This window comes from Macaca thibetana, chromosome 5, assembly GCF_024542745.1.
Source record: "Macaca thibetana thibetana isolate TM-01 chromosome 5, ASM2454274v1, whole genome shotgun sequence".
Lineage (NCBI taxonomy): Eukaryota > Metazoa > Chordata > Mammalia > Primates > Cercopithecidae > Macaca > Macaca thibetana.
This window is the reverse complement of record NC_065582.1, coordinates 34,907,658-35,037,267: the sequence shown is the minus strand read 5'-3', so window position 1 is coordinate 35,037,267 and position 129,610 is coordinate 34,907,658. Positions and strand designations below refer to the sequence as shown.

The window sequence follows — 129,610 nt, the reverse complement described above, 5'->3', positions numbered from 1 at the left end:
GGTGCAATCCTTCTCAAGGCCTCCAGGCCTATTAAAATGACAGGCCTGGTTACAAATCAAAGGATATCATTTACATGTGTGATGTATGTAATGTTGATTCAGCAGAAATCTGTCTTGGCCATTTTCTAAGAGTAGACAGGCCTTAATCCTCCTATAGTTTTCCCTCAGAATCTTTAGCACTCATAAACCAAGCCCTGGAATCTTTGCTGATGTTGTTGAGAAGCCAAGAGCGAGGCTTCTGTCAGGTCAGAAGGGTGAGGTCCTGAAGAAGAAATTAGCCTAGGAGATGGGAAAGTGGGAGACAGGCAGGGTAAGTGGTTCATGACAGTGCCTATTGGAAGGCCATGTGGTCCAGTCTATTCTTATAAAGACAGTCCTCCCAGCTTCACGTGGCCCCTCTAGGCACCTGCTAAGTGCCAACCTGAACATTTGCAGCAGTGTGGAAAAACAGACCACACCAAGTGCCTTCTGCAGATGAGGGATCAATTGGTGGATGCAGGCCCAGTACCCTTCTTCTATCAGGGATTCTAAAATGGGGGATGGGAGGCTGAGCACAAAGGCTGGTTCCTGTAATCTCAGCTACTTGGGAGGCTGAGGCAGGAGGATAACTTGAGGCCAGGAGTTTGAGACCAGCCTGGGCAACATACCAAGACATGTTCTCTAAAAAAATTAAAGTTAGCCAGGTGTGGTGGTATAGCCCTGTAATCCCAGTTGCAGGAAGCTGAGGTGGGAGGATCACTTCAGCCTGGGAAGTCAAGGCTGTAGTAAGCTATAATTGTGTCGCTGCCCTCCAGCCTGGATGACACAATGAGACCCCATCTAATAGATGATAGATAAAATGGGCAGTGGAGGGAGGCAGAGCTCAAGAGGCTAAGCCATTCCAAAACACCTCTGTGCTAAAAGTTTGAAGTTGATGAGTTTGCCTTGTTTACAGTTTGTCTTACTCCTCAACAAAATTATACACTTTTCAACGGAGTTTCTTAGTGTCTAGTAGTCATGGTGTATATAGCCCTCATAAATTATAAAGCGTGAATACAATTTCATGGTCCCCCAGAGTTATTTTATTTTTTAGAAAGTTCTATAGACAGGCAATCAAGGTAAGAAACATCTTTCATTTCTAGCCACTCAGGAGACTTACGTTCAAACATCTAACCAACCATTCTTTTTCTTTTTTCTACCTTCCTCCCTGCAACAAGTTTATACTGCGTACCTGAGCACAAAGCAGGTGCTGTGCCTGTTTCTGCTCTGGTTTGGAAGAAGAAACACCAAGTCTTCCTCACAATCAGAATGCAGAGGGTAGGTCTGTGTGGTCTCAATCTTATGCCTGACAGTATTAGTGGTGATATTATTCAGGCTGTGGCTTACATGTGTGCATAAACCTTGCACTTATTTCCACGCACTGTAAATTTCCTATTTAACCATTTGCTTATCTCTACAATCTTATCCCAGAGTTTGCAATCTCTATTCTTAAGACTGGCTCTGGGTTTAAGGTACAAAGGATTTTTCCTTTCTGTCTTCTTAAATTTCTTCTGTTGCCCAGATGACTATCATATAAAAAACCATTTTGGCATGTACCAATATGAAGTGGATTTGACTGGCTCTGAGAGCACCACAGTTTGCCGGGATGTTTGCCCCCCCACTGCCTGCTTGTGGGAACCCCATCAATTCAGCATGTGAGCTTTTAGGTTGGCTACATTACCCGTTTCCATCATTACTCTCATAATTAAAAAAATAAATATATAAATAAAAAATTTTTTAAAAACCACTGTTCCTTTCTTGGATGTTCTTCTGTTTGTCTACCATCTAACTTAATGGGAGACTGTCAGAAAAATTTTCTTATTTCTAGATTTAATGGGAATATAACTAGTTAAACTGGAAGTTTTGTTATTCAATTCTCTAATTTTTCTGTGTTGTTTCACAAACATGATCACATTTATGTGCAGTTCCTCACCATAATTTCATTATTCTCTGATGAGTCTATTCAGTCTTCACGGGGAAGTCTCTGTGATAAAACACAAAGGTCTGACTTTTTTGTCTTGCTCCATTAAAATGATCCCCATCGAAAGTTATTACATCCACTGAAAATTATGTGTTTTAATTTTCTCTGGTATAAATGGGGGTATTACTACTTACCTCTCAGGATTACTGTGAAGGTTAAAGTATGTTGAGCCCTTCAGTGGGCTTGGTTAACGTTAATAATGTTAATAAATGTCAACCAAGAGGCTATAGGTAGTATCACCCCCTTCATATTCTGAACAGTATTTCTTTTTTTTTTTTTTTTTTTTTTTTTTGAGATGCAGTCTCGCTCTGTCGCCCAGGCTGGAGTGCAGTGGCGGAATCTCGGTTCACTGCAAGCTCCGCCTCCCAGGTTCACGCCATTCTCCTGCCTCAGCCTCCTGAGTAGCTGGGACTACAAGCACCTGCCACCACGCCCAGAGACGGGATTTCACAGTGTCAGCCAGGATGGTCTCGATCTCTTGACCTCGTGATCCGCCCGCCTCGGCCTCCCAAAGTGCTGGGATTACAGGCGTGAGCCACCACGCCCAACCCTGAACAGTATTTCTAGGCTTACAGTTCCTCCTATTACCTACATATCAATTCTTTCTGCTAATGTTTATTAAAGAGATCCTTGTATCTTCTAGCTTCTGCACCACAATTGAGCTGTCAGAATCAAAGCAGCTGCTTGGCCCTCCTGCTGCCAAACTTTGGGAAGCATGTCCAGGCCCTGTGGTTTCCGGGTGGCACCATGAGTCCTAGGGTGGCTGTTAATCCCTCTAGCCACTCCATTCGACTGATCTGACCTAGCTGCTGAACTTTTGGAACTTTTGGAAATTCCAGTAGTGGCCAGACTGGCTTAGCTTGCAACTAGATGTGATGGCTCTTTTAAAGCAATGAGTTTATGAAGAGAAAGGATATGGACTGTAAGGTTTTTTCTTTTTTTTTTTTTTTTTTGGCAAAGCTGCAGAACAAGAAAGTTTGTTTGTCAGGGAAAGGAGGAGGGAGGGAAAAGGGAAGTGTGGCCTTAAAAATAGGAGCCAGGAATACAAACGAAAGCATGTTTTATAAACGAACACCTCTTTTTCTGAAAACAGAACTTAGAAATGTAAAATAACTGTTCAGTTATAATTAGCAATCATACTGATAATTCTGAGGTTTTACATCGTTCAAGATTCTACCTGAAAGATTCATTTGTCTTTCCACCTGAAAGATTGCACAGATCAATCTGTGTGTGTGTACATGTGTGTGCTCAGTGTTTCTTCTAAATATTTGGAAATAATAACACACATATAATAAGGTAATACTTAATTAAAATTTTTAATTAACACTGATACCCAATTTTCCAATACTTTTTGTAAAGGAGAGTACATTTTCCTTGGCGCTTGCCTCCATCAAATAGACTTTAAAAAACCGCCATAACATCAGCCAATTTCCCCCTTATTCTGATTTCCTATGGTACTGTGACTTAATGTGCATTCCATGAGCCACTTGCATCAGAATTTCTCAGGAAACTTGTTAAAATTTCAGGTTCCTGGGGCAACATTCTACATCTACTGGAGCTTACGAGTTAGCTACCCTAACATCATAGTCCCTTTCCTCTTTAGTAAGATGATCTTGACTTAAGTGTAATTAGCCATACACTTGGCCTTCTTTTCCATGTGACAAAGTTTTGACCAATCAAATAAAAGGAGATATGCTGTGTAGGAATTCCAGGAAGCCTCCTTCAAAGGGAAAGAATATGGAGTTTTCTTCTCCCGTTTTTCTTGCTGCTAGCCTGGAAGTAGACACCACGGCCAGAGACAAGAAGCCATTCCAGATCATGAGGTGCCTCTGTGGACGGAAGCCAGGCACACGTGGTAGTAAAACAGAAAGAACCTGGGGTCCCTGTGGTGCCAGTAGGTCAGGTTTGGACTGTCTTCCTCCAGAGGAAATAAGCTGCTAACTTATTCAAACAGTTGAAGTTATTTTAGATTGTTCTCTTATATGCAGCTGACCTAATGCCACTTGCTAATTCTCCTGATTTAAAATATATGAGGGTTGTGAAATCTGCATTTTTGATAATCACCTAGGACAATTCTTGGACACAATCAAATTTGAAAAAACTGCCATGAGATACAAGATCGATATATAATTTTATAATTATATCTTAGAGACAGATCAGAGACAGGGATTGTATACATTATACCTTTATTTGTATTCTGCAGGATTTGGTACCATAACAAATAGTGGAAGATGGTCCATCAAAGTTTGCAGAATAAATAGATTGTTAAGAGAAGTCTTCTTTTCCACCCCTAATTTTTTTCTGTAAGCTACCGAGAAAATGTTTCTTAATTGTTTACAGCCTTGAGGAACACTTGGCAGATCATTTTTCTATTACTTTGAAAGGTCTAGGTATATGACTCAACCACAAAACAATGAGCAGCAGCTTTGCAGTGACAATACGGTTTCTCAAATATGGTGGCTATTTTGCCTCTGGTGTCTCCTCCAGAGCTTGCTACCAGGACAGCGTGAGTCCAGTCGGTGTACCAAGTCCTTCAATACTACTAGTCTCATGGGGAGGAAAACAAAAACCAGTCCTACACACCAAGCAATTAAGTGCTCACTGTATTGTTTCTATGGTATCTTATTTTTTTTTTTATATATATATATATATACACACACGTATATACCTATGGACAAACATATATGTATGTATGTGTATACCTGCACACACAAGACATCACTTTACAAATAAACTTCCAACTTCTCAGATATGTTTTCCAACATTATGGCAATTCATGACTGTGATAATTATGCTAATGAAATACCAGTTACTTGAATGAGAAGTTGTTTGTGGTGCTCAGAAGTAAAGGATGATACCTGTTGGTGATCTATGGGATTCTCACTATAAATTTTGGAAACAGTCACCTGAATCCTTCAGCACATTCATTATCCAACATTTCTAAAATAGGGTTAGTCAATTTGGCTGTTTGCCTGAGTTTCCAGATTCCTTATAGAGTCTGTCAGCTTACCCAAGTTGACAGACTCTGTAAGTCAATAAACTGATTGCAGAAACAAAACAAAACAAAGAAACCTAAACTCTCTAAGCTTTAGTTTTCTTTTAGGTAAAATGGGGATAATAATAGCACTTTTCATAGAATTGCAGTGAAGAATAAATGAGATAAGATATTCAAAGTTCTGGTACAGTGTCTAACAAAGTAAGTGCTCAATAAATGATAGTTATGATTTGTATTTTCTCCTTTTTGCTTTTTTAAGACGGAGTTTCACTCTTGTTTCCCAGGCTGGAGTACAATGGTGTGATCTTGGCTCACTGCAACCTCCACCTCCCAGGTTCAGGTGATTCTCCTGCCTCAGCCTCCCAAGCAGCTGGGATTACAGGCATGCACTACCACGCTTGGCTCATATTGTATTTTTTTTTTTTTTTTTTTAGTAGAGATGGGGTTTCACCATGTTGGTCAGTCTTGAACTCCTGACCTCAGGTGATCCACCTACCTTGGCCTCCCAAAGTGCTAGGATTACAGGTGTGAGCCACCCCGCCTGGCCTGTATTTTCTCCTTTTATTAAATGTTTCATCTTCCTTGTGTGTTTCTGTCCGGAAGATAAAACATCTGTTAAACTTCATAAAATACATTATTTTAAACCTAATCTTTTAGGATTTTAATAAATGGGAAAAATAGGATCACTTTTCTGAAAATAAGCCATTTTTAATTACTTCTTCAAACATCATCAAAATTAATAACAGAATGAAAACCCAGTGCTGCCACGTTTGTCCAGTGTTTACCAGGTCAGTTTGTTGGGGCCAGGGTTATAAAACCAAATCCATAATCAGCCTTTCATCCCCCTGGACCCCATCATGCCCACTTTCCAGTATTCCAGGTCACCCTAATTACATCATGGGAAAAGAGAAAGAAAGAATAGCAGAAGATGGTTATAGAGCCAAGTTCCATTTATAGGCTACTTGTACTTCTTCCATTAAACTTCCTCTAAGGAGATGGAGTGATAAAAAATGGGAAGCCTTGGAGTCTGTCCCTACAGATTGGTATGTACCATTAGCAAGAAATGACAAAATAAGTTTATCAACTGAGTACTTCTGAGGGATAATCTTCACTTACATTATGAATTGTTTATTTGTATTATATCAAAAAAGTTATCTTCCCACTTCTGTATTTATTTAACGACTGAATTCAGGGTTTCTGGTTCCTCATTAGATGGCTACTTTGCATTGGCAGCAAGCAGTTTCCCAGGACCAAACCCTGGAGATGTCATAATTTCAAGACAGACCTCAAAGGATCTAAAAACCTATTGTTAAAAATGTGAGAAACCCTGAGAATACTAAAAATGTTTTGGCATAAAACAGCAGTCAAGATGTAGCAGGGTGGACATGATCGTGGGATAAATTTTGGGAAGAGCTTGTGTGATATAATTTCATTCCCTCAAATTCTACTGGGTGGAATACAACTTTGACACTGAGAAGCAGAAAAATGTCAGCACTAGCTATAGCACCTAGTGGGAGAGTTACATCAGGGTTGTGCTGGCTGTGGTGAAGAGTAGAAAATAGAGGCAGGTCCTGGAGTTGTCCCTTCTTCTCTATTCATTCCACGAGCACTGGGTACTATGACTAAAACACAGGCAGACCCTACTGGCTTATGGCCAGCTGCTTACTCCTTAAATAACCAAGAAGGGTACACTGTTCTTTATCACCAATTCACATTACTAATGAAGACTGCAGATGTGACTATAAACTCACAAAGAATATTAGATAACTAAATAGGGCAACACCTACACAATAAACAAACTATAGTAGATTAAGTTAATATCTTCCAAATGAAAATAAGCTAACATATATTCTCCAAGATATAAAGGAGACTAACAGTAACACGAAGCAAGACCTAGTAGTTATTTCAGAAAAAAAAAACAAAAAACAGGTGGAAACAGTTGTGTATTAAAAATATGATTTAAAATAAAAACTCAACAGGAAAGATAAATAGTAGAATAGATACAATCAATAAGTTAATTAGGAGCTGAAAGTTACAAAGTCAAAGAACTTTACCAATAGCAGCAGGGATAAATAAAAAGGCCACATGGCGTAGTGGTTAAAAGTGTGAACCCTGGATCCCAAAGCCTGGGTTCAAATCTCAACTCTGCCAAATATTAGCTGAAACACTCTGAGCAATTCACTTAACTAATATGTGATGACTTATTTTTCATCTATAAAATGGGTAGATACCAATAGTACCTACACTATATGATTGTAATGAGGATTAAATGAGTTAATATATGCACAGTACATGTAAGAGTTTCTGGCAAATAGCTAATTCTGCATAAATATAAGCTATTATTATTTTAAGGAGTAGGAAATACAAAAGAGCTATTTGTGGGAGATGTAGGAGAGAAGCAAACATGTCATGTAACTCACAGCAATCCTTGATAAGAAAAACAATTAGGTAGAAAGAAGGAAATATTCAAAGACTGACAATATTCTAGAATCAAAGAAAGATAAAATCTCTGATCCTTCAGATTTCAATCTTCAAATGGATTATCATAGAGAACTAAACAAAATAGATGAAAAAATCCCTATACCTTGACACATTGTGATAAAATTTAAGATCAACAAGAGAGAAATAATAAATGATTACAGAAAGGAAGAATATAAAATCTTCAAAAGAAAAAGATTAGGTTGACCTCAGACTTGTCCATAATAATACCGGAGGCAAAACGATAATGAAGTACTACTTCAAGGTACCGATGTAAAAAGAATTTATACCCAGAAAAACTAATATCTAAAAATGATGGAGCAAGAAATATGATGTCAGACATTCAAGGCTCAGAAAGTTTGTATTCAAAGCCCAATTTTGAAAAGATGATTGGAAAAAATATACTAAGAGAAATAAATCTAGGCAGTCATATGGGATTAAGTGTTGAATAAATAACTAATTTAAATAATTTGTAAGAAAAAAATGTGGGTATGTGTGTGTGTGTGTGTGTGACACGATCCGAAACTAAAATTCCACATAACAGCAACAAAGCAGGCGTGTGTAGTTTGACTGGGGAAGAGTGGAAGAAAAGAGGGAACTGACAGAGTTCTGAAGTCCCTGTCTTAATCAGAAAGAAATCACAAATGTTGATAGGTATAGGTTGTAGAGGGTTAGTCAAATAGAATATATAATTTTCATATCAGCAGAAAATTAATAAATCTATCATAAGAGATGGGAAAGGGAAAAAATAAAAGAACTCATACAGTATCTTCTCCTATTGTGTTAAATTCCTACTTCCCCTATTAAGTTCTTAATCTGCAAATTGGCAACCTCAGTATGAATTAACAATTGGTAACACATTCAATTTGCTTATTCCCTTGTCACTATTAACACCGGTAACATAATGGCTTTAAATTATGTACTGATATACCTAAAGTCTCATTAATTCAGACCTCAACAATTTGTATTTTGTGACATGCCTGACAGGGATGGGCTAAGGTTTAATTCTGCAAGAGTTTTAAAAAATCAGTAGCATGCCCAAGGGTATAAGACAGAATATTTAAATTACTTTAGACAATTGTTTAAGGATCCCAAACACTTCCTTAAAAAGTCATTTATTTATACCCATTTACTTGCAAGTATGCTAACTGTAAATCACTCTTATGTATTCAATAAATCTGTTCTCAAAAGAAGCCATTTGGTCAGAATTTATTGTTCAAATTTCTGTATAAAATTGTAAATGCTTATTGTTAGTCTGGACATATAAAATACTTTAATTTTTTCTCAAGATAAAATCTCTTTTCCTCCTTTTAATCTGAATTGGTGAGGTAAGTTTCTACTGTAAAGACAAATCTAGTGTTAAATCTTTACTGAGTGACTTCTTAATAACTTTACCCGACAGTGTCCACCCCACAGATGAGAAGCTGACCCCCACTGTGGTCATTCTAGTTCTCAGCCTAAACAGTATCTAGGTTTTGTGCTTTTTTTAACCTTGTGCATACATATCACACGAGGCTGTGTTCAGACATGACAACAAATGGTACATAATCAACTCACACGTGCCTTATTAAAACAAAATCCAACACATACATTTATTTGGCTAATTACAACGTTATCTTTTTTCTTATGGCAAATGAAGGCCTGTTTTACTGAGTGACTGATAGATATAACTAGCCCATTTTCACATTGCTATACTACCTGAGACTGGGTGATTTATTTTAAAAAGAGGTTTAATTGACTTGCAGTTCCCTATAGCTGAGGACACCTCAGGAAACTTACAATTATGGTAGACGATGAAGGGGAAGAAAGCACCTTCTTCACAAAGCAGCAGGAGAAAGAGAGAGCCCAGGGGAACCTGCCACTTTTAAACCATCAGATCTTGTGAGAACTCCCTATCATGAGAACAGCATGGGGGAAACTGCCGCCATGACCCAATCACCTGCCACCAGGACCCTCCTTCGACTCACAGGGATTACAACTTGAAATGAGATTTGGGTGGGGACAGAGAGCCAAACTATATCAACCACTGTGCTTACGTAAGAGAGGGGGACCTTCACGACTTGATCTCTTCCTGCTTGGACAGAGTCTTGGTTACCTCCTTCTTGGCCTGAAGCGGCTCCTCAGGGCACTCCTGTACTTCCTTGGTCTTAATCTTGGGGGCCTATCTGGTTAGCCAGTGGCTTCCTGTAGGCCTTCTCTGCCTTCAGCCTGTGGATGTGTTCCAGGAGAATCTGCTTGATTCTCATTTATCTAAAAGATAATGTAATTTTTAAGAGAAAAAAATCAGGTATGTTATTTTTCTTTGAGTACTGTGGGCACAGCCGTGCATATTGCTCAGGAAACTGAAGAGGCTTGCCTCCAGCATCCTCTGCCATGACAAAAAAGCCTCATAGGATCCCAGTGAAACCAACCAAACAGCCAGCAGATCTGGAAGTTGATCAAAGATGGGCTGATCATCCACCAGACTATGATTGTCCATTCTCAGGTTCCATGCCAGAAAGGGGCAGGTACATGGGTACATGTAATCCTAAGGGCCCTGCAGATGCTGGAATGTCCCAGAAGGTAACCTGCATGAGGGAGAGGAGGACCCTGCACCAACTTCTTAGAATATATGGTGAATCTGAAATTGACCACCACCTGTATCACAGTCTGTACCTGAAAAAGACTTGCCATTTTAGAACCTAGCACTGACTTGCCCATGCAGGATCCTGCAGAGTCTCCTTTCTCTCTGCCATGGCAACCTGCAACGTAACAACCAGTGATGCTCCATCAGTCTTGATTCCTGAGTAAAGAGCTGAAGGATAACTGCTTGGGATCAGAGCTACAGATACCACAGCTCCAGAGAGAAATACACTTTGTTGTTTTAAGCTGGATTTTGTGGAACTGTCTATTATTGCAGCATAACCTGCCCATCATGACTGACACAGTATCTTACTTATTCCAGACAACAATCAGACAAGGTAGACAATATTGCTTAAAAAAAAAAAAAAGTGACTGATGTAAAAGTGGAGACTCAGGAAACTAAATAATTCATGTCCGAAGTTACACTAACAGCATTTGACCTGTCTCATTCCAAAGGCCACTGTATTTCCACCTTATCACTTTTCAAAAACTGTTTTAAAGTACAACTCATTAGACTTGCTATCACGTTCAGCAATCAGAAAGTTCCAGATTTGTTGAGCAATGTTGAATACGCCCTTGAACCACTCTTCCAGTGATGAAGAAGATGAAGTCCTCTGTGCCAGTTAAGAATACTTCCAGAGGTTAAAGAGAAGGCTGGCTGAAAATTTTCCTTTGGGATCTGCAGGAATTTAAGCTTCACCATAATTTCCATCAAGGGATAAATTAATGAGAGCCGCACAGACTGTCTAAAACCTAATTTTAGAGTCACATGCCCATCGATTTCAACATACTTTAGCAAAGACTTCTCTAAATTCTCGACATTACAAATGTCATTCCACTCCTATTTTGAAAGTTAAGTATTCTAACTTTTCTGTAGAAGCAGAAAAATGGAAATGATGTCTATATATTAGTAATTTGGGAAATCACATAGGAATTAAACTTTCATTAGGTCACTTCGAGGATTAAAATTCGGGAGGAAAATAAACTGCTCTGATTTTTCATTCCTTCATTCATTTGACAAATAATTATCAATGGAACTGTACTGGGCATTGGAGATAAAGTGATGAATAAAATAGACAAAAATCTCCACCCTCTTGGGTCCTATTTTTAGTAGGGGAGACAGATAATAAGATAAATGAAATATAGAGAGTTAGATGTGAGAAGCGCTGTGGAGAAAAATAATGCAGAGATAGACCTTGTATGTGTGATGCAGAAGAAGGATGTTATTAATATAATATGGCCATGGAAGGTCTTACTGAGGAAGTGAAATTTGAATAAAGCCTTTAAAAAAGCAAAATAGCCAGCTACTTGACTATGCAGAGGAAGCACATTCCAGGATCTTGGAAAAGCAAGAATATTAGTTCCAAAACAGAACTGTGCCTTGTACAGTGAGAAACACTCAGGAGTTGGTGTAGCTGGAGTAAAGTGAAGAGAATAATTTTTGTCTGTCTTGATCAACATAAATCCCATCCTAGCAACCAGCACAGTGCCTGGCACACAGTAGGCCCTCTGGCACATAGTAGGCACACTGTAAATACATGTTGAATAAATGAACGAATCAATGGGAAAAGGGAGTGAATGGGATTAGGGATGACAGCCAAAGGGAGAGTCTAATGTTATCATATGTGGTCTATACACTTTCTTTTAATAAAAAAAAAAGGCAAATATGACCATATGTTAACAATAGTAAATTTTGGGATATGATAAAGTATGTGGTACTTTACTTTTTAAATTTCTAAAATTATTGTAAACAAACAATTCAAGAGACACTAAAAATCTCACATGCCAACAATGAAGTGGCTAGTACAGCGCGTAGTATTTTCACCTGCTATTTCCTGTTATCCTCCACACCTGTGAGAGAACTGGTTTCTGTTCGCTTTACGACTGTGGAAACAAGATCAGAGAGGTTATGGGAGTTGACTAAGGCTATGCACAACCAGGCAAGAGAAGAGCTGAAATTTTCATATAGCTTTTCTGACTCTAATTCCAGTGTTTGTTTTTTTACATTACACTATTCTGCATGTAACATATATATGAGGCTTTTCTACACCTATAAACTATAAAATATATGTAACTATTTGCTACATTTAGTAAATAAGTAGTAAGAAAAAATAAAGCTATGTAAAATTTTAATGTAATTTTATGTCATTGATATCTGTTCTTAAACAAAGCAATCATTCTGAATTTACATCTTATAGTCATTCCACTTATCACTCCCCTTCTTAACCCTTGAACCTCTACTCACCCAATCTTTACCCCACTAAACACATACTACAGAGTTATTCTATCTCATAGAATAACATTTATTAATAGAACTAAAGACCTCTATTGGCTCTACACAGAGCTACCGGACTGCACCAGAGAAGAAGTTCTAAATCATTCTGGTTAGCCTGCCCCACATACATAGGGCTACAGGATGCAGTCTTAATGAAAACCAGAATTACAGATTGTAGATGTTTCAAAAGTTTACATTTGAATTAATTATTCTCACAGCAGAACAAGATAGCTCTTTGGCCTTTTTTCTTTTTTTCCATCAGAAGGGTTTAGTAATTCAGTGTTGTTAAGACACAGGTTGAGAGAAATGCATCTAATTTAGTAAGAATCAGAATTGGAGTGGAATAAGTAAAAGGTGGTAAAACATAAAAAGCCAGTGATTTCAGGGATGCCCCAGTGACTGTGCATACAAGCTGACCAATGCAAATTAAGAGAGATACAGTGATTCATTAGAAAGAGCTGATGCTTAGTTTAGAACCCAGACCGCCTTATGGGTCATAATGGCATTCCTCCTTCCCCTTCGAGTTCCATGGACTTTCCTTCTTTCCTGCATTTGAGAAATGCAAGCAAAGTGCCCTCTTGGGCACCAAGCAGGAGTCTCTCTCTGCTTCCTCTGCAGTGATGAATGACAGAGTTAAAATGTCACAGCTAGAATCATCTAGGGAAGATGCCATCCATTGAGTGCTAAGAGAGAAATGTCATTTCTAAGAAAGTGCTTTGCCTCACACATCCTTCATGGCCAGGTGTACCTAAGTGCCTGAACCAATGCTGGCCTTGTTGTCCTCAACCAAAATAGTTTTCTTCATGGAATATATTTATGATGGCTTAAAAAAACTTAAAAAGCAATTTAAAAGTTTCTGGGAGAACCAGAGTGTCAGAATGAAAGTTAGAAGAGACGAGCTGGAGATCCAGTATTGCTGCTAACTGGCTTTTTGGTTTGGGGCAAGTTAATTTCAGCTTTCCCAGCTAAATGGTTGCTAAGGTGCCTTACAGCTCTAGTTTTCATTGTAACTTGTTACCCAGGGAAGCATGCTACCAAACTTATCCAGTGAGATGAGACAGGAAAGATTTAATCACATTCTCTCTCAACCAAAGTGGTTAAACTTTTAATCAGTCGTCACTATCAGAAACTTATTTTTTTTTATTACATATATTAGTTTCTTATGTTGTGAGTTAATCCTAGATCTCTCAGGGAAAAATAAGCATATTTCCTCGGGCATCACCTATTTCTATTATTGTGGTTTATTTAAGTATTTATTTTTAATAATTAGATAAGTGTATCCTGATGTTAACTAACAACTAATACCAATCTGAAAAGGGTTAGCTTTACAAGTACTTCCTTTAGTTTGCCCCTACGTTAACTGAGGCCTTGGTCATGGGTTTGGTCCATATATAGGCCATTAGCTACATGTGAAGAAGATCTCAAGTTCTGATTTGCTGCCTTGGGAAGTGTTAATCATAGGAGGTACACTGACAGGATGTAAATATGGCTCATCACCATAACTGGAAAAAAGCAATGTTAACGCACCTGTCCCGCCACATAGAGTCATCTTGGTGCTGATGCTCACCTTCCAGTATAATGAAAAATTCAAATTCGTCTGTCAGGCAGAATGCATTAAACTAGGATAAGAAAGTAAGGGTCAGTGAATTAGAATAAACATACTTACTACACACATAAAATAAAACAAAACCCCAAATCCACACTTCCAAAACAGGTTTGAGATGATATTTCAGTTGAAGAGTCACCACATTAAAGAGTTCCTTGCTCCTGAGTGATGTGCTACAGATCATTAATTCTATAAACATGCAAGTAGTTGCCATGTTTTTGGTGGATCTGAGTCATCACTGCCACAGTGATAAAGGAAGCTGAAGAAGCTCCAACACATGGAAAATAAACCAGACCACTGCACAGGCTCGTTTCTATGGAACAGAGGACTAAGTTGGATTTGAAACATTTTAAAGATTTCCTATTGCTTCTCTTTCCTTTGTGGGGGGTTGTATTTTGCAGAATGTATATGAAAATAACTTCCAAGTAATAGAAAAGCTTGCATTTCATATGGGGAAAATACACGTATTCAGACTATTTTTAACCACTTGTATTTTGCATCTCTTCCTTTTTTTTTTTTTTTTTTTTTTTTTTTTCTGAGACAGGGTTTCGCTGTATCATCCAGGCTGGAGTGCTGTGGCACGGTCACAGCTCACTGCAGCCTCAAACTCCTGGGCTTAAGCAATCCTCTTGTCTCAGCCTAACTCAGAGTAGTTAGGACTACAGGTGTGTGCCACCACACCCGGCTCCTTCCAATTTTTTATTGATAACTTTTACTTCCCTTGTCACACAGTCACTATTATTTCTCTTTCTGGTGTTTGCAGAGATCCCCTTCTATTTTCTCCCTCATATGCCAAGTATCTTTCAACTTTTCTTTTTAGTCACAAACACCTTTACATTGCTGATCTTCTTCCTTCTTACTCATTTGGATTACCTTTTCCCATAAGCTCAAATAATCTTAAAACAAATCCTAATTTGGAATCTGTTACTGAAGAATTCTAGCTGATAAAAGTGTTTTGGATCTCTTTCTCTGGCAGCCTTGAGAAATAAAGTTAAAGGCCATTTCTTTAATTGTACACGCAGAAATTAGTTTTTATAGCATTTGAAAAGTATACCTATTAATAAACTTTTGGATAATAAAATCTTAGAAGAAATCTAACCAAAATGACATACAATGTTAAGTATGGGAAGGGTCTTTAAACAACACTGTCTCATCTATGGCAAGGTTCTATGGTCTGACTATAATGCCTGTTGAGAAGCCCTTGTCTATTTGGTTTTCTTTATACTTGAGGAAAAAAAAAAAAAAAAGAAAAAAGTGAAACAAGAAAACCAGCAATGTTCAACAATCCTTCAGGCTATTTCCAAGAACAATCTTTGTACCTCACAACATCTCCACCTAGTGACTCCTTAAGGATCTTACAGCAATTCCTAGAAATTACTCGTTTTAAATTTACAGTAATATGCCTAACCTCATTTCAGCTAGTTTCACCTTAAACACACGTATTTAGAATTAATTACTGGGAACTGAGAAGGTACCGACATGAAAATGAAGAATGCGGAGAATCTTTTTCTGGAGAAATAAAAGAGCAGCAACAAATAGTAATCAATATAACAATCACAGTTTCCGAGGTAGAGAATTGGTGACAGTCAAACAAAGCCAACCAGGTCTATCAGTCTAGGTTTCCTAGTTGCTTTATTTTGAATGCACACATCTTATATAAAATGACATTTGTATTCATTGACTAAAGGGCAGACAGCTTACAAAAAATATTTGTTGAGCTTCCAGTGTGCATCTAGTATTATGCCAAGTTTTCCACTTGTTTCTGGACATATTTTGAGACAGTATAGTATAGTAATTATGTCTGTAGGTTTCAAACTGGAGCCACTTACTTGCTATACGACTTTGTCCAAACTACTTACAGTTTCTGCATCTGTTTCCCCATCTGCAAAGTAGGGCTAGTAACTTTACCAAAGTTATTGTGAGAATTAAATGAAAATACGAAAAGCCCTTAGGATTGTTTCTGGCATCTAAAAGTGCTCAATATTTGTTAATATCATTTATTATTTTATCCTCACAATCCCCACTTTAAACAGGGTCTCTCTGGCTCCAAAGTCCCTGCTAATTCCTCGCTGTTGTAGTATATTTAAAAATTAAAAATAAACTTTGTCAACAAAATTTAAATCGGTAGACATTCATTAGTTCCTTGAACATATGGAGAAAATACATTAGTAGTTAATGTGGAAGAAATAACCTTGAGGTTGGGAATAAGGAGACCTGTGTTACTCGGTGATTATTCTGCGCAAGAAGTTCCTTGTTAGCGAATCTACATGAGCTAGGTTCTTTATTGTCTAATATTCCATGAATCTAATATTATCTATAAACAGTTGGTTCCTGAAGGTGGTTTTTTCTTTCCTTGTCTGCATTCAATCTCGAGCTGTCTTCAAAGGAAGCAAAATTGAAGTTATGCATACAGAATGCCAAACAACCCTATCTGTGAAAGTTGGTTTTACAGGAGCATAGAACCCAGTTCGGCAGTTTGCCTCTGCCAAATATGTCTGCAAGCTGATTAGTGGCAGCATCAGGCCTATTGCTAGGTCTCCTAATTTAACCCATTTTCTTAGTCATTTAAATCACTTATACTTTATACTTTTAGTCCTATTTGCAAATCCATCTTTTAGCTTTATAACCCACCTCCCCCCAGCCCCTAATTTCAAAGGTCTACCGGATATACGTGGTTGTTTTGCGTCAAACTAGCAGTTTAAGACAAGAAAACTACATCAAACAAGAAAAAGAACCATTACGATGCATGTATGTTTTCTCTTAACTACGGAATTTCACATTATAGCCCTTGTCTTCAAACACCTAAACAATGCAAGCAGGACCTTCATTTATTATTCCGTGCCCACCCACACCCTAAAAACCGCTCTCTTCACCCCAATTGCTCGAACTGCCTGTCACTCCAAGCACTTCTACTAGCCCAAGAGCCTCATTTAAACTTTACCCCCACTCTCCCCTCCTCGCCCCGCCCCGAAGCTAATTCCTGATTGGCCGAGGCACCACTCCTCGTGGGGCTGCTTAGGCCACTGCGCGCGGTGCGCGCTGGGAAACGAGTGGAGACACGAGGACTAGCGCGAGCGCTCCTGGTGGGCCCCCCTCCCCCTGCGGCGACCCCCCGCTCTGACCGACTGGTCCCCTAAACGGTGGCGGCAGTTTTTGGTCGTTGGTCCCCGAGATTTAGGACCAACATTTGGAGACCCCAAGGGGTGAGGAGGGGAAAGGGGAAACGGGGTCACTACCAAACCACTGCTAACGGCTGGAGACAGTGCCCGGCTCATTCTCAGGGCAAATACACAGTGGGGGCTGGAGGCGGTGGCTGCGGGCTTCACCCCGCGTCCTTCCCCAGCCCCGTCGAGCAGTGGGAGAGCAAGTGTCCGAGACGCTGCCTCCCGCCCCGGCAGCATCCTGCCGGAAGGCGCCCTCGCAGTCACCCAGGCGCTGCATGGTGAGGGCCCAGCGGCCAGTCTCTTTGGCGCGTCTGGCGGCTTCTTCCGCCCCGCGGCGCCGTGCGCTCTCCGCCTTATTTCCGCTCTCCCCCGCTGCCTTCCGGCCGCTTCCCACCTATGCTGCCTTCCGTGTTCTCCTGACACGCTCCAGCCGACGACCAACGACCGCTGCAGGCCCGGGCCGCCGCCTAGCTGTTGGGCCCGCGCGTCCCCTGGAGGCTTTGGGACGCCGTCTGGGGCGTCCCGACGGCTGGGTGAGATTAAGCAGTCTCGTTTCAGAATTGAATTCAGGTTGGGTGAGCTTTAGCAGGTTCCTCGTCGTTTTCATGGCGTTCTAGACGGGGCTTAGCCTCGTACTTTCCTCTGCCGTTGTCTCTTTTCTGTCTCTTCCCCGAGTACCTCCTGTGTGCTGGGCTGTGGGCAGTGGAAGGCCGCGGGTGTTCAGGGAAGATAGCTCGCCAGTCTCCCGACATACGGACGGCAGTACGCGTCGTGGCACCACCTTTGTTTCCTGACATCTGGTAGTTTTTAAACCACTAATTTAAAAATGTTTCTTTTGAGCTACTGGAAAAATCGCAGAACCCGGAGTCAGGAGGCGCGGGATTTAATAATCCTGGCGTTAATATTCTGAGACGTTGCGAAGCTCCTTGATTTATATGGGCACCAATTTTCTCCTGTGTAAATTTAGCTTAGGTAATATTTAAGTTCTTTAAGCTTTAACTGTCTTTACATTCTTGATAAATTTCCCGTAACCTTTACGTTATATGGTAATCCTAATATAGGCAGATATCAAAGAGGAAATATCATAAGGAGTTTTTTAGATTTCTTTGTTTTTTTTTTTTTTTTGAGACAGAGTCTCGCTCTGTCGCCCAGGCGGGAGAGCAGTGGCAGGATCTCGGCTCACTGCAACCTTCGCCTCCCGGGTTCAAGTGATTCTCCTGCCTCAGCCTCCGGCAGTAGCTGGGACTACAGGCGCGCGCCACCACGCCCAGCTAATTTTTGTATTCTTAGTAGAGACTATGTTGGCCAGGATGGTCTCGCTCTCTGGACCTCATGATCCACCCGCCTCGAGATCCCAAAGTGCTGGGATTACAGGCGTGGGAGTTTTTTTCTAAGTTTTGGCCTCTAAAATTGGCCTGATTTTGTGTTTGAGAATGGCGTTATAACCAGGAAGCAGGATATGTTGCATGTATAAGGAGAATAACATATAAAGGTCATGTTCAAGTGTCGGTAGAATTTTGCTTATTTAAATAATGGGAAGATATTTTCATTGCAAGAATCACCATAATGTATATACAGTTTGACAGACTTCCGTTTGGATCTCCTTATGGGGGTCTCATGATAGATTTGTTTTCAGGGCACACATTTAAAACATTCTACTTTGTTTGCATCTGTCTGCATCTGTTTGCATTGTTAATAAAATTTGTTTGCATCTTTATAGACAAAGATGACTATTAGTGCTGCAGTCACTAAATATTAATGCTTTCTGCTTAAGGCACTGCTTTGATTGCTAATTTTCACTTAGATTGGAGTAATGGACTTGAATATTATTGCCAAATATACATATCAACACTTAAAACGTGCATTACTGGATATATCATGAAATAAGAATTATTGATAACGAGAGCAAAGCCAGTTTATGGACTGAAATTAAGCCTCAGGTTTAATGGTGTTATTTTATTGTTAGAAGGAAGACATGTCAGTTTAAGTAGAGTTTGAATACAAATCAAGTAATTGCTGTAAAAATTGCCCAGATTTGCATATTAATGCCGAATATCATTTCTCATTTTACTACCCGAAGGTTGATGAGGCAAGAAAATATGATCTCTGTGTTCAGATTGGTAACAGATTTAAAATAACAGATTATGAAAGACCTTGTGTGAAGAATGGTACACTTAATTTGGACAAGAATATGTAGATATCTTTATCCTGAATTCAAAGAGCATATACACCTTCGTGTTCAAAGCAATATTTTTTAAAAGTATTAGTTACAGTTTTTTAAAGTAGCTCAAGTTTTAAGTCATTCCAAATTTAAACTTAATATTAAAACTTATCCATTATATATTTAACTTCTAGCAATAAAATGTACTCTCATTCTTTAATAAAAACAACTTAAGATGGAATTCAACTGATCCATCTACACTGATCCATCTACATTTATTTCAAAATAACTTTAGACTTCCGTATCCACACAATTTTGATGAACTCTTCTCATTTTCCAACCATGTTGGCTGTAGTGCAGTCTGTCAGTAAAACGAATTGCTGCTTAAAAACAAACGGAAAACCTCCATTGACCTGGCAACCGTGGTTTCCATGTGCTATACTCAATGACAACTGAACAAACAAATGAGGAGTTTAGTACCATGTAATTCAAGGAATGTCATAAAGATTTAATGTGCCTCTATAAAGGCACATTTTCATCTTCTTTTTTTTTTTTCATTATTACATTGAGTTTTTAAAACCAACAGTAAGATTATATAATGTTCACTTTCACAGCTTTCTGAATTTTTACAGTAACTTGGAAGATGAAGTTTCAATTGTAGTTTTAATACAGCTGACACAGTTCCTTTAAATAATTTTCATGAATATTTTCCTAAATTGTGCTTGTCATTTTTTTATTAATATTCTTTCTATTTTTGAAAGGCAGTACAAATTTGAAAATGCATATTTTTGATAATTATTAAGAAGGTTAAAATTAAAGGAGATATAGTGAGCACTTAAAGACAAAGGCTTGATTCGGATTGTTACTTCAATAACTTATGATTTGCTATCCTGTCTTGGCATTTTGCTTCATACCTTAGAGAGGTTTTTTTTCCTTTCTTCTATTTTTTTTCTTTTGAAAGTGAGCTAGAGAGGAATCTTTGAAAGTCCACAGTTTAGGGAAAAAAATACATATCTGAAAGCTGGAGTTAAATATGGCACAACTTTTAATTTCTCATTCCCACTTTGTCTGCAAAACCATTTTTGTCATTCTCCTACTCAGGATCCCTCCTTACTTGGATTACTTGGGTCAACAGGGAAAGGAAACAAGTTTTTTAGAATGCTTTGGAGTGCGACTCCACACCTGAAAGTGGCAGAGGACAAATTGAGTCTGGAAGCCTCAATTGATATGTCAGTTTTGCTCTAATGTATAGGACAGATGTGCTTTGTTGGATATTTAGGTAACAGATTGATTCTGGAGTATTTTAGAATGAATGTATTGTATGCTTGTTTTAGATTTGATTGTATTTCTCTGGCTATTCTTGAATTTTGCCTCTTTCAGAAATATACTTTTGTTAAATTAATACGATAAAGTTAGGTAATTTTGAACTTGTGAATTATACACATGCATATGTTTGTTTTGGAGGCTTTGAGATAACACTTTTTTATTCTAAAGAGTATAGGATTGGTGACTCTTGAGTGTGTCTTTTACTTCTGTAATTTCAAGCTTTTATAATATTTTGATTGAGATTTCTTGAGATGTACAAAGTCTAGCATATGTTTCTAGTCATTCTCTAGTATAAGGAGCCTTTAATGTGTATAGATTGGCCTGTTATTTCAACATAAGAACCTAGATAATCTCTTTAAAAATATAACTTTAGAGACATGAATTAACCCCAAAAATAGGCCTGTAAGGTAATTGTAGGGATGGGTTGGATTGCAGAAATCAGCCATTTGGAGCTAGCCATGAATTGTAGTTTAAAAAAAAAAAAAAAAAAAAAAAAAGTCTTGTTTATTAAGTTTAATTCTACATTTTGGATAAAATGGGAGCATATATTGCTTCTATAACCAGTAAGTAGCATATGTAAAGAACCATATTAAGGCTGGTGCAAAAGTAATCGCTGCTTTTGCCATTAAAAGTAATGGCAAAAACAGCGATTACTTTTGCAACAGCCTTTTAAGTAGATTCTTGTTTTTTCTCTCACTGTTTTTCCTGTAGCCTGTTTAAAAAATCTCACAATTCCCTATTCACATTGTGTCAACATGATCTTTAGTGTAGTGGGCCAGTATGATGTCCTGTGGGATGTCGAGGCCATTGAAGACTCTCTAAACTAAATTATGGAAGAGAGTTCAGAGTTACGAATTTCTGAGGCTCCATGGTTTTGGGCCCTTGGTCTTTTCGATTACTAATTTTGTGACTTTAAGCAGGACTCTTCATATTTGCTTTTGGTTTTCTTGTCTACAGTATTGGAGGTCATCTAAGGTCCACTTGCAGTTCTAATATTTTCTTACTACAGAATCTTCAGTAATGGTATATGGCAAAACCTAGAGTGAAATAGTGTTAAATTGAGAAAGGTAGTTATATCATTAAAATGCTCTTACTTTTAAAGGAATAGTGACAGAAAACATTGAATTTTTTAAAAGACAAAAGACTGAAAGTTGGTTGCTCAGTCAGTCCTTTTTTTTTTTGAGATGGAGTCTCGTTCTGTCCCCTAGACTGGAGTGCGGTGGCACGATCTCAGCTCACTGCAGTCTCCACCTCCTTGGTTCAAGGAATTCCCTGCCTCAGCCTCCCGAGTAGCTGGGATTACAGGCACATGCCACCACACCTGGCTAAATTTTTTGTTTTTAATAGAAGGGTTTCACCACGTTGGCCAGACTGGTCTTAAACTCTTGCCGTCAGGCAATCTGCTCACCTCAGCCTCCTAAAGTGCTGGGATTACAGGCATGGGTTACCGTACCTGGCCAGTCTTTATCTTTTTGATGGTTCTGATTACAAAAAATAACATTTCTTTTATCTGAATCTATTAATAGTACATTGTTTTATTTGTTGCATTTGGTGTCACATAAATCTTCCATGAAGTGTAGTGTAAGATACACAGCTGATAATACAGACATAAGACTTTTCCCTTGATAAAAATTATTTTCTACTTTATATTTCTGCCATTTAATAAATGTGTGAGGATATTCATCTTAAATCTTCACTTAAAAAAAAAAAACAGTAGGCCGGGCACGATGACTCACACCTTTAATCCCAGCACTTTGGGAGGCCAAGGTGGGTGGATCACGAGGTCAGGAGTTCAAGCCTGGCCAACATAGTGAAACCCCATCTCTACTAAAAATACAAAAATTAGCCAGGCATGGTGGTGCGTGCCTGTAGTCCCAGCTACTTGGGAGGCTGAGGAAGGAGAGTCACTGTACTCCAACCTGGGTGACAGAGCGAGACTCCTTCTTGGAAGACAAAAACAAAAACAAAACAATAAATGTGTGAGGTTGGTAAATTATGAGAACCTAAAACAATATAAAAACAATATAAAGATAAATGAGATAGTACTTATCATATTGAAAGGAACAAGAAAGGAGGAAAGCTGAATAGCATTTTTTCCTTCTCCAGAGATAGAACTTTATAATACAGCTTTATTATTTTTTAATATTTATTATTTTTTAATAAGTGAGTTTCTATCGCTTCTTGGCCTTTTGGCCAAGATCAAGTATAGTATGTGTTATTACCAGTTTAATATCTGATATGTCTTCTGAGGACAAATCTTTTTGTTTTTTTATTACACTTTCAGTTCTAGGGTACATGTGCACAATGTGCAGGTTTGTTACATATGTATACATGTGCCATTTTGGTGTGCTGCACCCATTAACTCCTCATGTACATTAGGTATATCTCCTAATGCTATCCCTCCCTGCTCCCCCCACCCCAAGACAGGCCCCAGTGTGTGATGTTCCCCACCCTGTGTCCAGATGTTCTCATTGTTCAGTTTCCACCTGTGAGTGAGAACATGCAGTGTTTGGTTTTCTGTCCTCGTGATAGTTTGCTCAGAATGATGGTTTCTAGCTTCATCTGTTGCCACAAAAGACATGAACTCATCCTTTTTTATGGCTGCATAGTATTCCATGGTGGATATGTGCCATATTTTCTTTTTTATTATTATTATACTTCTAGGGTACATGTACACAACATGCAGGTTTATTACATATGTATACATGTGCCATGTTGGTGTGCTGCACCCATTAACTGGTCATGTACATTAGGTATATCTCCTAATGCTATCCCTCTGCCCTCCCCCCACCCCACGAGAGGCCCCGGTGTGTGATGTTCCCCACCCTGTGTCCAAGTGTTCTCATTGTTCAATTCCAACTATGAGTGAGAACATGTGGTGTTTGGTTTTCTGTCTTTGTGATAGTTTGCTCAGAATGATGGTTTCCAGCTTCATCCATGTCCCTGCAAAGGACATGAACTCATCCTTTTTTATGGCTGCATAATATTCCATGGTGTATATGTGCCACATTTTCTTAATCCAGTCTATCGTTGATCGACATTTGGGTTGGTTCCAAGTCTTTGCTATTGTGAATAGTGCTGCTATAAACATACGTGTGCATGTGTCTTTATAGCAGCATGATTTATAATCCTTTGGGTATATACCCAGTAATGGGATGGCTGAGTCAAATGGTATTGCTAGTTCTAGATCCTTGAGGAATCGCCACACTGTCTTCCACAGTGGTTGAACCAGTTTAGTTTATGATCCCACCAGCAGTGTAAAAGTGTTCCTGTTTCTCCAAATCCTCTCCAGCACCTGTTGTTTTCTGACTTTTTAATAATTGCCATTCTAACTGGTGTGAGATGATATCTCATTGTGGTTTTGATTTGCATTTCTCTGATGGCCAGTGATGATGAGCATTTTTTCATGTGTCTGTTGGCTGCATAAATGTCTTCTTTTGAGAAATGTCTGTTCATATCCTTTGCCCACTTTTTGATGGGGTTGTTTGGTTTTTTCTTGTAAATTTGTTTAAGTTCTTTGGAGATTCTGGATGTTAGCCCTTTGTCAGAGGGGTAGATTGCAAAAATTTTCTCCCATTCTGCAGGTTGCCTGTTCACTCTGATGGTGGTTTCTTTTGCTGTGCAGAAGCTCTTTAGTTTAATTAGATCCCATTTGTCAATTTCGGCTTGTGTTCCCATTGCTTTTGGTATTTTAGTCATGAAGTCCTTGCCCATGCCTATGTCCTGAATGGTATTGCCTAGGTTTTCTTCTAGGATTTTTCTGGTTTTAGGTCTAACATTTAAGTCTTTAATCCATCTTGAATTAATTATTGTATAAGGTGTAAGGAAGGGATCCAGTTTCAGCTTTCTACGTATGGCTGCCGCATTTTCTTAATCCAGTCTATCATTGATGGACATTTGGGTTGGTTCCAAGTCTTTGCTATTCTGAATAGTGCCACAATAAACAAACGTGTGCATGTGTCCTTATAGCAGCATGATTTATAATCCTTTGGGTATATACCCAGTGATGGGATGGCTGGGTCAAATGGTATTTCTAGTTCTAGGTCCTTGAGGAATCGCCACACTGTCTTCCACAATGGTTGAATCTATAAATTACCTTGGGCAGTATGGCCGTTTTCATGCTATTGATTCTTCCTATCCATGAGCATGGAATGTTCTTCCATTTGTTTGTGTCCTCTTTTATTTCGTTGAGCAGTGGTTTGTAGTTCTTGTTGAAGAGGTCCTTCACATCCCTTGTAAGTTGGATTCCTAGGTATTTTATTCTCTTTGAAGCAATTGTGAATGAGAATTCACTCATGATTTGACTCCCTGTTATTGGTGTATAAGAATGCTTGTGATTTTTGCACATTGATTTTGTATCCTGAGACTTTGCTGAAGTTGCATATCAACTTAAGGAGATTTGGGGCTGAGATGATGGGGTTTTCTAAATATACAATCATGTGGTCTGCATACGGGGACAATTTGACTTCCTCTTTTCCTAATTGAATACCCTTTCTTTCTTTCTCCTGCCTGATTGCCCTGGCCAGAACTTCCAATACTATGTTGAATAGGAGTGGTGAGAGAGGGCATCCCTGTCTGGTGCCAGTTTTCAAAGGGAACGCTTCCAGTTTTTGCCCATTCAGTATGATATTCGCTGTGGGTTTCTTATAAATAGCTCTTATTACTTTGAGATACGTCCCATCAATACCTAGTTTATTGAGAGTTTTTAGCATGAAGGGCTCTTGAATTTTGTCAAAGGCCTTTTCTGCATCTATTGAGATAATCATGTGGTTTTGGTCTTTGGTTCTGTTTGTATCCTGGATTACATTTATTGATTTGCGTATGTTGAACCAGCCTTGCATCCTAGGGATGAAGCCAACTTGATCATGGTGGATAAGCTTTTTGATGTGCTGCTGGATTCGATTTGCCAGTATTTTATTGAGGATTTTTGCATTGATGTTCGTCAGACATACTGGTCTAAAATTCTTTTTTGTTGTTGTTGTGTCTCTGCCAGGCTTTGGTATCAGGATGATGCTGGCCTCATAAAATGAGTTAGGGAGGATTCCCTCTTTTTCTGTTGATGGGAATAGTTTCAGAAGGAATGATACCAGCTCCTCTTTGTACTTCTGGTAGAATTCGGCTGTGAATCTGTCTGGCCCTGGACTTTTTTTGATTGGTAGGCTATTAATTATTGCCTCGATTTCAGAGCCTGTTATTGGTCTATGCAGGGATTCAGCTTCTTCCGGGTTTAGTCTTGGGAGGGTGTATGTGTCCAGGAATTTTCCATTTCTTCTAGATTTTCTAGTTTTTTTTTGCATAGAGGTGTTTATAGTATTCTCTGATGGTAGTTTGTATTTCTGTGGGATTGGTGGTGATATCCCCTTTATCATTTTTTGTTGCATCGATTTGATTCTTCTCTCTTTTCTTTTTTATTAGTCTTGCTAGCGGTCTGTCAATTTTGTTGATCTTTTCAAAAAACCAGTTCTTGGATTCATTGAATTTTTGAAGGGTTTTTTTGTGTCTCTGTCTCCTTCAGTTCTGCTCTGATCTTAGTTATTTCTTGCCTTCTGCTAGCTTTTGAATGTGGTTGCTCTTCTCTAGCTCTTTTAATTGCAGTGTTGGCTAGTCAATTTTGATCTTTCCTGCTTTCTCTTGTGGGCATTTAGTGCTATAAATTTCCCTCAACATACTGCTTTAAATGTGTCCCAGAGATTCTGGTATGTTGTGCTGAGGACAAATCTTAAATGGATTTTTCGAGCAAGGAGAGGCTTGCTGCATCCACTCCACTCATCAACTTGATATTGCAGTACCTCCAGGAACAGTGCATTCCCCTCAGGGAAATAAATTTAAAAAAAAAAAAGCAAAATGAGTTTCTTCAGAATATCACATATACCCGTTTTTCAAATGTAAATATATGTTAAAATGAACTCTTAGGGCCCAGATTGTATTCATGGGTAGATATTGTATGATATTACAATTATGACACAATGTTGACTAAGACAATGCAGAATTCTATTACTGGTCAGACTAGGGAAGTTTTAAGAAGTTTTCTATTTATATTTGGACAGGTTGCTCTTAATGTTTGCTAACATGAAAAGTTTTATCATGGAAAAGGGGGAGAAGTTAGCCATTTCATTGATGGGACAAGTGACTAAAAAGATCAGACGGGAGGTAGGAAGAACTGGCAGGTTGAATCTAATAAAATGAGATTAAGTTGATTCTAAAATCTGGTTACTTGATATAGGGCAGGGCAGATTTGAGGTTTTTGTTGACAGCATGCTGAATTTTAGCTGACAATAGCATGCAGCTGTGTAGAACACCATTGTGCTGTTTCTCTGTACTGCTGGAGTTTTTGATTTTGGCCAACCACACTTTTGAAGGAAGAAGAGATAGGATAATGAGAGAACATAAACTATGTCATATAAGAAACAGTTAAGTAGCATTTTCCTGTGGTTCTGTAGAAAATAGATAGGCCGGGCGCGGTGGCTCAAGCCTGTAATCCCAGCACTTTGGGAGGCCGAGACAGGCGGATCACGAGGTCAGGAGATCGAGACCATGCTGGCTAACACGGTGAAACTCCGTCTCTACTAAAAATACAAAAAACTAGCCGGGCGAGGTGGCGGGTGCTTGTAGTCCCAGCTACTCGGGAGGCTGAGGCAGGAGAATGGCGTAAACCTGGGAGGCGGAGCTTGCAGTGAGCTGAGATCCGGCCACTGCACTCCAGTCTGGGCGACCGAGCGAGACTCCGTCTCAAAAAAAAAAAAAAAAAAAAAAAAGAAACGTAATAGATAGGCCAAGGACAATTAGGGTATCATGCCAAAACACTTGAATTAAAGCTGAAAAGTTCTTTTTAACTGAAACTTTTCTTGGCCTTCAATACACAGATGATCATTATGATCCTTTTAAGAGGGATGTGTAATGATTTCCCAGATATGTTTAGACATGGAACATATTTTGGAGACCTGTTAATCACCTCTGGAACAATGTTTTAAGGGATGCCAGTTTAGGAAGTGTCTGGTTAAAATAGCTGATAATGAGGTCAGGTGCCGTGACTCACGCCTGTAATTCCAGCACTTTGGGAGGCCAAGGTGGTGGATCACTTGAGCCCAAGAGTTCGAGACCAGCCTGGACAACATGTTGAAACACCATATCTATAAAAAATTAGCTGGGTGTGGTGGTGCATGACTGTAGTCCCAGGTACTTGGAATTGAATCATCTTTTGAATGCCATTATGTGAAAGAAGCAGGTTCTCTGTGGCCAGAAGGTGAAAATCAGGATTGATATGTGAAAGTTACCAGGAAAGAGATTATGATACATTATAATAAATAACTTTCTTAAATAGTTATTCAAAGTTTAGTTGCTCTAGAGGATGAGTTCTTTGTAAGAATCAAAAATAAGATGAATATCTTCTTTGTGGCAATATTATAAAGAGGATACACATATCAGGTGGATGGTTGAATTAGATGATTTTTAATATCTCTTAATAAATCTGAAATTATTTTTATTAAGGGTTTTCCAAAAAGTTTTGTTGCTGAACTTTTCCATCTAAGTTAATACAGTGTTTGGGTTGTTTTAAAAAGCATGCAATAGTTTTTCAAAGAAGGTATGAATAATTGATTTGATGTTATAATCTAAAAAAAATTATGAAAAATATCTGGATTCAGGTACTTGCATTGCTATTTGTAAGTTTTATGACCTCAAGTAAATCACATAGCTTTTCAGAGATGTGAATTTTAAATATCTAAAATTACGGTAATACAAGTAGGGGTTAGGAGCCCAGCATTTGGGCAAACAGATTTCTAATTTGAATACCATGTTTACCTTATCAATTTAATAGCAGTATGACTCTCTCGGTCTCGATTTGTGTATTTTTAAAATGGAAAAGAAAAATACATACAGGATTACTAAAAGAATAAATGAGATAATGTATATAAAGTGCCTGTCATTATATGTGGTATTTAATATGCCAAATCATTAAATGTAGAAATAAAATGGAATTTCATAGATTAGGAAAGTGAAGGTCTCCTGACCAACAACTGTAATTCAGGTCGTCTCCCACACAGTTGCATTATTTTTAGTTAAATCATGATGTCTCTCCTTCTCTGTCTCGTTCATTGAATGAACATTCATCATATGCCAGGAAGTCTGCATGGTGCTTGGGATTCAGAAATGAAAGGCTAGACCCTTCTCAATGTCTGGTAGCAGGAGGGAGGTAGAGGGAATTGACAGTCATAGCATCTGAAATGGATTCTGTGATATAAGGATATAAGTATATATAAGGGAATACTCGATTTAGAGTTGAGAGGGAAGGTCAGGGAGGGCTTTCCTGGAGAATATTAGGGGTAGGAAATGCCAAGAAATTACAGAAGGACTATAGGAACAATTTATGTAAAGGAACATATGAGCACCTGGCATATTTGAGAATTTGCAGATAGGTCAGCATTGTTGTTGGCATATCATAAGAAATGAAGCTGGAGGGAGAGATGATTAAGAGATCCTTATGGCTTTCTAAAGAATTTAGATTTTATTTTTAACGAACTGGAAAACCCCTGAAAGGGCCTTTTAATTTTAACTAAGTAGCATATGCTCTTGATAATCACAGAAAAATGAGAAGTAAAGGTTACTTGACTCCTTATTCCTACTCACCAATGATAACTACCAGTAAAGTTCCTTGTAAATTGTTTCAATTTTTTTTTTTTTTTTTTTGAGACGGAGTCTGGCTTTGTCGCCCAGGCTGGAGTGCAGTGGTGCAATCTTGGCTTACTGCAAGCTCCGCCTCCCAGGTTCATGACATTCTCCTGCCTCAGCCTCCGGAGTAGCTGGGACTACAGGCGCCTGCCACCACGCCCGGCTAATTTTTTGTATTTTTTAGTAGAGACGAGGTTTCACCGTGTTAGCTAGGGTGGTCTCGATCTCCTGACCTTGTGATCTGCACGCCTCGGCCTCCCAAAATGCTGGGATTACAGGCGTGAGCCACCGCGCCTGGCCTGTTTCAACATTTTTATATTCCTACACAGCCATCTATGAATGTGTACATGTGTATCTTTAAAACAACACATAGACAGTTGATATGAAAGTAAATGTATTTTCCTACTTGCTCTTTCTCACATACTTCTTGAATATTTTTCCATATCAGTACACGCAAATCTATGATATTCTTTAACAGCTGCATAACTACGTTCCTTGTGTAGTCGTATCCTGATTTTGATGCATCCTCTACTGAAGAACAGCTAGATATTTTCTAGACTGTTATTTCTATATACAGTGTTTCAGTGAACATTCTTATGCTTATATCTTTGTATACTCTTGCAGTTATATCTGTAGGTTAAATTTTTAGTAATTATGAAGTATATGTGCATTTTAGATTTTGATAACTGTTACCAAATTTCCCTCTAAAAGGATAATTTCAGTAATGCATACGCGCTAGCAGTGTATGAAGTCTTAAGTTTTCCCTTCTGGTGGACTTCCCAGTGGATAATTATTGAGTACCTTCTGTGTGCCAAGGCTACGGTGGGTACTAGAGTACTAGAGAAAGTGTTCAAGGCTGAAGTGGTCTTTGCCCTCATGCAGCCCAGAGTTTGAACCATAGGAAGCCTGCAGGTGTTTTGTTTGGTCTGTGCACTTTTGTTACTGTTTTACAATTAAATTAATTTTCAGTTTTTAAATATTGAGAGATTTTGAAAAATTGGAAAATTTGGTATAACTGGAGGCAAGCTGGATTCTCTTGTATTAGTTTGCTGGAGTTTAGTAGCCACTGCCCTTTTCAGATGTTGCATTGTACTTTCTAGGAGCACGGTCCATTCCATTTCTTATGGCCTCATTTCTTGATCTCTTAACATTTATTGCCAGAGTCTTATAAAAGCATTTGAGTGATTGATTGATACTCAAATTTAAAATACCTAAAACTGAACTCTGATCTTAGCCCTAAAACCAGTTCTACTTAGTCTTCATCTCCTTGTTGCTTAGGCCAGAACTGTGGTATCATCCTTTACTTGCCTGTTTATCTCACAGTATGTCAGAAAATTCTATTGGATGTACTTAAAAATATATCTCAAGTCAGACCACTTATCCTTTCCACCTCAACCTCTCTGGCCCATGCCACCATCATCTCTTGCCTGGATTTTAGTAGTAATCATCTAAGTGGTCTCGCTGCTTCCACCTTTACCCTTCTACTGACTTCCCCTTGTAACAGCCAGATGATCCTTTTACAATGAAAGAACCTATTACTCGTATGTTCAAAATCTATAGTAGCCCCTCATTTAACTCATAGTAAAAGCTGAAGTTTATAAGAAGTTACCTAACTTACAAGGTATACCTTGTAAATGCCAAGTACACCTTTATATAAGGGCTTTGTCTTGGTTTCTCCATTTGTATGGGATGTTCTTCCCAGATAGCTGAATGGGTAGGCTCCTTAATTCTTTGCTGGAAGGTTACCTTTTTGGTGAAGTCTGCACTAGCTTTCTTGTTTAAATTTGCATGTTCTCTTCCCTTGTCAGCCTTCCACTGACCCATGTGCCCTATTACTGTTCCTTTTTTCCCTAAGTATTCTTACCTCTTATTATTTGCTTATTTTTTTTATCGTCTGCTATTTTTTTCCCCATTAGAGTGTAAGCTATGCAAGGGAGAAACTTTGGCCTTTTATTTACTAATAATATCCCAGATGTAAGGTATAGTACATAGAATATAGTTGGTGCTTAATAAATATTTGTTGAACAAATGAATAAATTTTGAATTTGCAGGCTCTGCTGTGCAGTTTGTTTTTCTTACTGTTTTATTAGGTAATAATAATAGGAAATACATGTATAATGCTTATATCCTAAGACCTATTTTAAACCCTTTATTTTGAATCCCCTGAATCCTTCTACCCTGAGGTAGAAACTAATATTATCTACTTATTATAGACAGGTAGACATAGGCATTGAGAGGCTAAATAATCTGTCCAAAGTCAGAGCTTAGTAAACGAAGAACCAGGGTTCAGAGTTTTTAGCCAGTCTTTAACCCGAGTCTGCACTTTATAACACCATGCCAGTCTTTTTATTTTAGGAAATTAGCTCTTTATGATGTGTTGCAGATCATTTTTTATGTGTAATTTTTTTGACTTAGTTTTTGTGAACTTTTCTTTTTTGCCTTCTAAAGTATTTTTATGTAGTAAAAAAAAATCTATTAATGTATTTTTTGGGGGGATTTGTTTATTTCAGACAGGATCTTGCCCTGTTGCCCAGACCAGAGTGCAGTGGTGTGTAATCACGGCTCACTGCAGCCTCAAACTCTCAGGTACCTTTGAAGCTTTTAAACTTATTTTTTAGAATGATCTCCCTGAGTTAAAAAATTAATAATTTAGTCATTTTCTTCCTTATTTTTGATTTGAAATAGAAGTTTAAATTAAGCAGATACATATTTTATATCACCCTGACAGCATTATGGAGATTTTGTTTGACGGCAACAAAATTAAAAGTTGGAACAACATTTAGGAACCTAGCACTAATTGAAGAAAGAAATAATTGAGAACAGGCTGTAGGGATGAACAGGAATAGACTGATTTCAAGAAATATTTAGGGCCGGGTGCAGTGGCTCACACTTATAACCTCAACACTTTGGGAGGCCTAGGTGGGTGGATTGGTTGAGCTCAGTAGTTTGAGACCAGCCTGGGCAACGTGGTGAAACCCAGTCTCTACACACAACAATAAATACAAATTTAGCTGGGCATGTTGTGCCTGTAGTCCCAGCTACTTGGGGGACTGAGGTGGGAGAATCACTTGAGACCAGGAGGCCAAGGCTGCAGGAGCCACCTTCACACCACTGCACTCTAGCCTGGGTGACAAAGTGAGACTTTTGTCTCAAAAAATGAAATAAATATTTGATAAAGTCTTCAAGTCTTAGTGACTGATGAGCTGTGCATCAAAGGACTCTGGATAATACCCAGATTTCTGGTTGTGAGAGTTTGGAAGAGAGGAAATAATGTTTGTTGGGGTGCCATTTATTGGTTGAATGGATGAATCATTGAAATGAGGTAAAACAGAAAGGAACATATTTGGAAGATAAAATTATACTCAGTTTTTCATATGTTGAATTTGAGGTGCTTTATGAATATCTCATTTTCAACACTTAGGTTCCTTGGGCAATTTGATAAATGAGAGTCTTAGCTTAGGAAAGAAAATTGGGCTTAGAGAAGTTTTAGGGAAGTACTAAACTCTGTGAGTGCATGAGCTACTTTCTTGCCTTTTTTTTTTCCCCCGGGATTAATACATTGGATATAATATAAAAATAGCTTGGAAACAGCTTTAAAGACTGTAAAAAGACTGTATGTTTGTAGTGTGTATTATAGGTTGTTTTTGTAGCTATATTCATTATCACTCAGAAGAGAGTATTAGTGTCTCTACAGTGGAGTCTGTCATGAAGGTGGGAGTGGAAAGGATATGTCACCAAGAATCACTACTCTAGAGCAAAAATTCAGATATTTTAAAACTAGGAAGGACTTAAAGGCTACCTAATTTAGCAATGAGAGTTTATAGTTTCTGAATATTCCATTTTCATAAAGCCAACTTGAGGGGACTTCCTGTTCTTCCTGTTCTTTAGGAGACTCTCAGGTAAAGTTGTGACAGAAGATATGCCGTATAATTTTGTTTTTCCATTCTTTGTTCCTTTCTCTTTTTCACTGTTTGTATCCCTTTCTTATAGCTTAGGCGTTCTAAAGATACTGCATATGCATAATTGGTCAGTGACATCGAAAGAAGTTTCCAAGTTTCCACTGTAGGGAAGAGCTTTGGGGCAGAACCTCAGAGGACAGTGAAGGCTAATCAAACATGCCAGCCACAACTGTCTTTGTTTTGCTGCAACCCAAAGAAATGCCATATAGATTCTTGGTATTCTGTTGTAAACTTAACCAGTGTTATTAAACTTTATTTTAGGAACTGCAACCATGAATGAAGAAAATATAGATGGAACAAATGGATGCAGTAAAGTTCGAACTGGTACTCAGAATGAAGCAGCATTACTTGCTTTGATGGAAAAGACTGGTTACAACATGGTTCAGGAAAATGGACAAAGGAAATTTGGTGGTCCTCCTCCAGGTGTGGATTTGTTAACAGTCTTTTAAATTTAATCTTTAACCTCGTCATGTAGATTCGATGTGTATCCCCACAAGTATTCCAAAAAATAGCTCTCTCCTCGTAACTGCTTTAAGACACTTGTTTTTACTGTTGAGGAGAAAGAGTTAGATTATAAATGTTATTCATGTCTTACCCTTAAATTTTTTCAGCCCTGCTCTTCATCTAAGAAGCAGTTGAGAAAGAAGCTGGGCTAGGTTGAGACAGAAGTCAGGATTGGGAAAGTAGGGAAAAGGGTGCTACTCTAGGTGTTAAAGAGGAGATCATCTGGGGAGGAATTTGAAACAGCACTTAGTAGGCAAGTGGTGTTTAAACTAGAAAACCAAATGAAAACAGGTAAATAGAATGTTTGACTTTTCTACCAATAGCCAGTACAGTTCCTTTGCTCAAAACCCTTCAGTTTATCACACTTAAAATAAAAATCTGTCTTCTGGTTACCTCAATGGCTGCAGCACTTACCACTTTCTTCCTTTCTCAAGTACATGTTAACTGTACAGGCTTCCATAATCTATGTTGCTCTGACATGTAAAGCACTTGCTTTTTCTTCTTTCCGAATGCCCTTTTCCCAGATAATCCTCATGGCTCACTCCCTCATTCTATTCAGGTCTGTGCTTAAATCTCATGTACCCAGAGATTTGCCTGACCACTCCCTTGATTTTCTTCATAGCACTTATCACTCACTTGTTATCTCCCTTCTGTATTGAATATTAGCTTCATAAGGGAAGGGGCTTTATTTTGTCCACTGTTGTATCACCAATACCTAGAATTGTGAGTGGCACATAGCACAGCAAATTTGTTGAATGAATATATGATTGAATAGTGAGTAGAAATATCTGATTCGAATTTATGTGTCTATTCCTATTCATTTTTGTTGTTCAGGTTGGGAAGGTCCACCTCCACCTAGAGGCTGTGAAGTTTTTGTAGGAAAAATACCTCGTGATATGTATGAAGATGAGTTAGTTCCTGTATTTGAAAGAGCTGGGAAGATATATGAATTTCGACTTATGATGGAATTTAGTGGTGAAAATCGAGGTTATGCTTTTGTGATGTACACTACAAAAGAAGAAGCCCAGTTAGCCATCAGAATTCTTAATAATTATGAAATTCGACCAGGGAAGTTTATTGGTGTGTGTGTAAGCTTGGATAATTGTAGGTTATTTATTGGAGCTATTCCCAAGGAAAAGAAGAAAGAAGAAATTTTAGATGAAATGAAGAAAGTTACAGAAGGAGTTGTAGATGTCATTGTTTATCCAAGTGCAACTGATAAGACCAAAAATCGTGGTTTTGCATTTGTGGAATATGAATCTCACAGAGCTGCTGCTATGGCAAGGAGGAAACTAATTCCAGGTAAACTGATTCTTTTAAAGGTTGTTTTTCAGTATTAACCTTTTTACAAATATGGAGAAATGATAGTACATCACGGATCAATATTATCGAAATAAATAATGCCACTTAAAGAGGAGTAAAGAATTGTTTGAGTAATGAAGTAAAATAAATCACATAATTCTAAAAGACAAGAAATCGTTCCTGTAAAATGAGTCCTATTTATGATATTTTTGCTGGATGTATACACTTTGAGCTATTAATTGTTTAATAAAAATCCAAAGGGCAACACTTAATTCTTCTGATAAAGTCTATCTTTGAAGTATATTTGTTCTATTGACTCTTAAATTACATAGTAAGTTTTAGTTGTTTAGTAAAGATTTTTGTGTGAATAGGAAACAAATGCTTAACCAAATTTATTGACGTGTGGTTGAGTTTCTGCTTCTCTGGGGAAACAGTTTTACTGAACATCTTTAACTTTTATTCTTTATTTTAATTCTCTTCAAATTATTATTTTTTTTTTACAGGAACATTCCAACTATGGGGCCACACCATTCAGGTAGATTGGGCTGACCCAGAGAAAGAAGTGGATGAGGAAACCATGCAGAGAGTTAAAGTTCTTTATGTAAGAAATTTAATGATCTCAACTACAGAGGAAACAATTAAAGCAGAATTCAATAAATTTAAGCCTGGTGCAGTTGAACGAGTAAAGAAACTTAGAGATTATGCTTTTGTTCACTTTTTCAACCGAGAAGATGCAGTGGCAGCCATGTCTGTTATGAATGGAAAATGCATTGATGGAGCAAGTATTGAGGTAACACTAGCTAAACCAGTAAATAAAGAAAACACTTGGAGACAGCATCTTAATGGTCAGATTAGTCCAAATTCTGAAAATCTGATTGTGTTTGCTAACAAAGAAGAGAGCCACCCAAAAACTCTAGGCAAGCTGCCAACTCTTCCTGCTCGTCTCAATGGTCAACATAGCCCAAGTCCGCCTGAAGTTGAAAGATGCACTTACCCTTTTTATCCTGGAACAAAGCTTACTCCGATTAGTATGTATTCTTTAAAATCCAATCATTTTAATTCTGCAGTAATGCATTTGGATTATTACTGCAACAAAAATAATTGGGCACCACCAGAATATTATTTATATTCAACAACAAGTCAAGATGGGAAAGTACTCTTGGTCTATAAGATAGTTATTCCTGCTATTGCAAATGGATCCCAGAGTTACTTCATGCCAGACAAACTCTGTACTACGTTAGAAGATGCAAAGGAACTGGCAGCCCAGTTTACATTACTTCATTTGGGTAAGTTTTAAAATATTTTAAACAGTGTAAAATATGAAATTAGGAAATACTGTAGATTGTTTTTCAATTCATTTATTTTGAACTCAACATTAGTGGTAAGTATGTAACATAAATTTTATCTCAATTTTATAAAGTCATAACTTTCTTGAAATTTGTGCCCTGTAAAATCTTCCTACATTTAGCTTTTTTTGTTTTTTTTTGAGAGATGGAGTCTCGTTCTGTCACCTAGGCTGTAGTGCAGTGGCACGATCTTGGCTCACTGCAACCTCTGCCTCCTAGGTTCAAGCGATTCTCCTGCCTCAGCCTCCCGCATAGCTGGGACTACAGGCACGTGCCACCAGGCCCAGCTAATTTTTTGTATTTTTAGTAGAGACGGGGTTTCACGGTGTTAGCTGGGATGGTCTCAATCTCCTGACCTTGTGATCTGCCCGCCTCAGCCTCCCAAAGTGCTGGGATTACAGGTGTGAGCCACCGCGCACGACCTACGTTTAGTTTTTTAAGCATTACCTAACCTGCGCGAAAATTTGCTTTTGACTTACTACAGTGTTCATAATCCTGTTTTATTAATTTATTGTTTTTTTAATGACTAATTCTCAGTTGAAATAAAGATTTTTTTGTGTAAGTTACAGGATATGTTAATTAAACCAATTTATAATAGAGTGTCCCTGTATCTTTGGTGAAGTCTACATAATGATCTTTTTGAGGGGCAGGGGTAGGGAGTTAGTAAAATCAGTGGGATTTCAGATGGGTAGTGTGCAGACACAGCTTTATGCTCACCAATCTGGAAATTTATATTATCACTCATGAAAGACAAAAAGCATCAGTAAGAGATGTTTGTGACCATTCTCTTTTTTAGCTTCATGTTTTTCAAACAGTAAATTTTCTTTAAAACGTTTGAAGGATAATTATGAAAGGTTTTGCAAAAGCATAAAAAGATATGCTAACTAAGTATTTGACATTGTAAAGGAAGAGACATAATATCACTATGGTGTTTTCCTGCTTGCTGTTTTTTACTGTTAGGTTAGCCTCCCCTGCCCCTGCAACCTGTTTATTTTTTTAATGCAGCTATAGATTTTAGTTGATGATTACTTTGTGTCCCAAATAATATTTATTGGAAGAGTAGTGGTTTCCTGAGAATCAGAAATAAAAGAGAAAGATCTTTTGAGGGTTCTCATTGTTTCTTGATTATAATTGTGAAACTCTTCCCTGAAAATTATTTTTTATATGGTTGCAGAACCACAGTACAGAAGCTTATGTGTATTTAAAATTCATACTCTCAAGTTTAAGAGAAAACAATCAAAAGAGAAAAACATTCTCAGAAAGGAGAATAATTTTTATATATTGTTTAAGCTTGCTTATGTACCACTGCCATAGTATTATGATTTGTTTGTTTTTGGGACAGAGTCTTGCTTTGTCACCCAGGCTTGAGTGCGGTGGCGTGATCTCGGCTCACTGCAACCTCCACCTCCTGGATTCAAGCAATTCTCCTGCCTCAGCCTGCCAAGTAGCTAGGATTACAGGTGCCTGCCACCACACCCAGCCGATTTTTGTATTTTTAGTAGAGACATGGTTTCACCATGTTGGCCAGGCTTGTCTCGAACTCCTGATCTCAGGTGATCCACCCTCCTTGGCCTCCCGAAGTATATTACCAATATTTTTAGGAGATTCTGTTTTGGAGATATCAACAAAACTTGTGGGACTAAAGGTAGGGTTCCGCTTGAAGACACATTTAAGTAGTGTCCTCAATTATTAGTTTGGAGATATTTGGGGATTTAGCATCATTGAAGCTAATAAATTCTTAGTTCTTATTTCTATTGATGTACAAAATAGAAGCGTTCAATTTACTTTTAATAAAGACCATCTAAGTTAAAGATAAAATTATTAGGTAGATAGCAAATAATTCAAATTAAGTTTCTTAGAGAAAAATGAGTCAAAATATTATTTTGGAGTGGGACGTAGTTAATTAGTTGCTGATCAAGTTTCTCCCAAGGATACTTGTGTCTGATCTACCATGCTAATACTGAAAGATTTTAAAAATTTCTAGCCCCCCTCATTCCCTTACACATTTAACTGAAACTTCTAAAATTCTTACAACATAGCCATGTTAGTTTAATTTATGGCAAACTTGTATGTAAACTTTGTTTGCCCTTTTTTTTTTTTTTTTTGAGACGGAGTCTTGCTCTGTTGCCCGGGCTGGAGTGCAGTGGCGCGATCTCGGCTCACTGGAAGCTCCGCCTCCCGGGTTCCCGCCATTCTCCTGCCTCAGCCTCCCGAGTAGCTGGGACTACAGGCGCCTGCTACCTCGCCCAGCTAATTTTTTTGTATTTTTTTTAGTAGAGACGGGGTTTCACGGTGTTAGCTAGGATGGTCTTGATCTCCTGACCTCGTGATCCACCTGTCTCAGCCTCCCAAAGTGCTGGGATTACAGGCTTGAGCCACCGCGCCCGGCCTGTTTGCCCATTTTATAAAGATTCAGATTCTAGATGGAAACAGAGCTTTTAACTCCCTTATTACCATAGTTAACTAGATAACATAAACCTATAGTTCCCTAAGAAAACACCTAATCAGGTACAATATTTTCAACTTAATTATGGTTAATTAGTGATCAAGGTAGCATCAATAAATGAAGTCCTTAGTGGGCACATGCAGATTGCTTTAGTGGTCTAGTCCAGATTTTATCAACCTTGTTGTATGAAAGCTAATTTTAATAAAAAGTCGAACAATTTGTATTTTATATATTTCCTCAATCTGTATTCCGTATCAGAACAGTTAATATAATGTAAGCAAAATTCACATATAAAAAAAAGATTAAACAAAACCCTAGGTCCTATTTCAGTGGAGTACACAAAGCCTGAGGTCTTGTCTATGGACAGTAACACAGAAATCCTTATGGTGCTTGACTACCTATGTAAGTGAAGATTGTTGAGTTAGAGGCAGGAAAATACATTTAGGCAGCTGAAAAGGAGAAAGAGAATTCAAGGAAGCAAAAGAGCCAGAGATCTGGGGTCTAGGAAACTTTGATCAGAAAACAAACACCAGCCCTTCAGAGATCATTAAAGTAGGGCCAGGAGCTGTAGACAGGGAGAAGTTTCCATGTTGCCACATGGCAGGTTAAGAGTAGATTGAGTGTTGCTAAGCAGTTTTCTGGATCACTTTTTCCCTTCTGTTAATGTTGGAGCCTCTGGGTTTTAAAAGGTTAATGCCTTTTTAGTTACATCATCTTTTAGTTAAAGGTCATAGGGTTTCATCAAATAGCTCAGAGTTGAAATCAATTGGTGGTAGTGGTGTATTCTTGACATCCTGGTAAATGCTTACTTAGTCCAAGGATTGAATTGTTTTGAAGTCTTGAGAGGTTATTAGTTCCTAGAGTCTCTCAAACGAAGTTCCTTACCTATTAAGTAATCTTTTGGCTCTATTTTCTTAAATAATTTGATAAGTCAAATTTTCTAGAGAATGCATTTAACTACTGTTTTTAAGGTATTTTCTTTGGGGATAGTAATTTTTTTTTAAGAATTTGCCTCAGTATCCTTATTTTAACCCTTTCAGTTTGATGCTATTTTGAGAATTATTATCCAATCTTAACCTTGATGTTTTACTATTATATGTGATATAAACAGTCATTTTTAAAATTAATATTTCAGATATCTTTAAGAGTGTACTTTTAGTAGCCACACAGTTTTGGTGTTACCACTTCTGTTTCCCAAGCTTGAAAAATAAAAGAAAATAATTGGGCTTCATTTGCTTAAATGGCCATCATTGCTGTTATGGAAAAAAAAAAAGTATGTCTTTTTAGGGATAACAGGCATCTACATGAGAACTAGAAGTCATGGAGTTTACTTCTGGTGAGCATTTAGTGATCTTATTAGCATCTCAAAAGTTCTTGGTTTACAGGTCTTTGAAATCAATTTTTAAAATATTTGGTCCTATCTAAAGCATGCTCTATGTTAAGCATAATACCCTTAATAAAAGAAAAGCTGGAAGTTGGGGTTAATGCCAGAATAGAACCTTCCTTATCCTTTTCACTTCAAAATTAGAGACTATCTTCATCTTCATAATGGCAAAGAATGACCTCTCTTATCTCACTGGAAACTCATTACCTAACCAGCAGGATAAGAATGTATTTACTGGGTTATTTTTAGGGATCTGTATCTGTAGGATAGTCAATGAGTTTAATGAGTAGAATCCTGATATAGTTTGGACATATGTCCCTGCCAAATCTCATGTTGAAATGTAATCCCCAGTGTTGGAGGTGCAGTCTGGTGGGAGGTGATTGGATCATGGGGGTGGATATCTCATGAACAGTTTAGTACCTTTCCGTTGGTGCTGTCTTCACAATAGTGAATGATTCCTCGCCACATCTGGTTGTTTAAAAGTGTGTAGCAACTTCTTCCTTTCTGTTTCTTGCTCCTGCTCTTGCCATGGGATGTGCCTGCCTCTACTTCGCCCTCAGCCATGAGTAGAAGTTCCCTGAGGCCTTCCCAGTAGCCTAGCGGATTCTGGCACCATGCTTGTAAAGCTTACAGAACTGTGAGCCAGTTAAACCTATTTTCTTTATAAATTACCCAGTCTCAGGCATTCCTTTATAGCAGTGCAAGAATGATCTAAACCAAATACAGACTTGAGGGTTAGGATAGATAGGTTCTATATTAAATATTTGCTATATGGAGATACCTTGGGTCATTCAGTATCACTTACTTTTAAATAAGTCTTTTCTGTTTTCACAATCTCGTTATCTGTTAGTAATAAAGCAAACCATCAAGGCAAATAGTACTGCTCTTTCTAGAAGTCAACTCTGTTTTGAATCTGGGTCTTTCAGTATTGCCACTGCTTTTCTTTGGAGGATTCTTTGCATTGTGGAAGTGGAATAAACAAAATCAAGGAGATCAAGGAACGTCCTGGAGAGTTAGAGTTTTGAAGAAGAAAGTCCTGGAGAATACTTAGTGGAAAGAGGAAGGTAGTCTTACCTGTATTGATAATTCACCTTGTTATATAATTTGTTAGCAAATAATTTTAAGCAGGGCATCTCTTCTCTGTTTGTGTAATACTGATACAAGTGGTATTTTTTTCTTACTTGTATGGCTATCTGAAACTTTTTAAACCAGGGATGAAGAACCTGTCACAAACTAACTTGTGCCACTGATTTAATTTCATCTGATTTGTATACTGTCGTTCTGACCATAAATGATTACGGTTGTTTTTTGTTTTTTACAGGTCTTTTTTGAAAGCCTCTTACATGCTAAGTGTTCTTTGCTAAGCATTCTGGAGCTAAAGATAAATAAAACATTTTGTTGTTGTTGTTGTTGTTGTTTAAGGAGTCACAGTCTAGTGATCAAGGCAGATACACAAATTCTTTGCATAGGTTATTTTGGGAGTACAAGAGGAAAAAGGTATGCTTCCCTGACCTCAGTTGTAGAGTTTGTGGTCAGAGAGGGACACAACGTGAGCAAACTACTCTTAGAAAAATAGCATGGTGGTGGTTTAATGGCAAGTAGTTCTGTATATTGTTTGCTTTGATGATTTCAGTGAGATTTTAGGAAGAATTAAAGGAGTTGAAAAGATGTAAACATTAGTTAATTAAAATTTCATTAGTCTTGTTTCTTAAAACTTTGCATTTTTTTTTTTTTAGTGCAACTATGTTGGATATGTCTGCTTTTTCTCTGAGCAAATATTTTTTCCTAGATGAATCCATCTTGATGTGCGTGGACCATTTTGTGTGTGAATATTCATTCTTACAATATCTTTTGTATTTTTTTCAATATTCATTTTGTAATGGACTTGTATATTGCTTCTTATATTTGACTTTGAAATGACGTACATCAGTAGAATCTTGCATTTTTTTTCTAGTAGTTGAATAGTATTTAGTATATATATATTCTAAACATGATAGTCACTGTTAGCTTATCCTTTTATTCAAATGAATCTTTTATTTCTGTTATCACTTGTAAATTTGTTGAAAATTATACTTTTGTGAAAGTATACTATTGTGAGAAGTTTTAATCTGAAAAATATTTGGTGCTTTTTTTCTTATGAGCTATTATTTCCAGATTGATGGGCAGAAATGCAAAAATAAAAGAATTTCAGATAAAAATATTCCAAACCTTTTCTTTGAAATAAAGAGAAACTTTCTCCAGGTTTTTTTTTTAACTTAAGAAATAATTCTAGGAGGCACTTAAGCCAAACATGATATAGTGATTCTATGATATTATAATGGAGTTATAGATTATACATAGAAGAAAAATAATACTTTTCAGAAGAGTATCTTTTTCCAGTTTTAACTACAGCTCTAACTTTGATGATACTATTCAAACTGGTATTTTAAAGAACAAAGGTAATTTGCAAAATTTCTTTTAAAATTCACCTACTTAAATGAGAAATAGGTATCAGGATCAACATTTTACATATTTGTTTTCATATGACCAAGTGGTGAGACCAAAATTCCATTAACTCAACTATGTGTCTTTGACCCTCTGAGAGGGCTTAGTCCTCATGAAAATGTATTTGTATTGCTCTTGAAATTTACTTTTTTTTTTCTGAAAGACCATTTGAATGAACATCTAGTATTACTTATAGTTCTCATCTTACGAACACTTGTATTAATGCATCATAAATATTATGGAGTTAGTACAGTGAGAGAAGCAGCTTACTAGAATAATAATTACTAGAATAAAAGTATAAGAATTAAGAATCCTTTCTCAGCCATCGAGAAACTGTGTGACCTTAGAATGGCAAATGAATTGTTTCGTCATTGGACTTCAATGTCCTCAGATCTAAAATATCAGCATTTTATTTAGTAAGTTTTAAGGAATCTTTTTTCTAAGAAGATTATGGTTTCATTTAAAATATGATCAAAAATCGTATGTAGAACCAAAAGTAATACTTTAAAATATTTTATGTCTGCAGAGATACATATTTGAGTTCAAATAGTTTAAAACCAAGAGCTGCTTTTGCAAGAAATACTCCATCAGTTTAATATCCCTTCCTTTATAGAATTCAAAGCTCATGCCTGCCTATTTCACAGCAGAACAGCTGGACAAAAAAAAAAAAAAAAAAGATTCAGTCAGTCAGCTGTTTTATTTGCATGATGACATGTAATTGTTTTTCGGTTATTTTCTTCTCTGAATTTGCTAACCAATTACTACAGCCAAAAGCAAGGTTTTTATAAAACAAGGCAACTACTTAAAAGTTTGGAAATAGTTTTCTTTTTGTAACAGAGGATCTAGGAAAATAATGATATGTATCAAAACATGCCATGTGGGGAGTATCTGTCCCATAGTTAGGTTTATTAACTGTTGAAAGTGATCCTTTGTATTTTATTTACTTCATAAATCTATATAATCATGCTTGATTCTTTACCCTATAACTTCTTAATGTCTTTGGTTAATACAGTCCTAAAATACTCCTTCTAATAAACTAGTTTTAATAGCAGCTACTGCTTTATTAATCTGATTTTATTTAATTCATATTTTAAAAAATGGTTTAAAAAATTTCCCTTTATATCAGATGACATTAGAAATTGTGTGTATATGTTCCATTCTTAAATGTTAGTAGCAGTTCATAATTTTGCCACATGATGTCCCTAAATGCAGATTTTTTAATGTGGCTTTAAAAGAAATTTTAATGTTACATTGATTTTTAGCTCCTCTTTTTCTTACTTTTCTTTTTTTTTAGAATCAGAAAAATCTTTGTGAAACGCTCTACTTAGTCTTCTTCAGCCTATCATGCCCTTATCTCTGCTTCTTGTTTAATATTTAGTAGACAATAATTTTTTATGCTATAGCAGTGTAATTAAGTGAATGGACTCGTGAATAAGGAGACAGAAAATGTAGAATGATGGTTTCACTGTGACGAATTTATTTTGTGCTTTAAACTACTTTAAAATTCAGTGTTTCTTCCAGGCCTTTTAGGTAAAATCAAAAATAGTATCTACCCTTACTAGTTAATATCTAATAGTTCATCAATCTCAGAGCATTTCGTCCTCTTTCCAAGACCTGGTAGTACATTACCTCCAAGAATGGTTCCCTTTCCTGTGAAACCTCAAAATAGTAGGACAAAAATTAAAAATCTTAGTATCCCCAAATAATTAGAAGCTTTAAATCACCAGAATATTAATAACTCCTTGGATTTTCATGCTCCTTAAAGTGATAGTATTTGGTCAGAGATGTATTAATGACATGTGGGTTCTTATTTGTCTTATATATAGCAAGTAACATTTGAGCTCTAAGAATGGATTGCATATGAAATTTTATGTACACAGTAGTTCATAGTTTAAGAAAATAATTTGGGTAACTAAATAAATTTAGTTTGCCTATGTATTGCTTTGATTCAGTAAATATAATCGTTATACTACACTAATAGTGTTATCAGCTCTACTATAATTCTGTTTATAACTTTGGATTAAAAAGTATATAGGAGCACAATCATCAGAAAACATCAATCTCTTACAGTTGTATTGCTTGGTAATTTGGTGTGTGTACTTTGTTACTATTCTTCCGTGTTTAAACAGTATACCTTGATTTCTGTACACAAATTCAAGGGATTGGCACTTATTTAAATAAAAATGTAAACCATGATGTAAAACTCCAGCTTCTTTTAATAGAGTAGATAAATCTTTGTTGACCTATGCTTTGCTTTTTCTTTTGTGCAGTTTGATTGTCCTTCCATTCATTATGTGGTCTAAGTATGTTTTTATTAGTTACTTTTCTTTTTTGCACTTTTCTTTAATCCTGTTTTGTATGTGGATTTTTGTAAGACTGAAGCCCATTTACCTAATTTTTTTCTCGTTAACTTTGTTTCAGCAATACATAGTTCCAGTCTGCTTGTTTACTGCCCGGATTATGGGGTAAATGAATATTCACAAAATTTGAAGCATATGTGCCATATATGTAGATGGCTTTTTTTTATCCTGCTGTTGCCCAGTTAATTTTTGGTCCAAGGGTGACCAAATCTGTAGCTACGAATTTATGAAAGTATTGGAAAATTTGGGGCACAGAATTTATAAGGTTCCAGGTGAGCCATTATCAATCTTTGCAAGACAGGTTAAGGTTGTATTCAGAGCTATAAATAATTCAAGCAGTGAAATGCTGGTTCATTTAAAGGCGTTTCATCTGCATGTATGTGTGTACATGTGTTTCCTTGAGAGAATAAGAATCGCTTAAGGGATTCCTTGGTGTGAACTTAGGTGTGTGTATCAAGTATAGAAACAGTGATTATATCAGAACATTGAAAGATTATTTCTTTTCGCTTAAGAATTGAAGGGAAAGAGGCGATACTAAGCAAAATATGATTGCTTTCACTGTGTATGCACTCACTTAGTTTCAGAGAGGGATTTGCAAATGAGATAGTAATGATTTTCTCTTTATTGCTTAATATTTTCCCTATTTTACTTAGTAGATAGACTTAAGATTTTTAAGTTATTGAAATACCTGTATGTATGTGTGACTCTGCTATTTCTCACTAATACACTGGTGTTCTAAAACTCACTTTTATTGATTTTTAAAAATCTTTACATTTTATTTTCTTATTTATGTATTATTTTTATTGTGATTTATGCTCCAAGCAGGGAGTTGCTACATTAGCTAATGTGGCTTGGGAGAAGGATGGACGGGGTTTTCATCAATCCTCTGAGGCCTTGGAAAGCAGTTTCATGATGTCACATGCTCTCATTAGAATTAATACATTGGAGAATTATTTCATTGCCTTTAGATTTAATCAGTATTTTTCTGTAATGATTATTAATTTTATTTTTTTATTCTGAAATTCTTTATAATGAATTTTCTGTGACAAAAACTTCTATAATCAACTCCCAAATATTTAGATAGCAGGCATGAATAAATGGAAATGAAATCTGAATTTAGTTAGCTTATTTAATTGTTTATCCTAGAATGCTCTTTAAATATATGGTATATTGATTCTAGAAATTTACACAAATTCAATACAAAACCCAGCTTAGGAAAAGTTGGAAAGATGTTCAGTTTCTCCTCCACTCAATTTCTTATCCTGCAGAGATGACATTGTTTCATACTGATGCAGTGCACTTACCTAAGTATTATATTAGTCGCCCTCTGTCTTGTCTTCATCCTTTTTACTGGTAAGGGTAGGTTATTCACTTTCATTCCTGCCTTATTCCACAGAAGATTTGAGGTGGCTCCTTAAAAATATGTAAAATACAAAAAGATTCAGATTTTAAATTGAAGACATTGAGACAATTGGAAATTATGATTGGGAAAATAAAGCCAGGCAAAACCAAACAATAGGTTGTTTAGGGATAGACGATTATGAGGTAAAACCATAAAAATGCCAGGGAATTACTAACATTTAAAAGTTACTACTTGGAGGGAGAAATTGGAAAGGATTCAAAGGGACTTCTGGGGTATTGATAATTTCCTTTTTCTAAACCTGGGTGATGAGTACATGTTTTCATTTTTTTAAATTATGTAAGGCATACACATCTATGTTGTTTATATATTTCTCTGTTTGTATATTTCATTATTAAATTGGGAAAGAATGAAAGCCAGCCAAGGGTGAGAACTTGTGTTATTTTGTCAAAATTTGATTAAGAGTCTTTCTACTCTAGAGATTCTCAAATTAATATAACTCAAGGTAAAATAGGAAAGTTACATAGTATCAAGACTAAATAATTTTATTCTACTCAGACTGTTTGGAATGTTTTGTTTGCTTATGGCACCACAATTTAATTCAACCTTGACAACTAGGGTGAGCTTGAAAACTCCCTAATATGTAATAGGACAGTGAACAACTGAAATATTTGGAGCTGTTTAGTGTGTAAATACTAATACTCACAGAGGAAATGTGATTGCAGTTTTCAAATGTTTGAAGTGCTCACACATGGAAAAAAGACTTTAGTCTTTATCTTTGGAGCTCTAGGAAGTGGTATTAAGTCTAAAAGAGCAAAGTTTTAAGGAGGTAGATTATGGCTTAACATAAGTCAGAACTGTCTGAGCCTTTCAGCTACTAAAAATTCTGTATTCCTCTCAGTACAAAATAACAAATAAAAATAATTTTTTAAACATTTATTTTAAATCTGTGAAATATATGGCAGAAGGAAAGAGTCTTTACTAGACTATATTAGCTCAGAATTATGTTCCCTAATACCACTTGGAATATAATGACCTTGCCATTTTCAAGCCCTCTGAGAAATTTACCTTTTGCAAACTGTGATTTAAGAAAGTTTGATTTGGGAATTTTTATTCTCATAAGAATATCCCTTTTGCTTATTCATTCCTTTAGGCTTCTATACTCGTGTTTAGTTTATTAACTGGCAGATGGCTGATTGTTAAACCTTGTTAAAATGTGTTCCTTCAACAAATACTTACCCAATGCTGTTTTGTGTAAAGTTATAAGGATCACTAGTGAATTAGACACAGTTGCTACTTTCATAGACCTTACATTCTATTGAGACCAATATTCAGTTAGAGTTCTGATAAATGCGCTGAAGTAGTACAGGGTGTTATGAGAACATACAATTGGGTGACCTGACCTAAACTGGTATGGGGGGTCAGGAAATGGTACATTGCACTTTCTTTCAGGAAAAGGAAATTAAGTAATGTGGTATAGCATATAGGCAACATAGGAAAAAAGATTATGGCATTTGGAGCCAGATTTCCTGGGTTCACAGTCTAGCTTCACTACTTACTTGGAAAAGTTACTTCTCTGTCCTTCAGTTCCATCATTGTAAAATAGGAATGATGATAACAGTATTTATCTCATAGGGTAATTACATGTATTAAATGAGTTAAAATTGTAAAGGGCCCAGAACATTCGCTTTTATATATATTAAGTACCATGTAAATGATGAAGAATAATTATTCAGAAAACAAATCCAAGACACCACTTTCCAATCATACATAATTATAAATATTAGAAATAATAATAGTTAAGATTCTTTGAACACTTATTATGTGTGAGATTTTGTGCTAAATGCCTTTACATGATGTATTCTCACAGTTCTTTGTGGTAGATAGGGTGTGTGTGTGTGTGTGTGTGTGTGTGTGTGTGTGTGTGTGTGTGTGTGTGTGTGACAGAGTCTTGCTCTGTCACCCTGGCTGGAGTGCAGTGGTGCGATCTTGGCTCATTGCAACCTCCGCCTCCCGAGTTCAAGCAATTCTCCTGCTTCAGCCTCCCGAGTAGCTGGGATTACCAGCATGTACCACGATGCCTGGCTAATTTTTGTATTTTTAGTAGAAATGGAGTTTCCCTGTGTTGGCCAGGCTGGTTACGAATTCCTGACCTCAAGTGATCCACCTGCCTCAGCCTCCCAAAGTGCTAGGATTACAGGCGTGAGCCAACATGTCTGGCCTGTGGTAGATAGGATTTTAATGTTGACAATTCTTATTTTTTTTAACAAACAGGCTTCAGTATGTTAAATAATTTGCCCAAGATCCTAGTTAGCTTAAGAGGCTGTGCTCTTCTATCCTTTGTAAATTCACATGATTCCAATGGAAAACTGGTTTTTGCCTAATATTAAACATTGGATAACAGACAGCGGACTTGTGAAATATTATTGGCAAATTATGTTTCTGTAAGTTAAAATACAATGAGATGGGCTTTTGGTCTCACCTTACCTTTTTTCCAGAGACTATTTTGGCTTTAGGAAACCTACAGGCCCATGTACCAGACCCCACTCCATTGTAGTGTTGACCTGAGACATCTGGTTGAACTCTGAGTTATTCTGAGTTAGAAAAATCTTGTAAACATATCTTGTTTACAAGGTAGCTTCATGATTTTTAAATGTACCCTAGGATCAGCATTGCCAACCAATGAATGGCATGTGCAAGGTGGCAGATGATATATGTCTTTCCCCCATTCAGATTCTAGACAGAACATCAAACAGGCAAAGTTTGTTTGTATCTATTTCCTGGTCCCCTGTTACTTGGTACTCATTTTACTCTGATTATATTCAAAATATCCCAATATGTAGTTTAGCCATATAATTTATCAGTCCAATATGTTTATACTTTTTCATTGTTACTTCCTTGGTCAGGAACTTATCGTGGCTCTTATTGAAGTATAATCAAATACTCTGAGCTCCACATTCTCCTGTTCAGAATGCCCTACTGTTTAGCCCCACTTAACCTAACCATAGCTTCCATTTCCTGCTGTGATCGTCTGAATTTGCCATACTCATTGGTAGGTCTAGGCCCTTCCTATTGCTGTGCACTGTGCTTAGAGTATTCTGCTTATCCTCATCTACTTTTATATTAAGCTTTTATTGGACACAGTAACCCAAAATGACTTTTTCTTTATGATATTACTCAATAATTTTTATATTTTTATTTACTCTTAACATTGTTCATCAGTATATATAGAGCCAGTGGACTTTGTACATGTATGATTTGTTGTTATTCCCTGCATTATGTGAGGGAGTACTGTCTCCTTTAGTACTCAGCATATGGTGCTTTTCAAATAAGTTTAAGCAATCTACATAAAAGATAAAGTTTCCAAGGAAAGATACATTTGGGCTGTGCTTTGAGCAAAAAGAAGAAAAGATTGGTAAAGAAATAATATGAGATAGGAAGTTGACAGGTATAAACACGGGCACGGTTAAATTATGAATGGTGGTTAATGGGCTGAAATACCTGTATATACGTCACCAAAGTAAAAATTATCAGTATATAATTTTTAACATGCTCATGTTGGAGGTTTCAAAATAGTAGAAACCCTTAAACAAATGATAATACAAATAAAACATATCAAAATGTATGGAACGCAAGGCCAGGCGCAGTGGCTCACACCTGTAATCCTAGCACTTTGATAGGCCAAGGTGGGCAGATCACCTGAGGTCTGGAGTTGGAGACGAGCCTGGGCAACATGGTGAAACCCTGTCTCTACTAAAAATACAAAAATCAGCTGGGTGTGGTGGTGCGCACCTGTAATCCCAGCTACTTGGGAGGCTGAGGCAGGAGAATTGCTTGAACCCAGGAGGTGGAGGTTGCAGTGAGCTGAGATCACGCCACTGCACTCCAGTGTTACTTAACTTCTCTGTCCTTCAGTTCCATCATTTGTAAAATAGGAATGATGATAACAGTATTTATCTCATAGGATAATTACATGTATTAAATGAGTTAAAATTGTAAAAGGCCCAGAATATTCCCTTTTCAATAAACCCTTGAAATATAGACTGGGTTTGGATGATTTTATATTGGATATGTGTATATTTTATATATATATATATATAAAATATATATATGTATATAAATTTGTATAGTGGAATAGGAGATTTAGGTTGTAATTGTTATTTTTAAACCCTCTGAGAAAATCTTTGTCTTTATATCAACCAAATATAGTATAGAATATAATGATTTATGTTATGTGCAATTTTTAAATTTCTTTTAAAATTCATTATATAATCCACAGTTATATCTAGCATAATCTATTACGTTTGATCAAGGCTTCACAAATAGGAAATGTCAATCACTTATTGTATGTTATTTCTAATTTTTTATTACTAGCATTATACTTTTATATTCTTCCACACAGGTGTAGACTGAGAAGATGGTGGTGTTCCTTTCAGTTTAGTTTCCTAAAGACAGGAAAAAACCTTGAAAATTCGGGGTGCTAATATAGCAGGCTTATTTGGAATACATTGGAATCCTGTGCACTCAGTTATTTTCTGTCTTCAAAGAAGAAATAGTATGACATATCTGAGAGTCTGAAAATAATTTTTATCTTTCATATCATTTACTTTAAAATTTTCTCTCAAACTAAAGACCAGTAAAGTCTTCTTTAAAGATATAGAATATGCTTTTGTAATTAGTTTTCATTGACTTTTAAAACTTCGTCACATCTTTGTAGAACAAGTCATCTATCTGCAATGTTGTTTTCTTGAAAATAATGAAAATTAAGAGCCTACTTAGATTTTTACTTAGTTTTCACTTATTTTAGCCCTTATTCCTACATAACTTCTAGAAAACTAAATATAAAACATTTAATGAGTCCCATTTTACAGAGAGGTGGTAAAGATGTTGACTCTGATCTTTGAAGTTTAATGTATCCTATTCTTATTCTCCACTTTTTGACATGCCTTTTCTTTCCCCAGTCTCTTTCTTATTGTCTTGCTTACTAAATAATCACTTCTGAAATAATTTCTCAGAATATATTCATTAACAGTTGTTGCTTTTTAAAAAGGGATGACACAAATAAGATGGTAAATTAAATTGGGTGAAAGTACCAGTAAGTAGCAACCTTGCATTTGACACTAAATTGAGACTCTGCTGATAGTTTTTGCTTTTGTTGTGGGAATTATCACCATCTCTTCTATATTCTGACAGAGATTTAATTCTTATACACTGGTAATTTAAATCCCAGCATTTTTCCTGTTAAATTTGATTTCATTCAAACCAAAGATTAACAAAGCTAATTCTAAAACTCCAGGTGGTAGGTAGTGAAGGCATTACGAAGAAAAGAATTATTCTGTATTTAATAATATTTCTATGTAGCATCTGTACTGAGAATCATTATAGTTTTTAAATTTGTCTGAATCATATGTGCTCTAGTTTGGTAGTAACTATAAAGTGATTTTATATTTTATCATAATTATACATTATCAACTTCTCCTTTATGTATATCACTGGCAGGCTTTTATATCCCCCCCCCCCTTTTTAAAAAGAAAACTCTTTAAGCTGTAACATTACATACTACAAACAGAAAAGTGCACAGATAATGAGTGTAAATTCAGTAAATTACCATGAGGGACTATGTCTGTATAACTCACCACCGAGGTAAAGATATAAAATACCAACACTCCAAAAGACTCTTTTTTTTTTTGAGACAGAGTCTTGCTCTGTCGCCCAGACTGGAGTGTAGTGGCGCTATCTCAGCTCACTGCAAGCTCCACCTCCCGGATTCATGCCATTTCCTGCCTCAGCATCCTGAGTAGCTGTGACTACAGGTGACTGCCACCACGCCTGGCTAATTTATTTATTTATTTATTTATTTTTGTATTTTTGGTAGAGATGGGGTTTTACCGTGTTAGCCAGGATGGTCTCGATCTCTGGACCTCGTGATCCGCCTGCCTCAGCCTCCCAAAGTGCTGGAATTACTTAAGCCACTGTGCCCGGTCCCGAAAAGACTCTTGTATGTTCTCCAGACATTACTTTCCTTCCTGCTCAAAGGAGGCCACTCCTCTGACTTATTCTATGTATTTTTGAAACTTATAATTTTATATCATCTTGTCTGGCTTCTTTTTAACATGTTTGTGAGATCGATTCATTCTGTTTCATGTAGCAGTACTGTTCATTTGCTCTCATTGATGCCAGTGTTTCATCGGAATGTTATATATAACTTGCTGTCTTTGTTAGTGAAAATATAAAGAGCTATCAGTTTGGGGCTGTTTGAATAATGACACTAAAGATTCTTGAACATAGTGTTTTTGGTGCTCATTTGCACACATTCCTATTGAGTATATAGGAGTGAACGTGGTGTGGGTCATGTTTTTTAAACTGTAGTAAATAGGGCCAAATAGTTTTCCAAAGTAAGTATACTGATTTACACTTTACTAGCAGTAAATGGGAGTTCCAGTTGTTTCACATTCTTGTCAACACTTATGGTATCAGTCTTCTACATTTTGGATATTCTGATTAGTGTATATTTCTTATTGAGATTGTAATTTTTACATAATGATAACTTACGATATTGATCATCTTAGGAGGGTTATAGGGCATTACACTATTGTATTGGTGAAGTATCTTTCTTGTTCAAGTCTTCCTCATTCTATTGGTGTGTCTGTTTTTTACTTTATTACTTAATATACAAGTCCTTTATTGAATATATTTTTAAAATATCTTGTTCTACTCTATGACTTACCTGTTTATTCAGGTATGTTTTGAAACATAGAAGTTTTTAATTTTAATATGATTCAATTGATCAATCTTACTAGTGCCATTTGCATCCTGCTTAGAAAACCTTTACTCACCACAGGGTCATGAAATATTTTCTGTATTATCTTTTAGAAACTTTCTATCATCTAAATTTAGTGACAATATGAAGTATCACTCCCCCCCCGCATATGAATATTCACTTAACACCATTTTTTGAAGACTTGCCATTTTCCCATGACTCTGCAGTGCCACCTTAACATAAATCAAGTGTGTATATATACACTGCCTTCTAATACACACATACATATATGACTTATTCTGGATATTAACATTCTGTTTCATTGATCTGTTTGTTTTTGCACCAATACCATATTGTCTTAATTCTGTAACTTTATATTTTGTAAATAATATTTTCTCACTTATTTTTTCTTCTTCACAATTATCTTGACTTTTCTCAGCCCTTGAATTTCCATATGAATTTTAGAATCAGCTTGTAACTTTATACCCCAAATCAAAATCCTAATGGGATTTTGATTGGAACAGAATTGAATCTGTAGATCAATTTGGGAACAATAACATTTTTATAGTATTGGGTCTTCTGATGCATGAACATGATACTTGTCTTCATTTACCTAGGCTTTTAAAAAATTTGCTCTTTCAGTAGTTTACTGTTTAAATGTCTTCTACATCTTTCTCCAGACTTGTACCTAGTTTTAGTTTTTCATAATGTCATCATAAAAAATAACTTATCTTAATTTCAGTTTCTAATTGTTCCTGCTTTATGTGAAAATGTATTTTTAATATAGTGGATAAAACTACTTGTTTGTGTCAAATAGTTTGACTCTACAGTAATTTTTCTGCATACACTTTTATCAACTAAATGTAAAGATCTTTTTGTTCCTTTCCATCCTTTATACGTTTCTTTTTTTCTCTTGCCTTATTGCACTGGCTAGAACTACTTTTTCAACATTGAATACAAATGATGATAGGAACCATCCTTATAAACTTTCAATATTTCTCCATTAAGATACGGTGTGTGTTGTAGCTTTTATTGTAGAAGCCCTTTATCACTTAAGATATTCTCTTTTATTCCTGCTTTGTACGTGTTTTTATCATGAATGGGTAATGAATTTTGTCAAATACTTTTTTGCATCTAGTTAATTACATCATTTTTGTCTTTTATTCTTTTAATGCAACACGTTGCATTGATTGATATTTGAATGTTACATCAATCTTATTTCTGAAGTAAACTCAATTTGGTCATGGTACATTATACTTTTTATATATTGCTAAAATTTATTCGGTATTTCCTTTAGGATTTTTACATCTGTGTTCATTAATGAGATTGGCTCATTCTTTTCCTCATAAAAATAGTTGGGAAATGTTTTAAATTTCACTGTTCTCTGTAAGAATTTATGTAAGATTGGTGTTAATCTTTTTTTGAATATGTGGAATATTATTTACGAGACCATCTTAGAGTTTTTAGCCCCTCTTTTATTAAGGCTACCAATATCCTAAGTATGGTTAGAGCTGCATCCCATACATTTTCTTTTTCTTTTTCTTTTTTTGGCACTGGGTCTCACTCTGTCACCCAGGCTAGAGTACAGTGGCGTGATCGTGGCTAACTGCAACCTCCGCCTCCTGGGTTCAAGCAATTCTCCTGCCTCAGCCTCTCAAGTAGCTGGGATTACAGGTGTGCACCACCACACCCAGCTGATTTTTGTATTTTTAGTAGAGACGGGTTTTACCATGTTGCCCAGGCTTGTCTCCAACTCCAGACCTCAGGTGATCTGCCCACCTTGACCTCCCAAAGTGCTGGGATTACAGGTGTGAGCCACTGCACCTGGCCTTGCGTTCCATACATTTTGATATATTTTATTTGTATTATCATTTGTTTAAAAATATTTTCTCTTTTATATTTTGATTTATTCTTGAACCTTCAATATTAATTTCTAAATATACATTTAATGTCCTTACCAACATGCTAGGGATTAAGTCTCTCATTTTTCCATTTGCATTCTGTTTTCTTTGCTTGTTCTGTATTACTTTTCTTATTTCTTGCCTTTTTTTAAACATAGTGTTTATTTTGACTTTCTTTCCTTTAGCTGTATTAATTATACAATCTTTAATCTCTTAGTCATTACTCTATAGATGCCAACATGCATTCCTAACTTACTGAAGTCTAATATTAATTAGTATTTTATCACATCCCAGACAATACAAGGAACTTAGTACACTTTGACTTTTTTCATTTCTTTTACAATTTATGTAGTGTCATTGGTACTTACATATATTTTGAACCTTATACATTTAAAACCCCACAATATCCAATATAATAAAAATACCTAGCTATAACTGTTTTTAGACTTAATATACATTGATATTGATTTACACATTTATCATTTCCTTTACCCTCTGTTTCTTCCATCTCTAAGCTTCCACTGGAATTGTATGTTTATTCTACCTAAAGAATACTTATTCATATTTTCTTTTGTGTGGATATGCTCATGACAGATTATCTCAATTTTTGTTTGTCTGAATGTATTCTTAGTTCACCTGCCGTTTGAAAGGGTATTTTTGCTAGGCCAGCAGTTATTTTACTTCAGTCCTTTGCAGTTATGATTCCACTGTCCTTTAGCTTCTATTATTTCTCTTGGGAAATCTGTTGTTGATCAGCTTGTTGCTCCTTTGAACATAAATTGTGCCATCATTCCCTGTACCCAGCTACTTTTAGTATTTTCTCTTTATGATTTTCAGAAGTTTTATATTATGGATGTGACTTTTGTATAGTCTTCTTAGTTTTCATCTTGCTTGGTACTTCTGGAGTCTAGGTTAATGTATTAGTAAGTTCTATGTTACTGTGTTTTCAAATACTGCATTTGTTCATTTTCTCTCTTCTTTCTTTATGGTAATCCAACTCTACTTATGTTAAACCTTTTTATTGTAACCTGTATATTGATTATATTTCTTCTGTATTGTCCATCCTTTTGTATGTTCAGTCTGTATGTTTTCTTACCTGTTTTCTGGTTTGTAATTTTTTCATCTGTAAAGAATTTAAAAGGTTTATCATAAGAACCAGTCATTTAGATTCATTTCTCAGTTCTAGAATTCCATTTGAGTCTCTTTTATGATTTCTACTTTCTTCCAAAAATGTTAGTCTTTTATTTTCTTGAGTGTATTAGACATTGTTATTTCAATACTCAGTTCTGATCTGAATACCCTGTGGATCTGTTACTGTTGTCTGCTGTTTCTGTTGGTTTTAGGTGATACTGATTTACCTCCTTGTATGACTAGTTATTTTTTATTCAATACCAGATATTGTGTATGAAAATTGTAGAGACAATTTGAAGGCTAGCATGATGTTATATTTATTCATAGAAGATTTATTTTGGCTTCAGAAAGGTGGCCAAAGGACTGACAAACCCAGATTACTTTAATCTAGGCAGGGATTGAAGTTAAATTCAGTCTCTGTTAAAGTTTGTCTGTTTCTGGTTCATTTTTCCTCAGTTCCAGTCATTCCTTCTTAGTAGCTCTTTAGTTCTGATTTTAGTCTTCCTAGCTTCATTTGTCTCTTGGCATCCAAAAGGGAGCTTTTGGGGATTGGCCAACCCTTCCAGGGGTAATGCACCTCCCAAAGAGGTGCACATACCTTTGGGTTTTCTACTTGTCTGAGATCACAGCCCCATAATTCGTCACTGTCTTGGTTCTCAGTGACTTCAAACAGATGTTTTTGATTTTAATAGTTTCTTACATTTTCTAGTTCTTACCAAGAGGTTTGATTAATATTACCTAGTTCATCATGTAGAAGCAGAAGAAATTGTGACTGTTTTTATACTGAATTATAATCTTTAGATGGTTATTTTAAAATCTAGTTTTCTATAGATTATCAGACATTTTTCATTTGTTTATACTTTTATACACAATTTCTTAGCATAGATTTGGATATACATCCATAACAGAAAGCTTTAAGGCATATGAAGAGATAACCACTAAAATAGATGGATGCCCACAGTTGTACTGTATATGACCAAATTAGATTTCAAGTAGATAAAATTTAGCTATTAGGAAGAAAGATTTAAGTTTAGTATTATTTTGGCCATCTGTCTTTTTTAAGACAGCAAGGAAATGCTGTTTCATATGTAAAATAACTACACCTTATACAACATTTCTATTTCCCAAACTTGCTTAGATTCTTGGGCTTTCTACTTATCAGAAATTGGGTGATCTCGTTTATTTTTAAAGTCTCTTCTTTATCTTAGCAGGGTAGTAATATTTAGAAAGATAAACGATAATTTGTTTAGAAAGATAAATTTTTTTCCGATAATGTATTACTCATAATTTTCATTCCAATATCAAAATATTCTTCTCTTTGTTCATCTTTGTAGAACTCCAGAAATAACTATTTGCCCCTTACTTCTTTTTCTGTAAACTTGTTTTTTTATTTACTGATCAAAAGGTTTTTAACTAAAATCAAGGATTCCATGCACTTCCAAGATAAGGATAACATCAATCTAAAGACTCAATTATTTTCTGTCTTCACTGCTTACAGACAGGGAACACAATCTCTTCAGCCTGGACCTGTGTAGAAGAATTTGGAGAAAATAAACAGGTAAGAGTTTATTAGGTAAAAGTCTCTTAGGAATATTATGTAATATAGTTAGTTGTCAGAAAACCAGTTGTAAATTGTTCTTTATAATGAAACTAATGAAACTTTATGAAGTATTTTGTGTAATAGCCTTGTTAATTACAGACTCATTAAGCATATGTTTTAAAAAGCTAAAGTGATTTCTGTATTTCAGGTCTTCTCAAAACATTTAACATGCTAGTATACCTTGAACCACTAAGATGGTAAACAGTATTATAAATTAGATACATTTGGAGTTAGTGTGTTATTTATAGATTATCCAAGTATTTCTCAAAAGTATCTGAAAATAGGACTCTCTTGTTTTTCAACCTTAAACCCAAATCTTATTGCAACAATTTGGAATAAAAGTTGTTTTACTAAGACTTAGTGTTTAGTTTATTCAACAAGGTACTTCTTGAGGAAGACGAGTTTTAGTAAGAAGTTAAAAGATAGCTTGTTATTTGAGTCAGGATTATTACTTTACCAAGTCTTTTTTTACATGTAGAGGGAAAAGAATGTGGTGTGTTCTAGGATATAATTCATGTACTACTACATCTGTGTCCTTGAGTTAAGTTAACTTGACCTTTTTGTGCTTCACTTCCTCATTAACAAAGGGGATAATAATAGTACTTACATGTCTGTTATGTGGATTCAGTTGTACTAATTTTGTGTGATTATTTTTATCACTTAATAAGTGATAAATAGTGGCCATTACAATTAATATAATCTGTTCTCAGACTCAGAGAAATGCTTGTTATACTGGAGACTTAAAATTTTATTTTTAAAAGATCTTAATCTTAGCATAAAAATTCAAATAAGTGATGCCAGTCTCAGAGGTCCTTACAACTTTTTATAGTTCAAAATTTGAATTACAAGGACTGATTTTACTCATAGAAATAAAACTTGAAAAGAATTGTTGCATTTTCTAAGGCTTTTCTTTTTTGCCCACATGGTTTATTTAGTGAGCTACAACTTTTTTTTTTATACTGAAGCCTACCTGGATTGCTTCAGCTCTGATGGTAATTTTTTCTCTCATAAGGCTGCTGTTCTATTACTCACTTTCCAAATGGCTTAGAAAGTAGCATTAAAAGGAGTTGGACATAATTATCTCTTAATACAAAGGTAGCAAACTAGAAGCTCTAAATGTGGTTTTTTTTTTTTTTAATGGAAAGCTACTAGGCTTATTTTCAGTACAAATAAGTATCTGTTGTTTCATTCTTGACGCTCTTTGTGTTCTTTTTGTGTGTTGCCTTGCCTGAAGGCATTTGAGCTTTTAATTGCTGCATTTAATATATTTGAAGATTTTGTTCTGTTTTGTTTTTAATGTTTTCCCGTTATGTATTAACTCTATTAAGATTTCTTCCCTGATACTCAAAGTTCAGTGAAATAACTGCCTCTAAGGTCAAACAGGTTTGGGAAAAACTATACTAAATACTTCCTTTGGAAAATCATAGTACATACTAACATCCTAGGTAATTGAGGTAGCAACCTGTTTAATGTATAAGCCTATCTGTTCTGAATTTTTCTTGAGATTATTTGGCTATAGGATGCTTGTTTTGAGAAATTCTTGCACTTTAATTGTATGGGATGTAGTTTGGAGAACGCTGAAGCTAACCCAAAGACACACTTGAGTTTTGTTTTTGTTTAATATGTTTCTGACTTTATTGAGGTATAAATAAAATACAACAAAATGCCCGTATTTAAACTGTACAATTTGTTTCATTTTGATTTATGTATGCATCTGTGAAATGACACCACAATTAAGAAAACAAACATTTCTTTCACTCCTAAAAGATGCCCTATGCCCCATTGTAATCCATTCTTCCTTCCATTCTCTCTCAGGCAACCACTGTAGATTAGTTGTATTTTCTAGAATTTCAAACCCTTGCTTTCGAAGGTTTAAATTGTAATCTTTAGATAATTTAGAATTTCATTTTAAAGAAATTTCATTTCTTTAAATATTTTCTCTGCTTATTTAGCGCTTGATTTTCTATACTAGAATAGAAAGTACAAAATAAATGATAGATATTATTTATACTTATATGATATTTTAATCTCTGTGTTTGAACCCAGCCATATTTTATGTTCTGGGAATGGATAGTAGTACAGCTTAAAAAAAAAAAAAAGGTTTTTTTTTTGCAGATAAAATTTAGTGTTTCAGTGAAAGTAAGTTATTGAGATAGTTATTTCAGTCGTGGTTATTGAACATTAGAAATTGAAATAATAATAAAATGGTACAATAAGGATTTTTTTTAAAAAAAATTTCAATACAGATCCCATAGGAATCTAAAGAAATGCTTAAAATATGTGTTAAAGGTCTGATAAACGTACTTCATAGATGAAAAGATAAGGTGTGTCATCCTTAACAATGGTGGGAATGTAAAGTAGTATAGTCTTAACTACCTTGAAAACAGTTGAGCAATTTCTCAAAAAGTTATACTGGGAATTACTGTATGACTCAGCAGTTTCATTCCTAGATACTTACTAAAGAGAATTGAAAACATATGTTCACACAGACACTTGTACATATTATTCCTTAGCAGCAGCATTAATAATAGCCAAAAGATTGAAACAACCCAAATACCTATCAACTGATGAATGAATAAACAATGTATAATCTAGCTGTATGATGATACATTATTCAGCCATTAAAAGGGATGAAGTTCTGATACATGCTACAGCATGTATGAGCCTTGAAAGCATTATGTTATGAAGTCAGTTCCAAAAGACCACATAAATTTATATAAAAAGTCCAGAATAGGCAAGTCTAGAGAAATAGAAAGGCTTGTAGTTGCTGGGGCTGAGGAAAGAGAGAATGGGTGTGACTGCTAATAGATAGAGTTTCTTTTTAGGATGATGAATATGTTCTGGAATTTTATAGTGGTGTTGTACATGTGATAAAAATCACTAAGTTGCACACTTAAAGATGTATCAGAAAGTGGATGGATGTGGTGGTTGAACTCGCATAGCTAACAGAGAAGAAAAACCAATTGTGAGGAATATGTTTTTTTAATGAAAAATTAGTCTAAAGAATAGTCAGAAACAAAAGAAAAAGGGAGTCAAAATTAATATGAGAAGACACTTTTATCTCACTTTAAAGTCTCTATTAAGGGTTTTCTTCATCTTTAAGACAGAAAAGCAGCTAAGAATTAGTGATGTTTTGTCAAGATGTGTAAGACGAATTAGAAACAAAACAAGAAATACATTGAAGCAATATAGCTATCCACTGTTTACATTTTCACTGAGAAACATACTGGTGTTATTTGCTACCAGACTGTCTTTGTGTTGAATTCAGAAAGGTGGTAGACCAAATTACAATAGCTGCATAAACAGGCCTGACAAGTGTGTGGTATATGTACTGCCAGTCTCTACTCTTGCTCCTGTGTCAGATGTGGCATAAGTCATCACTCACTTTCCTGTTTATTCCAGACACACCACCAGAATCTTTCTGAATCTAAAATTCCTATTAGCCATTACTGCTTAATTGGAATTGCCACTTAAGGTTAAGTTTATTTGCTATTCTTTGTATATATCAAATTTGTTCGATGAAAACATTTGTATTCCATATATAAATATGAAATTAAAGATAACATTTGATCAGGTTTTCTGTAATAATCCACTATGTCAGAGCAGTTGTTCTCTCTTTTTTTCCCCACAAAACAGCCTTTTCTTCAAGTGAAAGTTTAGCATATAAAACAAGGGAGTTGAAATAAGAAGTATGGGAATGGGCGGTGCAAGTGAAAACCAGGTAGTTTAGAGACCAGCACTGTGTGCTTTAGTTCTGTCACCCCCATAATAACCTCTTCAGACAGTTTCTCTCAACCATGTTTAAGAAGATTGCCAGAGTAAAAAAAGCTTAAGGAAGTGGAAATAATACTTTCCTAGGAATCAGGAGGTGTGAATTTAACTTGTTCTTTGTCTATTCAGCTTTTGTCTCTGTCATTCATCAGTGAAAAAGGTCATTTGATTTAGAGTTTAATAAGGTCTGAACCTATTCCTGGTTTGTGATTTTGAATGAGTGAATTTGACTCATCAAAAACTATCAGTATCAACAAGAAAAAGACAAAGCCAATAAAAATAAACAAGGGGCTTAAACAGATACTTTACCAAAGATATTTAAATGGGCAATAAACATGTTAGTCATAAGGGAAATCAGAATTAAAACCACTGGGAGATACAATAATTCACTAGAATAGGTATGATTAAAATCTCTGGCAGTGCCAAATGTTAAGATGTGGAGCAACTGGAAGTGTCTCATATTTTACTGGTGTGAATATAAAACAGTCATACTGGAAAACTCTTAAGCAGTATGGGTCATCTGTCCTATGACCTAGCAATCCCATTCCCAGATATTAAAACATATAACCCAAAAGAAATTAAAGAAATTTAATTAAAGAAATTAAAACATATAACCAACAAAAGATTTGTATAAAAGTGTTCCTAGCAGTTTTATTCATAATAAAACTTAGAAACAACCCAGATATTCATCAGTAGGCAAACAGATAATGAAATTGAAGTATATTCATACAATGAAATAATACTCAACCATAAAAAGGAAGAAACTACTGAAATATACAATGTGAATGAATGTTAGAAATTATATTAGGAGATTGTCTGGATCAGCTTTCTGGAATAATTTTACCAAAACAAGCTATTTGAGTTTTGACTTAGCAAGGCAAGATACGTCAGTGGATTCTCTTTGAATGGAAAAAAGCATTCTTACTTTGTATAGAAGCCTCCTCTTTTTGTAACTAATTTTTTACTGGTAAAAATTAATTCAAATGTACTTAAAATTATGTTGAGAGAAAAGGTAGACAAAAATGCTTAATACATATTTTATGAAGTCTAAGAACAGGCAAAACTAATCTATTGGAGTAGAAATCAAAAGGTGGTTGCTTCCAAGTGAAGGTCTGTTGGCTGGAAAAGGGCACAGGAAATTTCTGGATTGGGGATATGTTTTATATCTTGTTTTGAATATCTATTACATAGATTTATACAATTATCAAAACTCATTGAAATAAACATATGATGTATGCATTTTATGTGAATTGTATATCAATGTTCAAAGTGTTAAGGCAATTTAATAACACTTAGTGTATAACTTAGACATTCTGAAATTGGCTCTGTGTCATTCCTTAAGAAGGGATCGGAAGTACAGATCCTTGTCTGAGGCAGAAACAGTGGGATTGAAGAGCTAAGGATGTTCATTGGGAAGAAAAACTAGGGCTGGGCAAATAAGTATATGCTAGGAATTTTAACTAATTTAGTTATGTATTATTTTCTTAAAATTAGAATTTCTTTTTATTTCCTATGATATGAAAATTATGTTATAGTAGAGCTGAGGAAAACATGATTGTACTTTTAGGTTCATTCCACTAAGCATTTTCAGCTTACATTTCATTCATTTAAGTTTGGTTTGTATTGTATTTTCTAAACAGCTAGATGTCTTCCTGAATATATTTAGATTCTTAGTGATTTTAGTAATAAAATTTATTTTTGAAATGCTTGTAAAATCTTACAAACTTCTGAAACCTTTTGTTTCCTAATCTTTGTTATTTGTGAGGGGTTTTTTTCCTTTGGATTTATGCTACATGAATAAAGTCATAATCAACTTTTAATTTTGTATTTAATTTTGTCTCCTTGAAAATACACAATATAACAATTGATCATTGTATATATTTAAGGGCTTAAGTTCAAGGTTTACAGTGGGGACTATCAGGAATGCGGATAAGCTAAGCATTTTGCTAATAGCCAACTGCTTGGCTATCCACTTTCTGAAATTTTTCCCTGAAGATACCTTCAGTATCCACATTTCATGAATAGGCTGCATTAGGTCTTGAGTGGATGTAAATGCAAAACAGAAGTTATTTCTCTTCGAAAACTACATTTCTCTGTTTGCAGTAGCCTGCTCTTCTAAATTGAATTGTTGATAACCACATTGTTAAAATTTGAAGAGCTAGGTGTATTACAGATAAATGGCTAATAAGGAATTGACTGTATTTGCATAATAATTTTCAGGAGGAAAGAATCAGACTTTTTTAAATAAAGCAATTATTTGGGAATACATGGAGCCAGTAATGGTCGCGTTTACACTCAATACCAAACCCTTCAGGTGAAGTGGATCCTTTAAAAAAAAAAGGGGAAAAAAAAGCACCAGGCACGGTGGCTCACACCTGTAATCCCAGCACTTTGGGAGGCTGAGGCAGGTGGATCACCTGAAGTCAGTAGTTCAAGACCAGCCTGACCAACATGGTGAAACCCCGTGTCTACTAAAAATACAAAAATTAACTGGGTGTAGTGGTGGGCGCCTGTAATCCCAGCTACTTGGGAGGCTGAGGCAAGAGAATCTCTTGAACCCAGGAGGCAGAGGTTGCAGTGAGCTGAGACTGCACCATTGCACTCCAGCCTTGGCAATGAGTGAAACTCTGTCTCAAATAAATAAAAATAAAGAAAAAAATTGTATGGTATATAGAGTCATCCTACTTTGGATGTTAGAAAAGTAAATGGTATCAAAGTAATTTCTCATTCATTTTCAAAATACTGAAAATATTTGGAACTGGTTACTCTGAATGTATTTATGTGTTCCTGGAACAGATCACTTTGTTGATCTTATGGTACCATTCATAAAAAGGTTATAAAATTTGTCTAATTAGAATTTTATAATGCTGGAAATTAAACGTATATTTAACTGATTTTCATTTTTCCTTTTTTTTTTTTTTTTTTTTTCCCTGAACTAGGTCCTTTCTGATGTTGCTTGAGCTTACTCTCCTGCAGTTGATCTCATTCCTGTTGGCTAAACATTAAGTCCCATGACAACATTAAGTTAATGCACCTATGGTGTAGGCATCATTTATAGTACCAGGACAGTATTATAGAAAAAAACCTTACCTGTACATTAGATGACCTAATTTCTTTTCTTCCATTCCTAGAAACACCATAATGTTTCTAAATAATGATTTTATAGTCATTGTCACACCCTTGGCTTATTTTACAGTAAAGAACATAGTTGAGTTTTTGGAAGGTACAGGATTTAAAAATTTGGTCTGTAACATATATACACACATAAATGTTGCAGTTAATGAAACAGGAAATTATTGATGCATAAGATGAATGTTTATTGTGAAACAGCAGTATTTCAAATATAATTATTTTTTAATAATTTGGTTTAATTTTGGATATTTTTCTATACTATAAGTTGATAATGGTTTTTTGAAGTAACTATAAGTTGATAATGGTTTTTCGAAGTTTATTTAATAAAGATGATTCATTTTACTGTTTTATCATACCAGTAGGACTTTTAATGTTAGTATGTTGAGTTAGATAAATGTTTATATTAGTGTTTAAATAATGAAATATTGGCCAGCTAGTTTATACCAAATGTTTTTGCAGTCCAGGGGTGAATGTTTCTGCTGGTTTGATGCCTAATACAACTTCAAAGAAAAAAAAAAACAAATATGAATTCACTGTTTTTTATCTTTTCTTCATGGACTACCCCTTAGAACCAAATTTAAAAGAAGCTTCTTTGTAGAGCAAGAGAAATGAGATGTCTCTTTTTCTATAATCAAAACCCCAAGAAATAGTAGATATCCAAGAATTCATTCTGGTAAGATCTCCGAAACATTGTGTGACTAAAGGAAAGGTAATACTGACAAAACTCTGAGGATTTATAGTGCAGTGAATGCTGAAATAATCTTTAACCAGCAATATAGTATCATCAAGATTTCCAATGTTAGAACATTATGTTAAAATGTGATTATTATTTTAATGCTTTGTCTCTTTAAATTAAATTTGTGTCCATAAAGATGTGCAGCATAATTGTTCATGTATTTATTTACAGACTACAATTTCCGTCGCAGCTCAATAAATAGTCTTTCCCCTGTTAGTGCTACCCTCTCTTCTGGGACTCCCAGCGTGCTTCCTTATACTTCAAGGCCTTATTCTTATCCAGGCTATCCCTTGTCACCAACAATATCACTTGCTAATGGCAGCCATGTTGGACAGCGACTATATATCTCCAATCAGGCCTCATTCTTCTGAAGAAAATACTAACATTAGTATGAAAATTTGTGTAAATTTGTAGTAGTAAACTTGCAAATTAAAATACTGTTTTATTTTAGAATCGGGTTTGCACATTTGGTTTTAGAAAGATATTCTAAAGTACTAAACATCAGCTATAATTCAGAATAACATGGAGTTGCAGAATTTATAAAAATGCAGAGTTTAAAAAGTTATTCAGTGGTTTCTCTTGATAAAGGTACAGCAAACTACTATTCTTTTTAAACTTTTGGGATTTTCTTCTAATTCCTGAGTGGGCAATAGAACCTAGTCATTTATGTTAATTTTTTGCATAATTTTACTAAATAGCATTTCACAAAAAGCACTTGAAGACAATGGTTATAGTAGATTTGATTACCAAGGATCACTATCTGTACTGGAGATTAGAACAATTATATGACCAGAAGCATCTAACCATTATGTAGAAAGAAATGAAGAGACAAAAAGATTAAGATACAAATTTTCTGCAGTACTAAAGAAAAAGCAGTCTACCATTGTGGTCCTTGAAAATAACTATAGATATTTTTGTTATTTGTTATACACAAATTATAATTTTGCTGTTAATGTATTTAAGGAGTTTATAGTTATGCTTCATTTGTGTTTTTGATATTATTTGTATTGTTTTAATAACAAGTGTTATGGGTTTTTAATGTTGAAATCATGTGTTAATTTTTGTACTTGAATTCAAATTTTTTGACATTAAATACGTGATGCTTCTAATATGTGTGTTTTCTTTTTACTAGAATGACAAAACCTTTAGCTCTCACAATCACTTTGAGCTTTTCTTGAGAACATTTTCACTTGTTACACAGTCATAGGCTCAGTGCTTTCATGAGACTCAAGTGAAGGATGTTGAAGAAAGAAAATTGTTTTTATATACTCAGGAATATAAATCATTCTATAAAGACACACATGTATGTTTATTGCAGCACTCTTTACAAAAGCAAATACATGAAATCAATCCAAATGCCCATCAATAATAGACTGGATAAAGAAAATATGGTGCATATACACCATGGAATACTGTGCAGCCATAAAAAGGAATGAGATCATGTCCTTTGCAGGGACATGGATGAAGCTGGAGGCCATCATCCTCAGCAAACTAACACAGGAACAGGAAACCACCACATATTCTTGTTCATAAGTGGGAGCTGAACGTTGAGAACACATGGACAAAGGGAAACAACCACACCAGGGCCTTTTGGGTGCTGGGGGTGAGGGGAGGGCATTTAGCAGACAGGTCAAAAGGTGCAGCAAACCATCGCACATGTATATCTGTGTAACCTGCATGTTTTGCACATGTATCCCGTTTTTTTTTTTTTTTTTTTTTTTTTGGAAATAATAGTTTTGCAAAATAGTAAATTATTTTCAGGGACTAATAGAAATACTTTGTTAATAGACCCACTGAAGTTTCTGCCTTTCAGTTACAAATTAATGAATTCAAGTCATTTTGACTTAAATATTGTAGTATACATTTATAATGATTTCTAATGATAGTTTTTATAATTGATGTCTGAGAAATCAGATAACAAACTTTACCTTTTTTAATCAACTCATTGTGCAGCTGTATGGGACATAGGATTTGTAAACAGAATTTGAAATAGTTGCAAATATCTTTTTCTGCCCAAGTTTCAAGCAGAAGTTACGTGGACATTAATCTCAGTTTTTTCAACCTTTAAATGTTCATTCCATATAAATCATATATAATACTTCCAGTTTACTGCCTTATATTTTCTAATTTAAATGAGCATAGACACTGCTTAACAAATACTGTATTTCTCTTTACTCAACTGTTTGAATTGCATAGATTTTGCTCTTTAATTGCCAGGTATATGTGGCTCACAGGTGCATATCACTCAGCATACAGTGAGTATTTTGTTGGTGATTGTGGTAATACCCTTGGAATACAGAGGTTACTCAGACTCCAAGCCGGAAGAAAAAGTGACACTTAGTTTTTCATAGAAATGCTTGAAATAGCCCAGCATAACAATTGCAAGTTTCCACATAGCTTTTTCACTTTCAAAAAAAAAACAATTGAGCTTACGAACCACACATTGTATTTGGAGATCCGTGGTGATTGGATGAGAAGCATATAAGCTGTGTTAGATCCCACTCCATTAAGTAACAGCTCTCTGAACTTGGACACATTTTTAAATCTTAGCCATACTTTTCACTTCTATAAAGTGGTGGTACACGTAAGTAAAACACCTGGCAAATGGATGACATTCAGATGGTGGGTGGTATTATATGGGTATAGTTGTATGAAGAGCATAGTAGTTTTTCATCCCAACTCCCTTTAACTGGAAGTATAGAAATTAGTACATTCACGTCAAACACTGTCCCTTTCTGTGATGTTCTGAATGAGCAGTTAATCTTGTTTATACTGAATAAAATTTTGAATTGTGAACATAGCTACTAATTATTTGCTGCTGTGATTCTTACAGAATAAGCTGTATAAGGCATTTGCTTCAAATGAGGGTTTCCTTAGGTGATCACAAACTATTGATAAGTCTTAGCCATATGATGTGTCTCATTAGTCAGGGAAACAGTTCTAAAGACACTTCAAATTTTGTGTGCAACATTAGACAAAGAACCATGGTTGAAATGTGGAAGTTTGGCCGGGCGCGGTGGCTCAAGCCTGTAATCCCAGCACTTTGGGAGGCCGAGACGGGTGGATCACGAGGTCGGGAGATTGAGACCATCCTGGCTAACACGGTGAAACCCCGTCTCTACTAAAAAATACAAAAAACTAGCCGGGTGAGTTGGCGGGCGCCTGTAGTCCCAGCTACTCGGGAGGCTGAGGCGGGAGAATGGCATAAACCCGGGAGGCGGAGCTTGCAGTGAGCTGAGATCCGACCACTGCACTCCAGCCTGGGCGACAGAGCAAGACTCCGTCTCAAAAAAAAAAAAAAAAAAAAAAAAAAAAAATTTCATGATTCTTCTCTTGCCCAGTGTGCCATCAAGTGTAAGTGATAATATATTTTAGACTAACATAAAAATTTTAAAAACTATATAAGCTAAGCCTCGCTTCACATTTAAACATTCCTCACTGTCCCCTATTATACTATGATAGTGACATTCTAAAATAAGCGATAGGAGCAATTCTCAAGAAAGATAGGAGCAGCAGGTTGTAAGTTACCTCTTACCCCTAATTTGAAAGGTTTCATCCTTGAACATCTTATATGTTCAATTTGTAAACCTCTTATATTCAGATACTCAGCAGATATTTAATTTATGCCTACTACGTGCCTGTGGTAATTAGTGTTGGATATACAATGATGAGAGCGCACTGTCCCTCTTCTCATAGGGACAGCACTGACTAATCAATATATAAAAGCCCTCTTGAGTCAAAGCTTCTGTATTTCTCGATGACAGGGATATTCCTGAGAACAAGTGTCTGCATCAATATCCAGTCCTCAATAAATAAGGTGAACATCAGGATTGCATGAAATCCTATAGTTCAGGTAAATTACCTCTGCTCTGATTATGTACCTATGTACCTGTTCCAAAAGGGCTCTGTAGAATCTTTTCCAACAATAGGTAATGCTTAAAAATGATATTCAGAGAACATTTAAGAGAGGAATGCAAACCAAATTGTCATCCACTGAAGGATCTTTGACCCTTGAACTGGATGTTTATTCTATCTTATGTCAATTCTACTTGCGAACCAGTTTCCTGGCCTTTTAAATTCCTCAACATGCCACTGAAATAGTACAAGTGATTAACTATCTGGGGTGTCAGTAAGCAATTCTGGATAATATGCTCGGTAAAGTAGGGAAAGTAGTTTTCTAAGCTGAGAAGGAGGCATGGTTTTTCAGTTAGAAAAAATAATATATGCAAACATGGCATTGTGAGACAGCATAGCACTTACAGAGAATTAGAAGAAATTTGGAATAAAGGAAGCCTAAATTGCAGAATTAGAAGAAGATGAGAATGAGATAATCAAACATAAGCCTGGAGAGGAAGGCAGAGATCAAGTCAGGAGGAAATTTGTGAGCTTGTGCTTTGTTCTGTAGTTCATGGGAAACTAGATAACAGCCTTAAATAGAGAAAAGAAGTAATACTTGAATTTCTGCAAGTCACTTTAGTTGCCAAGACAAGTTCTGGAAGACTTGCAGAAGGCAAGTTGGTAATCAGTGAGGTCTTGAGGAAGAGATTCCTGTTAGAAAGCTTGTTTTAGTAATCCAGGTGATAGATGGATAGCCTGAACTAGGACATGGCAACTGAGGTAGAAAGGAAAGGATGGATTTGAAAGGTTTGGAAAGGGATTAGCTATAGACACTGGGGATGAGAAAAGAAATCAGGGGAAGCTTTAGTTTTCCTACTAGTAGAATTAGGTGGTATGCAGGGTATGATATATTGGCAATGAGTTTTATTTATGCTCTTCTTTATTCCCTCCTGTATTGTAAGGGCAGAAAGGCTAAAAACTACATTTTCCAGATTCCTTTGCAGTGGTAGTTCTGGGATTGATTCAGGTAGTACAAATAACATGCACTCACAGGACCCCTGGAATTTGAAGGTGAGACAGAGGCCCTCTTTCGATTGCTGTGCTGGTTGGTGACAATAGTTAGATATATATGTTTTCAGTAGCAGATGGCAATTCTAGTGTCTAGCCATGAGCTTTGTGGGTGTGAGGCAGTTGTGGTGGCAGTAGTTGTGGTGGCAGCAACACCAGCAACTAACTGATTAAATTGCTGCTGGGGGTAAGGGGGTGTGATCTTGAAATCCAAATTGTCCAGGGGTGGGCTCCTTACTTACAATTCTGTCTAGCAATTTTTTAAGCAGCCAGTTTCCTGTGCTAAGTCCCCTTCTGTGTGAAATATCTAGAATGGTTTCTGTTTCTTGTGCTGAAGCTTGACTGGCATGGTTGGGAGTCAATCTCTTGCTATATTTGGTATGTGGCAACCATCTCTACTAAGTTGCTGGTTATGTTCATCAGTCACTGAGTATCTGAAATTTTAATCTTTGCAGAGAAGTAAGCTGAGACATTGAAACCTATGTAGGTCAATATAGGTGAAATGTCAATTAAATCAGAAAAAATACTTAAAAATTTAGAAAATACCATGAGATACTTGTCTTGCAATGTATTACACACTGCTAATAAAGATATACCCAAGACTGGATAATTTATAAAGGAAAAGGTTTAATTTACTCACAGTTCCACATGGCTATGGAGGCCGCAGTCATGGAGGAAGGCAAATGAGAAGCATCTTACATGGTAGCAGGTGAGAGAGTGTGTGCAGGGAAACTCCCCTTTATCAAACCATCAGATCTCATGAGACTGGTTTGCTATCATGAGAACAGCATGACAATGACCCACCACCATGATTCAGTTACGTTCCACCAGATCCCTCCCATGACATGTGGAAATTATAGGAACTACAGTTCAAGATAAGATTTGGGTGGGGACACTGCCAAACCATATAATTCCACCCCTGGTCTCTCCCAAATCTCATGTCCTCACATTTCAAAACCAATCATGATTTCCCAACAGTTCCCCAAAGTCTTAACTCATTTCAGCCTTAACTCAAAAGTCCATAGTCCAAAGTCTTATCTGAGTCAAGGAAGTCCATTCCATCTATGGGCCTGTAAAATCACAAGCAAGTTAGGTACTTTCTAGATACAAGGTGGGTACAGGCATTGGGTAAATAGCTGTTCGCAAATGGAGAAATTGGCCAAAACAAAGGGGCTACAGGTCCCATGCAAGTCCAAAATCCAGGGGAGCAGTTAAATCTTAAAGCTCCAAAATGATCTCCTTTGACTTCATGTCTCACATCTAGGTCACACTGATGTAAGAGGTGGGTTCCCATGGTCTTGGACAGCTCCACCCCTGTGGTTTTGCAAGTTACACCCCCCCTCTTCTGGCTGCTTTCACAGGCTGGTGTTGAGTGTCTGCAGCTTTTCCAGTTGCACAGTGCAAGCTGTTGGTGGATCTTGCATTCTGGGGTCTGGAGGATGGTGGCCCTCTTCTCATAGCTCCAGTAGGCAGTGCCCTAATGGGGACTCTGTGAGGAGGCTGCAACCCCACATTTCCCTTATGTACTGCCCTAGCAGAGGTTCTCTATGAGGGTTCTGCCCCTGCATCTCGCCTCTACCTGGATATTCATGCATTGCCATACATCCTCTGAAGTCTAGGTGGAGGTTCCCAAACCTCAGTTCTTGACTTCAGTGCACCCACAGGCCCAACACCATGTGTAAGCTTCCAAGGCTTGGGGCTCGCACTCTGTGAAGCAGTGACCTGAGGTATACATTGGCCCCTTTTAGCCACGGCTGGGACACAGAGCACCAAGTCCCTAGACTGCACAAAGCAGGAAGGCCCTGGGTCTGGCCCAGGAAACCAGTTTTTCCTCCAAGGCCTCCTGACTTGTAATGGAAGGGGCTGCCATGAAGACCTCTGAAATGCCCTGGAGACATTTTCCTCATTGTCTTGGCAATTAACATTTGGTTACTCATTACTCTTGAAAATTTATGCAGCTGGTTTGAATTTCTCCTCAGAAAGTGGGTTTTTCTTTTCTATTGCATAGTCAGGCTGCAAATTTTGTGAACTTTTGTGCTCTGCTTCCTTTTTAAGTTCTAATTCCAAACCATATCTTTGTGAATACATAAAAATGAGTGCTTTTTAACAGTACCCAAGTCACCTCTTGAACACTTTGCTGCTTAGAAATTTCTTCTACTAGATACCCTGAATCATCTCTCTCAAGTTCAAAGTTCCACAAATCTCTAGGATAGGAGCAAAATGCCACCAGTCTCTTTGCTAAAATGTAGCAAGCATCACCTTTGCTCCAGTTCCCAACAAGTTCCTCATCTCCATCTGAGACCACCTCAGCCTAGACTTTATTGTCCACTTCACTATCAGCATTTGGGTCAAAGCCATTCAATAAGTCTCTAGGAAGTTCCAAACTTTCCCACATTTTCCTGTCTTCTTCTGAGCCTGCCAAACTGTTTCAACCTCTGCCTGTTAACGCAGTTCCACAGTTGCTTCCACATTTTTGGGTATCTTTACAGCAGTGCCCCACTACCCAGTACCAATTTACTGTATTAGTCTGTTCTCATGCTGCTAATAAAGACATATCCGAGACTGGATAATTTATAAAGGAAAGGAGTTTAATTGACTCACAGTTCCATGTGGCTGGGGCGGGGGGTGGGGCGCTCACAATCGTGGTGGAAGATGAAGGAAAAGCAAAGACATATCTTACATTGCAGCAGGCACATGTGTGTGCGCAAGGGATCTTCCCTTTACAAAACCATCAGATCTTGTGAGACTTATTCACTGTCATAAGAACAGTACAGGAAAGACCTGCCCCCATGATTCAATTACCTCCCAGCAAATTTCTCCCATAACACTTGGAAATTACAGGAGCTACAATTCAAGATAAGATTTGGGTGGGGACACAGCCAAACCATATTATGTATGATCCACCAAAACAAAAACCCTGGTGGATGAACAAATAAAATATTAAAAATTGAACACATAATCATGTGCACTCCACAATAAGAGAATAATCCCAGACATAAAATGAGTCTCAAATTGTCAACCCATTTTAGGCAACAGTCACAAGACAGCCTACCTTCTCAACCACCTCCTTAGATATTCCTGCCCTATAACTCTATATGATCAGAGAACCCATAGCTATTCTAAGGGCAGACCAGAAGGAGGAAATTTCATGCATCAGGCTTCTTTTTGTTTGAGGTTTATGGGGAGGAGAAAACAATGAGTATGTCCTCTGCACCTAGATTTGCCAAAATTTATGCAAAAGAATGCACCTCAGTGGCTACTTTTTCCAAGCTGCCTTCTCTAAGAAGCCCTGAAAAGAGATGGGGTCAATGTTTTTTCCTTTCCCTGGCAAGAATAATGAATATTCCAGAAGCTTTTAAAGGTTATGAAGTTACCTGATTTTTCCTGCAGGGGGAAACATCCTCCAGTTTATGAGGAATAAAATATATATCAAACCCTACAGCATCAGCAATCTGGCTTAAGAAAGATTGTATGTGCTTTTCAAAAATAAAAGTTGTATGTGCTTGATTCCTATACTATTTTTATTTAGTGAAGGATAATTCTGTGCCTTGTTTTTAATAAAAAGGAGGAACTTTAAAAGGATATGTGCTATCTTAGATAACTCCTAGTTGACTCTTGTGTAATATTTATTGCATGTACAGTTCTTGATGGCCTGCATCATCTGTGAGCATCACTGGCCACCTACTATAATTTGTTTTTATAATTGCAGAGCTAGAAAGAGCGACTAGAATCACAGGTAAAGGCTAAAGGAATGAGTGAGATATTTAGAAAAGAATAGGGTAAGAATTGCTATTCCTTCATGCATTTATTCAATCAAATTTATTGACTGCGTCTCGTGTGTAAGACACTGTGCTACATGCTAGAGATACAAAAGTGAATAATGTTTTTGACTTTGAACTCAAAGTGAAAAAAAATTAATGTTTATCAATAAGCATTATAAACATTTCTATTCAATTTGATTTTTACAATTTTATTTTTCAGAAAGGTAAATGGGTCATATTGTTGTCATCTGACTTTGCCTTTGAGCCTAGAAAGGAGATGTCACTTTTACTTTCTTTATGGTATTTTACCTGGTCCTCAACCAGTTAATGGCAGTACTCAGAGGCCTTTGCCAGATCTTCACTTTCTTTAACTTTTCTGCATCATTTAGTGCCATTTCTTAGAAGGCTTTACTTGTATGCAATTTGCAAAGTGATTACACAAGTGCTATTTTTTAATCCTTCTTTCAAGTTCTCTGATGTTAACAGTTCAGTGAAGCTGAGTTACAGTGAAATTATATGAAATGACAAGTATCACTTCTCCCACACCTAAGCGTGTTACCAAAGATGATATTATTACTACATAGATCTTCTTCATGGGACCTCTAGCTATCTGATGGGTATCTAAAACTCAACATATCTATAACTTGACTAAACACGACTCTTATCTCTTAAGTCAATTATTCTTTTTCCAAATGTGTATAAGCACTAAAGTACCTTCATTCTTCAGGTCTCTGAGGTTTAAAATCCTGATCCTCTTACTTCCATCAGTCACAAAATCTTCCCTTTTCACTTCCAAATGTATTTTACTTTATTTCCATTTAGTTTACTTTCTGCTGACACTCCCCAGAACCTGAAACAATGGTTCAGGTTAGTTCTTGCCTGGACAATTGTAGTAGCTTTCAAATTGAGCTTGATATTAAAGTCTTTTTTTCTTTAATAAACATAACTTATAATTACATATTGTTGGTGAGTGTATTTTTTATTGCCTATTTCCTTGAAGGCAAGGAAGGACCCATGTATATACAGCACTTAGGATAATACATAAAAGTTTCGCAATAACTGTTAGTTGAATGAAAGTTGGACTGATGAATGCTGCTGTAATCTTCCTGGATGGGTGCAGTGGCCATGCCTGTAATTCCAACACTTTGGGAGGTTGAGGCAGGTGGATTGTTTATGCTCAGGAGTTTGAGACCAGCCTGGGCAAAATGGCAAAACTCCATCTCTACAAACAAACAAACAAAAAGAATTAGCTGAGCATGGTGGCACATGCCTGTGGTCTTAGCTACCTGGGAGGCTGAGGTGGTGGGATCACCTGAGCCTGGGTAGTTGCGGCTGCAGTGAGCCAAAATCGCACCACTATACTCCAGCTTGGGTGACAGAGTGAGACCCTGTCTTAAAAAAAAAAAATCTTCCCAAAGCCTAGTTCTGATTATATCAACCTTGCCCCAAAGCTTCCACAGCCCACCCAGGTCTCAACTCCATTGTCATTGTCTGCCCTACACCTATTTTTCCAGTTGTTTTTGACAGGGATCTTTGTTTATAAGACACTTAAATTAATGGAAACTAGTTTAAATAAAAACAGGCATCTATTTTGGAAAGTTGCAAATGCATGTATCTCACAGAACATGATATGTAAGAGCATATAATGCAGGCTAGTCTCATGAGGGACTATAAACAGCTGTAAAGAACTCATTCAAAGTCAAGATTCCATCTCTCCTTCACCTAGTCTCTTATCTGTTCTTTTCTTTTGGTGTCTGCTTCTTTCTTCACCTTTTCTGTGGACTGGCTTTCATTTATTCACTAATTCAATAAATTCTTATAGAGTAATACTATGTGCTGGGTACTGTTCTACACTGTTCTAGATATAGGTAAACAGCACAAATCCCTGCCCTCATGGAGCTTATGATCTAGTTGGAGAGAAACCTAATTAATAACCATAGAAATATACTGTCAGGCAGGTGCTTTGAAGAAAACAGGGATAAGGAAAAGTGAGTGAAGAGTCATCTTATATAGGAGGAAGGGTGACATTTGGGAAGATAATTGGATAAGGAAGTACTGAGCTCCAGTGACGGATCAAGGTGGGAGTCTAAAGGCACAACCATTTTAGCCCAGTGAAAGATAATAATGAGGTGCCATTCAGTGCCAGAGCTTCCTGTGGTGTTGGCATAAGATGTCAGGCTTGCACAGACAACATCTGCCTCCATTCCTTTCCCCACTTCCCTTCCTTACATAGGTATTGATCCCAAGGTCACTCCTTACTGACCATTCTAAGCACTAACCTCTACCCCAGAGTCTGCTTTCTAGAGCCTACTACCTACTCTTGGTTAGTACCAAGAGTCTGCAGAGAAAGTAAGTGATAAGATTGAGTTCTGGAGTTAGACCACGCCCTGCTGAGCTGGCAACAAAGGCTCCATCTCTGGTAGGTAGAGTGAGAATAGCTCCTGGTATCAGCATATGCTGCAACTGTTAAAAACTAACACTGTAGGTGAATTGGGATGGTATGCTGGTAAAAAAGGAATATGGTCACTGGTGCAATGTATCAACTATCTGAAAGTAGGAGGGAAATGTAAACTTTAAGAACAACGGAATTTGATGGCTGCAGGTGAATTTGATGGATGCGCTAAAAATTATGAAAAGCTGAAAGCATTTAACAGGCAATTGAAAATCAACTGTGAAAGCCAGAGGGCCTAAATAGCTTACAAAGAGGCTCTCAGCTTTTGGAGAGGGAGATCAGATAAAGTTGTGGACCCACCCAGGACTTAATTGTCAGAGTAGCTCAGCTCCAGAAAGGGTTAAACTACTAACCTAGGCAGGCGGGCTATACAAAGTTAAGAGCCCCCTGGTTGAGACAGAATGGAACCCTGACATATAGACTGGTGACATCTCAGGGGATTCCCTTCATCTCCAAATCTTTAACACCCAGATTCCCCTGAATTAACCCCTCTCCATGCCTGGAGACAATGCAAAGGCCCCTCTCCTCAAAGTCAGTGTGTTCCCCACCCCCACCCCTCGACCCACCCAGGATCTTCCCCTGTGTCTCCTCCTGGCCTTGAGGCCTAGACAGACCTAGACTTAAGTCTCAGCAGAACCCAGCTGGGAAGGTCTGGGCCTGATGAGGGAGGAAAGGGAATATACCTCAAAGGCGTTGCAAGACTGAGTCACCGCGTACCAGCAAAAGATAAGATCCTATAAATGGGAAAGTATTCTAAGGGTGCTTGGTCAGTCAAGGAGGCTAGCATATAAAATTGATGAATGTAGAATTTATTGATTTGTGAGCATTCTCCTACGATACAAAATTTGCTAAACCAGAAAGGATCCCAGAAGGTGGTGTGAACTCATTATCAGGATGGTTGCTACCAGGATGGATGCCAGGGTGGTGATGCACAAGCTGAAATGTGAAAAAGTGATGGCAAGTAGCCAAGTCAAGGGAGGTTGTGGGTGGCTGGCATTGGGACAGGGCAGTGTTAGGAGGCTCCTCCTGGGTTGTTGGCCAGGGCTCACTGCTGTTGATGCTGCTCAATCACTGTTGCAAATGGTCCTGTGCTCTTCAAAGAGTCCACTTCTCAAACTCCTGCTCCCCAAGGCACAGCATTTAAGCTTCTAAGAACTTTCTACCTCCAGAAAATCTCATTCTTGCCTTATATGCAAGTGGGACGTAAACATAAATCTGCTTTAAGTTTGTTTCTAAACAAGAAACTTAAGAATGCCCCAGTGATTTTCTCTAAGCAGCAGATGTCCTGGTAGCAATTCAGACCTGAGCATCCAAAGCTTATCTTAAAAATCGTGGTCTATTGCCTCATTGTCCTCTATCTGCTCACCTTCAAATGAATATTCTAAAACTTAATCTCTTACCATATCTCCTTTAATATATTATATGTGAGAGAACAGAAGAAGGCTTTAGGCTAGATATTCATTTAGTTGGAGATTTCAATATGAATAGTCTTTGAAAAAAACGGGGGGGGGGGGGTGCCTAGAAATAAAAGATACGCTCGAAGAGCTCTGTGGCTGGAGCATAGCATGTGATGATTGCAATGGCAAGGTATGAAGCAGGAGAGCTAAGCAGAGGCAGATGATGCCAGGTTTTATAAACCAGGCCAAAAATCATAACCTAGGGTAGTAATGAACAAAAGGAAGGCTTTATTCGGAGCTGCATCATCGTCAAGTTACACCTTTTTATAGTCTGAAGCATAACTTTGAAAGGGGGGGATTTTACTGAGTACATTTTACTTGGTAACTTAAAATATTTATTGAAATAGACATATATACAATATTTATAAAAGTAAAATATTTATGAAATTAAAAATACATGTTTAATAATCATAAATTTTATTTTATAAGTGAAAATAAATAATATTTATTAAGTCCCCTTTAAATATAAAACATATGTTAAGGCATTGAAGATGAGGATGTCAATAGCAGAGCAGATCCCTGCCTTCCACGTTAGGATGCTTCCTGGCTCCAGCTAGGCCAGTGCTAAAGCTGAGCATACCGCCTACATTTTTTGCTAACAAAACAAAAGCAGTAACACGTGTAATGACCTAGAGGTTGCACAGGAGGTTGAAGGATTCAACTCCTCTATTTTGGCTAAATTTCCTAACATGTCATCCTTAGTTTTGTTTTTCTTAGAGCTATGGATGGGAAAGAAGTTCATGAATGGGACAGAATGTGCAGTGAAAGAATTAAACCACACAGATTTCCATAATAAGTAAAACCAAAGTCAATATAAGCAAAAGGGATAGATATTTAAGGAGGTTCAAGTTTATATTTAAATTTAGTGATACTATTGGGCTGCAGTAGACAGTAAACAAAAAATTTCACTGATTTGATATTTGATTATTATGAGTTTCTTCTTACATCTTCATAAGTAGAGTATTTTCATCAAGAAAGGAGAAATCCTGAAAGTTGGGCTGAATTGCAAAGCAACAGCCATTTTTCATAGATGTGAGTGAAGATTTAATTATCTAATGGTAATTAGTAATTATGTCACCACAAGGAGATGCTCTGCTTCAGTGAAAACAGTGCTCTTGTTCACCCATGTCTGTGCATACATAATTTCAAAAATAAATTTTATGTTTTTTAAAGTAAAATCCGTGTTGGTGAATTTCTCACTGAAAAATTTAATGTGTAAAAATATAGATGCATTGGTTTTCTTTTTATTGAAGGCAGTAAAGAGTGTATAAGAAGATCTCCAAACCACAATGTATACAAAATATGACTATAAAGTCATGAATGAATAGTATAAATAAATATTTCAAATCTGTATTCAGATCTACTATATGGACCATATAAGAAAAATTAATCTCATTATCTTAGTATCTTCTTAAAGCCTCAAACAAGATTATTAAAGTTTATTCAACTCATTTACCCCATTACTTCCAAATGACTTTTGGATTTTTCAAAAATCAATCTATTCTTAGTGAATGAATGCTCTCACTAAGACTACCTTGAATACAGGATCTGTTTTTGAATCATTTTATCACATAACATATTGTCTGGCTCACAGTAGATGCTCAACAAGTGAATACCTGTGCAACTAAGGAAATTCCTCAGGAATTCCTAAACCTTTTCAGTGCAGAGGACATATCTCCTACTTCAATTCCTGAGATGTCAGATCACTCAGCAGTTATGACCCACAACTTTGAGATGGAAATGGAAACTTATTGATGGAAGTCTGTACCATGTGTGGAAGTTTTTGGTAAAAATGAGTCATAGTAAAAGTAATATATAATACCAACACTTTTCAGTCCTGTATTTCTTTTACTTTTTCAAGTTATTTAAAATGCATTTAAAAAATTTACCCTCATAACAATCACATAATATGAGTATAAAGTACAGGCAAAGGAGGTTTTATGGTGGAGGCTAAAGTTTAACTTTGGAGGTGCTCTATAAGAAAAATAATATAAAATTAAGTAAGAAAATATATTTATTTGGAATGAGAAAAGAAATCATAGCAAATTTAAAATTTGAAATAATAATACCATAATCATTACAAAATCCAGAAAAATAACATTTTATATATGTATACTTAATACATATATACATAAATATTTATAAATATGTGTATATATTTTTAGAGACAGGGTCTTTCTCAGCTGCCTGGGATGGAGTTCAGTGGTGCTATCACAGTTCATATCAGCCTTGAAATCCTAGGCTCAAGCAATCTTCCCACCTTAGCCTCCTGAGTGGGACTACAGGTGCACACCACCGCACCCAGCTAATTTTTAAATTTTCTGTAGAGATGGGGTCTTGCATGCCAAGCTGCTCTCAAACCCCAGGCTTCAAGTGTTCCTTCTGCCTCAACTTCCCAAAATACTGGGATTACAAGCGTGAGCCACCTGACACATATTTGGACATTTTCCCTATATCTTTGGCAACATAATTTTTTATTGCCTATTCATATGACAATAATTAATATAATTTTATGGCAAAGTCAGAAAGATAGTGTAGTCTTTCTTTTAGCTTGGCTTTTATAGTTTTCATTATTGGTAGTTGAGATACATAAAATATGTGACTTCATACATAGTTGGATTTGTGGTTTGTAGGCTGCTACAAATTTGTGCCCTTTTGGAAAATTCTATGTTGCATGATTCTTAATATAAAGGAAATATTTATGGCTCATTGATAATTGTGTATATTAGATTACAAAGTAAATTCCTAACAGGAGAAAATTTCCATTTGGACTTGATCAGTGTCCTCCAAAAAGTTAAGAAGTATTACAATATTTTTATAGAAATTAAAACCATTTAAATAAAACTATTCTGAAAATTATGCATAAATTAAACATTAAAGACTTTACATCACAAAAAGAGATATACAATTTAAGAGATTGACTTTTTTACATTTTGCTTATTTCTAAAAATGTTTAAGATAGACCTATTGATATATACAATGCAGTTCTGTGACATACATTTTAAGCAGATGATAAAATGAGGCAGAGGAAAAATAAGGCCGTACGGAAGCAATATGAGAGCAAGGCAGTGACTTCAGACAAGGATATTATATGAATGAACTAAGCCGAGTACACTTGACTATTATATTAGTTGAGCAAATTACTTAACTGTTTAGAGCCTGTTTTCTTATCTGTAAAATATGAACATTAGTAATGTGTTAGGCTGTTCTTGCATTGCTGTAAAGAAATACCTGAGACTGGGTAATTTATAAAGAAAAGACATTTAATTGGCTTATGGTTCTGCAGAATGTACAAGCATGGCACCAACATCTGCTCAGCTCCTGGTGGGGGCCTTAGGAACCTTACAACAATGAAGAAGGGGAAGTAAGTGTATCACATGTCAAGAGCAAGAACAAGTTGGTGGGGAGGTGCCACACAAGTTTTTATTTGAGACAAGGTCTCTCTTTATTGCACACACTTTTAAACAACCAGATCTCAAGAGAAATCATTCACTATCACGAGGACAGTACCAAGGGGATGGTGCTAAACTATTAATGAGAAATCTGCCCTCATAATCCAATGACCTCCTACCAGGCCCCACCTTCAACACTAAGGGTTACATTTCAGTGTGAAATCTGGGGGGACAAATATACAAACTGTATCATTCCTCCCTGGCTCCACAGACCTCATATTCTTCTCACATTGAAAAATACAGTAATGCCTCCCCAACTTCCCAATAGTTCTCCAAACTCTTAATTAATTCCAGCATTAAATCAAAAGTATCAAGTCCAAAGTCTCATCTGGAGATGAGTTCCTCCCACCTATTACCCTGTAAGATAAAAAACAAGTTATTTACTTTTAAGATACAATGGGGTATAGACATTAGGTAGACATTCTTATTCCAAAAGGAAGGAATTGGCCAACAGAATTGGGTACAGGCCCCACAAAACTTAGAAATCCAGCAGGGTAATCATTAAATTTTAAAGTTCCAAAATAATCTTTTCTGACTCCCACATTCAAGACACACTGATGCAAGGGATGGGCTCCCAACACCTTGGGCAGTTCCACCCCTGTGGCTTTGCAGGGTTCAGCCTCTGTGGCTGCTCTCACAGGTTGGAGTTCAGCACCTGTGTGTCTTTTCCATGTGAAGGGTGCAAGCTGCCAGTGGATCTACCACCATTCTGGGGTTCTGGAGGACAGTGACTTCCTTCCACACCTCCACACAGACAGTGCACATTCTGTGTGGGGCCTCCAACCCCCTATTTCCCTTGCACTGCCCTATTAGAGGTTCTCTGTGAGGGCTCAACCCCTTCAGCAGACTTCTGCCTGAATACCAGACTTTTTCATACATCCTGTGAAATCTAGGTGACACTGCCAAGTCTCCTTTACTCTTGCACTCTGCATACCTGCAGGCTCAACAGCATGTGGAAGTCTCCAAGGCTTAGAGCTTGCACCTTGTGAAGCAGTAGTCCAAGCTGTACCAGTGACCCTTTGAGTCACAGCTGGAGCTGGAGCGGTGGGGATGATGGGAACAGCCTGCCAAGGTGGTGCAGGGCTTTGGCACTCTGGGCCTGGCCCATGAAATCATTCTTTCCTCCTAGGCCTCTGGGCCTGTGATGTGCAGGGCTGCCTCAATCTCTGAAATGCCTTCAAGGCCCGTTTTCCCATTGTCTTGGCTATTAGAGGTTGGCTCTCTTACAGTCATCCAATTCTATCTAGCAATGGTTGCTCTGCAGACTGCTTGGATTTCTCTCCCAAAAGAGCCTTTTCTTTCTTTGCTACATGGCTAGGGTGCAAATTTTTCAAACTTTTACATTCTTCTTCCCTTTTAAATGTAACTTACAACTTTAAGTCATGTTTTTGCTTCCGCACTTGAGCATAGCTTGCTAGAAGCTGCCAGGCCACATCTTGATCACTTTGCTGCTTAGAAATTTATTTCACCAGATACCTTAAGTCATCACTCTTAAGTTCAGACTTTCACAGTTTGAACTTAAGTTCCCTAGGGCATTAACAGAATGCCGCCAAGTTCTTTGCTAAGGCATCACATGAGTGACATTTGCTCCTGTTCCCAATATGTTCCTCATTTACATCTGAGGCCATGTCAGCCTGGACTTCACTGACCATATCACTATCAGCATTTTGATCCCAACCATTTAACCAGTCTCTCAGAGACTCGTTCCAAACTTTTCCTCCTCTTTCTATCTTCTTATGAGCCCTTCCCTTCCAACCTCTGCCCGTTACCCAGTTTCAAAGTCATTTCCACATTCTCAGGTATTTTCAAAGCAATGTCCCACTTCTTGGTACCAATTTTCTGGGTTAGGACATTCTTGCATTAAGAAATAACTGAGACTTGGTAATTTAAAAAGAAAAGATGTTTAATTGGTTCATGTTTCTGCAGGCTGTATGAACATGGCACCAGCATCTGCTCAGCTTCTAGTGAGGACCTAGGAAACTGAGAATCATGGCAAAAGGTGAAGGGGAAGTAGGTGCGTCACATGGTGAGAGCAAGTGGTTAGGGAGGTGAAGGGGAAGGGCAGGCTACCACAGGCTTTTAAACAACTAGACATCAAAAGAAATCATTCACTCTCATGAGGACAACACCAAAAGAATGGTGCTAAACCATTCATGAGAAATCCTCCCCCAGGATCTAACCACCTCCCATCAGACCCCATCTCTAACACTGAGGGTTACATTTCAGTGTGACATTTTGGGGGACAAATATCCAAACTGTATCAAATAATATCTGCCTCATAGAGATTTCGTGTGAGGATTAAATGACTTAATACATGGAAGGGACTTAGCACATAATTAACACTACATAAATTTTAAGTAATATATTACTTAGCTTGTGAGCTTCAAGTATTATTATAGTTTTTTATTAGTTATTCCTTTAAGTAATGACCAGCAGACAATGCATTTTTTATAGGTTAGATTGTACCCTGCTCTAACATTTGAGTTTCTTCAAAATGGTATAACCAGGGAAACCAAAAACAGTGATAATTTTTCTTTGTGCTGCAACAACAATTACTTGAGGTCTGTTTGAAATGAGTTTGAAGATTTGATTTAGTTTGAAGGTGGGATCTGTCCAATAGCCACCAAACAATTTCAAGTATACTCTTTGGTGGTTACCTGCTATATTAGTCAGGGTTCTCTAGAGAGACAGAACTAATAGGATAGATACACATATAAAGGGGAGTTTATTAAGGAGTATTAAACTCACACAGTCACATGGACCCACAATAGGCCATCTGCAAGCTGAGGAGCAAGGAAGCCAATCTGAGTCCCAAAGCTGAAGAAATTGAAGTCCAATGTTTGAGGGCAGGAGGCATCTAGCACAGGGGAAAGATGTAGGCTGGGAGGCTAAGCCAGTCTCGTCTTTTCACATTCTTCTGCCTGCTTTATATCCTAGCTGTGATGGCAGGTGATTAGATTATGCCCACCCAGATTAAGGATGAGTTTGCCTTTCCCAGCCCACTGAATAAATGTTAATCTCCTTTGACAACACCCTCACAGACACACCCAGGATCAATACTTTGCATCCTTCAATCCAATCAAGTTGACACTCAGTATTAACCATCACACCTGCATTCGTAAGCCAAATTTCAGAGACCAGGGAAAAAGTAAAGAGAGATACAGAGAAAAAGCAGTGGGTATGTGCATGGAGTCAGTGTCTGTCTTATTCCTGATTATTTTCCACAATCTCATCAATGTCTACCACAAAATATAGGCAGTTGAAAACTGCTGTTAGGACTGAATTTAGTGGAAATGTAAAACTAGAAAATGTTGGAACAATCGGTTAGATTTACTAAAACCTACTTCCAGTATTCTTTTCCTAGAGAATTGAATATGTTATTAGCTTTTAATGGAAATATTGCAATAAGAAATTTTACAATTAATTCCTTAACTCTTAATTTATTGACTGATGATAAAACATACTTCCTAAAATGTGATTATGCTAATGGAACAGAGGAAGCAAATTAAAAATAAGTAAAGTAGTCTGACTGTGGTGGCTCATGCCTGTAATACCACCACTTTGGCAGGCCAAGGTGGGAGGATCACTTGAGCCCAACAATTTGAGGCTGCAGTGAACTATAATTTCATGTGGGTAACAGAGTGCGGCCCTATCTCTCAAAAAAAAAAAAAAAAAAAAAAAAAAAAGGAAAATGTCTGACAGCTGCTCTGCCACCTCCTAGGTCATGATCTTCATCTGCATACTCACAACTGGGTTGCTGGCAGGTCTGTCTTTCAGTTTTCATGAAAGAGAAAAGAGCCAGACTCCTGGAAAGGAAGCTTGTCTATGAAACGGAGATGATCTGGAAGTTGTCACCTTTCCTTTCTTTCACTTCCCATCTTCTCAAACTAAGTCACATGGCCACAGCTGGCTGCAAGGAAGGGCTTGGAATTGTACCCCCTAACTGGGCAGCCGTGTGCATGGGAAGAGGGAAGGACAGACTTGGTGGGTTCAATTTGCAATCTGCCATATTTGATATGATCATTTTAAGCAGCATCGATGATTTTTGTATTGAAATACATAAAAGCAGTAGTACACATTTTCCTTTCTTTAGGTAGTAAAGTCTTTGGTGTATTCAAAAGAATCTCAAGTGGATGACAACATGAAATAAAGCACTGCTGACAGGACAGTCAGACTGCTGTGTGGGAAACAAAGCATTTCATTTAAACTGCTGGTGAGCTATGCTCGTGGGCCAGACTTCTTCAAACCACTGCAGTCTAGCATGGGCAACAGAGTGAGACCTGTATCTAAAAAAAAAAAAAAAAAAAGAAGAAGGAGAAGACATAAAATAAGACATAAAATGCTGTGTGGTGAGAATTTTTTTTGTTAGAACAGTGTAACTTTTACCCTAACAAATTCAGAAATAGGTATCTGGGTATGGTATTCCATGAAAACAAGACATTATGATATGTTACATATTAGCGATCAAAAGGTAGGTGACAAAAAACAAACAAACAAACAAAAAACCAGACACTGCAGTCTAGGATGCTGATGTCCATTTATCACCATATAATAAGACATTTGGAAAACATTATCCTGATAAAATCTTTGAGCAAACTGGAAATAAAAGAAAAGAGAACTTTCTTATTATCCAAAACAACTATAGCAAGCATCACAATTAATGGTGAAATGCTGAATTCCTTCCTCTTTGAGATTAGGAACCGGACAAGTACATCTTCCATCACTATGTCCATGCAACATTTTACTCGAGGTTCTAGTGAGACCAACAAAGCTAGAAAAAGAAATAAAAGGTGCAAATATTAGAAGGAGGGAACACACCTGTCATTATTCACAGAGAGTTATACAAGAGTTTACAAAAACGATATGCAAACATAAATTGCATTGTATAAAGACACCATTCACAAAAGCTTAAAAATATGAAGCATTTTGGAATGAATCCAACAAAATATAGAACAGACTTATTCAAATTATATTAAAAGACTATGGAAAAATTTTATAAAATGGATATATATGCTAATGAATAAAAGGAAATACTAAATACTATATATGTTGTTTCTCCCCAGTTGCATTTAGAGTCAACACCATCTTAACCAAAATCCCCACAGTGCTCTGTGTGTACCTTGGTAAGCTAATTCTAAATTTATATAGAAATACAAAAGGTCAGGATTGCCATGAAGAAGAGCAATTTGGGAAGATTTTCTTACTAGCTATCTTTTTTCTTTTTGCAATATAGTAACTAAGGCAGCATGGTATTGGTGTGGGGATAGACAAACCAGCGGATCGAGCTAGAGAGTCCAGAATCAGACCACACACTAAAGATACTGGATATATGAAGAGCTGGACTGCAGGTCCATGGAGAAGGGATATTGTTTTTAATCAACAGAGCCAAAACAATTGGGTATCCCTGTGGGAAAAAAAATAAAACTTGACTCTACTTCATACCATATACAAGCATGTTTGAAACAGTCACATATCTCTGAAATCAGGATTTTTTTACAATATACAACATATCATAGTTTACTTAGCAAACATTTTTTCTTTTCTTGTTTCAAATAAAATAATGGTGGGTGTTACATTTGAGATGACTTAAGTTTTATGAAATATGGTGCCAAAGTTTGAGTTTGGTCAGGAAAATAAAAGTCAATCTATATAGGTTCCCACAGTCGATGTAAGGGCAAAGGGAGTGAAGAGTAAGGGAGTTGTCACTGCTGATCTTAAAAAGAAGTGCTTGAGAGCTCACCTGTAAGCTGCTAGAAGCCTTAGAAACCTTCAGGAAGCTACTGACAACTCTCTCAGTCTGCAGCATCAGAGACAGAATGATTCTCAGAAAGCCTCCACCAATGACCTCGGCTAGACCTGGGCACCTAGAAGTGAAAAAGCTCATCTGAAATGTGCATTCCTATGCCCCTCTGATGCTATTAGCAAGCTATTATAAGACAGACATGATCAGGTTAGAATTAGTGGCTTTCATCCAGAGGAAGAGATTAAAAATTCAGAAATTTTGGGCTTTACAGGTTAGAAAAGCTGATGTCTTCTGTACCCCAAATAGCAGGTGTAAGACTTCACAATGAGCTTTTCCCTGGGACCTCCCATTAAGACTTCTCAGCCAAACAAAGGAACAGAACCCTGTGATCAAAGGTCAGAATAAGAGCATTTCCTTCTCACACAAGTTTGTTTCAGGTGCCTCAATGTAGCATCCATTAAATAAGGGAAAAAACTATGAATCTAGCAGTACAGCGGTACACAAAGCACACTGAAGATCTATGTCCAGAAAAAGAATGTAACTGAAGTTTCCTGGTACATAAAACTGGTTGGAGGCAAATCAGATGAGAAGCCTATCAAGTTTTTGAGGGAATTATAAGGACAGAGAAGTTACAAACTTAATCTGCGATTATTCAAAGCTATTCACAGTGAAGAGTATATTTATGTGTCAACTTAACTGAATTACAGGCACTCAGATAGTTGGTTAGACATTATTCTGGGGTGTCTGTGTGGATGTCTTTGGATGGGATTAACATTTGAACTGGTGGACAGAATGAAGCAGACTGCCCTCCCCACCGTGGGTGGGCCTCCTCAGCTAATCCGCTGAAGCCCTGAATAGAATGAAAGGCTGAGTAAATGAGAATTTGCTCTCTTTGCCTGGCTGTCTTTGTGCTAAGACATCAGTATTCTGTTTTTGACTCAGACTGGAACCGGAACTTACACCATCAGCTCTCCTGATTCTCAGGCCTTCAGATTCCATCTGCAGCTATATCATCAGTTTTGATACTGGTATAAGAGCTTTATATTATTTTATAATTAACTCTTCCCAATATATGAATGAGGTGTTTTAATTATCTCCATCTTGTGAATTAAGATACTAAGGCATACAGGTAATTTGCCCAAGTCCACACAGCTAGTAACTGGTAGAGTTAATGTTCACACCCAGCGGCCCTCCTCTAGAGCTGAGCTCCTGCAGGCTGCCCTGTGATAACAATGCTGCTCCATTCCCCGCAAGGCGGCTCCCTGATGCCTGTTCATCTCCTTCCCTGCAGTGAGCTCTTTTCATAATCTAGTAGCAGCTTTCCCCTTCTCATATCTGCCAACGTTCACTCTGCTTCAGACTGGTTCACTAGAAGATTCATTGCTGGTTCCCACTTGTTTGTCAGTGGTGATTTACTTTTTAAAATCCTTCATCAGAAATGGTGTGATATAGGGATGTGTTCATCAGTTTTAATCCACCTGGGCAGTGTTTAGTTGCCTGAAGAGGGAATACACAGTTTGGGGGTGGTGATGCGACGTCTAATCAAAGCTCTCTCAGAGGAGAGAGCTCCTATGAGCTCTTCAACTCTCGTCAGCTGTAATCAACACTAGATGCTTTGTTAATTAGCAAAAGGAATGTTAGAAATTAAATTTTCATTAGTGAAATGAATTGTGTTCAAGATACGTGGATTGGCCAGAAATCTGGACAGCACATAAGAATCTAGCAGGCCCAAATAAACAAAGTACCCTTTGGAATGGTGCCCTTGGCTTGATTCCAGAATGTTGCCTATGGGCCGCCTCATGTTCGGAAATGTCTTTTTGCCTAATGCTGAACACAAGGTCAGTTGACCCTGCCTCTGGAATATGATCACTTTTGTCTCTATTGACCCTCTCTTGCCAGTTATGGTCAGGACAACTAAAAAGACAAAGAGCTGGGACTTGACCTCATGAAACAGATTTCTATTTGTTTATTTGTCTCCTTGCTAATAAATGTTTATAGGTGTAAAAACATTTAGTTTAAGAGTTATTTTCATTGGAAATTGGCAGTGAGATGGTGGGGAGGCTCCACAGAGCTGTTATACCTGATAGCTGTTACCTATGGGTGGCTACTGTTACCTATTCTAAACTTCTGATAATTGCAAATGACCATGCTGGCTTAATCAGTTTGCTACCACGCCCATTCCAAGTTCATTTGTCTTCTTTAAACTCTCTCGTAGGTATTGTTTCCTGCTGAGATACTGTTCATTTCATCTACATACATCTCACATATCATTTCATTGCACAGCTTAAAATTCCACACCTCATAAAACTTTTGCTGACTCTTCCAGTATTTTTTTATTATTGTTATGAACTCTTAAGGTACTTGTGTATTGAAAAAACTTTTGGTGGCAGAGTGGTTCACACCTGTGATCCCAGCACTTTGGGAGGTCAAGGCAGGCAGATCGCTTGAGGCCAGGAGTTCAAGACTGGGCTGGTCAATATGGTGAAACTCCATCTGTACTAAAAATACAAAAATTAGCTGGACATGGTGGCACACCCCGTATTCCCAGTGACTCAGGAGGCTGAGACACAAGAATCACTTAAACCCGGGAGGCAGAGGTTGCAGTGAGCTGAGATTGCGCCACTGCACTCCAGCCTGGGTGACAGAGCAAGACTCCATCTCAAAAACAAAAACAAAAGAAAAAGCTTTTGGTTATGTATACATTTCCTTGACAGTTTTCATTATGTGATTTAGACACAACTTAACAAGATTTGCATTAACTGGATCCCAGCTGGTTATAATGCTGGTCACAACTGGGAACTCTTCCTTTGCAAATGGGAGAGCAGTGTTGCTTTTTGCTCTCTAGCATTCCTGATTTTTCATTCTGTGGTGCTTTGTTTATCATTGCATTCCTTTGTTCTCTTATTTAACTTTTGAACTTTGCTGGAAGCAAAATTGCAAAAATAAAGGTCATGGGTGACAGAGAAAGGAAAAACAGTTATTGAATATGTGGATTAGAGATCAAAGGAGGGAGACTTTACAGCTTCTTTTATCAGTTTTAATCCACTAACTTATTGTTTTTAACTTGCAATAACAGCATGTACTTACAGGATATTTTGCTTTAAAAATGATGTTTTTTAGTGAAATTCCTGCAGGGTTAATGATTTTGCATAGTGAGTCTGAAGTTGTCTAGCTGAACCTGCTTCTCTTTAAATTAATAGTTTTTACACACTGTTTTGATATCTTAAGGTTTCTTAGGACCTTATGTGTATAATTATAAGAGCGTATGCCACACACTACTGTGATAAAGTATGTAATTGTTTAATGGTTGAAATATTATTTACTCAATGGGATTTAAAAGTCCTCAAAGGATGGTAACCTGTTGAATATTTATTTGGATTTTCCTAATGCTTCACACAATCCTAGGCACACGATAAGAGGACGCAGGAGGAAAGAGGAGGGGAAGAGATCCAGTATCAAGTGTTGATTGATTAAAGTCCAGTTTTAATGGGCTTTAGTTAAAAAGCTCTGAGATTCTTTTCTCAGCTTGGTCTACTCTGCTATTAATACTTATGTTGGCATTATAAAATTATTGTTGTATGTTTTTCAGCTCTATCAGGTTGGTTATGTTCTTTTCTATCCTGGCTATTTTGTCTGTCAGCTTTTGTATTGTTTTATTGTGATTCTTAGCTTCCTTGGACTAGCATTTTAAGTACATTCACTGGCAGAGGAAATCGACTTTGTAATTGTTCTTCTAAACATTTTGTAGACCCAAGAATTTATAGTAACAGACCTCATAGCAACTCATGGGGACATGCAGAACTTGATAATGCATAGAAAACTTCCTGTAAGACAGACCCAGGTCAAACAAAGGATTCAGGTAATAGAATTTCTAAAAAACACAAATGAAGGGAAGGCTTTCCTAGATGTCATAGTTACTCTGGGCTCAACCACTTTATCGGAAAAAGCTAATTTGATTTTTTTTACCTGATTTTATAAATAATCATGTTGTTCTTACTTGTAGCTTGACATAGCTCTAATTCTTATATCAACAAAAACAGTCAAACTCTGTAAAATATTTGAAGAGATTTATTCTGAGCCAAATATGAGTGACTGTGGTCCAGGACACAGCTCTTAGAAGACTCTGAGAACATGTGCCCAAGGTGGTCGGCATGCAGCTCTTTTTGTTTGTTTGTTTTTGTTTTTATACATTATAGGGAGACATGAGACATCAATCAAATACATTTAAGATATATGTTGGTTTGGTCCAGAAAAATGGGACAATTTGAAGCAAACGGGCTTTCAGGTTATAAGTAGATTTAAAAATTTTCTGATGGCAATTGGTTGAAAGAGTTATTATCAATAGAAAGGAATGTCTGGGTTTTAAGAGGTTGTGAAGACCAAGTTTTTGTGATGCAGATGATGCTTCCAGCTGGCAGGCTTCAGAGAGAACAGATTGTAAATATTTCTTACCAGACTTAAGATCTGTGTTGATGTTAACTGCTGGTCAGATTTTCCTGAATTCCAAAAGGGAGGAGGGCATAATGAAATATGTCCAACACTCTCCTTTCCAGTCATGGTCTGAACTAGCCTTTCAGGTTAACTTTGGAGTGCTCTGGCCCAGAAGAGGGAGTCTATTCAAATGGTTGGAGGAGGAGTGAGCTTCAAATTTTATTTTTGGTTTGTACTTACCAGCAGGGTGATGTAAGCTAAATTACTTAATTTCTCTGATTTAACTTTCCACATTGGTAAAATGGGAAAACTAGTATTCCATAAGTTAATGCATGTGAAAGCACTCAGCACTGGCATATAACTAGTAATCAACAACACTAGATTGCTGGGAAACAAGCTGAAATAATTAATTCAGAGAGCTTTCCATAAGTTGTATCAGATAACCAATTACTGAGTGCTAATTAGAGGCAGCACTATAAGATGAAGAGAGCAAATTCAATCACTTGTATTTCATAACACCTGTGACTATTACTTAAACTTCATGTACCTCAGTTTCATGGCTTGAAAACTGAAGATGAAAAGTCCTCTCTTGCAGCGAGGATTAAATTGTTTGTTATATGAGAAGCATTTAGAATAGTTCTTGTCAATGGCAAACCCTCAATAAAGCTCAGTGAGTATTAAATTACATATAAATGTTGTGGTAGGAGTTGTAGAGAATAATAACTCTCAAAGATGAATGTGATTCAATTCTTTTTTCAAAGACTTTATAATATATTGCATATGGTGGGAGACCTCATTCTATGTTAATGAATTAGCATTGCATGCAAAACCACCCTTGCCTGATTCCAAAATACCTTCCCATTCTCTTCTACTCCTACATTTTCCAATGCCTCCTACATTCCTTGAAAATAAGAACAGAATCACATACATCTTTCAGAATTATTCTCCACAACTCCTAGTAATTTGCAATAAAAAACTTTTAAAAGTTCTCTGTGAGCAGGAAAATAACACAGTCCATTTTGTGCTTAAGGAGCAAAGCAAATCTCTGTGCCAAGAGGATATGAGAGGCTGGGGGAAAGAGGAGCTTTAGAACCCATCCTAGTTGTCTCAGTGGGCAGACATTGTTAGTTGCCTACCCACACTTTGTTTTTGCTAATAGAACTCTGAGTTTGTTCAGATAGTTGGTAGTCTGAGGTGAATAAGGAAATGTTGGCTTGTGATTGGTTTAGGGAATAGTCCTATAACCTACTTATGGCCGAGGATGCATAGGAGAGGTTTTCTGGGTAGGACTCCTGGAAATTGTTTCCTAGCCCAGAGAAAAAGATTCATTTGAGGAAGTGCCTCTTTTATGTTTTGAGGCTGTTATCCATATGTGGTTCCTGGAATATCAACCATCCTGTGATCATGAGGGGAGTCAGCAAGGATAACAAGCTGAGGTGCTGATTGATGTATCTGTGTGTGAGTATTACTTATTGCCAGAATGAGACAGAGCTCGTCAACAATTCTATTTATATTATTCACTCTTACAGATTTTGTCAGGGGAACCAGCCCCCAATATTTCAATGTAAGTTCTTCTCTATTTTCCCTAAGTGTCAGCCAGTCTGATAAATAAAGGGAAAGAGTACAAAAGAGAGAAATTTTAAAGCTGGGTGTCCGGGGGTGAAATCACATGTTGGCAGGTTCCATGGTGCCCCCTAAGCTGCAAAACCAGCAAGTTTTTATTATAGATTTCAAAAGGGGAGGGGTGTACAAAAAGGGTGTGGGTCACAGAGATCACATGCTTCAAGGGCAATAAAATATCACAAGGCAAATGGGGGCAGAGCAAGATCACAGGACCAGGGCAAAATTAGAATTGCTGATGAAGTTTCATGTCCCACTGGGCACGCATTGTCATTGATAACATCTTATTAGGAGACAGAGTTTGAGAGCAGACAACTGGTCTGATTAAAATTTACTAGGCAGGAATTTCCTAATCCTAATAAGCCTGGGGGCGCTACAGGAGACAAGGCTTATTTCATCCCTTATCTACAACTGTATAAAACAGACACTCCCAGAGTGGCCATTTTAGAGACCTCCCCCTGGGAATGCACTCTTTCTCTGGGCTGTTCTTGCTGAGAAAAAGAATTCAGTGATATTTCTCCTATTTGTTTTTGTAAGGAGAGAAATAGGACTCTGTTATGTCCAGCCCCGCAGGCAGTCAGGCCCAATGGATATCTCCCTTGTTCCCTGAAAATTGCAGCCATCCTGTTCCTTTTGGATGCCCAGATTTCATATTGTTCAAACACACATGCTCTACAAACAATTTGTGCAGATAACACAATCATCACAGGATCCTGAGGCGACATACATCCTTAGCTTACGAAGATGATGGGATTAATAGATTAAAGTCAGGCATAGGAAATTATAAGAGTATTATTTGGTGAAGTGATAAATGTCCATGAACTCTTCACAATTTATGTTCAGAGACTGCAGTAAAGATAGGCATAAGAAATTATAAAAGTATTAACTTGGGGAACCAATAAATGTCCACAAAATCTTCACAATTTATATTCTTCTGCCATGGCTTCAGCTGGTCCCTCCATTTGGGGTCCCTGACTTCCACAACAAGATTTAGATGCTGAGAAACTTTTTTTTTTTTTTTTTTTTTTTTTTTTTTTTTGAGACGGAGTCTCTTGCTTTGTCACCCGGGCTGGAGTGCAGTGGCTGGATCTCAGCTCACTGCAAGCTCCGCCTCCCGGGTTTACGCCATTCTCCTGCCTCAGCCTCCCGAGTAGCTGGGACTACAGGTGCCCGCCACCTCGCCCGGCTAGTTTTTTTTGTATTTTTTAGTAGAGACGGGGTTTCACCGGGTTAGCCAGGATGGTCTCGATCTCCTGACCTCGTGATCCACCCGTCTCGGCCTCCCAAAGTGCTGGGATTACAGGCTTGAGCCACCGCGCCCGGCCTGCTGAGAAACTTTTTTACCTAAATAAGTAAAAGGGAATGAAATAAGTTTTGTTTCAATAGTGTCTCATTTTTTTTGAAATCCTTTTGGATTGTTGCTCTAATATCACAAATGTATTTTTATGATCTGTCAGTTGACATTTGGTCCTCCTTTAATTCTATTGAAAGTGAAAAACATAGTTATGTAAATACAACAACAAAAAAGATTTGTAATGCAGTCAGTAGAGCCATTCACTTTCTCAACTGAGAGCTGATATTTCTAACTGTCCCTTTATTTGGTATGCACAGGTTTTTCACACCCCAAGACTGGGTACCATTACAAATTCTGATGGGTAGAGAAATGTGTGTGTGTGCATGTGCGTGTGTGTGTGTGTGTGTGTGTGTGTGTGTTTCCCCTTCTTTGGGAGGTGGAAGAGAGATTCTGAAGAAAGGAATGGTGATGGGAGAGAAAAATCAGAATTAGGTCTGAAATTCAGGCATGTCTTTTCTTTCTTTTTTTTTTTTTTTTTTTTGAGATGGAGTCTCGCTCTGTCACCCAGGCTGGAGTGCAGTGGCCGGATCTCAGCTCACAGCAAGCTCCGCCTCCCGGGTTCACGCCATTCTCCTGCCTCAGCCTCCCGAGTAGCTGGGACTACAGGCGCCGCCACCTCACCCGGCTAGTTTTTTGTATTTTTTTAGTAGAGATGGGGTTTCGCCATGTTAGCCAGGATGGTCTCGATCTCCTGACCTCGTGATCCACCCATCTCGGCCTCCCAAAGTGCTGAGATTACAGGCTTGAGCCACCGCGCCCGGCCCAGGCATGTCTTAAGGCAGGTATGTATTAGGAAAAAAACTACACAAAGAAATAAGACACCCTGACACTGATCTCATAGTATCAAGCCTGTTCCAGTACTCCTTGAAATGTCTCACATACTCCAGGATTATAAAGATGATGAGGCCAACAACTTCTAGAATGAAAAGTGTAAAAGATAATACTGAAAGAGTCTGTTGAGACTCAGCCCTGTGGCAAAGATGAGATTAGGAGCAGCGAGCCTCATGTTAGCCTACATTAAATTGAAAAAGAGAGAGTCTTGTTGGCAAGAAAAAGTAAGAAAATACAACACACTCTGAGAATTCTGTCTAGGAAAGATCATCGAGTGTGGTTTTTGGCACATGGATATGACTGGAAATAAGTAGTCCAGAAGGCATTGGAAGAAATGTTATTGCAAATGTTGGGAGCCTTTTAGCAACTCTCAGTCTCCCAAACTTAAATGAGTAGGAAGCAGTCGCAAAAGCCATATGACCCCAAAGAAGACATACTTCTGGACACCTGCTTCAGATGTGGCCATTGAGGACAATGTACAGAGGAGAATCATCCAAAATGTTGTGAAAGAAAAATAAAATCTTAGGACCACAATTCATGCTCCTAAAAGGAAAAAATTAAAGTGAAAGCTGACTTATGCAAGAAACTGCCTTTCCTTTCATTCCTAAGCAGATAGCTACAGATAAAAGGTTAAAAAATCTCCATAGGTAGTACTTCTGTTCACATTATCTTATGTAAAGTGCTGATTTACTGAGTGCAAGACAAATACATAATTGTACTATTGTTCTACTTGCTCCTGTTCTCTTGCATCATGTGAATTCAGTAATGTGAGCATACCTTCCCTCTTTCTTCTTCAGCCTGCTTTTCCCCTTTAAATATTAAAGCTCTCAAAATAATCTTTCAAAAAAGACATGGACCACACAGATTGTTCCTGTGGTTTTGTGTTCCTTTTTTCTAAGCATGTTGTTAACCTTGGCTAAATAAACCTCTCAATTGATTGAGACCTGTCTCGAATACTTTTTGGTTTACAAGGTCAAGCCAGGGACATAGAGAACAATAGGCAAGGGAACTTCCTCCAGAGAGAAGAGTCAGTACCTGATTAAGGAAATCCCCCAGCTTCCAGGATAGAACTTCCTCAAAATTTCTGTCTCGAAGAATTGCAACATTGTTATGGACCAGTGACTATTTATCATTTTTCAAATGGAAATCTATATTGTAGTTACTGTGTGTTAAGGGGGACAGACAACTTATATTTTTAGGTTATAAGTTACTGGACCATAAGAAGACATCCCTATGCATGATGGAGGGGAACATGCATCACCAAAAGACCCTGGTCTTGGAGCTAGATGTAGTAACTGGATGGGACTTTGGCTTCTATCCCTCTAGGAGGGGCTGCATTTCTTGTGTGGAAAGGAGAGTGGAATGGATATTTAATGAGCTGAAGGTTGGGCTGTGCTAGAGCCTGAGTAGCCATTTACTACGCCCATTTCCTCTTTTTCTCCTGAGACTGCAGATAGATTATATTTCCTGGCCTTCTGCTATGGACTGAATTATATTCCCTCCAAATTCCTGTATTGAAGTTGAAACCCCCAATGTGACTGCATCCGGAGATAGGTTCTTCAAGAGACAATTAATGTTAAATGGGAATATAAAGTGGGGCCCTAATCTGATAGGGCTGTGGTCTTGCAAGGAGAGGAAGAGAGAGAGATCTTGCTCCTCTTTTTCTCTTTCTCATGTGAGGACATAGTGAAAAGGAGGTCATCTTCAAGCCAAGAAAAGAGCCCTTACCTGGAACCAAATTTACTGGCACCTTGACATTGGACTTTCTGGCACCAGAACTTGGTAAATAAACTTCTGTTGTTTTAGCCACCCAGACTATAGTATTTTGTTATGGAAGCCCAAGCTAACTAACAAACTGTAAGGTACAAGGATGTGCTTTGGTGAAGAATTAGGCTGAGGCAGACATCCAGGCCTGCGTGACTCAGCAGGATTGGAGCACAGGCACATACCTCCACTTGCTGTACAACCTATTTGTGTAAGCTCATACTTGGCTCTATGCCACTATTGTCTGTAAAACGTATAATTGCCTTGCTGATGCTGTACAGGTGCTGCTGGTGCCCAGAGAGAGAGTGTGAAGCTGCTGACCCCTTTGAGGCAGAGCTGTTCATCCTGCAGATGGACATGGTGGGCACGAGCCAGAAACCAGCAAGCGCACGCAGAGGGAAAGAGCTAAGCTGCTGAGCAGGGCTGTGGCTAGAGACAGTGAAGCCACGGAACCTGAAGGGAGAGCTGGCTGTGCAGCTGTGCATGGGAGCAGCAGGGACTGCAGAGCCAACTGCTGAGAGGAGCCACAGAGCTGGAACAGACAGTTGAGATAAAGGTGGATAATGTGAGAGAGCTGCTGAAGAGACAGCTGCTGAATAAAAACATATTTCACCTGCCTATGGCCCCCCAAGTGTTCTTTCAGCTATTTACCACTCATCCACCCACTCCTGTCAGGCCTCAGCTAGGGCTGGAACCTAACACACACCTTCCTTAGATGTGGTCGTATGAATGAGTTCTAGTTAATGGTCTATGAACAGAAGTGCTGTGCATCATTTTCGGCATTGACCAAAGAATCAAAAATAAATCAAAATTAAAATTTTGTCTTATTTTCCGTGCTCTTTTTCTTCTAATGGTTCCATGAAGACATACGCAATTACCTTAAAGGCCAAGTGTTAAAGACGGCAAAGTCATAATACAAAAGGTACTTGAGTCTCTGAGTCACTACTGGCAGAGAGCAGTCCATGGATTAGGACCATTATTTTGGACTGTACATGTGCAAGCAATAACTTTCGTTGTGTCAAGCCACTAAGATTTTCAGTGGTCATTTATTACAGCAGTTGGCATAATCCTGATAAAATAGGAATGTCACCAGATAACACATGGGGGAAAAGGGACAAATTTTTTTGGGGGGAGAAATATATTGGTTCAATGTTTTTGATGTCAGCTGGGAATTCAGATCAGGATCTCCAGAGAGAAAAAAATGAGAAGGACACAAACTTAAAGAATGTCTACTTTTAAGGAGTTAGAAAAGTAGGGGGACCCAACCAGAGAGATTGAGGAGAAACAGAGAGATGAGAAAAAAGTCTAACCAATTAAAGCACTTTAGGAGATGAGGAGGGAAAGAGATTCAGGTGAGAGGTGAATAATATGTCAGTTCCCAGGAGGATGAGGATGAATTTGCAGAGAAATGAATCTGTGGGTGAAGCCTTGCTCTGAGAAGCTTGGCAATGGAAGAATGATACATAGGGAGCAGCACCTTGAGGAAAAACGACTGCCAAGGATTTGTTTGTTTTTTCTTGTTTGTTACAGCAGAGAATACTTGGGCATGTTTATTTATCAGGAGGAAGGAATTATTGGTGGGGACAGGGGATTGAAATTTTGAGGGAGAAAAGGATTCACAGAGAAAAACAGATTCTTGAGGAGACAGAATTGCCTGAACAATTTCTAGTGAATACTTCCTTACTGAATTTGGAGCCTCTCCGCTTTCACATTTGCAGAAAGGTAAATTTCATCCTACTTATCATCCTTTAATTTTTTTCTAACTCATTCAAATTCGAAGAGATGAATCTTTCCTTGCTTCTTTTTCTAAGCAAATAACGGGTTGCTATGAGTCAAAAAATATTTTGTAGGTATATTTCATACTAACTACCATTATTTCTTGTTTTATCTTATTTGAGGCTTATAAATTTTGACTAAGTCTGGATTTAGAAGACTGTGTATTTAAATCTGGAGCTTCACTTTATGTGTTTCAAAATATGAGTAGTATAACTTGTTCCTCTATGTCCAGATTTTTAGAACTTTATCTGCTTTTTTATTGTTCAAAGGTCAGAGAAAGAATGACTGTAACATCTACTGTCTATTGGAAAGAGAAGGAGAGCAGAAGAGAGTGATGGCAGAAAGAGCAGTGAGAGAGAGAGAGAGAAAGAGAGAGAGAGAGAGCTAGAGAACTTCTGAAGATTTCAACTCTATTATTTCAAGTGTAACACCCACTGTTGAAGAGAAAATTAGCAAGCAGTGGCTTGGGGTCAATCAGGCCTATCTTGAATTACCTATTTCTGTAAAAATGGGGGGAAAATGAGATGTAGGTCTCTGTGAGGATTAGGAGTGAAAAATTATGTGAGATAACATAAACATTGTATGTGAAACTTCTTAATAGCAGAGCACATTGTAGGGGGATCAATAGGCATTAAGTTCTAGATATTAATAGACTTTTTCATAATTTTAAATTCTATTTTTCTAAGTCCATGATTAAAAAATATTTTCCAGTGTTTTGCATATTAACTACTGCTTTTTAATCCTAATGTCCTTTGAAAAATGGTTGGTCATTGAAGTAAATGTACTAGTATCTCTAACTTCTGGTCTGAAGATATGCTTAAAATAAATCCCACGTTGTAAGAATAGTCTTAATACTTCAGTGAATCAGCACCTTTAGAAGTTATGATAGGGGAACAATGAACTATCAATAATTTCACATTTAATTGTCTGGTTTTTTTTTAAAAAAAAACAGTAATAGCCTAATTTTGATAGCTATCTGATAGCTATTTATTATGATAACCAAATTTAACCAATTTAGTTTCACAATGCTAGATTTCAATCTTACAAAATGATAGAATGTCTGTTCATGGCATCAATAGGTTTTCACATGATTGAGTCTTAATATAAAGATTAGATATAAATTTTCAAAATGGCTTTTAATCTTTGCAGTTAGATACATATCTATCTCCATCTCCATCTTCATCTCTATCTTTACATGTAGATCTTCCTATTATAGATCTCACATGTATCTGTGGCATTAATATAAGAGATATGACCTAGCAACTTTCAGAAAAGGGAAATGTTAGCAGAGAATTGTATTTAAAACAAAAATGAGCTAACATTAACCTTTTCAGAATGATATGTATTTTTTGGTGAGAAATAAAACAAAACAAGAGAAATGACCACATCACTAAAATTTAATTTCATCAAAGACATACCGGCAAAGACCAAGGTCATGATCAATTCAGTTGTTTTCTTTGCATTAGGAATATGCCCACTTGAAAAGGAGATTTAAACGGACTACTTTAGTTTAAAACAAAAGAAATATCTGGCACAAATCTATTTTTCAACATTTCCATGTGAAAATTTTCTGCTAAGTTGCACTCTAATAAATATTCAAAGGATTTAGGATTCATTTACCATTAGGAAGGTCACTTATTTTTTAAATTTTTTAAATATCTTGAAGCATTTCTGTTTCAGTTTTGAAAGCAACAGCTGTGTATTTTCTCCCTAGATACTCACTTTAATGATTCCCTGAACACCCACCCTAATGAATGTACTAAGTCTCTCTAGGTTTCTTGTTTCTTCACTTTGGCCTCCTTCTGATGTTTAATGACTCATAATACATAGTTTGGTGATATGCCTAAATAAGCATATTATCAAGGGGTGACATTTGGATGACTTCTGAAAGGACACTGAAACCAAGATACATTTATAGTGAAGGCACCCTTGGGAAACCCAGGCATTTAAATTTCTGTGAACATTGTTAAGTCTCCTTTGTTCGTTTCAGGTTGTATTTGTAGAACCAGTTGAAGTCATTCAACCCAATACTTTGATGGAACTAGACTTCCTGGGAAAGAGTTTAGGACAGATGATCACAATTCCTTCGAAGTCCTACAGATAAGCTGTGCAAGGTTTCCTAGATTTTCCTTACATCCTGCATTTGGTTCTGAATCTTGACACCATGATCAGAGTAACAGAGAAATGACAACTTGGGTGAAGTTACTTGCAAAACCTAAAATGAGTGATGGAATAATATTTATAATAAACAAGGAATACTTCCAAATTACTGAGGAGAGAAAAAAAAAAAAGAATGTTAATGGGCGATTAAGAGAAGATGAAACCCAAAAGAGAAATTCTCACATAGATCCACAAAGGAACATGTTTACAGATGTTCACCATAGGAGCATTTATGGTAACAGTGAGCTGAAGGTAATCTAGTATCCATTCAGGGAATGGAGTGGGTAGATGAGTCATCAAAAGCTGGGAGCTTCCCACTAGGAACTACTATGCTACAGTTTGAAGCTAGGTTTTCATATAGCAACATGAATTGATGGTAATAACAGAATTATTTGAAAAATTATGTAAGAATCAGGATACAACCTGTACCTTAAGAGTATTTATGAAAACTTAAAATATATATTCATGGAGCAGCACTGCAAGAGGTGGAATGGGAAGAAAGTAAATAGTTAATAATTATATAGAGCATCTCTGAAGCTTTCCTAAAATAAGGTACACAGGACTGTTTTGGCTGTATTCTAGCTCTTCGGTGGAGAAGTTAAATTTGATGCCATATTGGAATACAGCTCCTCACCAGCTAAGCTGGAAATGAAAATAATTGTGTTTTCCCCAATTATCTGAAATTGAAATGCTATGGCATGAAATCTACCTTTGTAACAAGCAGCATAGAAACCCAAAGGCATTCCTGGTAAAAATATGGGTGGTATCAGTGGTGGCCACAATGGCATTGTAAGTAGAGGACCCTACCTCTGTGATTACACTAGTCAGTCATATAGAGTGATAGCTGATAACTCCATAGCCATTTCATTAAGCCCTGGACCAATTGGAGAAGTAGAACAAATAGCTTTTAAGAAATTCTTCCGGGTTATCACTTTGTGTTTTATCCTCCAAAACTTCCTAGCATGGAATCCCCTTGGGGATTTAGAGGCATTGAATGGTACTGTAGTCTAGGTCCTAATTCAGGGGGCCCAGTTTTTTAAGGTTTTTACTGTCACAAATCTACCAGTAGACCAGTTATAAGGTGAGACCATCCTCTCCATACACCACTTGGGCAAACATGTCAAAAAGCTGGTACTGCCTCTCATAACCTCTTTGGCTAAAAATTAAAAATATCACGACCTGTATCTTATATCATAATCCTATTACCAATACTGCCAATGCCATTCTCTTCCTTCCTTTCTTACTGGACAAGTCCATTAACTTTAAGGAGACAGGGAAGAAGGTAAGTTTTCCCATCATCACATGTCAGGTCTGTGATTGGCTAGTACCCAGGTTGCAGCAGAGTTTTATTAGGTTACCCCTTTTGGTATAGGGTTCTTTATAAAGCATAAAAATGGAGATACATCTAACTTTTTCTCAGTGTTATCAGAATTTCAAAGCAGACATTCAAATGCTTTTAGATGTCTCTGATAGATAGCCAATCTTATCAATTTCTTGGGGGCTTGAGTATGAAAATAGACTTCTTATGAGCCTACAATCTGGTCTCGTAGATGTTCCTCAATCAGTTCTAATATTCTATGGTGTCATTAGGCATGTGAAAAGATTAGTAAACTAGAAAACATAGCACGAGAGATTATTCAAAAGTACACAGAGAAGAAAAGAATAAAAAAAAAAAAAAGAAAAAGAACCAAGCATTGGAAAAATTCAATTGTCCTAATGTATATAATGACATTGAAGAAATATCTTTATAATACTGAAAGAAAACATCTGTCAACCTAGAATTATATAACCAAGAAAAATATCTGCAAAAACAAAACCAAATGAAGTTTAAAATCCCCTCCTTTAGCCTTTCTCTTTCTCATAACTTCCTGTTTCATAGACCCTCTGTCAATTAGCATATGCAAATAGGTACTCGGGTGTATCAACTTTGATGTTCACTTAACAACAACATCCAACCTGAAAGTGCTGCCATATGAATTATCCCCCAGAACTTAATTGGGTGGTTACTTAATTTTTATTTTGCATAACCAAAAGAGCCTACTGTTGTAGTGCTTCTCCAAACAAAAGGAGAGTATGCTCCAAAGGCAAATTCCAGTCTCTATTTAAGAAGATGGTGAAGCTTAGGCAGGTGATCACTTGAGCCCAGCAGTTTAAGAGCAGCCTGGGCAACAAGGTGAAACCTTGTCTCTACAAAAAAATACAAAAATTAGCTGTGCATGGTGGTGTGCACTTGTAATTGCAGCTACCTTAGAGGCTGACATGAGAGAATTGCTTGAGCCTAGGAGGCAGAGGTTGCAGTGAGCCAAGATTATGTCACAATACTCCAGCCTCGGTGACAGAATGAGACCCTATCTCAAAAAAGTGTGTGTGTGTGTGTGTGTGTGTGTGCGCGCTAGCAAGTACATTCCTATTTTTTGGTTAGAAATGTTTCTAGGATCAAAAACTTTAAAAAATTGTTCAGAATAGGCAAATACATAGAAACAAACTATACAAGTGATTACTTAGGGCTGGAAGATGGAGGGATAGAATAGTGAGAGTGAGAGAGAGAAAATGAGAAATAACTAGTAATGATTATGAAGATTCTTTATTGGATGACAAAAATGTTCTAAAGTTGATCGTGGTGATGGTTGAACAGTTCTGTGAATGTACTACAAGCTACTGGATTGCAATTTTAAATGGGTAAATTGTACAATATATGAATTATGTCCCAATAAAGCTGAAAAAAACTTTATATGGTTTTGGGAAAACATTTATAGTAAAAAAGGGTGAACAGCAACAACAAAAATTTTATTCATTCTCCACTGGGCCCTTGGTTTGTTTGTCAACTCTGTTGTACTTTTTTCTGACTTTCCATGGTATATTAGTCCATTTTCACACTGCTGATAAAGACGTACTTGAGACTGGGCAATTTACAAAAGAAAGAGATTTATTGGACTTACAGTTCCATCTGGTTGGGAGGCTCACAATCATGGTGGAAGGTGAAAGGCATGTCTCACATGGTGGCAGAAAAAAGAAGAGAACTTTTGCAGGGGAACTCCTCTTTTGAAACCATCATATCTCATACGTCTCATCAGTCTTATTCACTATCATGAGAACAGCATGGGAAAGACTTGCCGCCATGATTCAATTACCTCCCACTGGGTCCCTCCGACAACACGTGGGAATTCAAAATGAGATTTGGGTAGGGACACATCCAAACCTTATCATTCTGCCCCTGGCCTATCCTAAATCTCATGCACTCACATTTCAGAACCAATTATGCCTTCCCAACAGTCCCCCAAAGTCTTAACTCATTTCAGCATTAACTCAAAACTCCAGAGTTCCAAAGTCTCATCCAAGACAAGGCAAGCCTCTTCTACTTATGAGTCTGTAAAATAAAAAACAGGTTAGTTACTTCCTAAATAAAATGGGGGTACAGACATTGGGTAAATAAAGCTGTTCCAAATGGGAGAAATTGGTCAAAACAAAGGGGATACAGGCCTCATGCAAGTCCAAAATCCAGCAGGGCAGTCAAATCTTAAAGCTCCAAAATGATCTCCTTTGACTCCATGTCTCACATCCAGGTCATGCTGATGCCAGAGGTAGTTTCCTGTGGTCTTGGACAGCTCCGCCCCTGTGGCTTTGCAGGGTACAGACCTCCTTCCCTGTTGCTTTCATGGATTGGCTTTGCTTCTCTGTGGCTTTTCCAGGTGCATGATGTAAGCTGTCAGTGGACGTACCATTCTGGGGTCTGAAGGACAGTGGTCCTCTTCTCACAGCTCCACTAAGCAGTGCCCCAGTAGGGACTTTGTATGGGGGCTCCAACCCCACATTTCCCTTCTGTATTGCCCTAGCAGAGGTTCTCCACACAAGTCTTGCCTCTGCAGCAAACATCTGCCTATACATTTAGGTGTTTCCATATGTTTTCTAAAATCTAGGCAGAGGTTCCCAAACCCCAATTCTTGACTTTTGTGTACAGGCAGGCTCAACACCAAATGCAAGCTGCCCAGGCTTGAGTCTTGCACCCTCTGAAGCCATGGCCTGAGCTCTACGTTGACCCCTTTCAGCCACAACTGGAGTGGCTGGGACACAGGTCACCAAGTCCCTAGGCTGCACACAGCATGGGGACCCTGGGCCCAGCCCATGAAACCACTTTTTTGTCTTAGGTGTCCACTGCTGTGAAGACCTCTGACATTCCCTGAAGATATTTTCCCCATTGTCTTAGGGATTAGCATTATTTGGCTCCTCATTACTTATGCAAATTTCTGCAGCCAGCTTGAATTTCTCCTCAGAAAATGAGTTTTTCTTTTCTATCACATAGTCAGGCTGTAAGTTTTCTAAACTTTTATGCTTTGATTCCCTTATAAAACTGAGTGCCTTTAACAGCACCCAAGTCACCTCTTAAATGCTTTGCTGTTCAGAAATTTCTTCTGCCAGATACCCTAAATCATCTCTCTCAAGTTCAAAGTTCCACAAATCTCTAGGGCAGGGGCAAAATGCTGCCAGTCTCTTTGCTAAAACATAACAAGAGTCATCTTTGCTCCAGTTCCCAACAAGTTCTTCATCTCCATCTCAGACCACCTCAGCCTGGATTTCATTGCCCATTTTGGGCAAAGCTACTCAACAAGTCTCTAGGAAGTTCCAAACTTTCCAACATTTTTCTTTCTTCTTCTGAGCCCTCCAAACTGTTCCAACCTGCCTGTTAACCAGTTCCAAAGTCACTTTCACATTTTTGAGTATCTTTTCAACAACACCCACATTCTACAGGTACCAGTTTACTGTACTAGTTCATTTTCATGCTGCTGATAAAGATATACTTGAGACTGGACAATTTACAAAGGAAAGAGTTTTATTGGACTTACAGTTCCACTCACAATCATGGCAGAAGGTGAAAGGCAAGTTTCACGTGGCAGCAGACAAGAGAAGAGAACTTTTGCAGGGGAACTTCTCTTTTTGAAACCATCAGACCTCATGAGAATTACTCACTACCATGAGAACAGCATAGGAAAGGCTTGCCCCCATAATTCAATTACCTCCCACTGGTTCCCTCCCAGAACATGTGGGAATTCAAGATAAAATTGATAAAATTTGGGTGGGGACACAGCCAAACCATATCAGATGGCATCTCTCTATTGTTGCACTGTCTCCTTTTCCCCATTTTTCTGCCTGATTTTTATGACTGGAAATCTTGTTCCTGCATTTAACTTCCTATTACCATGTTTTTGTTTTTCTGTATTGATCCACATGTACTCACTGGCTTTGTGTGTGCTGTAAATTTAAGACTTGTTTAAATTATGAGGGAGAGAGTGGGCTTGATAGGGTGGGGAAGCAAGACTACCTGGGATTTCTTCCTTCCCCTTGGAGATATTTAAACCACATTCCAACAATCACTTGTCTGGTTTCCTTGATCCTTCCATTACTTCTAATGAATGCATTTATTTTGCAGTACCAAGGATTAGCAATCATTCTGCAAAGGACTCAAGGTAACATTTGAATTACATTTGGTCTAAATGCATAAATTTATCTTCATTCTCTTTCTCTCCCCAGTTTTGTTTACTTTTACTGTTTACTCTTTCAATAATGTTGTGTTTTTGAGGCAAGGGATTTTCAAGCTCATTGAAATTTGATTTGGCATTTTTCTGCTTTGATGAGGACCATTAGCTTCTGAAGATGGGACTCTGTGCTTTCATTTCACTTACAATGCCTAGTCTTATTTTTCTCTTCTTTCTTTCCTCCTCAGGCCTCAGATTGGCAGCAAAATGGAGTGTGTAATGTTCTTTTTATGTTGTAAGTGTCCAAAGGCAACTTGTAGTCATTCAAATTGACCAATACATCCTGTGAAGGCAGGAACCCTCCAGGTCCAAATTTTCACTCTGAATTTCATAGTAGACAATTTTGAATGAAGCATTAGTTGCCAGCTGGGCAATAAAATCTATGTTTATGAACATTGGTCATAATTAACTAGTATTTAATTGAATACAATATTAAAGTTTAGGTGATGGGGAGAAAGAACAATGCATGTATTTATTTTGCATTGTATTATATTTATGTATCTGTTTGCCTTATTTGTCTGTGAGTTTTCTGATATGCTCAAAGCCTTCTATGGTGTGTGGCAAATAGTAAGTGCTAAATAAATATTTGTTGAATGAAAATGAACAGGCAAGACTATAGGAACTTCAGGCATAGAGGTTTTCAGTGAACTTGTGGGTAGTAACTATTGCCTTCTTTCGCTAGTTTTTTGAAAAGCCACGTTAAAGAAAGTGATGTGCCTGGCTTTTTCTAGTTCTGATGTTGAGTTTTATATAAATTCTTATTTTTTTCTTCAATGATGGAATTCTTTATCTTGCCTTTGTTTTAATGTAATACCCCATTAAGTTTTAACAATTCCAGAAATAGAAGGTTGTTCAGTTCCAGTAACAGTATGTATCTGCTTGGCCATACTATTTACAGGTCTTTACTTTGCTGCAGTAATTTAGGTGAATAGTCTGAAAACTGATGAAAAGTGATTCATATGAGACCTTTTCTAAGTAATTTGTTTACTGTATCTGCCAGATGAAGACATTTCCATTTTAAGCAAGCTTCAGTCACTCAATGTATGCTGTAGTTTAAATGGCAAAAACAAACAAAAAATCATATTTTCTCTCGTTTCTATATTTTTTAGAATGATTTTCATATCTTAACACATAGGTATCTAATGTCAGTGTAAATCATCCATTCATTTGTTGATCTCTTCATTCAGGACTGGGAATATAAGAGATGAATAAGACAGAGTCCCTTGCTCTTGAAATGTTTCTTAATTAGTTCCTGTATTTCAAAGTTAATTTAACTGTTAACCATTTTGTTTTATAAAAGGAGTCTTTTACTGTGGAATTAAAGGACTCAAGCCCACTGGTTTGCCACTGGGCAAATAACACTCACTACTTATGTAGGATGATTGATTTGGGTAAATTCAGACTGGAATTATCCCAGTGAGGTACACATTTGAATTCCACTACAAAGCAGAAGGAACCTACAATTTATTTGACTTTCAATTTCATCAGACAGGACATCCCGATTGTCTATTCCACTGGCAATGACTAAAATACTGGATTAAATAATTTAAAGTAATCTTTTCAAGTACATCAACCAGCTGGTTAGCTGGTTAGGAGTATAGAGAAGTAAGCATTGAAACCCCATTAACTTAAAATTTGTTTTACTTTTCCTGAAGGACTCAACGTTTGCTTAAAGTGAGAATCGAGTACAATGTTTAAGAAGAAGTTTCTATTTGCAAAACCCCTACCCAGGAGAAATCAAAACTGAACGCTGAGATATATATATATATATATCTTTGTTTTTATTTATTTATTTATTTATTTATTTTTTATTATTATTATACTTTAAGTTATAGGGTACATGTGCATAACGTGCAGGTTTGTTACATATGTATACTTGTGCCATGTTGCTGTGCTGCACCCATCAACTCGTCAGCACCCATCAACTCGTCATTTACATCAGGTATACCACAATAGTTTTAAGCAGTTGATGTTGATAACACTTAGAGCAACCCACCAGCCAAAGCTAACAAATGCTTGGGAATATTAGCAACCCCAATAAGCCAAAGTAAAAACTCATTCCTGAATGCACACAAGAAATCAACTGGCTAAAATTTATGGACTCATCCTGCCTAATCTAGGACACAACTTCACCCACAATTGGCATAAGTACAATTGACCTTCTAGAATATATAAACTTCAGACTTTCATCTTTTATGGAGCCATTCGCTGAAGGTTTTCTCTTGTCATTGTCTACTTGCGTGGTATAATAAACTCAGAACTCATTTTGTAGGTAGCTGTGTTGGTCTTTTTCTTTCTTTGATCACAGAGACTTCATACATAAAGCCAGGATGTTGAAAAGCAGCCCATAAGTGCAAAGATGAAGTAGAAATAAATTTACATGTTCAACCCTCTCCATGTTAAGTTGGGAAAGACTTGCATGTCTCAAACATGGGTGCTGGATGGAAGTAAAACAATATTCCATGAGATTTTGTAAACACACATTGGCTTTTCCATGGATTTACAATCCATATTTATTCTATCTGGGTAGTACAAAATCTTCAAGATAGATATTAAAATGGTCCTAGGTTGCCGTGGCTCTAGGTACATAGGAGAAGAAAACACCAATCCTCTCTGAAATACTGGCCCTAAAAAAATTCTACAGATAAAGAAATTATCTATAGTACTGGCTGCAAAAAAATCCTATAGATAAAGTTACAAGAAGCATGAACCCATGTCATCCTCTTAAAGAAATAAAGAAAACAAAACACAGAATTCCCCCCAAAACATGGCAACATTAGTGACATCCAGGAAAAAAATTAGGTAGCAAAACAGATTCACAAAAAACCTTCAAAAAGTACATTTAAACCTAGAATAAAAGTATGATTAATATATTCAGAGAAATGAAAGAAAGGATTGAAAACATAGTTGACCCTTGAACAATGTGGGAGTTTGGAGTACCAACTCTCACACAGCCAAAAATCTGCGTATAACTTTTGACTCTCCAGTATATAGCTATTAATAGCCTCCTGTTGACTGGAAGTCTTACCAATAACATGAACAGTTGGTTAACACATATTTTGTATGTTATATGTATTATATACTGTATTCTTACAGTAAAGTATGCTAGAGAAAGGGAAATGTTATTAAGAAAACCATAAGGAGGAGAAAATATATTTACTATTCATTAAGTGGAAGTGAATCATAAAGGTCTTCATCCTTATATTCACATTGAGAAAGTTGAAAAGGAATTTTATCTGGAGAGCTTGTTAAAAATGCAGATAAGATTCCTTCCTAGATCTCATCCTGGATTTAATGATTCAGAGTCCCCTTGTTTGCGGTCCCAGTATCTACATTTTAATTAAATATGGGAAAAGAGCATTTTAAGTACTATATTTTTTACTTCAGTTTTGGCTATAAAATGTAATTGAGGCTAGTCTTAATGAGCAACTTAATCGGAAAGCTTGAAAGGAATGTGAACGTTCTTGACACTGGTTTTTTAGAAAGCAAAACAACAGATAGCCATTATCTTGTTAGACGGATGTGTAAAATATGAGTGATTTCTTACATTCCTATTACCGTAGAAGTATACTTATTTTGGGCCAGGCGCGGTGGCTCACGCCTGTAATCCCAGCACTTTGGGAGACCAAGGCAGGCAGATCACGAGGTCAGGAGATTGAGACCATCCTGGTTAACATGGTGAAACCCTGTCTCTACTAAAAATACACACACACACACACACACACACACACATTAACCGGGCGTGCTGGCAGGTGCCTGTAGTCCCAGCTACGCGTGAGGCCTGAGGCAGGAGAATGGCATGAACCTGGGAGGCAGAGCTTGCAGTGAGCTGAGATCACGCCACTGCACTCCAACCTGGGCGACAGAGCGAGACTCTGTCTCAAAAAAAAAAAAAAAAAAATATATATATATATATATATATGTGTTTTTCTTATTCTATAGTATATGGTGTCATAAAATGAATCTTACTTTAGGCAAAACTTTTACTTAAAGAGGCTAATAGTCTTTCTTTAATAATGAAATGTTTGTTTCAATAAGTTCAAAGGCTGTTGCCTTATCACTTTGGAGCTATAAGTTGGAAAAATACAACTTACCCAAACTGAAAATACACCCCAAAAGAATGAAAAACCTCCATTTGACAAGAAAATACACTGGCCCTGACCTTTCTATTTCATGCCTCCATCTAAGTGAATCACCGCCGTTCTTCTCATCAATTGATCTCCAGGGATAATCTGTGTTCTCTCCTTACAAATGAACCTTATAGAAACTTTTGTTATTCTCTCATGTTTTCTCTCACTCATTGCATGGAGATGGGAAGATGAATTTTCACTTGCTCTGTTATTTGGAAAAACTCTACTTGAATCCTGTTGGTCACCAGTGTTGCACTGACTAGCACTGCTTTTTCTTTTCATCACTATGAAGCGGGTGAAATTTGATCACGTTTGTCTACAACATCAGGCAAGTGCATCATAAAGGAAGTGCAACACAGGCCCAGAGCTGTTGTTCCATCAGTCTCCAGTCATCTCCAAGTCTCTCTCTCCATCCTTGACCTTTCAGTTAGGTTTAATTTCCCTACTGAACTGCCTACTGTACCACATTTGTGGAGGAAAACAGTGTTTATTCACTTAAGCTATAGACTATGTATGTCATGGGAAGTAGGATTTTACACAGTGACCTTGGGATAATTAACTCACCATCTCTGTCTGTATTGACCAAATTATGTAACCTCATTTGTGTAGCTGGTTGTAGATTGGCTTCACATAATATTTGGAAAGCCTTAATATTCTTGATAAATTACTAAATTTGATGATAATAAAAATTAAAAATACACATTAAATATAGTTATTGTAATTGATGCATTAATTCAACCAACATTTCTTTTATCTTGTCTAATCTAAGTTCTATAGTAAGTGTTGGTGATACAAGACTAACTTTATTCTGATTCTTAGTATGTAAGTTATATTAAGACTTTTTTTACACTTTTCTGGGAAAAAGGAGAAGTACTATAAAAAATAAGAAGCAGTAAATTCAGGCAAATTAATAGACTCAGGAAGGTACTAATACTAATGCACCAGTGAAAATTAAGAGACCCTTCAGTTTCAGGCATCCAACATAATTTGCATTCTTCTTCTCATATCCAAGGACATCTATGTGGGCAGGTGAGTACAAGGGAAACGTCAATTGTGCATCATTTCTAAAGAAATTCCATTAATGGGTTTGGGGAGAAGATTAACAGAAAAAAATCAGAGTATTTGCCAAATAGCTGTAGAAAGTAGTGTACATTTTTGGAAATGAACTGCAAATCATATATGCTTCAGGGTGCTATACTCATTTGACTAACTGTTTACTCCTTATCTTTACCTGTTTAACAGCTCACTAACACTTAGAACACTAAAAGTGGAATTCTTGATCTCCTCCCTCTCCAAATATGCTCCTTTCATAGTCTTCTCCTTCTCAGTGAATGACATCACCATTTACCCAGTTGTTAGGCCAGGGCCCCTTACATCTATCCCTTACACAAGATTAGAAATCTCCCAGATCTGATCACTCCTCACCATGTCCATTGCTTCTACCCATATCCAAGTCACCATCACATCTTGCTGAAATACAACCTCCTAATTACTTCTATTCCTGCTTTTCCTTCATTCTATTCTCTTTCCATACAATATTCAAAGTTCTCCTTTAAAACAGTATATAGATTATATACACTCTATTTAAAACTTTTAGCGATTTCTGGTTATAATTAAAATGCTGTACAATGGAAATTTATTCCCACGGCCAACATGGGGCAGTGCATAACTTCATTACTCCTCACCCCTCACACTCCACTCCTTATGATTCTCCCTCTCACCCAGTCTGCACCAGCTACATTGGCCTCCAAGATTATTCTTGATCAAAGGCTGCTGCATTTGCTTTTCTCCTAGCCTGGAATGCCCTCCTCCCAGATCTTTGCTGGCTGACTCTTCTTGTCATTTAGACTGACTTTCTCCTCAGCTGCCCTCTCTGTAATAGCGATCAGCCAGTCACTTCCCTTCCCATCACCCCTCTCAATTTTCCCTTTAGTGTTTGTCCCTCTTTGAAATTATTCTTTTCATTCATTTGCTTTTTTATTTTCTGTCTTCTGCAAATAGAATGTGGGCTTCATCAGAGTTGTGATTTTCTCTGTGTTGTTCTCTACCACATCCTAAAAAGGCCGTGAAGTGGGTTCTCAATACATATTTATTGACTGAATCTCAGCATATTAATAAGACAAAAAATGTATTGGTTTGGGGGTAATGCATAAAATCATGTAAATAAAGAGCTTCCCTATTATTGAATTGTAATAGTAAACCAAATTATGTAGTCTAATTTTACTTTTACATAGCCTTAGCATACATGAGAAATACTTTTAAAAGTATGATGAGAGAAAATGTGTAAAGAAAAAAATTTTAAATGCATATTTTCCCTTTCTACATTTTTAATAATTAAATTTAAACTTAATCATTCTCTGGATCACTCATCTATAAAATAGGTGATTAATGTAGAAAAATACCTCATGGATTTTTTCTGGCAAAGCAGTAATTTACTGATCCGTTATTATATACCTTTCTGTTTCTTCAGAGGGCTATAAATCATCAAATCAAAACTCCTAAAGAAATCTAATAATATTGGAAGCATTGGTTGAATATTAAGAATATTCTGGTTTATTGAAGGAGGTAGAAGGAAGCACAAATATCAAATAAACCTTTGATATTCAGTTGTGCTGTAGATTATGTAGACCAGCGTTATGTTTACCAAATAGACCATCTCAACATCAAAGAAGGTATATAATTCAGTGGTTAGACATCTATCAACAATTTTAAGAACTGGCAAGTCTTTAATTTTAGCAAGTGATATTTTGCTCCACATGTCATGATTTTATAAATGTGTAATACTATTAAATGACCTCATATTTGGGATTCAGGTGATATACCAAAGAAAATCAGGACTCCAATTATTCCTGTCTTTGTGATGTTGAGTTCTTTTATGGCAGTGATTTTTCCATAAGGAAGTTGAGAGGCACAGGGGGAGAAAAACAAACAACCCAAATTAGCTGTCATCTTTCCTTGAGCACAAAATATGAATGATGATCATAATTTAAGGCAAACAGTACATACCTGTGTTAGTCTGTTTTAACACTGCTATAAAGAAATACCAGAGACTGGATAATTCATAAAGAAAAGAGGTTTAATTGATTCACAGTTCTGCATGGCTGAGGAGGCCTAAGAAAACTTACAATCATGGTGGAAGGTGAAGGAGAAGCAAGTACCTTTGTCACAAGGTGGCAGGAAAGACAGAGAGTGCAGAGGAAACTGTGAGGGAGAATCATCAGGTCCCATGATAACTCCCTCACTATCACAAGAACAGCATGGGGGAACCACCTGCACGATCCAATCACCTCCCACCAGGTCTCTCCCTTGCCACATGGGTATTACGATTAGAAACGAGATTTGGGTGTAGAGACAGAGCCAAACCATATCAAGCACCATGCATACGTAAGAGGTGGGGACCTTTATGTCTTGATCTCTTGCATGGACAAAGCCTTGGTTACTTCCTTCTTGGCCTGAAGCGGCTCCTTAGGGCACTCCTGTACTTCCTTGGTCTTAACCCTGAGGCCCTATCTGGTCAGCCAACGGCTTCTTGCAGGCCTTCTCTGCCTTCAGCTTGTGGATGTGTTCCAGGAGAATCTGCTTAATTCTCATTCACCTAAAAGGGCACCAAGTCCTGAGGCTGGGTGTGGTGGCTTAAGCCTGGATGCGTGACAGCCAGCACTTTGGGTGGCTGAGGTGGGAGGATCACTTGAGTCCAGGAGTTCAACACCAGCCTTGGCAACATAGAGAGAACTCATCTCTATACAAAATTAAAAAAAATTAGTTGAGCATGGTGGCTTGTACCTGTCATCCCAGCTACTCAAGAAGCTGAGGGGGAAGAATAGCTTAAAGCCTGGGAGTTTGAGGCTGCAGTGACCTGTGATCATGTCACTGAACTCCAGCCTGGGTGACAGAGTGAAGCCTTGTCTCAAAAATAAATAAATAAATAAATAACAAAACAAAATAAAGAAAAATTCACATGGAAAGAGAGACTTAGGGGTGATTTCAGAGTAATTGAGATGTCAGATATGGGTTGCTAGGGTTTCAGATTCACTCATAACAATTTTCCAAGTTGCTCCATTGAAATTCTACTCACCTCCTTCGCTGGAAGCCCATCACATATCCATCCTCTTTTGCTCCTTGTAAAGGCCAATTCTGAGGCCTTCATTCTGAATTGCATACAAGGCTCTAAGCTGCTAAATAATCAATGAAAGAGAAAGCTCTTCAAATGAGTAGACATGCAAAACTTTTTCGTTTCAATGTGCTACTTCTTGTGACTGCCATCATTGCAACACTCTCTGAAGGGGGTAGAGCCAAGCAAAAGCACCAACACCTGGAACGAGCACAAAAGCACATCTTTTTTTGTAGCAAACTGACCACTTGACTTGAACCAATACGTGCATACAAAGAGACAAAATACAGAATTAAAATCATAGTATCGAGAACATCAAAGGGACCTAGACAGCATCTTGCTAATGCCCATTATTTTATGCTGAAATGAACTGAGACCTAGAGAGGGTAAATAACTTGCTTAAGGTCACAGAGCTAGTCAATGCATACACAGGACTACAAAACTCAGTAGGTTTCTCTCAGGACAGTGGTATCAGTTACACTGGGTTTTCTGTTATTTTGTAACCAAAAAAAAGTGGGTATATACCCACGAATTAGGAAATCATATGCAAAATACTTACACTTACTTTTAAGGCATTAATTATATTATTAAAATGAAAACCAATGTAAAAATTCGGCATAGGTGGGCAGTTGTATAAGGCATTTACAGAATTATCTCTATCAGGGAGAGAAATGAAGGCCCCATGGTTTTAGCAAAAGCTTACGGATTTTGTTATTTCAGAGTGAAATGGGATTTTCCAAGCAGTAACAGTGAAAAGAGCATGAAGAAGATATATATTCCTTTTGCCTCTAAAGACGGATTGACACCTCATGTACTTGATCAGATATGGGTTGCTGTTTCTGCAGGCTCCTTCATTGTTCTGGCCAGAACTGAGGAAAATGGGAAATTCTCCGAAGACTGGGTATTTCAGTTCAAATTGAGGGTTTTTTAAAAAGTAGTTTGATAGTTCGATTTGAGAAAATGGATCAAACTTTTGGAAAGGACAAGCTTTCTATTAAAGTGCCCAGTGCTGTTTACTTCTGCTGGGAAGCATGAGCCACAGTCATAGCCCTTGGAGTGGTGGATAACTTCTCCACCTCATTCCTGACTGCTGGTGAAAGTGGCTCAAGAGCCTTAGGGCTCTTTAGCCCTGTAAGCAACATTTTCTATGGCAAATCTGCTATTTTGTCTTCAGTGACTCAAGATTGAGTTTTGCATTTTTTAAAAAATTGAATTCATGTCAATATGACCCTGAAATCTTTGAGTATTATTCATCTTTTGGTCCCATTTAAGAAGAGAGCATGAAACAAAACGGAAATCTTAACATCTCCATATCATTCTCTAGTTGTATTTATTAATAGCCTTAGAAATATTTTGTTGGAGTTTACGTGAGTGATTCATGTTCTGAGTCTTTTTTATCCATCCCAAATCATTTCTATATTTAAATATTTTCAAATGCATACCATCCTTAAAGAGGGCAAGTACAATAGACAATAATGTTTTACAAAGTAACAGGTTTAGTCTGGGTGCTGTGGCTCATGCCTATAATTCCAGCACTTTGGGAGACTGAGGGGAGGGGATCACTTGAACCCAGGAGCTGGAGACCAACCTGGGCAACATAGTGGAACTCCATCTCTAAAACAATTAAAAAAAAAAATTAGCCAAGTGTGGTGGTGTGTGCCTGTAGGCTGTGCTACTAGGGAGATTGAAGCAGAAAAATTGCTTGAGTCTGGGAATTTGAGGCTGCAGTGAGCTGTGACCATGCCACTGCACTCCAGTCTGGGTAACAAAGTGAGAACCTGTCTCAAAAAAAATAATAAGTGTATTACAGTAAAAATTCCTGCTTTTAGGTGTGCAATTCAGGGTTTTCAGAGTATTCACAGAGTTATGCATTCATCATCATCATCTAATTTCACAACACTTTCATCACTAGAAAAACAAACCTCATGTTCATTACCAGTCACTCCCAATTCCTTCCTCTCTCCAGCCCCTGGTAACCACAAATCCACTTTCTGTCTTCATATATTTGCCTATTCTGAACATTTCATATAACTGGAATCAAGTAATAATGCTCTTTTGTTTCTGGCTTAGCGTTCTCAAGGTTCATCCGTGTTGTAGCATGTATCAGAACTCCGTTCCTTTTAATAGCTGAATAATACTCTGCTGTATGGATATGTCACATTTTGTTTATCCATTCATTCATCCATTAGTGGACATTTGTGTTGCTTCTACCTTTTGACTATTATAATAACACTGCTACAAATACTTATGTCCAAGTTTTTGTGTTGATGTATTTTTTTCAATTATTTTGGGTATATACCTAGGAGCGGATTGCTTTTTAATGGTACTAGTCATTTTTGGCACAAATGGCTCTCACTGTAACTAAAAGTTGGTTCTAAAATGGACATATGTCCTTTTATTTTCTTATGAGTGAAATCCATTTGCTTGAAAATTATTGCCATGAAGTTTAGTTCTTCTGTATCAAATCAAGGTAAGTTTTATAATGGACACAAATGTGGGTCTCACAATATGTGAAAATTACTCAAGTGTGTTGTTTCCTATGAGCAAAGAGACTGAGGAAAAAAATCTGATTAGGTCAACAAGTCAGGAATGACTAAAATATCAATTACTGGATACCATTTCTTTATCAAATCTTTCCTGGTTGAATACCTAGCTACCTTTCTTGCCGGTCTCCTTTTGCATTGCCAGGGCCGGCATAGAATGTAAACAAATAGCATGGTCAGCAATAATACACATGCTAGGGGCCCTTTTAAATTACTCACGTGCCAGGCTCTTCACATAGTTGGGTAATATTATTCCTATTTTATAAAAGAGGAAACTGAGACCCAGAGATGTTATTTAACCCAAAGTTGCACAATGGATACATGGTAGGGCTAGGGTTCAAATCCCAAAAGAGTAAAATGTGTAGTTAGGAGCAAGGGCTTGGAGTCATATAGACCTGAGTTTTCTTCCTGCCTCTGTGCTAGCTGAGATCTTAGGCATGTTTCTTAGACTTCCTAAGATTTGATTTCCCTATCTGTAAAATGGAAAAGATAATATTTAATGCAGAGAGACGATTGTAGGGTCCAGCCCTACGGGGCTTAGCGGGTGTTCTCCCCGTGTGCGGAGACGAGAGATTGTAATAAATAAAGACATAAGGCAAAGAGATAAGGAGAAAGCAACTGGGCCCAAGGGACCACTACCATCAAGACACGGAGACGGGGGCCCTTCCCTTTTAAGTAGCTGAAGCAGAGAGAGAAGGCAGCATACGTCAGTGTTTCCTTCTATGCACTTATAAGAAAGATCAAAGACTTTAAGGCTTTCACTATTTCTTCTACCACTATCTACTACGAACTTCAAAGAGGAACCAGGGGTACGGGAGGAACATGAAAGCGGACAAGGAGCGTGACCATTGAAGCACTGCACCACAAGGCGGGGTTTAGGCCTCCAGATAACTGCAGACAGGCCTGGATAATATCCAGCCTTCCGCAAGAAGCTGGTGGAGCAGAGTGTTCCCTGACTCCTCCAAGGAAAGGAGACTCCCTTTTGCGGTCTGCTAAGGAATGGGTGTCTTCCCAGACACTAGCATTACCGCTTGACCAAGGAGCCCTCAAGCGGCCCTTATGCGGGTGTGACAGAGGGCTGACCTCTTGCCTTCTAGGTCACTTCTCACAATGTCCCTTCGGTACCTGACCCTATACCTGCTGGTTATTTCTAGGTTATATTAGTAATGCAACAAAGAGTAATATTAAAAGCTAATGATTAAATAATGTTTATAACAATGATTGATAATTGTCCATGATCATCTCTATATCTAATTTGTATTATGACTATTCTTATTCTAACTATTTTCTTTATTATACTGAAACAGTGTGTACCTTCAGTCTCTTTGCCTCAGCACCTAGGCAATCTTTCGCCCACAGAGGATTAAGAGATAATGTACATATTATCTCTTCACAAGAGTGAAGCATGTGCCTACCATATTTGCCGAGTGAATAAATCTAGGAGTGTCTCACTCCAAACGCTATGCTCTAACACTGTGTCACACCACTTTGGCTTACCCACCAGTATAATAAAGCCACAAGAAGCTCTGATTCAGGAAAACAGGGCAGGGCTACTACATAGATTCAGAAGCTCTGATTACAATAAAAACTACAGTGGGTGCAGCTTGGTTTTCTCTTTCTTACCAAGGACCTCTAAGGCTGCTAGAGAACTGTGGTTGTGGGTAAAAATAATTTGAGACAACACCCTGGTTTTCTCCCTGTCACTAATGTTGAAGCAGTGGTGGGGGCCAGCATTGGAAGCATCCCTCACTATTGTGTATCCACTGACCATGCTCAGGTCATTCAGGTCACCAAGAGAGAAGTCCAGTATTATGGCATCCCAACCAGATAATTTCTTCATACCTAGCTGGAGTCTGGGTTCTGAACTCATATTTCCTTTGTATCCTGATGAGCTGGGCTGTAAGGTTCTTAGCTAAAACATTTTTATTTGCTAAATCTGGTGACCCCAGCTGGAAGGCACAGTCTAGAATTGGGCCTGAGAGTACCTTTTCCCTTTCTGTCCTATAACCATAAAGTGAATACCAGAGCTTAGCTCCCTACTTCATTTCCTCTTGGTCTTCCAATGGCTTCTCTCATGCAGAATCAAAGTCCTTGCTGAAGCAGAGGTGCTGTCCCTCACTGCCAGCCTAGTTAAATGGGACACCCACTTGCTTTTAGGTGATGCCCTTGCTTCATACTTCATTGAGAAAGTAGGAGCAATCAGCGGGAAACTCCATGAACTTTACCCACAAAAATCTCCTAGCTCTCTTGCACTTTTCCTGTTACCTCTGTGTAGCCAAGGCTGAGACTCACCTATTAGAATGGAAACTCCATGAAGGCAGGAATTGGGTCAGTTTTTAAGATGTCTCTCAAGAGTATAGACTAGAGCCTTGAACATTATAGCTGCTTTATAAATACTTGGGAAACATTAATTTCAGTTAAATGATTTTAGTTAGAGAGAGAAGCAGGGGCAAGGGAAGAAGTCTGATATCCTCTTAAATATAGAATGGGATGTTATTATAAGTCTTTTTGGTGTCCTGCTGTTTCCCTCTGCTTTGTGAGTCTGTGATGTTCGCCATGAGGAGCTTGGTGTGGGGTAGGGTTATATATTGGCCGAAAGGTATTTAGAGAAGAGTTTAGAAGATGGAGCTGTCTTTAGCTTCACAGTGCCTGCCTATATAGAAAGCTGATTACCAGATTCTTATCTTTGTATTTCATTTGTTAATTTCTTAGGCAAAGAAGTTTAAATTGTATATTTTGTACATTTACTATAAGATGATTTTATTATCATTTACTACTCTTTTTTAGTACCAAAAGCTTAGGTAATGAATGAAAATTAAAACCATCTCTCTCTTCTGTCAGTCTTTAGAGTTTATTTCTTTTCAGTACTTATTACCCCCTTTTTAGCAGGAGTCAAGTATTCTGGAGGGAACTCCAGGCAGAAGGCAAAGGGCACCCAGCCTTAGTTCTGCCTACCCCGTCTCATTTTTTTCCTCACTCCTAAAGATGACTCAGTGGCTCTGACTGGGTCTTGGGTTTCATTGTCTCAGTTCTGTCCAGTTAAATAAATATTTGCTAGTAGATGTTAGGAATCTATTATTCATTACGTACAGGGCTAGACCCTGGGGACAGAAAAAAGATCCTTGCCCTTTAGATGGTCATGTCCTAGTAGATGAGGGTTCTTGTAAGCAAGAACATTTCAGTAAGTGTTGGTCAGTGCTCTGATAGATGTTAGTATGGCAGGTCTGCTCCTAACATTTGCAGGGCCTAGGGCAAAGATGAGATTTTTGTCATATGTCTAGAGATTTGGCATTGATAAATCAAGCCAGCAGACCATTGCTAAATAAGATATGTTGTATCCCTCTGCCTTGATAAAGATACTTGTTCAGCCAAATGTGAATTTAGAATTATGGAATCCCTTGGAGTTCTACACAGAAACATAGCAGTGAGGGGAAACCAGTTGCTGACCTGTAGCCTGACTTCTTCTCTTTCCTTTTCTGGCTGCCTCCACACTGTGAGGGGCCTCACAAGCACACGTGTGGATACTCCAGCCTGAATATTCAGAATGCATCCACATGGACACAAACACTCTTTGGTGTTTCAGGGACCATTTTGTAACCTGTTGTGCTTTTCTTATATTTCTTACTCTTCTCTTTCTTTCCAAGACAATTTCTGGCACCATCCATCCATCTATTCATCATGATTTCCTCTTGGCAGCCTAGGCATGCATACCCTGAGGCTTTGGAAGTGAATTGTGAGCTATTTGGACAGAAAATTCTGGGTCCAGGGAACCTGGAGCATAATCTGAAAGGGATAGATAGGGCCCTGGGGGGCATTTTACTTGGCCCTGAGAATTCTCCATGAAGTGAAGGATCATGGCCCTACATAGTTCAGAGCCCAGGGCAGAGGTTTCCTGGCCTGGGTCATAGGACAGCAGGCAGCACTGATATTCAGCACAAGGATAAGTGGGTGTGTAGAGGTGGGCACTTAACCCCTCCTCCCCCAACAAAAAGAGATCAGAAAGATTTCAAGACTTCTGAGAAGAAATAATATCTGAGTTAAAATTTGGAAGAGGAGGCTAGGCAGCTAAGCAAAGGTAGAGAGATCATTGTAAGGTGAGAGATCAGCAGGGGCATATTTGCAGACAGATGACATGACATCGTGACATCGTGTGTGTGAGGAACGACATGCAAATTCCTCATTACCACAGTGGGAATAGGTAGGAGTTGATGCCTAAATCATGGGTGGAGTCTTGCTATTGAGGACATTGTCTGCCTTTCTAAAAGGCCTGAATTTAATCTGTAGGTGATAGAGAACTCTTATATACCTCCACTTCTGCACCCATTTTTGGCTAATAGTGTGATCTCCTTAGGTCCTTTAGGTCCAAAAGCATCGTCCACTGCAGAGTTTCTGATCTAGGCTATAATTCGAAAGCACTAAGGAGCTATCTTGCTGACTTTCAGAGCCCTGAAACCAACTCTCTGTTGCCGCCTCTTGGCAGCTAGAATTTCACTCTTTGGTGTTTCAGCGACCATTTTGCAACCTGTTGTGCTTTTATTATTTCTTACTCTTTCTTTCCAAGACAATTTCTGGCACCATCCATCCATCTATTCATTATTATTTCAGGTGTTTAACAATGCTCATGTGCTCATGGGTTTGCAGTTATTTAATTTCTTTAAGATGTTTATTTTGAGTTATTTGTCAGACAGTTCACAGATCTCTGTTTCTTTAGCGCTGAATAGAGATTCATTAGTCTCCCTAGGTGGTGTCATATTTACCTGATTCTTCTTGATCCTTGTGGACTTGCACTGGTGCTGGTGCATTTGAAGGAGCAGCCACCTCTTTTAATCTTTACAGACTGATTTCAGCAGGAAAAGACCTTCTCTTGCCAGATCTCAGACAAACCGCCTCTGAGACTGTGTTTGAGAGGGACTGGAACTGGATCATAAGGCTGCTCTGGGTCCGCATTTGAGTCTGTGGTTGTTGGGTCTACCACTGGGAGTGTGAATGGGCATGGCTCCTGCTGCTTCCACAGGCAGGCAGGGCTGGTGGCAGGACTGTGGATCAGTGGGGCTGGGGCCCCAACTACAGGGGATGGGTCTGCTTCCTGTTCTGCAGCTGGCTCTGTGGTCAGTAAGCCTACTAGCAAGACACAGGCCTGTCTTTTCTAAGCGGCTTTTCTCAGTTTTGGGCTTCACTAGTGTGTGGAAATTTCCTATCTGGATTCTGAAGTTCCCTTAAAGGCACTTTTGTCTGTGGATAGTTGCCAAATCCATGTTTCTATGGGAGATGAGGATTGTAGATGTTCTATTCTGCCATCTTGTTGATGTCACTCCTCTGGAATTATTATTTTTTGCAGGTATAGAAAGTATTGTGGATAACAGTTTGGGGCTCAATTTAAGCTACTGACCAAGTTGTCAATTGCTTTGTGAGGAGGCAGCATGACGCAGCTCCAGGTTTCTCAAATTTCAGACATTCTGATGCTGCCTTTTAAATTTTTGCCATGGCAACATATAGAAACATATCTGCAAACCAATTGTATTATTATTGGTAATATTTTACATTTTCCTTTAAATTGAACATTTAAGAAACTTCAATATATTTGATTTTAAAGACATTTTGTATCATGCCCTGAAAAACTGTTTTATTCCCACCAAATTCACACTAAACTAACACAGAGAATGTCTATCTTTTTACACCAAAAATTATCACATGTACTGCCAGGGGTATCCATAGCACATTTTTGGGAAAAACTAATAACGTAGAAAAAGCACTGATTTTGGAGTTATCAACATTTGGTTTAGTATCTCAGGTCTCCCATGAAGGCAAGTTATCTCTCTAAGACTTACATTCTTTATCTGTAAAATGCAGATCTGGACTTCTAAGAGAGGGCAGTGAGAGGATGAACAGAATACAGTGACACCAGGGTCGAGCAGAGTGCAGGTGCTCCATAGATTCTTCTTCCATTTACTACTGGCCTTTATAACAGGCTCAACTATCTGTTTTTGGATATTACTAAAGTGTATTTTTATTGAGGAACAATTTACACACAGTGAAATGCACGGATATTAAGCATAGAGAGCAACATTTTTTTTTTTTTTTTTTGACTCTGGTTCTAGGTTTACTGTTTGAACCAGCATCTGAAATACCTGGACTCTGATATCAGATTTGGTATTCACTAAATGTTTGATTTTAGAAATGTCACAACTTCTGTGAATCTCTATTCATACAAAGAATGCTGTGTGAATCTGGGTTAAAAGTCCTGAATGTTTATAATTGCAAAGGACTTCCCGAGATTCTTGTTAGTAATATTCTTTCTGTTATTCTTAATGTCAGTGTGAAGACTTGGATTTTCTAACTTAGACAAATCTATAGGTTCTTGTCCACACCTTGCATGGGCATACACAGCAACCTTGATCAGTATAAACCACTTAGCAATCAGAAACTTGCAATTCAAAATCAGCAGCTCATTGGAGGCAAACTCAGAAGCGTGGAACCATCACTTAAGGCTTGCGAAATCTGTGTTTCTGTCTCATACTGTGAGAAATTGGCAATTTCCCTCTTTGGAGAGCATTTCCACAGCTAGATCTTCATCAATCAGAGCAGGAGTCAGGAATTCTGATAAATGGAACCATGTCTAGACATCAGGCAGCCTAATATCCACCATCATTAATTCATTCACCCATTTTTTTTTTTCGTTTGTTTGTGTTCTATGAACCTAGTCATTCTGGCAATGCCTCTGCCAAAACCCTCACTGAGCACAGCAGTCCTTACTGACCTCTCTTCTCTGACTCCGGTATTCATGAGCTTGCTGAATCTTTATCCCTGTCACAATAAACTTTTCCACACCCTTCATGAGGGCAGCATGCAACACTGGGGAAACACCATGTCTTTGTTACTGTCTTGTGTGAGGCATATCTTGTTTCCATAAATTTGACCCTTTACTGGTCATATGGAACTATGATCAATTCAGTGGATGCTTATAAAAAAAAAATTCTTGCTTCATACAAGAAGGAACTTTCCAATAGTCAGAAATGAGTACCAACACGATGGTGGCCCCAAGAGAGTGAGTACCCTCAAATGGGTACTCTTAAGCAAAAGCTACATCATCATCTGACAGTGGTGATGTAAATGGGAAATTGAAAAGTTCAGAAGGGCTCAAGACTCAAGATCTGCAAGCCTAGTTGAGTGCAGTGGTGCAGGCCTGTGGTCCCAGCTACTCCGGAGACTGAGGTGGGAGGATCACATGAGCCCAAGACTTTGAGGCCACAGTGAGCTATGATCACGCTACTGCACTCTAGCCTTGGCAACAGAGCAAGAATCTGTTCTGAGAAAAATAAAAATTAAAAAAGTTAAAATTAAAGATCTACAGGTCTAAATAGTTAGTGAGTATGCTGTTGTAAAACCTAGCCTTCTCTGCTGAAATACTAACAAAGGACAGAGCTAATTAGTGTTGTGTTGGTTATTCACTTTAAATACTTTAATATAAAGAGCGGGAAATTATGGCTATCTTTATTAGTCAGGTTAAGCCACAATCCAGATAGTCCTAGTTTTCCAATTGGGCCAGCTAGCATTCTAATAAGGAAGCCTATATTGTAGAGGCAACTTTTACAGACACTTCTGTGATCAGGGAACTTGTGAAGACCATGAACCCTGGAATCAGACTGCCTCAGTTCAAATTCTGGCTCAGCTATTTACTAGTTAAAACATCTCAGTAACTTAACTTACCTGCATGCCAGTTCCTGAATCTGTAGAGTGGGGATAATATTAGTGCATACTTTATAGGCTGCTATGAGGTTTAAATGTATTAATATGTGCACAGTGTTTAGATTAGTATCTGCAACATAATAGATGTTATACAAGTGTTTGTTAAGCAAACAGTGTCAATTTACATGTGCTGCTTTGCTTAAAAACATACCAAATATAAGAAATGAGTTCTTACTGGTGAAATTCAAGGTATTCAAATGTATGAATTGGTTAACATAACTGCAATACTCCTCACTCTTCTACCTTTACATCAACAAAATTTAAGAATCTGATGAGGCCCGTAGGGATGGCATCCAAGATTTAATCCTCCCCTGGGTCCAGCAATTGGGTCAGAAGATCCTGGTTCCTGGTGTGAACTGAAGGAAACAGAATCTATCCTCTAGAATACTCTCATTTTTTCTCAATTAAACATTTTATGTATGGTGGTAATCAGAACACTAAAAGCACAGAAGATGGGAGTTCATGGAGTTTGCAAGCATACTGTGTGAACACTTGTGTGCCTGCTTACTAATAAATACTTGTTTAGTAAGCATATCCGTGGCTGGTGCAGTGGCTCACGCCTGTAATTGTAGCACTTTTGGAGGCCTCAGCAGGTGGATCACCTGTGCTCAGGAGCTCAAGACCAGCCTGGACAACTAAAATACCTCTCTACTGAAAACGCAAAAATCAGCTGGGCATGGTAGTGCACTCCTCTAGTCCCAGCTACTCGGGAGGCTGAGGCATGAGAATTGCTTGAGCCTGGGAGGTGGAGGTTGCAGTTAGCCGAGATTTCATCACCTCACTCCAGCCTGGGAGGCAGAGGGAGACTCCATCTCAAAAAAAAAAAAAAAAAAAAAAAAAAAAAAAAGCCTGTAACAGAATTTGGTCAGAGACTTGCTTTTATTATAGTCCAGTAGAGAGATTGTAGGGGAGAAGGTAACCCTCATACACATCACAGTTTTAGAGATTAGGGTTACCTATAAAAATTACCTATTTTAAGAATAGTGTATGTTCAAATTGAATTAGGTTCAGTTCACCACAAAAGGGAAATAGCCTAGGATATACTAAGGAGGAGTAGTTCAGTATGATCCACTGAATTCAGTAATTCAGAGGGATCCAAAGATTCCAGCAGAGATAGTGAAATGTGAGCTAAGCCTCTGGGAACGGATGAAATGTAATTAGCAGTAGTAGGGAAGGTAAGAAACAAAGTATGAGATTGACTGAGATCCTGTGTTGATGAGTAGTTGAAGAAGAAATGTTGGCTAAGGAGGGTAATGTCAAAATGGGGAACAATTAGAGGGTAGACCAGTTTTTATTTTCTTTTTCAGCTGGATAGACAATACATGGCTTCCTAATATGGCTTATCGCGACATTTCATAAACCTGCTCTTCTGCACATCACCTATGACCTCCTAAATCCCACAGCAAGTGGCCTTATCTCAGTTCTTCCCCCTGTCCCCCTTTCTGTGGCATTTGAGCTCTGATCTACCGTCCCTTTTGGAAGATGTTATGACCCTTAATAGAGCTAGTCCTGGAGATCAAGATTTGCAATGAGAGAGTACGGATGCTGTGACAAGGCATAATATCACTGGGCAGGTGCTGAGTGCCCAGATGCAGAGAACTGAGATGGAAACTTAGAGGATGGAGGCATTTAGGGGGAATGGAGGAGTGATCAGAGACCGGAAGGGAGTAAGGGGAGCTCAGAGAGAGAAGTCATAGGACACTGTGGGTGTTCATTCATGTGTTAAATAGAGTAAATCCTGGCACTGTTTGTGGGTGGCATTGGAAGTTGTCAGGGATGAAGGCAGTATCTAGGTGTGTTTGTGGAAATACTAAGGAGGACAGTAAATTAACCACGGTAAGCAGTGGGAGAATAGGAGATATATTAGACTGCCTACCAACTTATTAACTCCATGGATGCATCCACCTAGAAAATATTGATGATTCACTGAGATAATGATTGTCCTTGTTTTCCTTTGTTTTATTTTTTACCTCTTCCTTCAGTTCCTCTTCCTTGCTTCCTGAGTAAATCAAATCACAAAATGATGAAACCTGCGTGTCTCATCTTGACAAAGCATAGGCCCTGTTGCCATGGGACTTCTGTGGTTTTCCATTATGAGAATTATTACAAAGATATGTGAGCAAGAAGAACAGATAAAAGATCTCTTTAAAATGAATGTGTAACTACATACATAGTTTTTACAATGCTGTCTTTTTACCTGTGGGAAATGTTTACACTTAAAGCACTTAGAATAAAAAACAATTAGTTTAAGCAATGTTGCATTTTTTTTTCCCTTGCAGGCTCTAGACATAATGATAAGCTTTTTTCAATTTATGAATAGAATTTGAAAGAGAATTATCTAGTAGATGCAGTCACTTATGTACCCGAAATATATTTACTGAATTCATTTCGTGTGCTAGTGACTGTCCTAGACACTGGAGATACAAGCCGAATATAACAAAAATGTTCATCGAACTTGCATTCTGGATCTTCTGCAAAGGTGACACAGACAACAAATTCTGATTTATTATATTAGCTGTTTTACTTAGGTAAGTTTTTAAATCTGCCTCTGTTTCCTCATCTGTGAAACAGGATTGTTGTGAAGATAAAAAAATAGAGCACAGTTAAATACTCAACAAATGTGTTAAAGTCAGAGGCTAAGGTATGCAACGGTGACCTGAAAACTATAAAGCAGCATCAGTAATGTAATTTATTACTTACTATGGGTTGGACCACCTTAGAGGGTCATTTGGCCTATGACTTCTAGACTGTCTGCACTTGGCAGTGGCTGGAGGAGGTTAATTGTGTCTGACTGATAAACTCCTATTTCTAGTTCCCCTGCTGGGGATTCACCAGTCATTGCAAGTCCCTGGAAACCTATCACCTGCAGCTTGCTCACTGGGCATTGATTTGACTTGCTGTGTATAAAGGGTCTGAGTGAATTTTAGAACTCTTGACTCTACCCTATATAATGTTTATGAAAAGCTAAAATTCCTTCTGAACATTTACAAAAAGATTTGTTACTATTATGTTTAACCCTTTCTGCTAGAACAAAAATAAATGGAAGTTTGCTGCTATCTCACTCTGCTAAGTTTATCAGGTCCTGCTGGAGAGGGCACATATAGATGAGGACTATAGGAGCTATACAACAATAAAAGAGAAATCATTAGGTTGGTTTTCTCCCTTGCACATTGTCCTATTATGTTCTGGGCAGAGGCTGGGGGAGTTAGATATCCTGCCTGTTCTTGCTAGAATTATTACTTTGGGGCTGCAAAGTCTGGGGAAACAGTGACCCTATGGATGATACTTTCTCATATTTGTGAATAATAGTCATATAAAATCTAACGAATATGTTGGTTTCTATAGTGAAATCAAGTCCAAACAAAGGATGCAGTGAAGCTTGAATAGAGTATGTGGAAGGTAGTGTAATATTGCAGTCATAAATCCAACATCAAAAGCAGTGTCAGGCTGGGCACAGCAGTGAGTGAGGGCCGAGATGGGAGGATTACTTGATGCCAGGAGTTCAAGACCAGCCTGAGCAACAAAGCGAGACCCCCATCTCTAAAAAAAAATTTAAAAAAATTAGCTGGGTGTGGTGATGCATCTGTAGTCCCAGCTATTCGGGAATCTGAGACAGGAGGATCCCTTGAGTCCAGTAGTTCGAGGTTGCAGTGAGCTATGATCAAGCCACTGCACTCCAGCCTGGGAAACAAAGCAAGACTCTGTATCAAAAATAAACAAAGAAATAAAGCAGCATCAGCATTAGTATCATCAGCCCACATCTTCTTATGGGAGGGAAATATGGAAAGCACTCACATATTTAGGACTTTTTTCTTATGACCTTAATCTAAGCGAGGCAAGCATTATTTGTGGCCTGCTGACTCTTTAGTGTAAAAACCTTTAAAACAATTTTGTAATATTAAAACTTTAAAAATATTTCAAAAACTTAAAAATATGTAATATGTAAGGAAAGAAATGAAAGCCATTTAAATTTCTACCACCTGAGATAACTATCATTAATATTTTATGACTACATACCTCATGCCGTAAATTTTACTTAAATAGTATATTAAATAACACCTTTTTTTTTTTTTTTTTTTTTGCATGACATCTGAGATCTTTGTTTTTAGGTCCTTCTTGCCCTATCATTATTACCTTCCAGGTGTGCACATCTCCATATCTTTCTCAATGTATATAATTACATATAAATACACATTTTAGGGCATTTAAAAACTCATTGTTTACAAAAGTAGAATTCATTATACATACATCTCTGTACATTGCTTTCATAAGTCAACAATATGTTGTGGGAATTCTTTCAAATTAGTTGGTATGGATTGAACTGATTCTTTTCAAAGGCTGCATACCACTTTAGGACATAGATATGCCATAACC

At 37.4% G+C, this 129,610-nt stretch overlaps 1 protein-coding gene, 1 long non-coding RNA gene and 1 other non-coding gene across 8 annotated transcripts; 2 read left to right on the top strand and 1 right to left on the bottom strand.

The window, feature by feature from the left end:
* Nucleotides 1-9,356: 9,356 nt before the first annotated feature.
* LOC126955088 (uncharacterized) lies at nt 9,357-14,154 on the bottom strand. Its single transcript, XR_007725808.1, has 3 exons — nt 13,897-14,154; nt 11,920-11,978; nt 9,357-9,722 (listed from the first exon to the last, which is right to left on the bottom strand). It is a non-coding gene; the product is annotated as an uncharacterized LOC126955088 (long non-coding RNA).
* Nucleotides 14,155-16,957: 2,803 nt separating this feature from the next.
* Nucleotides 16,958-66,578, top strand: RBM46 (RNA binding motif protein 46). Of its 6 annotated transcripts, none has more exons than XM_050791280.1 (6): nt 17,087-17,178; nt 33,514-33,675; nt 34,591-35,058; nt 35,562-36,344; nt 57,729-57,788; nt 64,541-66,578. In XM_050791280.1, exons 2-5 carry the CDS (start codon nt 33,525-33,527, stop codon nt 57,782-57,784), a joined length of 1,458 nt encoding a protein of 485 aa, XP_050647237.1. In that variant the 5' UTR covers nt 17,087-17,178; nt 33,514-33,524; the 3' UTR covers nt 57,785-57,788; nt 64,541-66,578. The 6 variants fall into 6 exon arrangements, with proteins under 6 accessions (XP_050647233.1, XP_050647236.1, XP_050647237.1 ...); XM_050791278.1 differs by lacking the exon at nt 57,729-57,788 and adding an exon at nt 31,804-31,879 and having other exon boundaries at nt 65,641-66,578; XM_050791276.1 differs by lacking the exon at nt 57,729-57,788 and having other exon boundaries at nt 16,958-17,178; nt 65,641-66,578.
* LOC126955903 (U2 spliceosomal RNA) lies at nt 22,800-22,986 on the top strand. Its single transcript, XR_007726184.1, has one exon. It is a non-coding gene; the product is annotated as a U2 spliceosomal RNA (small nuclear RNA).
* Nucleotides 66,579-129,610: the final 63,032 nt, after the last annotated feature.

What these genes read in the sequence shown, in the direction of transcription:
- RBM46 (XM_050791276.1), top strand. Translation starts at nt 33,525, where the DNA reads ATGAATGAAGAAAATATAGATGGAACAAATGGATGCAGTAAAGTTCGA. An exon ending in AAGGAGGAAACTAATTCCAG is followed by an intron (nt 35,059 to 35,561) that starts GTAAACTGATTC and finishes TTTTTTTTACAG; the next exon opens with GAACATTCCAACTATGGGGC. An exon ending in GTTTACATTACTTCATTTGG is followed by an intron (nt 36,345 to 65,640) that starts GTAAGTTTTAAA and finishes ATTTATTTACAG; the next exon opens with ACTACAATTTCCGTCGCAGC.